The sequence below is a fragment of the Myxocyprinus asiaticus genome, chromosome 40 (genome assembly GCF_019703515.2).
Source record: "Myxocyprinus asiaticus isolate MX2 ecotype Aquarium Trade chromosome 40, UBuf_Myxa_2, whole genome shotgun sequence".
Classification (NCBI taxonomy): domain Eukaryota; kingdom Metazoa; phylum Chordata; class Actinopteri; order Cypriniformes; family Catostomidae; genus Myxocyprinus; species Myxocyprinus asiaticus.
The window spans coordinates 26,215,650-26,359,828 of record NC_059383.1 but is presented as its reverse complement, the minus strand read 5'-3'; the positions used below and the strand labels follow the sequence as shown (position 1 = coordinate 26,359,828).

Sequence of the window (144,179 nt, the reverse complement as noted above, 5' to 3'; positions counted from 1 at the left end):
CTGAAAGTGCGTAGGTACCTATTGTAATCGTTAGTTCTTTTTCTTCTTCCGCCATTGAGTCTATGGCAGACCATAGAACCATATGTGGGAAAGTTGTGAAATTTGCCACACAGATAGTCTGAACATTAACTGGAGCAAATTTGGAGTCTCTAACTCAAACCCTCTAGCATCACCAACTGCCCAAATTTTCACACGTTTATGCTAATAACTTTTGAAGTTTTTCTAACTTCTCCTAGACCGTTCATCCAATTTGCTTCAAAAGTTAAACCAGATCATCTTCAGACCAGGCTGACAAAAAATTATGGAATTCAAGTTGATTAGTCAAACGATTCTTGAATAACGCACAAACAAATTCGACATAGAGCACGCCAAATTGGACGTGAGGCTATATCTCTGCAACGTTTTAGCGTATTCACACCAAAGGTGTGTGTTATGACAACCATGACCTGAGGGTACCTGCACAGTTTTGGCACAGCGCCACCTAGTGGTCACGAGATATGAAAAATCCACATCTTTGCTTATAACTTCTGAACGATTTCACCTAAAATCAAATCTGGTCTTCTGTGCGGGATGCAGAGTCGAATGATACCAAATTTTCCTATGTCTGCCATTTTGGACATCGCCCATTTTGAATTTTGTTGTAAAATGCTTTATTTTTCAAATGCATTGACATATCGTTACGAAACTCATTATGTGTCACTGGCACAATGCCCTGAAGGTACTCAAAAAGTTTTGGGACAACACCATTCTGGTCAAAAGTTAAACCAAATTTTCATAAAATGCTAATAACTTTTGATTACTTTGTGCTATTGTCATGAGATCAGTCTTGGTAGATTCCATGGGTCATGCCGAGAATGTGGATACCAATTATGCCATGATCGATCGAACTTCCTGTCCGCCATTTTGAAATCCTTTTAAAAACCTACTTTTTCAAACTCCTGCTAGAGCGTTTGTCAGATTTGAACCAAAATCAAATCAGACCACCTTCAGACCATGCCAACAAAAAGTTATAGATTTTGTGTTGATAGACCAAACCATTTTAACGCAAGAATGAATTTGATGGCAGGGTGCCAGAATGGTTTTCAGGCTCTGTCTCAGCAATGCTTTGGCATATTGACATTAAACTTTATATGTGTCATCATGACCACACATTGACCACACCATATCAATTTGGTGACAGCGCCACCTGTTGGTCAAAAGTAATAAGCTTTTATGTCCCATTGCGATTAATAATATTCATGGTTTTTCAACCATTTTGCCTAAAATCATGACCAGATTGCTTTAATTACTTATTTTTTGCCATTGTTGTGCCTAATAATGGTTGATGTGCTTTTCCCCTTAGTTGATGCTTGCAGCTATATTTTTCATTTGTTTTCATCAACTGAACTTGCCACAACAGTATCTGTTGTTTCAGCTCTATTTGATGAGTTTTCAGACTTTCGATTTTCTAAATAAATAAATGAATCATCAGTGGTCAAAAAAGTCAAATGAACCTATCACTACAATCTTTAACTTTGGCAAAACTTTAATAAAAAAAAAAAAAAAAAAAAAAAAAAAAAAAAAATATATATATATATATATATATGTGTGTGTGTAAATATATGTATATATATATATATATATATATATATATATATATATAATTAGTAGTGTCAAAATAGTGTAGATTCTTTATATTGTAGAAAGATATTAGAATCTTGCAACTAATAAAGTATTAAAAACTTGACGGATATCTAAATTTTTGTGAATATTGGCATTCCCATATACTCCAGTTTCCAGGAGACTGATAGTCTACAGTAAATTGTGTGGTAAAATTATACACCAACATAATACAAGACCTAATTATACACCAAATTTTCTCTTGTGTCAATGCCTAGATGTTCTATATAGCATTATGATGGAAGAATCTGGTAACTGATAAACAATTTAAATGATTTTAAAGTGGTGACAAACTGCACCATACAAGTAAGGGTTATCTGTTCTTGGGGACTTGAGTTGGAATCTGACCTGGGTCATGACATGATCCTCTTCCCAACCCTAAGGTTTTTTTTTTTTTTTGCATACCTCTGCTGTACTCTTAACTAAAAAAGCTAAGACAAAAAGCTATTCAAAACTCGATATTCCCATTATTGTGAATATCTGGATTCCACACTCCGGGTAGTGGATTGAATGCATATTTTGTGGTGGAATTAAATAAAGAATTTGGATTTGATGTTTCACAAGTACATACATAAAATGTTTCTGAATTTTTCAGCTTGCTATTATTTTCAACCTGGCTCTCATACTAAGAAAGAATCTAAATTTTCCTCCAGAAATACCTGCAGGGTCAAGTATGCTGAATTAAACCATCTTTTTCAGGTGTTGGCTTTGGTTCTCACATTAGCAGCCTAACATGTCTACAATATTACCAACTGGATGCCTTTTATGCATACTTTTTTGACATCTTTGTGAGGCTGAAATACGAGTCAGCAAGGGGGAAACATTTTAAATTGGTTAGGCGCATACCTTTGTGAAAATAAGAACTATGCCGTCTAACCACAGAGTGGAATTATAGGGAAACAAAAACACCTCTTTAAAAGGTAAGTGGATTATGTGCGCATGGAAATCAGAGCATTGTGTCAGAATAATTCAACAAATGGGACGAGGTCACCATTTCTCTGTTCTTTTTTCACTCAGTCACGCCCCTTTCCCTGGAGAAGAACTTTTCTCAAGGCAAGCCTGTTTGTAGTTACAGGGTTTGTTGTGCTCCTCTGTTTTGTAGGTCAACATGTCCTCCCCCCATTAATTGGTGGCACGGTGTATCACGCAAGGAAACTTGCAGCTGCTTTACATTACACAGGGAAAAATGCTGGTGGAAGCTGGTCATCTCTGCTTGGAGCAGGTTAATGGGGGCTCCCTTTAATGCACCTCTAATGTAGATTGACTTACAGAAAACACTTAACTGAAGAGCACATGTACTTAGAGATTAAAAATCACTATAACTCAATACAGAATATAATGGTCTTTCCCTGCTGCTGCTACTACTGTTGAAAAAAAAGTAATCTATATAATAATTAACCAGGCTAAGGTTGTCACCTGGCCAAGTTGGTGTTAAGTTGGTCTAGCTGGTCTCTCAGCCTGTCCAAGATTGCATTTAGCTGGTCTCCAAGCCTGGTAAAACTGGTGTCTAGCTTGTTTGGTTGGTCTCCCAATCTGCCCATGCTGGTGTTTAGCTGGTTTAGCTGGTCTCCCTGCCTAGCCAAGTTGGCATTAAGCTTGTCTAGCTGGTCCCTCAGTCTGTCCAAGCTACTTGCTAAAGCTGGTGTTTACCTGGTCTAGCTGGTCTCCCAACCTGTCAAGCTGGTATTTAGCTGGTCTACCTGGTCTCCAAGCCTGTAAAAGCTGGTGTTTAGCTGGTCAAGCTGATCTCCTGCCAAGACAAGGTATTGTTAAGCTGGTCTTGCTGGTCTCCAAGCCTGGCCAAGTCGGTGTGTTTAGCTGGTCTTCAGGCCAACTCCTCTAGCCAAGCTGGAGTTTAGCTGGTCTAGCTAGTCTCTCATCCAGGCCATGATGGTTTCAAGCTGGTCTGGCTGGACTCCAAGCCTGGTAAAGCTGGTGTTTAGCTGATTTAGCTCGTCTCCCAGTCTGGCCAAGCTGGTTTTTAGCTGGTCTAGTTGGTCTCCAAGCCTGGCCAAGTTAGTTTTTTGCTGTTGTCCCAGACTCTCATAGCTGCTGGTTAGCGGGTCTAGCTGGTCTGCCTGCCTAGACAAGCTGGTGTTTAGCAGGTCTCCAAGCTGGCTAAGCAGGTGTTTAGCTGGTCTACAAGCCTGGCCAAGCTGGTGTCTAGCTGGTCTCCCACTCCCTATATTGTATACACATTGAAGTTGAGTACAGTGTTGAATGCTCTCTCACTGCTATGCGCTTATGGTTCTCTGGGGCCGATAAAGTTTTTGGGACAGGTTAATGCTGCATTATAGCTGGCCTCATATGATGAGTGATTTACACGCATATTTGTTTTCCCACCAAAGCCAGGTGCTTTAGTTAAAACAAAGACTGGTGCATAAACAACACCATAATTGCATTGACAGATGTGCTTTTACATGGAATCTGTAGATTCTGATTATTAATAAAATCAGCAATGTCTGATTAGAAACCGTGGGTGTTATGTAAGCACAAACACAATCTTTGGAATATCAGACTGGGGGGCGGAATTAAGTTAATGTTTTCTTGTACTTTCTTTACTAACATATTGCTGAAATAACACACACATTGTTAATGTGGCAGGTGAGAATTTACTACTCGCCTTAAGGGATGGGCTGTTTTCTTACGATATCACAGTGCCAAATAGTGTGAGTCACCTGTTAGTTTAATTCGAAGATCAAAGAGACATTAAAATAACCAAATAATATTATGTAATAATTACCACACAATACATCTTGAACAAAAGTCAGGTACACGCCCTGGATTGGCTTGCTCTTATCTTGGCCACCAAACAAGTACATGAGTTTATTATTATGTGCGTATGACAGTGGCGAATTCTCAGGGCCAGCAAAGCCTCCTCTGCTCTCCTAACATCCCAAATAAATAAATATTTTTCATCCTTTCATTCTCAATCACCTTTTTTCTTATGTATTTTGAATCACTTTCCACTCTTAATTAATGTACAAACAAATAGAGAAAAACGAAGTTTATCCAGTCAGAATTTATTCCTTGATGCTTACAAGCGAAGCGTGACAACTGTTTCACAAATCACATGCCCAAAGCCAAGCTCGTTAGCCGAAGCAGCGCGTGAGTTTGAGCTCCACCCCCTCAGGCCTTCAGAATTTCCACAGAATCCCTCAACAGTGCAAATGAATGGGCAACTAAAGTCAGATTGTCAGATTCATCAGCCAATCAGATTGATTTATTTGTTCTTGGTGGGTGTGATCTTTAGGATATATACTGGTCGAGGCCTTCTAGCTGGCCTTGAGTGACACAAACATGCTTTAAGTGATGTAATTTGAAAGCAAAGAGCACGAGATCTTGCTGACGAGTCGACTGTCATTACTGCCGTTATCGCCATTGAGAAAGAGCTTGCGATTGACCTCACCATCTCAGCCCTCTCATGTGTTGGTTGTCCAGGGCCTAATACAGAAATTTAGCAAACAGAGGGAAAAATTCACTAAAAAGTTGCACTACTTTGTGCTCTGTATTTCAAAGGGTTCCCACTCTTTTATGAACACCAGATTCAAGGACTTTCAATGGCTTTTTCAGTCATCTACATTTAGGCATATATCATAATGAAGTTCTTAGATAAATCGAACATTCTGTAATGTTTAATGTGTGAAGATAGCCTTTTCTTTAAGCTCAATATAAATATCAATGGTAACAATTTGTCAATACTTTCAGGCCAGCAGTGTTATGTACAGTGTATCACTTTTCAATATTTCCATTTCCATTTTTTGTTTTTGTTTTTTTTAAAACAAATGGAAAAAAAATTGCTCTGAAAACAATTCTTAAAATGTTGTGCAGTGTAGCTCTTCAAGTAAATGTACCTTGTTTTACATGACTTTTGGACATTTTATTATTTATTTTTATTTTTTTATTTTTTGAAAACAAGAAAGACAAAAAAAAAAAAACTAATTAAAAAGTCATATAGAACTTTTTGCAGTGTATAATAGGCTTAACCTCTCTCACCTTTTTGTTAACTTGATTTTGGTAAAAACACATAAAAGCAGCTCTGACCCCACAGAGAAATGCCACTTTCAGAATTTGTACTTATTTACATGTCCTGCTTCCTTATTAATAGAACTTTAAAGGATGCAGTACAAGTAAAAGGAAATAACACTGGGGTGTTTACATTTTTAACACTCTAACATGCAAGTTTTGCCTCTGTGGAATGCCAGCTCGCCTTCACGACGACAACATGTATTATGTTTATTTATTTTTTTATTTACAGCCCACATTATGGCTCTTCTCTTCAGTCACTTGTTTCCCAGCAAGGCATGCAATCATGTGCTGAATTACATTTATATTGTTGTTCTTGGCAACTACATTTAACAAATACCACTCCAATCCTGAAAAAGATGGGACACTATGGAAAATACTAATAAAAACAAAAATGAGTGATTTGTAAATTCTATTCACCCTATGCTATATTGAAAATTCTACAACAATAATTTATTTGATGTTTTACCTTGCAAATAAAATTTTTATTTTTTAAATATACACTCATTTCAGATCAGATGATTGCAACTTGCTCCAAAAAAGTTGGGACAGTCAAGAGTTTACCAATGTGTAACATCACCATTTCTTCTAATAACACTTATTAAATGTTTGGGCACTGAAGACATAAGTGTTTTAAGTTTAACAAGCAGAATTTTCCCACATTCATCCATTATGCAGATCTTCAGCTGTGCAATTGTTCAGGGCTTTCATTGATGTATTGTGCACTTCATAATGTGCCACACATTCTCAATTGGAGACAGGTCAGGACTGCAGGCAGCCCAATCTAGCATCCGCACTCACTGCTTAAGCAGCCATGCATTGTAATCCGGGCAGTATGTGGTTTGGTTTGTGGTACCTTTCTACTCTTCATCTCAGATGAGACCGAGCCCTGAGGAGTCGGCGCGCTTCTGGACAGTGTTGATGTATGGCTTCTGCTTTGCATAGTGAAGCCTTAACTTGCATCTGTGGATGCAGAGGCAAATGGTGTTGAATGACAAAGGTTTAACAAAGTATTCCCGAGCCCATGTCATGATATACATTACAGACGCATGACGGTTTTTAAAACAGTGACATCTGAGGGATCAGGGATCAGACTCCTTCAGAAGTGGTTTTCCAGCAGGAACACCAAACCACATATTGCCCGGATTACAAGTGCATTGCTATGTAAACAGAGAGTGTGTAAGCCAAGACTGGCATGCCTGCAGTCCTGACCTGTCTTTAATTGAGAATGTGTGGCACATTATGAAGTGCACAATACAGCAACGAAGGCCCCGTACAATTGCACTGTAATTACAAACAGTAGGGACAGTTTTATTAATTCTCTGCAAGCGATATTACACCATCTGCATGTCGAATTAACATGTTTATACATCTTTAAGTTCAACAAATATGTGACAATGCTCTTCCTTTGCTCACTGTGAGCTCAAACTAAACTCAACAAGTGTCCAATAAGCGCATGTGCGATAGAGAGAGAGACGCAGTAGAGCTGATTTACTCATGCTGATTCTGGAATGAAGATTCCCACCTTTGCGGTTTGATAATCTCAGTCATATCGCGATTTCATATTCATTTTGATTCATTGTTTAGCCCTAGTTTAGCCCTAGTTCAGCCCTAATTCAAGCTCTTTCAAGGACCCAAGTCTATTTTCACAGACTTTCCATGCCTTGAATCTGTGTGTCTGAAATTCAAGGACTTTTATAGAGTGTGGGAACCCTGATTTCAGTATAAAAACCTGTATCTTATTCACTAACAACCTGCAAACCAGTTTACCATGCTGAACAATGCACTAAAATAGTGCTGCAGTCTGAGATTTTAAATTAAGTCATGGTTATTCTTTCAGTGCAAACACTCCTCTCTTTAAGTAAATCAGGCTTTTTATATATTGCAACTTACAGAACTTACTGGTGAGTACTATAGGTGCTATTCATTCTTTGTGAATTCCCTAGAGTATCTTTGTAGACCACTTCTTACTAGTTCACTGCTTAACCCCGGCCAACTACACTGCCATGGGGCAACTCTGGGTGGACACTGTTCTCAAAAAGGAAACAGGGTAAAATTATCAATTCAAGACTAACCAATTCATAGAATAACCAATTACCAATGCTGGAGGGGAAAATGTGGGGTGGTAGGGCCACGTGTTTTTGTCATTGATGTGTATTGCCAATGACAGACGTTTTCTGTTAACTGTGGCCTCCACTGCTGAAGTAATGAAGCTGTTATCTTAGTTGGCCACCAATAAAGTCCAATAGCAGCCTTGGTTCCAGAAAATTGATTTTTTTTCTGCTTGAACCCTTCTGTTGTGATTTAAAAAGGTTGAAGCCCTCCTGTAAACATTGTAGATTGCCATTGCAAACACCTGAGGATGCTGAGTGAGTTAGCATTTTATAAACATGAGGATAAGAGATGGCTCCAAGCTAATGACTTTCAAGAGTTAGTGAAGTTGTAAAATCCAACATGTGTATTCTGCTGAAGTCAAAGCCACTTGCAGCTTTGCGTTTTATTAGAGTTGCTGATTTTGAGGAGGTATGAGAAAAATGGCCTCCCACATGGCTGAATTTACCCATTTTACCACAAATAAGCAATATAACCAACAGAAATGAATATTCTGCGCAAATCAACAGCCCTTTTTTATACATTCAAAAAGTAGATAAAAAACAAAAAAAACAATCATCTTTCTCCAAAGAACAAACAGCAAAAACAATCCAAGCGAATATGTTGAAGAGAATGTATTTTTCACACAATGACTTTTACAATGTTCAAAATGTTCCTAGAAACAGAAAGCAGGCTAGTTGGGTCAGTCCAGCAAGATAACTGCACCAAATGTACAATCAGACAATACAAACATCAACAGATCATTTTTTTCTTTTTTTTTTTTTTTTTTTTTTTTTTTTGATGGATCAGGTGCAGGAATAATGAAATCTTGTGGACATCGAATGGATTTGGTAGTTAGCGCCAATGTCTTGGTGTTAAACCACAGGAATAGTTTACTGACAGAGTGGTGTGAAAGGGGTCCAAAATTAATACTTGCTAAGCGCCAAATGCAAATAAAATTTGTCTTTGGCAAGTAAATAAAACTCAGTTGCCCGGTAACTTTATTTGGAACTTCAACATTACATGATGTAAATTGAATTATAAGAATGACAGTCTGGCCTCACTGATCACTATCACCGATGCAAGCAATTCAGTTGTTTACAAATACAAATCATCTATAAATTCAAACCGTCTACTAAAGAAAACATCCGTCGCAAATGGCCCATCTGCTAGCAACTTTCACCTTAGTGGAAAATTTACCAAGTTTATCTAGGATGTCTAAAGATTACTTTTTTCTTTTTCCAGAACAATGTGGAATGATTCTTCCGTTAAGCCACCAAAACAGAAATATGAGGGAATAAATCATGTTTTTTCACATTTTTGTGACAGGTGCTGACAGGAGGAGACCGGCTCATCACTGTTGCAAGGGAAAAAATGGGATATATAATCTCATTGATATAGGGATAAAGATACAGGGCTCTATTTTCATGACCACTCAAGGCGCAGTGCAACACACAATGACTGTGCACAAAGTCTTATCTAAGCTTCAAGAGAGCGCTAATACTAAGCGCAATTTCGTGCCAGCGCAAAGTGCAAGTGGGCGAAGGTGGGAATGTTACCACTATCTGTGGGTGAATGCGTGCAAACTTTGGGTGTAATGTATGTTAATGAAGTGACGCAATTTGCTAATTTTCTTAGAAATGGGTCCCAAGACGCTTTAGAACCATGTCTGTTTTTAGCGCAAAATCTAAAATCAGTTCCTGCATGTGCAGTTTGGAGATTCCACCAGCAGGTGGTAATAAAGTTAATGTCCAAACTCAGAAAATATAGTGGAATAACAAATTATGTCTGTCTGATCATCACTGTTGTACTTTTGTTTTTATGAAACAAAACATTGAGATTTGTGTAAAATCCTGGAGGTCATGGTTTATTTTTTTATATGTATTTTTTTCACCTGTTGTCGTATGGTGATTTTTAAGTCACTGCAAAAGAGGCCGATGGAAGAAGTTTGGAAAGGGTAAAATGTTTAGATTTTACAGGAAGTGGTTATATAGGATTTTTTGACCACTTTGTTGTTTTGACTATATTTTCATTTCGTTTGAAGTGTAATTTTAATTTAGAAATATTTTTTGTTTAATTGTATTTAAAAAAAAATTATTATTATTATTATTTCAATAAATAAAATCGACCAGTAGAAGTGAAGTGTGTGCAAAAATCCACAGCCTAACCTGAAAGGCTGATACAATCACTGGTAAAGGAATATCCCGGGTTCAGTACATGTTAAGCTCAATCGACAGCATTTGTGGCATTACCACAAAATATTAAGAATTGATTACCACAGAGGGCCTGGGTAGCTCTGCAAGTAAAGATGCTGACTACCACACCTGGAGTCACAAGTTCAAATCCAGGCCATGCTGAGTGACTCCAGTCAGGCTTCCTAAGCAACCAACTGGCCCAGTTGCTTGGATGGGTAGAGTCACATTGGGTTAACCTCCTTGTGATCGCTATAATGTGGTTCTCGCTCTCGATGGGGCGCATGGTGAGTCGTACGTGGATGCTGCGGAGAATAGTGTGAAGCCTCTACACGCATTAGGTCTCCACGGTAATGCGCTCAACAAGCCACGTGATAAGATACGCGGATTGACAGTCTCAGATGCGGAGACAACTGAGAATCGTTCTCCGCCACCCGGATTGAGGCGAGTCACTACGCCACCACGAGTACCTAGAGCGCATTGGGAATTGGCCATGCCAAATTGGGGAGAAAAAAGGGGAGAAAAAAAAAAAATCATTAATAGGTAACTATGCAGGAATTAATGCAGGACAAATGAGTAGTACTACATTAACACTTTAGTTACTACTATTAACTAATATGGAAACATGATTAACCAATCAGTAAGTAATAGCGAACTGATGACTGAGGTAGTTCACTGTTAGTTAATCAATAATTACTGAATTTAATTTTCCTTATTGAGAACTATCAACTAACTATGGCTAATTTAATATAGCTACTAATTAATTACTAATCAAAACATTAATGTTTCTAAAATGTGAATGATTATGTTTTTATTGTGAACATGTTCATGAAATGTGCCTTCAGAGAAACATGCGCCTCACGTGTGTTCTTTGCTGGAATTAATTTATGAACATAATATCTCTCTAAATCATGGTTACAGTGTCTGGTAGAGTATCATAGTCAGTTTACAGATGTGTGTACCCAACATGTGTATTCCTTAGGATATCTCTTCTGTTTACAAATTACAAATTATTAACTTCAGCAGGTTTGATATTGCTGGAGGTCTTTTTAAAATAATTTTAGCAACCCATAAGTAATGAGTCAAGTGTTACCACATAAACATGAAGGAATGACTTATTATTTTAAAGTGAGGGTCATGGTATTGCATTATTATTTAATGAATACTAAAAAAAAAACATTTTTAAAATTATTTTCTTTATTCATAGATACTGTAGGTTAATCTTACAAGAAGTGTTTAATTTTATGTGAAGTGCATTTTTTTTTTCTTTGTAACTTAATGGATCCAATGGAAAAAAAAAATGTGTGTCTGGTCCATCAAGCTTCTAATCCAATCAGGGTTCGCCATATTCAAAGCTCGCGCTGAAACTGAAAGAGCGAGTGCAATTTTGCGCCGCCATCCAATTGATCCGCCTGCACGTGGTAAACTTCAACATTCATTCTGTTTTGTTCAGACTGAACATAGGAAAAGGAGGAAACATGTCAAATTAATTTGATAAAAACTGTACGTATTTACAGATTGGGCTGTCTAGACGGAAGTACACATGTGGAATCGCCTCATGCAGCACGCCGTTTTCTCTGTTTTCTGTTGAAGTCTTGTGGAGATCAACACACTTGTCCTTTAGACAAATAATTGTATTATTTTACTTTAGGTTAAGAGATAAAACTTTTAAAACATGTAGTAACCTTGAGCACCAGCAATTAAAAGCATTATCCTGATAAAGAATTGCAAAAATACATTGTGTTTAGTTAAGTATGCAATTATGTTCAGTTATTTCAATGATTCATAATTCAATGCCAGAAACAAATGTTTTGAATGTCTGTGAATGTTTGTTAACCATCTGATTGATTAAATTAATAAAATGTAGGAACAAACACTTGAGTATTCATTACTAACTGACAAGTGACACCTCAGTTACTATTAATGGTTATAATGTGTTTTCACTTTAGAATAATGGTCCAGATAACCTTTATCTCCCAAGGAAGGAAACAGTAAGATCTCATTAATTAATAATGCATTACCATGACCCTCACTTTAAAATAATGGTCCAGATCATTAGTAATTCCTTCATACTTATGTGGTAAACTTGACTCTGTAATGAGGCTGGCAAGGATGGAGGATCTAAGTGCAGCTTTTAATTGAAACAAAAGATGAACGAAGTAACTCTGAATAAAAATTAAAACAAAATACAGGGAACCAGGTACAGAACATGACAATACATGTGAAGACTGACAAAGGAAACAGGGAAAACAAGGGCTTAAATACATAGGGGCAAACAACGGAACGAGGAACATCTGTGGAAACAATCAGTGGAAAACCAATCATAAAATGAAACTACAAAAAGAATACAAACTAACAGGAAACAGGAACTAACCAAGAATTTCAACAGACTCATTACTTATGGGTTACCAGAATTATTTTAAAAAGACCTTCAGCAATATCAAACATGCAGAAGTTAATAATTTTTTTTAATGAACAGAAGAGATATCCCAAATAATACGCATGTTGGGCACATACATCCATTTTTCCGACTCAACCCTCCTTTTCTTAAAAAAATGCAAAAATCAAGGTTACAGTGAAGCACTTACAATGGAAGTGAATGTGGCCAATTTTTGAACATTAAAATACTCACATTTTCAAAAGTATAGCCACATGACAAAAAAAAAATACATGATTTTAGTGTGATAAAATCACTTACCATTTTTGTGTAAAGTTATAGCCAATTTTACAACTTCATGCCATGATGATATAATGTCAACAAATCCTAAAATGACTGTAAAAATTACAATTTACACAACAGCTCAAATAATACACAAGTTTTAATAGAAGAATTAATGTAAGAGCTTTTATCAAATTATAAGCTTCACATTTCTGCCATAGTAAGTGCCTCACTGTAACTTTGATATTTGATATTGATTTTTTTTTTTTTAAAGAAAGGACAGGGACGAGTCCAAATTCATTTGTGTAGTAATCAACATTATGCCACAAATGCTGTCGATTGAGCTTAACTTGTATTAAACCTGGAATATTCCTTTAACACTAGCCATGATTTCTGTGTCACTTGATCAGTATGATTAATACTTACATTTTCCATGCGTATAAAAGGACATGTCACTGTCATGTAAAAATGCCTGACATTCAACAAATAAGCAGTTAATGCACAAAAGAATGTATGTCCATATTTCTATTCTTCTAATTCATTGCATACAGTCCATTTACACTACCACCTTTTTAAGAATGTGCTGTCTTTGTTTTATCGCTAATGCTTGACAAGGAATGGAATATAGAACAGGATGCAGACAGTGCAATTACCAGAGAAAAACCTCAGAATTAAATTGCACTTAACCAAGCCCATTAGTGCATCCAGTAAGAAATATTTCCCAACTGACAAAAAACATCTTAAACCAGCTTAAACTTAAACTAATTTGCTGGTCTTAGCTGTTTTAAGGTGTACTTGGCTGGTTTAAGACAGTCTGCCAGCCTGGCCAAGCTGTTTTAGCTAATTGGAAAGCTGGTCTAACAGCTAAAGGCACCCAAAACCCCTCTAAAACCAACTGACCATTCTGACCAGCCTGGGAGACCAGCTAAGACCAACTAACCATATTAGGTTGATTTAAGCTTTTTTTTTAGCAGAGTTATAGCCAGTAAATTTTTTCAGTTCACTCGCCATTGGCAGTTGTGGAAAGAAATTTACATTTTTGATCCTGGGTGTGAAATATAAGCAGAAATCAGCCCAGAAAGAGCAAAAGAGGAGATCTGACTGCTGTGTTACAAACTACATTCAGAGCTCCATTCAAAAAACAGATACTGTGGATGAAATTTGGGCAATGAGTCGTGGCCTTTTCCCGCCAGTCAAAGGGGGGTATGGTGTGGTGGTCCAGCTTTCCTCTCATTAGGATTCATAATTATGGTGACTTGTAGGAGTAGGGCACTCCCCAAACTGCTAGTAACTGGTTATTAGAATATTATTACAAACATGGGAGGTTGGCCCTGGGCGACTGATTGCCTGCTCATGTGGGAGGTACAATTTTGCTGAAATGTTCAAGGCAGGAATTGGTTGCTTGGTAATGAGAGCACCATGACACATTCAGTAATTACCTGGACCAAAAGTAAAGGAACCAGGGACTCAGATTATACCCCAAATTTGTTTTGATTTCTGTCTCCAATAAGGCGGGGAGGAATTAGCCAAGTCCTTAGCCTTAATTTATCCCTCAGTTTGCTTTGGTCCTCTAAAATTGGCCACTACCTCCCACCTGGAACAGGGACATAACCTGCTTTCTGTGCTATAAATAAATAAAACGACTGAATTCAAATCAAAATGAAATGAAGCAAGACGAAAGTGGGTTTAAAAACATCATGGTTACTTTCGTAACCTCCGTTCCCTGATGGAGGGAACGAGATGTTGTCGATGTAGTGACACTAGGGGTCACTCTTGGGAGCCCCAAACACCTCTGCTTTTTTGAAAAAAGGCCAATGGGAATTGGCGAGTGGAATTTGCATGCAACTCCCCCGGACATACGGGTATAAAAGGAGCTGGTATGCAACCACTCATTCAGGTTTTGTGCTGAGGAGCCGAGACCAGGTCCCGGCCATTTCAGCGGGTAGTTCAGCGTTGTGGCAAGAGGAATGGAGGTTACGAAAGTAAACATGACGTTACCTATCTGTCACTCATTCTACGTTGTGTCGATGTAGTGATACTAGGGGTCCCTATACAAAATGCCACTACTAGCTGAACTGTGTTACGTGAACTGGCGGTGCGAGACGGGCAGACCGCTGTGTGCCTCGTAGCCAGCGCACCAGGCCGTCACATAACCTCCCCCAACGCTCTTATGAGCGTCGAATGGTCCTTCAGGAACAAGTCGACTGCCCAACAATAGGGACAGGCTAGCCCAGCCGAGGCATGTTTTCCTCTCTTTTCTCCCCAAAAAGAGTGGAATTTTTTAACCGACTGGGAGCCATAAGTGTCTACACCGTGGAGCCCAACCCCGCCCAAAAGGGGGGGGGGGTATTGTGAGTGGAATACTTTAAATGGTCTTACCGAGTCTTGTCGGATGTCATGTGGAGAGATCCCATGGTAGGTCCTACCCAAAGGGGGAGGAGTTTCTACAAAGCATGGCAACCGGGGGCAGAGGGGCCTCTGCCCAAGGAAGATGCAGTGTAACGACAAGGAAACGATTTTGCAGAAGATATCACATGGGGTCGCCTTCGGGGAACCAGCACATGTGAAGCACCTACCTCAGTACAGGGTCTCATTAGTGCACGTACTGGGCTGGCAGCGAGTTTCTCCGCAAAATCAACCGCCAGAGGGCTAAGGAGGAAAGTCATCCAGGGATCACAGTCTGTGAACATGACTGGGAGTCAAGAGCACACGTCTTCACCTCAAGGGAGGGGAAAGGCGCTATGCGCAAGCGGTACACCTGGCCAGCTGTCCTGGAACTTACCTGCTCATGCCTGCCAATAAACGGGACGATACCGGCTCAACCCAGAGATTGTAGAACCTCGCAAAGGTGTTGAGTGCTGCCCAGCCTGCTGCTCTGCAGATATCTGCCAAAGAGGTGCCACTGGCCAGGGCCCAGGAGTCCGCCACACTCCTGGTAGAGTGGGCTCATAACCCCGCAGGGGGTGGCACGTCCTGAGCCTGATATGCCATCGAGATGGCGTCAATGATCCAGTGGGCGAACCTCAGTTAGGAGACAGCGCTTCTTTTTCGCTGTCCACCAAAGCAGACAAAGAGCTGCTCGGAGCTTCTAAAGCTCTGCGTGTGATCCAAATAGATGTGTGAAGCTCGCACCGGCAAGGCTGGGTCTACCTCCTCCTGGGGCAGTGCTTGCAGGTTCACCACCTGATCTCTAAAAGGGGTCGTAGGAACCTTGGGCAGATAGCCCGGTCGGGGTCTCAGGATCACATGAGAGTAACCCAGACTGAACTCCAGGCATGATTTGCTGACAGAGAACGCCTGCAAGTCCCCTACCCTCTTGATGGAAGTGAGCGCAGTCAGGCGGGCAGTCTTCAAAGAGAGTGCCTTAAGCTCAGCTGACTCCAAGGGCTCAAAGGGAGCTCCCCGTAGACCCCAAAGGACTACAGAGAGGTCCCACGAGGGGACGATGCGCAGTCTGGAGGGATTCAACCTCCTAGTGCTTCTCAGGAACCTGATGATCAAGTCGTGCTTCCCCAAGTACTTACCATCTAATGCATCATGATGAGCCAAAATAGCAGCTACATACATCCTTCAAGGTGGAGGGGGACAGCCACCCCTCCAGCCTTTTTCTGCAGGAAGGAAAGCACCGATCTGACTGTGCATCTCTGGGGGTGTTCGCGTCGGAAAGAACACCATTTAGCGAACAGACGCCACTTCAAGGCATACTAGCCTGAGTGATCGTGTCTACCACTGTGGGTGGTAGGCCACTTAGGTCTTCCACGTCCTGTCCAAGGGCCAGATGTGGAGATTCCAAAGGTCTGGTCGTGAGTGCCAGATGGTGCCCCGTCCCTGAGAAAGAAGGTCCTTCCTCAGGGGAATTCGCCAAGGGGGGGCTGTCGCGAGGAGCGTGAGATCAGAGAACCACCCCTGGAGTTTGCTAGCTCGCTAGTTCGAATCCCAGGGCGTGCTGAAGGACTCCAGCCAGGTCTCCTAAGCAACCAAATTGGCCCGGATGCTAGGGAGGGTAGAGTCACTTGGGTAAATTCCTCGTGGTCACTATAATGTGGTTCGTTCTCGGTGGGGCGCGTGGTGAGTTGAGCGTTCAACAAGCCACGTGATAAGATGCGTGGGTTGACAGTCTCTGATGCAGAGACGAATCACTACGCGACCACGAGGACTTAAAAGCACATTGGGAATTGGGCATTCCAAATTAGGAGAAAAAAGGAAAAAAAATTTTTAAAAAAATAAAAATAAAAATGAGGACAAGACCCATCCACGAACGATGTCTCTGCATGGGCAGCGCCCAGACACGTATGACAGAGATCGTGGCCATCAGAAGCGGAGCGATAACGACCGCAACCAGGAATAACACACAAACGGAAAGGCATCTTTAAAAAGACATTCCGTGTGTGCTGCTCTTTTAGAATGAAAATATACTCTTTTTAGAATATACACTTTTGTTATTCTGCCGAAGCGCCCAGGGGCGTTCTCTGCACTCCACGGGTGCAGAGGGGGAGGAGCTGCTGAAATGCGCCGTAAAATCCAGCAGATGAGGTGAATGAACTCTCGGATGAATTCAGCTTCAATGAACAGAACCGCTCGGCTCCGAAGAGAAAATCTGAATGAGTGGTTGCATACCAGCTCCTTTTATACCCGTATATCCGGGGGAGTGGCATGCAAATTCCACTCGCCAATTCCCATTGGCCTTTTTTCAAAAAAGCCAGAGGTGTTTGGGCCTCCCAAGATTGACCCCTAGTGTCATTACATTGACACAACGTCGAGTGAGTGACAGATAGGGAACTATTTGTTCTCCTCTTTCTCTTTTATTAACTAAATATGTTAGTAAATGTACTTTTATTTTAGCCCTTAAACTATGTTTATTACAAGGCTCTCTGGAACACTGATTGTGATTGGTCAATCACAGAATTCTGGGTTCAAATTGATTGGTGCAATGACCGTTAACTGTATATATTTCCTACACTATGCTAGTTGCATATCTTTCATAGCACTCTGCTCAAAATCTCAAAATAAACCCCTCCATATCGTGTCGGGGTCTTGACTGCTCTTGTTTGTATTTATTTGCAATAATGATCAAATGACCATTTATGATCATAACGAAAATCTGATTTGAAACAATTACACTAGATGTAATCTACAACAATCAAAACCTTCAGAGATGCATCAGATGCAAAAATATGATTATACCACAAGCCCCTCCTTGAACTGTCCAACAAAAAGTGTTCAACTACATAGTATACAACAGCACATAACAACACATAAACTGCATTGTTACGTAATGCCAAGTTACTGAAAGCCGTGCAGTGAACAGGCGGATAGAGTCAAGGCTTCTTGACTACTTTAATTTGCTGTTGTTTGTACATTTGCGAAACGTGTAAATGATGAAGAAAGCAGGTGGCCCCAATCATCTCGTCGGCAGCTGTGTGGTTCTGACTCACTTATTATACCTTGACCAGGCACCAGAACATGAATACACGCTTAGACACACATATGGCATGGAGCACAAGCTAAACTCAGTCTCCCTATTAAGGTTCAGCAAAAGAGCACTGACTCAATGTGAGATTCCCGGCCTTTGAGATGTCGTTTAAAACAAAAGGGCCAAAAAGGGGTTTGCACTTTCTTTCTGCATTACTGGAATCCTTCTCACTGCCATTTCTTACAAAACATTGAGCAATTGTTTGACTCACTATCAAGCACTGCAGTTAAATTAGTCACAGCTGCAACAAACAACACTAATTTTACCCAGAATGTGGTAGATCAATATCTTGTGGACAGAACAATAAAAACAAACAGTACCACAAATCATTATATGGTTTTTAAAAAGTAATGAATCTTTAGGTATGTGTAAAAATAAGACCAGTATACGCAAATGAAGGCTCTTACCACAGTATCAATACCGTTAATCATACAATGACACTGCTCATACAATGACACTGCTTTGAAAATACAGGGGTGCCTACATAAGTTCTCATTTAAGGAGAACTGGCATTTCGCGGCTTACATCTTTCAAACACTACATTCACAAAGAAAAAAGCAGCAATGACATCACTTGTCTTTTGCTCATCTGGGCTTTCGCCATCAGCTGTTTGATATTGTTTTAATGACTTTTCTAACCATCATCTATCTTTACAAGGAGTGGGAAAATACAGTTTTAAAGAAAGTTGTGAAGAACCTGGAAAAGGCTGAAAAAGTACAGAAAGTCTTAGGAAGTGACATTTTGGGTGATGAAATGTGCTGTTTACAAATAGAGAGTTAAACTGGACCAAGCATGGAGGAATACAAGGAAATCGAGAAATCACATCAGGAGATCTGTGTTCTGCATCAAAATTAAGGCAAAAAGATGTGGATGTTTTTTCTAAGTTTGGACAGATAAATCTTGATTTAAATGATCTTGGTGTTACATACAGGCAGAAGGATTTTCGCTCCTGTACAGTTTCAGAAGAGATCTTAACAATAACTATTCCATCAAAGGATTTTTTTGGCAAAAAAAGGTTTAGCACATCACAATGTTTACCATTATAGCTGCTGCAAAAGCAAATTGTGGATAAAATGTTAAATCAAGTCTTTTTTTTCCGTTTAACTCAAATGTTACGAAAAACTAGTTTGAAAATTTTCATTGAGAAAAATGGCATTACTGTAAAAAAAATTATTGTCACATGACAGAATTTACAGAATTTAGGTTAGGCTTTAGCCCAAAGTATACTTTGGTTTTGACAAGTGTTCGTGGATTGTCGAACGCACAACTTTGCAAAGTATACTCCATTTACTCTGCAGGCAAACACAGGCATGCTTGCTACGACTGCTATGAGTTAATGGAATAGTTCTCTCCAGGAGTTGTGACCTTGTGGATCCACTTATGTATTTGTGCAAATAATTCCAGGTGCACGCGCATTCTGCAAGTTCAGCGTACGCGTGCGTGATGAGGAGGAGGAGGAGGAGGAGGGTGTGGCCGGGCCGAGAGGATTCACGCCCAGCGCTGATTTGCCCAATCAGTGGGAGAGAGATAAAAAGAGGAGCCGGGGACACCAGAGAGAGAGATGCACACAGCAGTGTTTTGTGTGTGCGCTTTTGTTATGTTTCATTTCAGTGTTTTATGTTGAATTAAAGTCTTTTTTTTCTCCCCTTTTTATTCCCCAATTTGGAATGCCCAATTCCCAATGCGCTCTAAGACCTCGTGGTGGCGTAGTGACTCAATCCGGGTGGCGGAGGACGAATCTCAGTTGCCTTCATGTCTAAGACCGTCAAGCCGCGCATCTTATCCTGTGGCTTGTTGAGCGTGTTACCGCGGAGACATAGCACGTGTGGAGGCTTCAAGCTATTCTCCGTGGCATCCACGCACAACTCACCACTCGCCCCACCGAGAGCGAACCACATTATAGTGACCACGAGGAGGTTACCCCATGTGACTCTACCCTCCCTAGCAACCGGGCCAATTTGGTTGCTTAGGAGACCTGGCTGGAGTCACTCAGCATGCCTTGGATTCGAGCTCGTGACTCCAGGGGTGATAGTCAGTGTCTTTATTTGCTGAGCTACCCAGGCCCCCAATTAAAGTCTTTTTGATTGTTAATCCAGTTCCTGCTTCCTCCTTTCCCAATGAACGAGAGGCTTGTCTGCCACAGCGTGGTTAGAAAAATCTGGTTGCACACGTTCAGTGCTCAAGCATTCTGCTGGTGATGAAATTTGCATCATGCGTTTGCATCTGACCGAAGTATACTTTGGGCTTTACCTGTACAGATCTGACACTGCAAACACAGCTATGTCATGGGCACTTCCAGGAGTGCCAATATAAACATCTCGTATCGTGCGCCTGTCATCGATAAGTGACTGGAGTATAATGCATGGCCACCCTTTGCAATTAATGTAATCGCGGTAGCCATCCATCGGGTGAAGAATGGGGATGTGTGTACCATCCAGTGCACCGTGAAACTGTGGCACAAGTGCGCAACTTCATTGGCCTCCAGTACATTTGGCAGCCTGATAAAACGGTGCATCAGTTTTTCTTTAATAGCTGTGCACACAGCATATACATCGATGGATGGAGATTTTGCCAACTCCAAAGGTTCCCCAAAATCAAGACCAATGAACTGGCACAGCATCTCAAACGTTGGCCATGACATCCTAAAATGTTGCAGCCAGAGACTTTCTGTGAAGTGTCTGTCCACCACAACCTCCCGGAACACCCTACTGCGTGGTCTGACCCATGGGCTTCGTCACGTGATGGCAGTTACTTGCAGACCAATCAGACAAGCAACTGCTCCATTTAGACGTCATTTTCTGATATTTCCTACAATTGCAATTATTTGTGAAATTCAAATGATAGTAAGCTGGACAATTTTATAGTCTCAATACTCTCCCCAATTTACAAAAATTTGAGGAAAAAATCTGGGGACATCTGGGGCGCGAAAGTTACATATTTTGCTATATACACAAAATTCTGTATGGAAATGGCTCAAGGGCAGATTTCTTTTGCGATAAACGTGACGACAATATGTTTTAAGGATGACGCCATCACGCACAACATTTTATCTGTAAAAGGCCAATTGGATGGGAATTAGCAGGAGACAGCAAAATAATAATAATAATAATAATAATAATACATTCTTTTTTATTTTGTCAATAACAAAACATTGCAAAAATTGGATATGAACTTGGTTAATGACACTAAATGAACTCAGATTTGCCGCAGTGCCAAAGCCTGAAATCAAAAGTATGAGTTTTTGAATTTCTCATCAAATTCATCCAAGATCAAATTATCTGGGCTATGCTTTCCATATTTATTTCATAACTAAAACCTTACTGTATGTCAACAGTTGTCCTTTTTTACTTATATTTCCCTTAGGGAATTTTAGGAGAAACAGCTGAGACAAAAGTTGATACTTAAATGATAACTGAGAACTGCAATAATATTCCTGAACCATAAAATAACTAATCTAGTTCAAGTTTTAATATAACTGCTGTTGCATGGGAATCTCATGTTTGTCATCATTTGAAAGTTTCAGATATTGTGACAGTGTTTCTCATTTGCCAAGTCTTTAGAGTTTTTACGGGAAAGGGGGAGTCAATAAAATGCTTTATTAATCTTTATTAATCTTCCAGTGATGCACACATTTTTCTGTGTTTTCACTGGTCTGGGATCTTAGTTTGTTTCCTTTTTTGTTTTGGGCTTTTAAATTTAATTGCACATAAATTCATTCACAGTTCACATTGCCACTTGTTTGGGTGAGGTAGAACTGGCAAAGCACTCTCACCACACTCCAAACACCACTGAATAAACTAACATTTAGACTACAAAGTGCCCCCAAAACAAACTTTTGCATTTGAAAATGGGCCTAGCCTCAAGCGCTCCTTTGCTAAATTTGTTAATGAAACATTTACATTGTATTTCAGTGTTTCTCTATATTGTTTCTCTTTTGCCACTTTAGACCAGTATTTTCATCCACAGCAATCCCTTTGAAATAGATCTGGGGTAACATTTCAAAAACTGAGCTTCCCAAAGAGGAAATTAGTTTGAAATGAAATGTAATGTAATGCACACTTAAAATATTTTTGATTATACCACAGACAATGATGGAAAAATTGTTGGCCACGTCCAATGATGGCTGAAAATGTTTTGGTTATATCAGAACTAGTTGGGATGGGCAAATAACAAGCTTGATCAGCAGCCCTTATATCAGCCTTATATTCAAATAGCATACAGCACAGAGGTATGCTGCTATGATGGGTACCACAGCAGGTAGCATAATAAGCTAGTCAAATCGATCCCTAAGACAAGGCAACTAGTGATGAAAATCATAAATTCGGCACCTCAGTAAAATGACATATTCTTCGAAAAATCTTTGTTTGTGTTCTATAGAAGAAAGAAAGTCATACACATCTGGGATGGCAAGAGAGCGAGTAAATGATGAGAGAATTTAAGGATGAATAAGGATTTATTTATTTACTTATATATTGTACAGATAGGACTTGTTTATGGATCTTTTCACACACGGTGATGATGCAATTCTAGAAAAACTAGCAATTTTTTTTTTTAAATGTACACTTATATCAGTACAGTTTGTGTTATATTACCCTGGCATTATAATCTATGATATGCAATTTAGTCACTGTCATAACAGTTACATTGCTATCACAACATAATGTAGAAAAGAGGCTAGACTTCTGTTTCTCATTCATACAAACATTATTCAATCTGAATGTACACCAAATACCTGTGGCTTGCAATCCTTAAACCAGGTACCCCCTTTAAAACCACTGTATTCATCTACAAGCTAACTATATAGCAGATTCATTCTATAAAGCAATGCATCACCTATTTGTGTCTCTCCCTCCATTCTCTTCCAGACTGCTTTAAACATTGCTGATGGGATGATCCAGTGTGATTGTGCGGTGAGGTTTCTTGCTCTGATACTCTGATGGCCACAATCAGAACCTTTTTGATGGGCTTATTTTTTCAAATTTGATAACTTCCAAAACCTTTATCACATTATAGTTAATAAACCCCTATAACAAACAGTTATAGATAAAAAATCTAAACTCAGCATGATCTAGCGGTGAACGTCGACTTATGCGTTTCAAGCTCTTTCTTCCCCCACACAAGTGGTAATCTATTGCTGAAATGTTAACTCAATTTTTCAGTGTTATCTTCATGTCAACAGTTTCCCTTAAATATTTATAATAGTCTCTGAGCTCTGAGAACCAGCAAGCGCAGGATGAATCTGAGAATATTAACATGTAGTACATTTTTTTGACACAGATACTCAGACTTGGGAAATGTCTTAAGCAACCTGAAAAAGCATAACCCCAAAGGTGAATCCATCAACCCCACTCTCATTAAAGCCGTACCCCATGAATCATTCTAGCTTTTCCTCCTCAATTACACTTAATTTCTTTTGATTACACTGAAGTGAGAATTCAGTTTTCCAGACTTTTAAAAACTGATATACTTAAGCTGTTTTCAAGCTATTAAAGGAACAAAGAAATTCTGTTATCATTTACTCATCCTTATGTCATTCCAAACCTGTATAAATGTTGAAGAAATGTACTATCTGATCCTTTCCGTTCAATTTCAATAAATGAGGACTCAAGCTTTCAGGTTTCAAAAAGTAAACAAAGCAAAACAACATAAAAGTCAACGTGATCACACGGGAAGTCTGCATATTTTTTCAGAGAGTTCTGGTACACTAGGATCGGCCACATTATGCCGACTCACCGACAAGCGGCATCTTCCATCAGACATTTTGCATCAGCTTCAACTTGTTTACCTTGCCCAGTGGTGCAACTGGAAGCACGTTGCGTCAGTATTATGGGAGGCCCTGGTTCGGATCCTGTATAATTGCTTTGTATAATCAGTGATAAGTGTGTTTTGGAGGTTGCATTTTTCCCTCTAACATTACATTTTTACTCCACATATGGTTAGGTTTAGGGTTGAGAGGTTAAGTTTATAAAATATGTGTTCCTCTTCACTGTATTCACAACTCGCTTTTGGCACGGAAAATGGCACTCACACTGACCCATACACCCAGCAACACTTACCGCTTTGGCCACTGGGGGCGGTGTTTCGCATTTCGGTAAGAACAGATTGGTTTTAGCTAAAGAAAAGTCAACCTGTTTTTGGATTTCACTGCGAGATCAGTCTGGTAAAAGTATCATCAAAGTGGTCTATACAATGCTATATTCCAAGTATTCTGAGACTATATTATAGCTTTGGGTGGGAAACAGAATGAAATGTATGTATTTTTTTCACTGAGGCCACACCCACACTAATCCGTTTTCATTTGAAAACTCTGTTTTCAATTTCCTAATGTTATTGTTTTCCAAAGTATGCAGTAAAGAAGAGGAATGGTAGCGGAAAATGCCATTCTAATGTGGATGAGGGGTTTTTTATGTATTAGTTTGGAAGTAGCCAGAAACTCTTGATCAGAGTGTTCATGAGAGAAGTAGCATTATCCAGTTAATGGATAATTTTTTAGTTTAATATTTTCTTACCAGTTTACAAAACTGGTTTGAATGATTCGCTCATGAAAGTGCCATGGAGAGCAATGGCAGATATCAAGATTTTTTTAGACAGGTTTAGAATTACAAGAGTTGATTAAATGATGACAGAATTTTAATTTTGGGCTAAACTACTCATTTTATTTGTGTGGTACATTGAATGAACCAAAACTATTCTGTCTAAACATGAAATATAACCGTTACCAGCATTCAACCATCATGTAAGTAGCCTAGCAGTCAGTATCAACAATGACACTAAGCTGGTAATCCCCTTACCAATGGCGCAGCACCTTAATGTACCTCTGATGCATCTCAAATGTATATTTTTATCTGCTGAATACCTTGAGCAGTAGCAGACAGTAACAAGCTTGTATCCAAACAGGCCAGATGTGTAAACACAGTAGTGTCTTCCCGCTGTACATTCAGCATCATCCTATGACATCCTGGTGACCTGTGACATATAAACAATTATCAGAATGTTAAGTTTATTTGATGATACTCTTGTCTTTCTGTGGGCTGCTTGTTTGGGGTTGAACTAAAATCTTGTTTGTTTTAGAACTTGGCTTTGGTGTGTCACGGGACAAAGTATTGCTCTATCATTTTTGGAAATGGTGGAAAATGTGTAGTTGATGATGGATAACATGTCTATGAGCTTTAAAAAAAAACATATATGTAAGAGAATGTGTATAGGTTAGGTCCTGTAACTAGACACCATTTCTTTTAAGTTTTCCACAATTCTACTCACCTTGACTTTAAATGTGTACTGTATGTCCATTTCAATGAATTCTGGAAAGTACAAATATTCCATGTACTCAATTTGATGTCATAAAAGTTCCAGGCATAATAACTGTAAAGGAATTGTTATGAAGGAAATTGTTTTAGATGGGGTACATTGTAGCATGTCACACCGCTGGACATGTCAACTACCAGAGTACTCTAATAGAGTTTTCACTTCACATTTTTTAGGTGGTGACCTTTCAGATGCAGCCAAAAAAAAAAAAAAAAAAATATATATATATGTTCAAGGATAATACGAGGCGGGCCTGGAGATCAGGGAGACCAGAGGAGATCAGGTGGACGGCCAGGAGACCAGAGCAGATCAGGCGGACGGCCAGGAGACCAAGGAGATGACCTCAAAGTGGGCACTGTGTCAGGAGTCCTGGGAGGCGACCGCAGGGCTGAGACAGGGTCAGGAATCCTGGGAGGCGGCCGCAGGGCCGAGACAGGGTCAGGGGGCCTGGGAGGCGGCCGCAGGGCCGAGACAGGGTCAGGAGTTGTTGTGACATGGCATGGAGCAGGCTGAGGCGTGGCTGTGATGTGGCCTGGTGCTGACTCTGGCGTGGCGGCCGTGATGTGGAACTCTGGCGTGGTGGCCATGACGTGGAACTCTGGCGTGGCGGCCATGACGTGGAACTCTGGCGTGGCGGCCATGACGTGGAACAAAGTCGTGGAAGGTGAAACTATGGGAGGCTCAAGGGACGAAGCCGTGGCAGGCAGAGCCGTGCTAGGCTCGAGACTAAGAGTCCTGGATGACTGGGAAAATCCCTCAGTGGTTGTGAACATGAGCCGAGTCTTGGGAGCGACCTCTAGGGTCGTGGGCATAGACAGAGACTTGGGAATGACCTCTGTGGTCGTGGGCATGGACTGAGACTCGGGAATGACCTCTGTGGTCATGGGTGTAGACAGAGACTTGGGTACGACCTCCGTGGTCGTGGGCATAGACAGTGACTTGAAAACGACCTCCGTGGTCGTGTACATGGGCAGAGACTTGGAAACAACCTCTGTGGTCATGGGCATGGACTGAGTCTCAGGAACGACCTCTGGGATCATGGGCGTAGACAGAGACTTGGGAATGACCACGGAGGTTGTGTACATCGCAGGCTCTGGGACGGACAAGGCTGGCAATGCAGGCTCTGGGACGGACAAGGCTGGCAATGCAGGCTCTGGGACGGACAAGGCTGGCAATGCAGGCTCTGGGACGGACAAGGCTGGCAACGCAGGCTCTGGGACGGACGAGGCTGGCAACGCAGGCTCTGGGACGGACGAGGCTGGCAACGCAGGCTCTGGGACAGATGAGGCTTCTAGCTCATTGCCCGAGGCAGGCATAGGCATTGGCTCGTCGACCATGATGAGGGACTCCGGCTCGGCATCCGCCTCCCCCACAGTGAACGTGGAACCAGTAATTTGCAGGGCTAGGTTGATATACTGAACCAGACTGAGGGAACTGCGACCACCAGGCATCAACGAAGAGATTGGTTCACTCAATCCGAAACGGAAACAGTCTTTGAGGGCGACCTCATTAAAGTCAACCTCGCTGGCCAAAGTGCAGAAGTCCCACACATATTCCTCGAGGGATCGATTCCCCTGACGTAGGCACAGGAGCCGGAACGCTGGGTTCATGGTTGGCGGTCAGGTATTCTGTAACGTTGCTGCTGGCACTGGCAATGATGAGGACGATGATGATGGAGAAGTGATGAACCCAAGTGTGGTTTTATTTACAATAGTGAAATCCAATAACCCTAATTATAAACATGAACTAAACAAAACATAAATATGAATAATGAACATAAACTTGACTTGACTATACTTGACTTAACATAAATATAAACTAAACTAAACTAAACTTGGCTAGGCTTGGCTTGAATTAAACAATGTTACAAACACAATACCTGACGAGAGACAATGGCAAACATGAGGGCTTAAATACACAGACATGGGTAACAAGACAACCAATGAACAGACAGAACTATAAACAATATAGCAAGACTAATAAACTTAAACCAATGACAAACTAGAACTGATAACAAAGTAATCAAACAATGAACCAGTGGAAACAAGACAAATGAACAGGGGAAAACACATGACAAGATCACATGAGGGAACAGGAAATCACAGGACAAGACAGGAACAGGAGCTAAACTTGAAAATAAAAAACATGAAAAAATATGAACCACACACATCTATACATGACATTATTAAAGCATATGAAGGCAAAGTGTTAAAAACAAAGTGTTTGCCCCAATGTATCATTACTAGTACAACAAAAATAACATGAAAATAATGTCTTCAAAGAAATCTCAAAAGGTGTCCCTCTGACAAACACAAAATAAGTGTATAAATATGAACTTTGTATGAATGTGAAAAATTATACACATGAATATAAATGGGTACATAAAATATACAATTCATAATAAGAATTTAAGGATTATATGAGAGAGAAAGAGAGGCAACAATAGACAGACGTTTAAAACTAATCTGATTTCAGCAACCAGGAATTCAGTCTTAGTCATTATTCAACTTAGTCATTATAGGTCCATTTACATTACCTACACTGCAAATCATCAGCTCACAGATTTCTTAAAAGAGAGTAAAATTGGATTAAATTTCAATACTGAATCAGGGTTGCGGTCAGTTCAAGGTAAGAGTTGCTATTATATGGTCAAAACACTAAAGAGAGACACAACATAAAAAAGATCTAGTCAACCTGGAGGTAGAGTTACAAAATTAGCGCAGGAAGGGTGGTGATGATTTGGAATGAAACTATGTAATCAGTTTTGACCATTAACCAAGCCTGTGATCCTCTAATATTGAGGTTGTATAACAAAAATCCGAGCCATCAAGATTAAAATATGCATGAGTGCCAACACATGACAGATGTTGCATATCCATTTTCATCCTCTCTTTTTAGCTTTTATCATTGTACACATTTTCCTAAAAGCAAATGCTTCATTCGCATATCACTTTAGCAAATCTTAATGACATTCTTGATAAATTACCCATTTGCCAGGATAAAATCCATAATGTTGCATGACTTGAGAGAAGGGGTTAAGTTTCAAAGGAAGTCCTGGTCATTACATTCACCTAGGGCAATAAATACATCTCATGAGTTCCAATTAGAGGAGAAGCCATTCATGACCTCAGGAGCAGCACATGTTGAAATACTAACTTCATCATTTTTGCAGCACAGTTTGCCTTGCCTTTGATAAATGTCTGTTTTGTTCCATGTCAAAAGTGTGTGTTTTTGTTTTTTGTGGATTTTCTCTCCTTTTCTCCCCAATTTGGCATGCCCAATTCCCAATGCGCTGTAGGTCCTCATGGTGGCATAGTGACATGCCTCAATCCGGGTGGCAGAGGATGAATGATATCACGTGGCTTGTTGAGTGCGTTACCGCAGAGACCTAGCATGCGAGGAGGCTTCACGCTATTCTCCGTGGCATCCACGCACAACTCACAACGTGTCCCACCGAGAGTGAGAACCACATTATAGTAACCACGAGGAGGTTAACCCAACGTGACTCTACCCTCTCTTGCAACCAGGCCAATCGGTTGCTTAGGAAGCTTGATTGTAGTCACTCAGCACGCCCTGGATTCGAACTTGCGACTCCAGGTGTGGTAGACAGCGTCTTTACTTGCTGAGCTACCCAGGCCCCCATCAAAAGTGTGTGTTAAATAAACATTACCATAAGTGATATCCATATTAATCATCTTCATGTATAGAGAAGCAGCAAATATTTCAATACTACAATACATTAAAAGTAAATGTTCACCTAAAAATGAAAACTTTTTTTAAAGAATTGGTGTCAGAATTGGGATGGACGACTGAGATCTGACGAGGATAGTGCGAGATATGGACATTCTCATCGAAGAACTGCAATGTAATCTGCCGCACCCAGGTGTGGCCGTTCCCAGTGGGATGAGAACATCAGAAGAGGACGGTGATGCGCCGGACCAAAAGGAGGTTGCTGAAGCCAGTGTGAGACCTGCCAGGTTCCTGGAAGAGGGCACTCGTCCATGTAGTGTCTCGATTGCCTCTCTAAACACGCCAGCCCGGAGTCCAGGCTGCTCGGACCTGGCGGAGAACGACGCCCACGCAGCGTATTTTCGCTGCTTGGGACAAGGAGTGTGAACGGACGGGTTTAGCACAGCACGCCATTGACACAGGCACTGCAACAGGCCATTTACCTGCGGCCACACTGTCTGTCATTGGCTAAACAATGGGCAGTGGAGTAGAAGTTACGGGAGATGGAGCAGGCGGGGGTTATTGAACCCTCATACAGTCCGTGGACTGTGCCCGGCATGCTAGTCAAGAAGAAAGACTCATTGTTGTGGTTTTGCATGGATTATTGCTGCCTCAACTCAGCCAAGGACTGTGGCAATTCCGGGATATGCCACGTTTAAGCACCTGATGGAGCAGGTACTCAAAAACATTCCTTGCTGACATTATTTAGTCTATTTGGATGACCTGTTGGTGCACGCAAAAGGACTTTGAAGGGGCGCTGAAAAATATGCGGGAGGTCTTTGATGTGATCCGCAGAGCCGGTTTACAGCTGAGTGCTAAAAAGTGCACGCTACTGTGGAGGGAAACCATGTTCCTGGGATACGTGGTGAACGCTGCAGGCATGGCCATAGACAACCATCAAGGTGGCCACAATGCAGGATTGGCCCGTGACCACGGTGCGGAGTTTCCTGGGACAAGCCTCTTACTATAGATTTTTTTTCACCATCACCAGCCAGGTGCATTGGTTCATGGATAAGGGGTGGCCTTTCTGCTGGGATGAGGCCTGCTGTGTTTCAAAAACTCTGTTAAGCATTGGTCAAGGCTCGGTGTTGGAGTATCCACACAGAGACCAACCTTTCATTGTGGACACTGATGCAAGCAATGAGGGCATTGGGGCCATGCTGTCCCAAGACGGGGGGACTGGGGAAAGGGTCATCGTATACTACAGCCGGACACTCGCCCGTCCCGAAAGGAATTACTGCATAGTGCTTCTTGTGGTGGTGCAAATGCTCTGAAATTTCCAGCCGTAACTGTACGGACAGCAATTCCTTTTGCCATGCTTCACTGACATGGCTCCTCGATTTTAAATATCCGGAGGGCCAGGTGGCCAGGTGGTTGGAGGCACTGCAGGATTATAATTTTGAGCTCCAGCATCGACCCGGACGGCAGCATGGCAATGCCGACGCGCTGTCTCATCGACCCTGTGAGGCTGTGGAATGCTGCTACTGCCAGTGACTGGAGAAACGGATGAGGGCGGTACAGACAGTGGCGGTATCTGCCCGCCAGAACACCGAGGAGGATCAACCTGCCCTTGATCACCAACAACTGCATCAACACCAAGAAAGGGACCCTGTACAGACTCAGGGGCAGGCTTGGTTGAATGACAGACAGCAATCAGGGTGGGAGGCAATATTTCAGCTGGATCCTGAGACAAAGGCCTACCACTCGCAGTGAAAAACACTAGCTCTGCGGGATGGTCTGGTGTACCGCCGTTGGCAGTCGCCAGTGGATGAAGCTGTTCAGTTGCAGTTGTTGGTTCCTCGAATGCTCCGGGCACAAGTACTGAGAGCGGTGCATGGCACGGAGGGGGCGGGCCATTTTGGTACTGCCAAGACTCTAAAGCGGTTACAAGCTCAGATCCCCTAGCAGGGTGCCAACAGGATGTGGAGCTATACGTGCATTGTTGTGACCTGTGCATGGCAAAAAAAGTACTGCTCCACTGCAGCAGTACTTGGTGGGGGCCCCGATGGAGCTAGTCGGCATGGACATACTCAGCCCATTTCCCATCTCAGAAGCCAGGAATCGCTACATCATCATGGCTGTGGATTACTACATTAAGTGGCCCGAGGTGTACGCAATCCCCAATTCCCCCCCACTACGGCGGGGATGCAAGTGGAGATGTTCTGTTGGTTTGGAGTTCCCGAGGAGCTCCACAACAATCAAGGCTGGAACTTCGAGGCAAGGTATTTGTGAGGTCTGCCGACTGTTGGGGTGTGGAAGAACCATACCACATCTCTCCATCCACAAAGCGATGGCCTGGTGGAGCAGTTTCATCGCACCCTCTCTGAGCAGCTGGCAATATTCACCAACAAACATCAACGAGACTGGGACCAACATCTGGCCTTGATTCTATGGACACCATAAACAGCGGTATAGGATTTGAACGGATACACCCCTGTGACTCATATGTTTGGCGGGGAACTGCAAACGGCAATGGAGTTTGCCTTCGGAGAGCCCCTGGAGCCAGAAATTCCTGATGGCCCGAGTATGGATTACCTCTGTCAGCTGCAGGAGCGTTTGCGGACAGTACATGCCATGGCTGGGGAGCGACAAGAGGCGGTGTTTGGTAAGCAAAAGCACACCTATGATGCACAGACTAATAGTCAAGACTTTAGTGCTGGCAACCGTGTTTATGTTTACTGCCCTATGAGAAAAAAAGGACGCTCCCCCAGATTGGAGAGCCATTGGCAAGAATGGGAACCTGTATGCATCGGACAGTGGTGTTGCACAGGGAACGAATGGCTCTATACCAGCCACGGGCAGGGGCCCTGCCAAATATAGATTATGGAGCCAAGGAGAGCCTGTCTAGTCCTGCATCGCCAGCAGGACAGATGGGACCATTGTCACTTGCACGTCCTTCCGCAGGAGAACAGGTTACAAGCGGGCGGCGGCCGTCGGCCCACCTGTGGAGACACACTCAAAAATGTGTTCGGCATGCCCCTAAATTGTCTGTTAGTGTGTGTTGTTCTTTGTTAATTACAAACTCAACCTGAACCCGAAGTTATACTTAAAAAACTGACCCGAATCCGGCCTGAAACCTGATGGTTTGTTGGGTCCCGTCAGGCTTGGGCCAGGTAGCAGACCTTTAGAACAGTGTACAATTTAAAAAACTTGGAATATAGCACAGATGTCATATGGAGCACTTTTAAGAAACTTTTATTGTACCTTTGTGTCTTTTTTTTTTTTATTATTTAAAGTGCATGGAAACCACCAGTAAAATTCTTCAAAATTTTTAATTTTGTGTTCCATGTTATACAGAAAGTCAGTTTTGGAATGACATGAAGGTTTGTAAATGAAAGATTTGTCATTTTTGGTTGTATTATACACCATATCGTGCACCATGATTTCTAAACAAACTTTCTTAAAAAGTGGTTTGGTAGGCCTCTGTTGTGTCTGCATATTTTTACTGTAATAATGCCTCTTGAGGTATGCTTCTGTTGCATGTGGGGAAAACAGCACAGCAGTTTGAACAATTACTGTAGCTTTGATCGGAAACTTGAAATTATGCAACATTTGTGTTTGATTGATTCAAGCTCTGTTCATTTGATTGATTGTGATTGCCGCTGGTATTCTTGCTCATGTTACACGTTAGAGCACATTTGATTCACCAATTAATCAAAAGAGGCAGCACAGCCTTCCACGACATTGAAGCATTAAGGGAGTGAATCAAATTATTAAAACAACAACCTAATTTGAGGGCTGTGGATTACATATTCAGCAGATGACATTAATCAGTCATCTGGAGCATTAAACTACTTAAGAATGACGATTGACAACATTAGGTCATAAAACTTGTAAACCAATGTATTGGTCGTTTTCTTAAAACAGGAGAGTTTATTCAGTAATCTGTTATTCAGTGTTTTTCTACAGGGCAGATTAGAAATGAAAACATCTGCACTTTGAAAGAACTGACACTGAAATAAATTTTTGGGACACAGTGGCAAACATAAATCTTCAGTGTTTTTGGCCACTGATGTTTGATTTGACTCGGTGCCTATTTAAATATGAATACTAAACTATATAATCTGTCAGTCAGACTGATTTAGGTAAGATCATATGCATTCCTCTTATTTTCCCATAAAAAAATGCATGATTTTTCTTCTAGCGATTTGTGATGTTTGAATGGATTCCAATAGAAGTAATTCCAGACCATATGCTTGCTACAGTGCGAATTAAAACTCAGTCTGGTCTCAGACCCCCCCCTCCCCCCATAGCACAGCTGAGGAATATCTAACGCTGTCTCCAGCTGACAGGAATGCCGACTTTCTCAGGTTATGACCTATAATTAATTGTTTTGAGGGTCTGGCTCTGCGTTCTTGGCATTTGGTGGAGTGCTATGTGGGAAAAGGTATAGCGTTCTCTCAAATATCTAAATTATATTTTCACTGGGCAGTTGGACTAATGAGAGAATTACCCTCCAGTCTTAAAAACATTTTTCTCTTTACTTTCGTCAATGATAACTTAAAGGAATAGTTTACTCAAAAATGAAAATTCTGTCATCATTTACCCACCCTCATGTGATTCCAAACCTGTCTGATTGTCTGTCTTCTAAAAAACAAAAACAAAGGAGAAGTTTAGCAGAATGTTGATATTGCTCTTTTCCAGACAATGAAAGTGAATGGCAACCAGGGTCTGTCAAGCTCCAAAAATTATAAAAAGCACCATAAAAGTATTCTATACAACTCATGCTATATGCCATAATAGATTTGTGTAAGGAAAATACCAATATTTAAAAGTGCACTGAGTAATGTTTTCCTCATAAGAAAAGTTTAAATTCTAAAGATATTCATTTTAATTTTGCAATACATGTAGGAAATTATGATCACTCACATTAAAATGAAGACTCCAGTCATATCAGTAACCTGGAGAGGGTCTGCACATGAAGGCTGCCATGTTAGAATCACATGACCAGCCAAATATTGCTCGTTTAATCTCAGTAACCCTCCTGTTATTTGACACTTTCACTTATTGATTAAAGTAATCATGGCTGACTATAAATAATACATTTCTACAGTGGCATCTGAAACTGAAAACTATTCATCCAAGCCACTAAGTGTCAGTGTAAGTCCATGATGACACAAAGACAAAAGTTACTGAGTGCACCTTTAAAAGGATAGTTCACCCAAAAATGAAAATTCTCTCATGATTTACTCACCCTCATGCCATCCCAGATATGCATGACTTTCTTTCTTCTGCAGAACACAAATGAAGATTTATAGAAGAATATTTCAGCTCTGTAGGTCGATACAATGCAAGTGGATGGGTGCCAAAATTGTGATGCTCCAAAATCCACACAAAGAGAGTATAAAAGTAATCCATATGACTCCAGCGGTTAAATCCATGTGTTCAGACATATGATAGGTGTGGGTGAGAAACAGATCAATATTTAAGTAATTTTTTGTCATATATTCTCCTCCCTGCCCAGTAGAGGGTGATATGCACAAAGACTGTGAATCACCAAAAACAAGAAGAGAAAATGAAAGAAGGAAAAAGGACTTAAATATTGATCCGTTTCTCACTCACACCTACGCTTCAGAAGTTATGGATTTAACCACCAGAGTCAGATGGAGTACTTTTATGTTGCCCAGTGCACATATGTGGATTTTGGAGCTTCAAAATTGGCACCCATTCACTTGTATTGTATGGACCTACAGTGCTGAGATATTTATATTTGGGTGAACTAACCCTATAAGTCATTAATCAATGATAATCTTTTAAAGCTCTCAAATCTCATTTGCATTTGTGAATATTTGAATGTACACCCAAGATGTGTCAGGCCAGGTTTGACGTCAATGATGCCAAACATCATTGGTTCTAATATGTGTTTAACTGATAATGATGTCCCAAATATGAATATTCGCATGTTCCAGTACCACAACTAAGATTTGAGTGGAAGATTTTGCTGAAAAAATAAATAAACCTTAAATTTCAGTCTGAACTTCACACAGATTTATAAAATAAATTCCAAGAGGACTTAGAATATAGCACATGAGTCATATGGACTACTTTTATGTCCTTTTATAGTGCTTTTATTTGTCACTTTTAGAGCTTGACAGGCCCTGGTAACAGTTCACTTTCACTGAGTGGAAGAGTGCAGCATCAAAATTTGTTAAACATCTGTTTGTTCTACGGAAGATAGAAGATCTTACAGGTTTGGAATGACATGAGTAAATATTGACAGAATTTTCATTTTTGGGTGAACTGTTCCTTTAATGAGATAAGCATTTACATAATTGAGAAGTTGGTTAAGTGAATGTAAAATAATCGTTCTGATGGACAGTTGGGCTCATGAGTGATAAAGCACAGGCTCGACTCAAACATAAGTTCATGGGCTTTGGAGGGGTGTTTTTCTATTTTTTCTTTTTGAAGGTGGACAGCCAAGACAAATGTTCTAAATGCAATTCAATCTTAAAATTCAGGGGAGCTTTTGCTTGGACCATCAGAAGCAAACCATGGAAGCCTCAGGCCAAAATGTAAATCTTTCTCTGACAAATGGTCAGTGAGTCATCATTTCTCAGCACATAGTTAGCACAGGTTTTGATTGGCAAATGGATAATTGGAGTCATTCAAATGTTTCCTACAAACAGAAGGTTGAAAAGCTGGATCTTTGATTGAATCTAAGATGGATGTATTATATCCATGTACATACTTTCTCAAATTATCAACAAAAATGCAAAATTCCATTTTCAAAATCATATTTTAGCCCGATATCTGACTTGTATATAGGTATGTCATTTCTTTCAACAGTAAGTGTCTGATTAGCTCTTGTGTTGTGGTTACAATCATCCACTGGCAACAGAGTTTCATAAACAAACAAATTAAATCTATTATGATTCCCATTGCCGTGTATATACGTATGTGTTTGTGTTAATCCAGTCTTGGACGAGGTGGAGATCTCATTCCTTTGTGCTGTTTTCATGAACCAAGCTTTGCATGTTCAGGGAGGGACCCAACATTCTACACTCTCTTCCCATGGCACGAAAGCCTATTGTCTGTCCCCCACCTTTGAAAGAGCCTGACAGATAACCTCCCCGTACACAAAGCAGCATGCGATGGGGGAAAACACAAGCCCGTCGTGATTCCAAGCTTGCCTCTGGGCTGCTTCAACCACCCGCAAACACAAAGGCACCTTAGCCGCGATAAAAGCGCTGACAAGTGGTGTTTTTATTTTCATTTGCAATGGGATCGCAAGTCATCCTTCACGTATTAAAAAATGGCCCCCTTCAATTAAAAGGACAAATGGATCCAATCACTCACTATAGTGGCCGTCTCAGAGGATAGCATCAGTGAAAATTCCTCTAGTGGTGTCACACCATGACCCGCATAAGGGGCCAACTTGTGAACAAAAAAGACAGAGAATGATGTTTTCCTTTTCATGCCCAGGTTCTGAAACCCCATCCCTCTTTTCTGGTGTCAGTCGGTCTTTTGTGTTGGACAGTGGTGGCTCCCTTTGACACGGCAGTGGTTATCCTCTTGATACCTGACTCCAAAGAGAGTCTGCTCTCTCAGCTCTTTGTTCTTCCATCACCTTTACTCTAGCATGTATAAAGTGCCTCACTGGAGGCATGTTGCCAGGCCACTGCAAGACCCCCTCTATTTCACCTCTTAAACTACAGAGGTAATGGAGACAAAACAAGCAAGACTATGGACCTTAGTATGGGAAGACACTATAATAAATTTTTTGCAATTGAAAACATAGCTGTGAGAAATTGTGGTACAGTATGTTCAAGGGGTTGTACTGTTAGACCGCGTTTACACCTGATTTTAAGATGTGTCCAATCACATGTGGTCAGGCGAGACACATCACTGTTTACCAGAGGGAGTCTGTTTCATGACGGCATACCTCAGTCACTATGTCAGTGTGTTACTGCATGACATTAAAAGTGCAACAAAGTAAGAAAAGACAAAGAAAGCGCAAATAAATGGCAGCTGTTTCTTCCAGATGCAGCTGAAGTTTTATCTAAAAACAAATACAAATTTTGTGCAGAATTATTTGTTATTTTAGTGGATTACCTTCCTGTATTGAAGGAGCTTCAAATGTTCGTGCTTCTCATCTATTGAAATCAAACACTGAAGAAGATCTGTTAAGATTTTGCGCTTGTGTATGTATCCGTCTTTTTTTTTTTTTTTTTGGTTTTTGTTTTTTTACGATGGGAGGGTCATTTCCTTTTAAAGCCGCTCTTAACCAGCAAAGTTTAAACTCTTGTTTTAGCTGAGCAGTTAATTGGCAGGTGAGGGGTGGCGCTTCACCGCTGCCGGAATGCATTCATGACAGATTAATGTTTACACCTCAGATGTGATGTGATCACATTCGAATGTGATTTTTTGTTAAATAAAAATAAATCCATGTTGGTGGATGAGGCAAGAGAAATGTTGATTATAAACAAAGTCCCTTTCAAGGCAAGTCAGTGCACTCAGCAGCCATCTTTTGAGCCCTGTTGGGCAGGCTGGGCAGTTATTTTCTATGTAAAGAAGTGGCATAAAAGTACAGCTCCTATCTACTTGAATGAGTAAAGATCGAAATGTCCAAAACAGTTGGTCAAGATTACAATTAAAGAACATATATAAAATCAGCAGTAAAATCTGACAATGATGGTATCATAAACTGTTTCTTTAGCTCAGATCATGCTAAAAAACAATTTCTCAGGCTAGCTAATGCGCATGCACATTCTCGAGTTGACTTACAGGCGATCTCTGTATCTAAAAGCTAATTGGCTCTTTTACCCTCAAGGTGGGACTTCCTTTTCTTCATGTGTTGGCCATTCCAATTTCTCTCATTCATTTTAATACCAGTGGTCCATCTCTGGCTAAATAGCCTTTGTTATAAATCAACATAGTGCTTCAAGTCAGCTGATACACAGTTGTAAGCTGTACCAGCAAGGATGCACAGTTTGTATCGCAGTACCAGCACCTATCGCTTGCGTACCAGCACCTATCGCTTGCATACCAGCAAGCGCCAGTACTGTGTCTTGTTCCCACAAAACTGGGGGGAGTACTGGCACAGATATTTCCACTTCGAGCACTGAATCAGCTTACACTTATAATTCATTCAATACTGAAAAGTATTGCTAAAAATAGTTCAGTCTAGCTAAAAATGGACAATTCTCACCAATATTTGTGTGAGCTATGTATTTTTATATTTATTAAAGTACAGTGTCATTAGCTTAGCAATGCTAATGTCAAACTCTAATTCAGTTGAGTTGTCTACCGAGCAAAATGCTTATGCCTTTTCTTTTTTTTTTTAGTTCCAAAATGTGTCAAACTGCACAACTCAACACACGCATGTGTTGCACTCTGTCAGTTTGTTTGTGTTCAAAGCTTTCACCTAAAATAAGATGACACTAGTGTGCCGTGAAAAATGATCAAATTCCACAAAATAAATAAATGCATGGAAAAAAAACACATTTCAGGGATCCAAACTCCTCACCTTTTGGAGAAATTTGCCATTTTGAAACCATAATCGGTCACTTTTGTGATTGTGAAGAGCAATGATTAATGTGCAAATGTGACTGATATTTATACGTGTTAAGGGTCTTTCACATGACTCGCGTCAGCGCTGCAGAATACACTGAAGTCTATGAAGTGACGTCACTTTACACCAAAGTGTTTTTCACACACACGTTTTTGCTTCACCTGTAATGTCTTTGAGAGTACTAAGCAACAAGAAATATTTAAAAACTGTCCAAATTTGTGAAGTGACATTGAATGTCTCATTTTAATTAAATATTACCTTATCATTTATGAATATCAGAGACTTCAGTTATTGAACATTTAAATTCACCAAGAAAACGCTTAGACCTAAACATAAACGAGTCCTTTTATTACTTTCAAATCAAATCAAATCACTTTCTGCTATCAAAGCAACTGCAAGCTTTTTTTTCTCTCTTCCAATTACATGTTTTCAATGTTTATTATGCACACCTCCCACTTTTTTTACATGGCAAACTCGTAAAATCGCCCCTCTGTGACACTTTCTGCAACTCTTGTCATGTGGAGGGCAATGCGCCGCTTGACTCTGGCGTTGAACGGAGCGTTGACGCCTCGACTCAACTCATGTAAAATGCGCTTTACAATGACGAAAGAAAATTATTGAAACTCAAAATTATTATTATTTGTCTATTATTGTGGTCTTCTCTGATAAAAGCCATGCTCAGCAGTTTAAATAGGCTACTGTAGGAAAATGATACCGTAGACCTGCTTTGTGTTTATAATTCTTATACTGAAGTCAGTAGATTTGTAGCCATGCAAGTTTTAATAAAGGAGAAGGTAAGGACGTTATTGAAACTCACTATTATTAGACTATTATTGTTGTCTTTTTGGATGAAAAATAATGCTCAGACTGAAGGAAGACTATAGATCTGCTTTGTTCTTTTAATGCTTAAACACTTTAAAGTCTCTTGGTAGATTTCGGTCATGAACGACTCAAAATGATTCACTGACGCACTAATAAGCACATAAGATGCTCATTTGTCGCCACCTAGTGACATTTCCAGAAGGGGTCACTGAACTAATCAAATTTTTGAAACAGAAGCAAGCCTCACCAAAATACTTTTTATTTTGCAGCTGATTCTGCACAATTGTAAACTTGAATAAACTTGAATCACTAAAATAGCTGGAACTGGTGCTTTTAGCTTATTAAAAAAAAAAAATATCCACAGAAAAAATGTTTGTGGACCAGTGATTGTCTTACCTTTTTCACCCCTCATGAGTTTGCATCCCTGTAATTTGTTGTGGCATTGCAAGAACAAATCTACAAATTAAAAAAAGAAGAAAATTTGTTGTTTTTTCATTACCCATTTAGTGCTCGTCACCTGTGACCTCACACAGCGTAGCCCACCTATGTGTTTTTGGTTTTTTTGCATAGCCAAATTTCAAACATTACAAGTAAACACGCTACTAAGACGGACAGAAAACATGGACAAGTTCTTGAAAAGGAAAAATATTGACGATGGTTAGCCTATGTGGGATAGTGGTGTGCCGTATAATTTTTTAGTCGTAAAAAGTGTGCCTTGGCAGAAAAAAGGTTGGGAAACACTTTTCTAAGATACAGGATACCTCTGGCAGATAATTCCTGTGGGATTTTGTCTCCATTCCAAGGCTTCTTTTCTTGGGGATTCTCACGTAAATCTTCTGAACTCGGCAGATAAGAGGCACCTCTCCTGACAATCCAAAGTGGCTGCCATGCCACGGAATGAGATAAGAACTGTGGAGATGTGGCTGAGGGACAGTGTTGAGTGATACCATTGACTGAAAGAGTTAAACACTTCACAGCTCTTTTAACCACAAGACTCCACCATTTCAATTGATTTTCACAATGAGACCATTGTTAAGGAATGTCTATCATAATCATAATTAATTTCATAATTAAGTTTCAATGCTGGACTAATGAACAAACTTCCAAGAATACACAGAAGTAATTTAATTAAAGAGACTTGGATGTTACATGTTCAGTTTCTCTAGATAGTGGCCTGAGACCCAAGGAAATTTTGCCAATTGGTGTTGAATTGTTTTTCAAAGTGCAAAACTAAGGTTGGCATGCCAATTGCACTTCTAAAACTTTGAGCATGAAAATATATGGCAAAACTGTTCAATATCCATTCCCCTTTCACAACAACTTTACTATTATACTAACTTGAACTGAAACTGGAAAATACTTACATTTACATGTAAAACAGAACATTATGTTCTTGGTTGGTATATTCTACATTGATAAACCTACAAACCACTGCCTAAACAGGACCATTGCATAATGGGATGTTTAGAAAGTCACATCTTTAAGACACTATAACATCCACTTCCAAATAAAACCATTTTCTACTAACTATGAATAAACTTCCAGCTTATCCTGACCACATCTGGAACAAGATGCAATCGACAAAGCACTAATGTAATGCTGCAATTTACTATTGTTATTTCAGTTCATAGTCTTTAAGGCAACAAACCAAGCTTGCCGGTTTGCAAAAAGACCCATTAATCCTTAATACACATTTCGTACAAGTTGTTTTACAGAGTCTGGAGCTGGTTCAAACAGCTGTGTGGTTGGCTATGGACCGTGTACAACACCTTGACCCTGGCGAGAATTCATCAACTCTTCACTACTGTACAGATCCAAAAGCATAGGCCTGCGTGATAAGGAAACAAACACAGTGTCCAGAGAAAATGTTGGCTAGGCAGTTGGATCCAAGCCTGATTATTCCATCTTCAATACATTGCTTGATTACTGCTTATAATTCCTCATGGCTTCAAAAGGAGCCTTCTATGGCTGGGGTGTGAAGCTGTATTCATGAATTTGTTTCTAGTGAGATGTATGCAAGCTTATTGCATTTGACATTTAAACACAAAACAGGGTTTTAACTGTTGTCAAAGGATTTGGATGATTAGGATTTTTCTGTCAACACAGACATGGATTGTAACCCTGACAGTGTATCTGCTGTCACGTAGAAGATCTCTGGGTCCATGTCCTTCATCTGAGTCCAATTAGAAAATGTTTGAAGTCAAATACAGGTCCACAGTGACTTCTCTGCACAGAAAGTTGCATACAGTTGCAAGTGATATTACTGACTAATGCTTGATTGCTAGACACAGCGTATGATGTCTGTTTCATGGTTGTCTCCAGAAACTCTACTTTATTCTGGAGGTGGCAAAGCAAGACTACCCTTTATGACCTACCATCACTATAATTTCCTCTATGAACATTAGTCAAGGTAGATGTCTTTTTTAATATGATACAAATGAAAACAAAGAATGAAATTACAGTCTGTTTACTGGGTTACACCATTTTGTACCTTGGTGTCGCTCATTTAAGGGTTAGTTCACCCAAAAATGAAAATTCTCATTCTCATCATCATTTACTCACCCTCATGACATCCCAGATGTGCATGACTTTTTCTTCTGCAATAAACAAAGACTTTTAGAAGAATATCTCCACTCTGTAGGTCCATATGACTTTAGAAGACATTAATTTAACAACTGGAGTTGTATAAATTACTTGTACATAGACTGTCTGTGATTTTTGGAGCTTTAAAGTGTTTGTATAGCATTGTATTGACCTTAAGAGCTGAGATATTCTTCTAAAAAATGTAATTTGTGTTCTGCTGAAGAACAAAAATTAATACACATCCAGGATGGCATGAGGGTGAGTAAATGATGAGAGAATTTTCATTTTTGGGTGAGCTATCCCTTTAAGCTGAAGAAATACTAATAATATGTGGACAGATTTATTAGATATTAAAGGGACATTTTCATTGCAACACTGTCTACAATATATCAGACATTAATTTCTGTATGCCACTTCAGAGCTGAAGAGCCACACAACTCCAGCAGCGATGTGTAAATGAAACAAAGTTGTATGGTGTGTGATTAAACTGCTCAGAAACAGCACTCCCTGCTGGTGAGGACTGAAATAACATTTTCTGTTCTCTCAAAAATTGAGAGGTTTTTTCACTTTTCTTCATCTCTTTAAGACCATCAGACAGACAGACAGGTGTGAGGGAGGGCAGTCAGCGATGCACTTTGCACTAACATCATTTTTTGGCTCCAAGTTAAAAACAACACTGTTTTTTTTTTTACCTGGGTAATGCTACACAAACTTACTTTAAAGCCCATGGGGGTTCTGCAGCCTGCACATTATAGTCTTTTTCTAAGCTAGACGAACAAAAAAACATTGCAGCTGTGAACATCAAGCTATATATACAGTACTGCGCAGAAGTCTTATGCACATAAGATGCTAGACAAAAACATTTGTCTTAAGATGGTTATTTATATCTTCAGCTTTAGTGTCAATAGGAAATATACATTTTAGACTCACAAAAACATTTCTTTTGCAAATAGAATAGAAGAACAGGGAGCCCTGCAACAGATGGCATGGTTCCCACAGAGCCCCCCACTGAATATTGAGTCAGTCTGGGATTACAAGAAGAGACAGAAGCAATTGAGACAGCAGAAATAGACAGAAGAACTGTGACAAATTCTCCAAGAAGCTTGGAACATCCTATCTGCCAACAACCAAGAAAAACTGTGTCCAGGTGTACCTAGGAGAATTGGGGCTGTTTGTGGTGGTCACACCAAATATCCATTTAGCTTTTTTTTTATGTTTACTGGACTTTGTATGATGTTAAGTGATAAATTAAAACTATGTCATTATTTTTGAAGACATCCTCACTATGCAACATTTTTCACAAGTGCCTAAAACTTTTGCACAGTACTGTAGCTTTCTATATAAATATAGCTTTAAATTCAGCTTCATTCACACACTACCAGTCAAGTCTGAAGGTTGAACACACTTGTCGGAATTTGTTTCTTGTGATCTTAGAAAAGCTTTTGATCTAAAGGCATATAAGCACTGATTATAGACAAATATAAAATTGTCTTTAGTGTTCATTTCTTTACAAAACTTTCTACTTCAATGCGGTTTAAAAAGCATCTCATGTGGAAACCTGATGAAATTAGTTGAGAAGTTGCCAATTCATTTTTTGGTCATTACATAATTCCGATACTTCCATTTGTTTCATTTAATAAATTTGATGACTTTACTGTTATTCTTAAATGTGGAAAATAGTAATAATAAACCATAAATAGGTTTGTATATTCATCAACGGTGTATACAGCTACATACTGTCTATACATATAGGCCTACATAAGACTAAGCAGTACCTCTGTGCCACTTTAGTTTCATTCAAAGTGATTGTCGTTATAGAACTTTTGCATTTGATGTCTCAGTACGTACAGCACAGGATCAGTAAAAATATCGAATAGTTATATTAATAAAATAGTCTGCTTTTAAATTACGACCTTCTACCAGACAATACATTGAAGAACATGCATAATAACGTGTAATATCCTCTCCACTTTTTGTATGCAACCTCACATACACCCAATTGCTGATAACAGTGCTGCCAAATCCAGAGCGCTGTTTACTAAAAGCTAACTCTGCACAACTGGCCAGCGCTCTTCTGCAGAACCTCAAAAGAATGTATAAAAAAAAAAAAAAAAAAAAAAAAATTACATTAACCACTCCATTTTATCCAGAGCTTCACATTCAGGAAAGTTAGTCAAAAGTACCTTAAAAAGACACTAGAAATTGCGTTTCTTAAATGTCAGGCCTAATAGCGAGGATATGGTAAGAGTAAAGTTGTAGCTTGTCAACATTTATATTTATTTTAAGAGTGAAATGGCTTGGACGAATGCTTTTAAGAGTGTTTGTGGTACAGCGAGCATTAGCTTGGGACAGGACGTTTGGAGATACTGTTTGTGCAGGCCATTCCCCGTGTTTTAAATCAGAGTAATGTTCGGCAGACTGGATGATGAAAGGGATGGTATGCAAAGCATCTGGTGCTCTGTGTACCTAAGTTGTTAAAAAACAAACAGGTGGAACAGGTGGGCATGATTCAGGACATATATAGAGATGATAAATTGTTAGACATCTCTTATCTACCATCACAGTTTCCTTTGGGGATTAAGCTAAAATGCCACCATACTAACAAATTCGATTTTGTGCAGTTGTGAAACTTAGTGGTGCTGGCTAAGGTAAGCATTAAAATTACTATTGTTAAATTACTTAGGATTAGGGATTTGACTAAATTTGAAGTATGAAACTTTAGTATATAATTTAAGCAACAGAAATGTATTACACCTCAAATTGTGCAAAATGCTGAGTAGAGGTGTGCTATTTTCTAAGCAATCACACTTACAAATTTTAAGATTACATATTTGAAAACTGTTTAACAATCAAAACAGAAGGTAATGGTGCTTCATCTGAGTCACTGCATTAGGGATGTACTTTATCCTCAAAAGTGAGCATCAACAATGACCTCCAAGAATGCTGACTGATTAGCCCAGTCCGGCAGGAAACAGCCACATTCTTTGACATCACTGAGACAAACCACTGTGTAGTCACATCTGTGGTGAAGGAACACAGTGTGCCTAGCTCCAATCAACCATATTTCTTCTGGCATTTTTCAGGACTTTGACAAAGCTGGAGATAACTTGTAGTGTAATATACCGCTCATGAAGGCCCATTTAAAGTGCTTTTAGTGCAGTTGCTGAGGCATCAGGCTCATCCATTAGCTTTGCCACAAACATGCACAAGAACCTCCAAGTAGAGGTCTGCATGGGCCTTAAAATGAAACCCGAACCCGACACCATGTAGCCCGACCCTAACCTGCCCGAATGATATCGTCAGATTATAAGCCCAAACCCGAAATCGCTCACTATCTTTATAATTTCTTCTAGGAAGTACTGTTGCAATAGGCTGTTTTTATGAAAGCATATAGGTAACATTCGTAACAATATTGAAACAGTAAACATGTACAGTTTTTAACAAGGCACAACAGCCCCTTAGCACAGTAGAGCAGAAGGGGAAAAAAGCACTGACTTACTGTTTATGTGCTGAAAATTCACTTGGTGCCGAACAATCTGGAATAAAATTAAAATGCAACAGTCCCCTCTATGCAGCCTGAACTTGTTCAGAACGTTGAATCTTTGTGACACCTGCTCTAAAAACAATGAAACGACATGCGTCTCGACAAGTGTTTTTGACAATTTGAAGTTCTTTTTAACTTGACACGGTGTTTAAAAAGTGCCGGTGTTGTATCGAATTGTGTTCCCCGTCGGAATCTGTTTCCCCCTAGCCCCGATAGGGTATAGGGTTATGGTTATGTTTAGGGTAGGTAGGGTACGGTAGGGTAGGGCTAGGCTTAGGTTTGTGCATGGGAGAACGCATTCTGACAGCAGAGAATGTTACCGTCAGATCCTGTTCCCCATACAGATCTGCTGGGGGGAAACAGATCCCGACGGGGAAACAGAGTTCGACACAATACCGGTCCTGCGTGAGTCACTGAAGAAACAGCGAGACGCAGTGCAACAGTCAAAGACATTCATCCAGCATGCGTTTATATGGGAAAACAAGGGGGGAACAGAACAGATGCGCACAAAAACAAGTTCGGTGAGAACGGCCCCTACCTTGTCTGTTTGCGTGTGTCTGTGAATGAGAGCGCGTGCGTGTGTGAAACAAGTTCGGAAGGCCTGAGCATTTTTTCATTAATTACAAACCCGAACCAAACCCGAAGTCCTACTTGAAAAACTGACCCAAACCCGGCACGAAACCTGTCGGGTTCTCGGGTCCCGTCAGCTTGCAGACCTCTACCTCCAGGACACTGGAGGTGGTAGAATCAAGAGAGATTGCACATAAATCATAAATTGTCAAAACTGATAGCAGGACCAGATGTAGACAAAGAACTAAAATTAAAAAACAAATAAATTGGTAACGACTGGAATGTTTTGGGTGTGGGTGAATATCCCATACCTTGGCTCAAAAACAATAATCAAATTTTAAAGAGAGTTTATTCAAATTAAAATTGTGTCATCATTTACTCACCCTAATGCTGTAAAAATGGCACAGATTTTGGGTCCCATGGAAACCAGGAAGTAATTGCATTAACAGTTAATGATGAGGGTGATTCGGAGGTTGCATTTTCCCTCCAAGATTACATTTCTACTCCTATTATGGTTAGGGTTAGGCCATATGGTAAGTAAAATTTGCATTCCTGTTGACTATTACATCATTTATAAATAAAAAATAACTTTCTTTTAGCACCACTCTGTGGACATTTCACCCATAAACTGAAGCTCACACTGAGAATAGTCTTGCAGCACGCTGTCAAACCACCACAAGACATACACAGTACAAGTCACGTCCACAACAAGTTACACCCCCCTTTCAAATAACCAGCGAAATGCTCAAGTCTTGCAACAGTTGGATGTCACATTTATACACTGTTTGTTGTGTTTATTTGGAGTCCCACAGCAACCCTACACCTACCCCTATCCCTACCCCTAAACCAAGATTTTATTGCATTTCTTGGAGTGGGTGTGTCATGTAGTGGGCGTTCCTTGTCTTGCAGGACGCAGACAGATACACTAGCTTACACCTGCCTAAATGTTCAAAAACACTTTCAGCTTCGGCCACTGGGGTCAGTGGTCAAATTTCAGCTGAAGAACTTTAGACCTATTCGAATTCACAGTGAGATCAGTCTGGACGTGTGGCAAAAAGCAACAGTGTTTGTCAACAATGTCAACTCTTGTCCAATGGGTCTAAAGGCGCCATTTTTAAATGAACACTAGCGTATATTCGATTTGAAAACTCCGGCGGAGGGGAATATTCAGTGAACAGCTATAATTTTGGTGCTTTTTAGAGCTTGACTGCATAATTCATGCACTTTCAATCTGCCAAAAAAAAATAAAAAATAATTCACACTTCAATCTTGTGTTCCACTGAGGGGAAAAAAAAAAATTTCATTTTTGTGTGAACCATTACTCTAAATTGCGATCAAGACTTGTTTGAACCCTTAAGCAGTTTCATAATTATTTCTGAGAGCCCTCTCATCTTATAAGAGAGTTATGGAAGAGGTGTATGGAGATACCATCATGATTGAGTGCCACTTGTTGCAAAGGTGAAAGAACCCACATGCAATTCCAAGGACTTGAGATCAGAGCAAACATCGCCACCCTTAACTACAGACATAAATGCGAGAAAAATCCCAGGTAACTAAGAAACTGACAATGTGCAATCAATGTCACTTGTGCACAGATGTTCCCTAAACAGAGTGGTCATAAAAGATAAGACACTTCTTCAGCAGCCAATCTAGGCATTGTGGTGCCCGCAATGTTGAAGGCATGCAATACTGAGAAATTACTGATCTTTCGTGCCACCTGTTTTCTTATCAGGACGTTTATTAAAAGGGATGTTATGTGATACATCAGAGACAGACAAACATTTCACAGTATGACATTAATTCAATTATTTTCTTACCATGGCATAATGAAATGAAGACTCACACTCTTCCCTCCTTTGTATTGCAGCAAAGCAGAATTGTCAAAGCATCGTTTCTACACATGAACCCATCTATACAAAAATAGCCTAAAGGAGTGAGAGGAAATGCAAAACATCCAGACAATGTTTGACAAATATTTCCATTCCCTTGCAACAAGTAAATTCCCTTACTTAAATTTTCTTTGTCTAAATTGCAAATTCAGCATCTACATTGCAGCTTATTTGAGCGAAGGACACTGTGCCATAGAGATACGTATGTAAACTGTCAGAATTCCTACATCCACGAGATCTACGTCAAAGAACATGTGCCCAATGCAGCCAAAGCTCGAGGCGAGCCTAGGCAGAAGAGTGTAAGACTGGAATAGTGACCATGCAGGAGAGTAAGAGGGATTGTTTTGGTCAAGTTGAACTGTGGAGAGGTAGGGTTGTTGTAATGGTCTGTGTTATGGTTTCTATATCTCATAGGATGCATACCCTTAGGTCCCAGTAGGTAACATACAATACATCTGTTCTAATCCCTGTCAAATACTGCAGAGGATTAGTGCTGGGAACAAATCTAGGAGCACAGTAGGGCAGACATGCAGTTACTACTCATACTAACCTCACTGCTGTGTTGACATTCATTTAAATTGTGGCTTGGGAATACAAATTATCTTATGGGGGAGCCACAGTGTTTCTGATTCTTCTATACATAAATCGTATGTGAAATTCAGTGGGGTTTTTCTTCATATCAACAACGATCCTTCAAAGCTTTGCAATTTTAAGAGAAGATTTGCATTGTTGGAAAATGGCCACCTGAAGCTGCATTTGAAAATCAATTCCTTCTTACAAAAGCTCATAATACTTGGAACAATACCACATAACCAACGTCTGGTCAATAATGCACATGGTAAGTTTACAAATATAAATCTATGCAAGTGAAATGGAAAACAGCATACAGTTTGGAGTGGTCTATGGCTTTCAAACAAACAAGACAAATTCAAAACTCAGGAACCTACAAAAATCCAAGATTTAAAAACAGATTGCGATTGCTATGCTATATAAAAATGTACCTATAATACATACAAACCCATATGGTGACTTGTTAGCTTTAACTATTAATGTGATACTGTAATGCTTTTTTCCTATTAGCTTGATTTAAACGGGGCAACAAAAAACAAAATAATAGTAGAAATACTGATAATAAATCACCTACATCTAAATAGAATGCATAGAGTGCTTTATTAGGGGCTTGATCCCGTTAATGCTAATTCTTGTCTAAAAGTTTACTGGGTTTGTTCATTGGGAGTGATCTTCTCTTCTCAGTGATTCATCTGGTGCAAAGCAAGGTCAAGTCTCCTTTCCTCTCTATCCCTCGCGGACCTTGGCAGACAGAGCATCACAAGTCTTCTTGGCATCTCCCAAAAGCATGGATGTGTTTGGTTTGTAGAAGATTGGGTTGTCCACAGCTGCGTAGCCAACTCCCAGAGATCTCTTCATCACTATAACCTGGAGGGATGAAACCAGAGGTTGATGCATTTACTCTCTGATCATCAAGGAACAAAGGCGGTACTTTATGGAATAAGCTGGAAAATTCACTTGCAATAAAACCCTTCATGTCTGTTTGCCATCCTTAGAGCTTCAATGGATTTTTCCATAGTACTAAGATACAGAGAGCTAATGTTTTTTGACCCAGATAATACAAAACTGCGCAACATTACTCCTGTAAAAACAGCATGCATCTATATGTGAAGTTGGGGAGGAAGGCTTTAGGATTTGTACATCAGAGTGCAAAGAGTGTCCATGCATCCAACATGTAATGGTTGTTTAAGTATCTGCCATTTGCTAAATTAAGAGTCATTGGTGTCTTGAACACCAGCTTTTAGGCTGAGCAGTTTCTGGGAAAATCGTCAAGAGCACTGCTGTGTTTGGGAGCATCTGTTTGGGAAGGAGGAACACTTGGTAATTGAATAAGTAAAACCAGAGAGGAGAGCCCTAGCCGCTGGTCTAGCTTTAGCATTATTCAATACGCTGAAATATTTGGAACAAAATGGGTTCTTTTAATTTCATCATCTGTCCTACAAAAGCTATGCAAATATTCAATGCCAGCCAAGTGATCAGAACAGTGCTCAGACACGTCCCACCCTCGCCACCCCCTCTTCAAGAGTCATGTGACCGCTTTACCCAGGCTCAGCATCCCTCAAGACAGGACAACATCCCTTCTCTTTGTGAAATTATTAATTTGGCAGCTGGTTTTGTTTGGTTGCACTGAGGTTACACATGAACATCTCTACAGGCTGGGAGCAATCAGTAGGGGTGGATGTTGCACGAGATTCAGGATAATAAAACCAATGGAGACAATTGACAGGATAACTTCAGATTTTGCAATACTATCATGTCAACAAGAGTGTCGTTATGAAGTAGGTTGAGTTTCCTAGTTGAGATTTGGCATTACATTCAAGTTCATACAAACAAGACAGCAATGCAAACCAAGTTCCTACAAATAAGGCCACCCAGAGTTTTCGCTGCATCAGAGAATCCTGTCAAATCCACTGATTTCAAAGGGGATGGAGCATCGGAAAGATGTAGAGGAAATACGCAAAAGTTTGTGAATGATGCCCAGTCATGCAAACAAAAGTTTCAGCAAATGTTCTCAACTCACTTTGGTGTAGGCATTAGTAAACCAATCAGAATTTCAGTGTGGTGGGTCCAGTTGTGCTTTCGGAAATCCAATTTGCTGGATTCCCACTTGAATTCAAACTGACACTGCTTTTTCCACGGCCTCAAATTGGCACATTCCAAACTGTCAAACGCTCCGTCGGAGCATTCTCTAGTGTGTAGGAGCCCTAAGAAAGGATTTGGTTCAAAGCTCTCATGTTTGCAAACACTTTAACCTGAATACAGAATAAATAGAACAGGTTAACAAGCTACACGCAATTACTAATGAGAGGTGGACGTATTCGTACATTCGCAACATCAAGCCCCAGTACTCAGAGTGATTTCCCCAGAGAAGGCCTGGGTTTGATGGGCCTGTCATATGGTGAGGCACAACAGCCCCCACATTTAGGGAAAGTATCGGTCGAATGCTCCGAAATGTCATAATTCCAGAACAAGCGAGTCGGAACTAATGAAAGCAGTGTGAGGCTGTCTTTGCTGGAGATACACCTGGACCACAGCTCAGTTACAGTGGGAACCAGCTGTGTGGATGGAGATTTTCATATCACTCTGGATGGGAGAATGAGGAATGGTCTGCATTACAGTGCTTGAGGGCAATCCTTGCTATGCTGGTTTTTATTCCAGCCAAGCCATACAAGTAAGTCTGATACATACTTCATGTATCGTGAAAAGCAGCTACGAACAGGTCAGGTGATTTTCAGACTATAATTTAGATTTAGCTATTGAAGGTATTAAAAACTATTAAGCTGGGGGCCTGGGTAGCTCAGTGGTAAAAGATCGCTAGCTCGCTAGTTCGAATCCCAGGGCGTGCAGAGTGACTCCAGCCAGGTCTCCTAAGCAACCAACTTGGGCCGGTTGCTAGGGAAGTTAGAGTCACATGGGGTAAACTCCTTGTGGTCGCTATAATGTGGTTAGTTCTCGGAGGGGCGCGTGGTGAGTTGAGTGTGGATGCCGCGGTGGATGGCGTGAAGCCTCCACACGTGCTATGTCTCCGTGGCAACACGCTCAACAAGTCACGTGATAAGATGCGGGTTGATGGTCTCAGACGCGGAGGCAACTGGGATTCGTCCTCCACCACCCGTACTGAGGCGAATCACTACGCGACCACGAGGACTAAAAGCACATTGGGAATTGGGCATTCCAAATTGGGAGAAAAAGGGGGAAAAAAAATAAAATAAAATAAAATAAAATAAAATAATAATAATAAGCTGCTCACCTGCTTGGACTTCCAGACCTCCAAAACGGGCATGCCAGCAATAATAGAGTTGGGGTCCTCCTGAGCCGCAGAGTTCACGGTGTCATTTGCTCCAATTACCAAAACCAGGTCAGTTTCTGAAAATTGGGTCAAAGATTAGCACAGACAGAGCGAAGTAGTAGTGAACAGAGTTGAAGCAAAGTTACTAGGCATAAACTAGTATTATGATTTTGGTCATGCCGACTACGCCAAGCAAACGTAATATCATACCAGGGAAGTCATCATTGATTTCATCCATCTCCAGAACAACATCGTACGGCACACCAGCTTCGGCCAACAGTACATTAAGTTGGCCAGGCATACGGCCAGCCACTGGGTGGATTCCAAACCTGAATACACACAGACAATATATAATCACATCAGACCTCTACGATCTCCTGATACACACAGCATCTAAAAAAGTGCTTTCTGGCAGTGCATTATGACCCTCCATACACTACAAGCAGAGGAGACTTTGAACACTGTTCAAAGTCTCCTCTTTAGAGGAGTAGAAGCACATTAAGGTAGGGGTCAGTCTGTTTGCGAGAGGTTAAGAGACAAGGAAATAAGCAGAGGCTGTAGGTATCTTTTTAATGCCAGAGGTAGTAAAGGGCATGAGCTCAGGGGAAATGGCTTGAGGAAGATGAGTGTATCTTAAGGGCACGTGGGCAGTAGGGTTGCAACGGTATGAGATTTTCATGGTACGATAACCGTCTAAGAAAATATCACGGTTTCACGGTATCATGGTATACTGTTTTACACAATTATTATCAGTTACAGTGACCCTTAAAGGCGTGAAAACAGATGGTTTATTTTAATTTTAATTTTGGTTGAATAAACACTTTATTTTAATTGAAACCATTTTTTTTTTTAAATGGATGTGTAAAAGTCTACCTTTTGAAAATAAATTAAATAGAATAAATAAGAAAGCTAACAGAAATAAAATAATAAACTGAATTATAAACATGATAAAAAATAGCATGTAACTATAACATGTTATATAACTATAGCATGTTAGTTTACATGTTAGCATATCATGTTAAATTAACTACTAAATAAAAAAATAACCTCAGCTGTGTGAGCTTTTAAAGTAATGTCCTATGATTATTAACAATTAACATATACTGTAGGTGTGCGACAGTGCAGCCAGACTTCTTCTGTCTGTACCTTTAAATCAGTGGTTCTCAACTGGTTTTGCTTCGGGACCCAGACTTTACATTGGAAATCAAGTGGCGACCCACCATAGTAAAAATAATAGCTAGTCTTAAATAATAGTAATAATAATAACAAATTATAGTATTTATGAAAAAATAAATACTAGTTGAAACACATCTTGAAACTTTAACTACAACTGCCACTGTTGATATAAAATAACAGTTACTTTTACTCATGTAAAATCGTGAAACAATTTTGTAAAGGTGATGTATAATGAAAAAAACAAATGGCCCATTGCACAGTGTTGCTCTTTTCTTCCTCAGTGCTGTTTGGCATGTTAGGGCTGCCTACTTGACTTCCTCTGTAATGCTTTAAACTAGAAAAGTCTCACCAGAAGTGAAATTGGTCACATCAGTTTTGAGGTCTGCACTCTGCAATATCGAGGGAAGCCTGGTTGTTGCACACGCGCACCAGAGAGCAGAGCAGATCATTAGCAGATACGTTACACTTGTGCGAAAGTGCAGATGAAAACTCTTTAGCTGATTGCAAGATTATCATTAAATCTGCCTTGGCAGTCCTAAATAGGCTATCGTGACCCACCAGTTGAGAAACACTGCTTTAACACACACACACTCACTTATGTCAGACCCCCTTGCCTCGCTTCTCTCTGACATTTTCTCCGCTGCATGTGTGTGTGTGTGTAGGGCAAGCTGATGAGTCTGACAGGCAGACGAGGAGGAAAGGAGATGCGCACACGCAGGTGAGATTCACCGTCCGGTTGCATTTTTTTTTCTCAATACCGTAGATAATCAAATGTAAATGGTATGATAACCGTCAATTTTCATATCGTGGTATACCGTGAAACCGGTATACCGCTGCAACCCTAGTGGGCAGCTTTACAACTTCTCTGTAAAAACAGAAGATCACAGCCAACAGGCTTAGGACAGAGTAAGTGACATGACTGCATCGGTCACCATTCAACGTGTTGTTACAGCGAAACAGGATTTCTTACAGAAACAGGCACCATCAAAAGGTAAAATGATACTGTAAGGGATAGGTCAGGATGGTGAAACTCATCGACTAATTCATCCAGACACATTATTGGTCTATATAAACAAGCAGACACATGTCTTTGGCCATTGCATCAATTATTTTTGCATTAAGATGCCGTGTCAAACTAGTTCGAATTTTTTTTAAAACAAGCTCAACACCCATTTTCTGTTCCATTTTGCTGCACTCCAGCTGTTGCTGAATGCAAGAACGTGTGAACACCCTTTAAAACACATATCTGATCGCTATCTGGTTGAAATGACTCTAAATCAGCATGATCAGAGTGCTTTCTCAAGACAGATTGGCCATTTAGACAAACCACTGATTGGTCAATTTTGAAAAAACACAGTATTGCACATCCCTAAAGATGATCTGAAAAAGTTCTGCCATAAACACTTAGAAAAGAAACATGGCGTGATCTTTTTTGTTTAGCATCAAGTCCAACATCTGTTCATCTGTTACTTCCAAGTTAATTTATTTGTCAGATAGGAAATAAGGATGAGGAAAACCCATTCAATCACTTAAACCGAAAGATATTTTAGCAGACAAGCCTCAGAAATTGAGACATGGGGTTTGTCAATCAGCACTGACACTGGAAAGGTTTACATAAGTTGCAGCTGCAGTGGGTGCGCAAACAGTCTTAGTGGAGAGTCCAAGCTCTGCTCTCCAGTCCAAATCAGTCGATTGTTCTGCTATTCCCATTACCAGTCGCCCTGCGTTTCACCACACTGAACCAACACGCGCTCTCCGCACATCTGAAAACAACTGCTCTTCTTTTTGACCATGATAGCTTATGGCCCATAGGAGATTCAGGCTGCCTTCCTGCTCAAACTTCTGACTCCTTTCACTGAACTAAGTCTTTCCATCTCCTCCCTGCAGCCAAAACAAATTTAGCAGTCTTTATGAGCTGGCAGAGCAAGAGATGGAAAAGTGAGACAAACAGAAATGCACAGAATGATAAGGCAGTCGGTTTACAGAAGCTTCTGTTCCAAAACCTTGTGAGCTGCCTCACTACCTAGTGCCTACTTATGCGGCTGCATCCTAACCATCATGGGACCACATAAGGCAAGCTCTACATAGGCAGCAATTCAGCGGCACGTAAATTGCACTTCACGCAGGAGATTCAACTAGCAATTGACAAATAATGTGATGCTCTAAAGGTGCGATACTCTAATAAGCATAAAATACATTTCACACACAAATATTGGGTAAAAATCCATTTTTATTTACACTGAAATACTTTATCGATATTGTATTGAATATAACTTAGATCCCCCCCCACACACTTTTTTCAGCCTATCAGAGTGCATTTTTTGGATTGCCTTTTCTGCAAAGGATCCATCCTAAAAATTTTGCCAAAACAAGGCTGCCTACCTTTTGGAACAGCCTTCATGTTGGGAGCGAGCCAATAATGCCTTAAAATGCTGCCTCCATAGGGAGCTCACTAGCTTTTGGAATGGAGCAAGAGTTTCAGCTCTACCCACAGTCCTCTTGACAGGGCGACACCCCAAGCCAATTATCCCAAAAAGAGAAAGGGGGGCAAGGTGGGTGTACTACCTAATCTGTCCACTCTTTGGCCACCCATTTCCCCTTCTAATCAACTACAAATGCTCTAACTGGCAGCAGCTGCTGGGCTCCAAGATCAAACAAATGAATGAAAATTACACAAGCTTCCGGTATACGCCTCTCTTCCACAATCACACAGTGCCCACAGCTCGAGAGAGAGAGAGCAAGAGAGAGAGAAAAAACAGGAGTCTAGCCCATGCAACAGATCTGACGAGGTGGCAACTAAATGAAATAAGCTGACAAGTCAACTTGAATGCTTAGTTACTCCACAAATTGCATTATGCAAACTGGTACTGAAGCTCATGAGAAGGGATGGGAATTAGATGGAATTTAACGATTCTGGTTTCTCTGAACAATACTTTTAGTACTTTTGATGACATTTCGATCTACTTTAAGTCACTCTTAATACAGATTTGCGGTTCAGAGTTCACCAAACTTTAACTTTCGATACACAGCATAGTACAAAATTTCTTTGCAATGAGTTTGTGTTTCCGGTCTCTGGTGTTTGGAAGTGTTTGCATTCTAGATTCAGTAGTGATGCTGGAGTAATAGTTGTGTACAAGTCCCTCAATTGTCCAAAGTGTCAAAAGCTTGATATATATATATATATATATATATATATATATATATACACTATATATATACACACACACACACTATATATATATACATACACATATATGTATGTATATATATGTGTATGTATATAATATATATATATATATATATATATATATATATATATATATATATATATATATATATATACACACACACACATACATATATATTCATTGTTTTAAAATATTGCCTTAGTCTTTCTTTAATGTTACCGGATGGCCCCAGACACAGAGACTACAAGAGTGCAAACTGAATGAAATCCCAAAATGTAGTTTATTGTGCTACTCCAATCCCAATCAATAATTACTCGAAGAAAAAAAGTGGTATACAATACAGGCCTTTTAATTATAAAAAAGCCAGCAATACACATGGGACTCTTATTTTGAAATGTCTTTGCTCCCAGTTGTGAGCTCAATGACGGCTGTTTCGCTGAGAAAGTGAATCTGATTCAAACTGCTAACCTGAGCTCCTGAGTTCAAACCCTCAGTTCTTTTCAGGTGATTCATGAAAAAGATCCGGTACAAGAGAGTCATTTGTTCACGACTCTCTTGCGCTAGGTTTGTGGTTGCGTGCAGTGCAGCAAGCTCGTCATCACAACAGAACGGGTGAAAAGTGGCACGAGACACACTGGTGGTGTGTGCTCTAAAGATGTATTCAATAACTCACAAGATAATATCTGACGAAACCGCATATGAATGCACACAACCCGACTGTCGCCAATGGTGACTAGATTTTAAATTATTGACGCAATCAATTATTTTTGGTCACATTTGCAACCATTTCAGTCCGGAGCCCTGGAAAATGTAGTGTGCTTATTCAATTGGACAGCAATACGATCAGTAAAAATGCATGGAGTAACCAAGTGTAAATACCCCCTTTCTGTCTGAGACAAAACTGATAAAGGCAACAAGGGAATAATTTTTTTTTTTTAAAAACACATCAAAACCCAAAATCGAACCAAAAAAATTTAAATAAAAACAGTCACCATTCACAGTCCAAAACATGCTATAAGAAAGCTTTTACATGATGTTCTAATCAATATGCCTTTTTAATATTGAAAAGTATTTGGAGGCAGCCATATGCACTCCTGCTGTAGCATCTCCAGGGTCAGGCATGTAGCTCTATCACACCCTGCAACCTGAGAAGTGTCGCTAGGGCTGCGGAAAGTATTGCATAGCGTCCACCTGTCGCTCAGCTCTTCACCGGCCCTTTCACGGCACCGGGAGGCCTGGGGTACACTGCGCTCAGATCACAGGACATTACACGTACTCTGGAGAGGCAACAAAAGCCCCAAACAATGGAAGAACTGAATAAGGATCTTCAAAAGCACTATGAATACCTCTTTGAAATAGAGGAGTCCGACATGCAGACTGCTAGAAATGAGAGAGCAGAGAGAAGGCTGCCATTCAGAGGTTCACCAAACTGACCTGCAAAACTAGTGAGCTATTCAAACACTAATCAATCAGCACTGACAAGCCCAAGAACACATCAGAGAGACAAAGTCAAAAGTGACAGCCTACAAATAACTTTTGGGGCTCATTTGATAGATACAGGCACATTACAAACTATCTTCCTGGCTCATGAATATTAATTAGGTGATTCATACAATCGTCTGCTGATGCAACTTGTTGGCATAGGCCTTTGCTTAGTCTAACACTTTTTGTAAAATGACAACTTTCAAGTTTCTCAAAGTTGGGTCAGGGACAGTTATAATGGTTGCTTTGCCTGGATACCAGAAATACAGTGGAGAATAACTGGCAATTCTTGGAGGGAAGGAATAGTGACATTGTCAAAGGCCAGACTCAAACCCGTGTCATCTGCTCTCAGTATGTTGAACCATGGTGTGCACAGGGCTTAAACGCTGCATCACTGCTCCAAACTAATCAGAGGTTAATTTCGTCTTGAACAGTGAGAATTAAAAATGTGTAAATGGTGTTTATATTTCTTACCTGACTTTCTTGCCCTGCTCAGTCAGTGTCTTGACCAGATCAGCAATGGGATACTGAGCTTTAGCTGCACACAGACCATACCCTGAAAGGAAAGACACAACAGTTAAAGAAAAAACACACAAATTATAAAAAGTCAAATTCAAGTTTCACTTCAAATTAGTGATACTGATATACCAGTAAGGCCTATTAATTGGCTCACATTTGGCCATTTTAAGACCACTGGCATGTCCCGATAATGGTGTGCACTAGGGCTGTTTACAGCACTGTCAGTTCCATAATCTACCAGCGATAGTGGCAAAAAATAACTAAAACATTTCCCCCCCTGAATTTTAGGTAAATTTTGCATGTGTTAATTTAACTTCAGTTATAAAACGGATAGTTACGGTTCTGGGTAGGGTTGCACCAGCTTTTCATAAGGTCTCACTTAAGTTGGGACGTAAAGTTCAAACTAAGGGCTAAGTAACTACTAGTTAGTTTGAAACTAAGTCGGTGCTGAATTTGGTTGCACCACCGCTAGTAGGATTTAAGTTCTCCATAAAGTAATGCGTAGTCGCATAATATGACGTTTACCTGTATTGATCCAATAAGCAGCTTTCAAATTAATACACAGAAGTGTTAAAAAGCAATGCATTTTAGTTTTATCTTGTTACAGTTGATATTCAAACCTTGTTTGCTCACATAACTGTCAGCTGTAATAAATTATATTCCCCTTGAAATACGACATGTAATAAACGTAGATTTAATAAATAGTACCCTATATTAAGCCTATGTAAATAACATTATTCAGGAACTGCGTCTAAAATTAATAAGGGCAATAAATAAATAAATAATACAACAGGCTGGAAAAATTGACATTAAATGAATAAATCTTAAATATTTTGTATGTGATGAAACTTGACACCGGGCGGCGCACCCCAGAAAGTGCACTGTTAGAACGATTTCATGCTGAAGAGCCGTAAAGAAATTTTTTTTTATATATAATATTCTCTCTCGTAAATGTAAATGAGTGTAAATATCAACATCATCATATAGGTCTAAACGATTGAAGTCTGTCACGCAAAACATGAGCTCATTGATGTCATTAAATCAGTCTGCTTTTTTAATTCCAACCGTTACTCCTGGTCGAAATCTTCCGTAAATATTTAGTTCATTTGTAGGGTTACGTCCTACCTAAGTTAAGTGTTGTCACGGTACCAAAATTTCAGTAGTTGGTACCAATACCAGTGAAATTTCACAGTTTTCGATACCAATTTCGATACCACAGAAAAAATTTCCTAATATGATAATGTGCTATTGAACACACTCCTTTAGCCTATTTAAAGTTAAATTTCAATGTAAACAATACATTAAAAGTTATGCATGTTTCCTGCGAGTGTTTCTAACACTTGTTTGTTTTTAAGCAGTTCCTACTGAAATCTGTTTTATTTTCCCCAAATTCTTTTTTTCCTTTTTTTATTATTATTTTTCCAGAATTCCATGTTTTAAAGTTTAATTTCATTATCAAAATAATGTCTAATAAAAAAAATGTCCTTAAACTTTTAAAAACTTTTAACAAGTAAAAAATAGAACAATTACTTAACATACCATTGCATTTTTTAACAAACTTTTATTCAGTACAAAAGCACTCTTGCTTGTGATATATTGCTTAATTTTTACAATTATAATAATAATTATTATTATTTCTACAGTGAGGATTACATTTTACTATACAGTTATAATATACTTCTGTTGCAATTTCTTCAATTTCAAGCGTTTAGCTTTTATTATGAATTGTGCTTTTATTTTGACGGAATTTTAACTTCTCCGGATAAACAGTTCACTAAATGGCCCAGTGTGATCGATAAAGTGCAAATGCTGTGATTTAATTATATAAATTATACAAAAATAACACTTCAGAGTGCATTAGTGCTCTGCTCTGTCATCTCTCATTCAACTCGAATGATTCTCATAGTCTGTGGAGTTTCCAGTGTACGAGCGGTCTGCTTTAGGGCTGAACCGATTAGTCGACATTATCGACAACATCGACAATTGTCGACAAATATGTTCATTGTCGAATAGTCGTTTGATCTCATTTAACTTAACATGACATCACAATAAACTCTAATGAGGACATGTGAGAGGAGCACCAACCTCAGCTTGCACCTGATTGAGGAGGAAGAAAACACCGCTCACAGTCCAGACTTTTCAAACAGCTTCAGGTGATGTAGATCGTAAAGTATTAGGAAATTATACAAAAATCCAAAACAAGTAAAAACAGAAGCACTATCGTTGTGAAAGTGGAGTTATTGACACCCAAAAGAAAGAACCGATTCTGAACACCTGAAACGAGTCGTTAGTAATTCCAGACTTCCTGTACTAACCTACATAATTTGGTAACAAAAAACCCGCCTCTGGTCTTCATTGGCTGCTCGCGAACAGCTTTGACCTGCCCTCAAACACAATACTAAGCGGTAGACCAATCAAAACAGACTGGGACATCTGACCAATCAGAGCAGAGTAGGCTCTCTGAAAGGAGGAGTTTAGAATGAATCCTTTAGAACGGATCATTGAACGAGTCGTTTTTGACACTGGGAAAAAAAGACAATGCTGCAATTTAAAGTGTTTTTTGACCTTGGATGCATGTAAATCTATGGCATGAGACCTTTAAAACAAAATTAGGCATGTTTAAAAACCATAATAGGTGCTCTTTAAAATGGAAAACATGACAAAACTCTTGACAATAGAATTGTTTGCAGTGAATGTTTTACTGAATTAAACTTAATAAAAAAAAAAAAAATTTTATTTATTTTTTTTTTTATTCAATGAATGTCACTTAGAGGTATTTTTAAAATATGACTTTATCCACTTTATTGTTAGTAAGCACGTTTAATACAACATTAATTCAAGGCACAAGCTGAATAGTCGATTAAGAGCTAATGATTAATCGTTGCAATAATCGCCCGAATAGTTGAATAATTTCTCCTTGGAAAACAACCATGGCTGGCAAGCTTCAACTATAACTAAAAAAGGCTTAAATGCTTTCATAGTTGTCCATCACACAAAGTGACTATGAAGACTTAAATTGTACGAAATTCAGAAATGGAAACAAGGCCACTGCTTACACAACATGAGGGTTGAGCAGTCAAGGAAACCCCGTACAAAAAGCACTGGCCACACCATGCTGGCTGATGGATGATTTAGCGGCTAATAAGAGGACAACATTTGTGTGGGTTCAGTTATTTGTCATTTAGCGGTCACTTCAAGCACACTAACTACAGGGACAATCACAGGTTACTCCAACAGGACTTATGTGATGGGGGAATTTGGCAACACAACAGTTTATAGATCACCTCTCCAAGGTTTGAACAAAGGGGTCAAGGCCTAGCTAGCCCCTGCTAGTGTAAGGGAAAGGGTTAGGGGTTAGGGAGGGTCACACACCAGCCGAGCAACTGCTGTATCAACTTTCTACAGGTATTACAGAACTCCTTTGTTTGAACATACAACCTTTCAGTTACCAGACTTGAACCACTATGATACCTCTCAGAAAGGTATTTGTAGCTATTTGTGGCTCATACCAATAGGCCATGGAGCTCATGATGGTCAGGCCAATGTCGTCTACGAACACATGGCCCTCTAAGTCATCTTGGCAGTGGCTAACCAGGCAATGGTCAGGAGGGGAAGACTGGATGCCTCAGAGCTTGTTGGATGGCCATTTGTTTTAAATAAAAGGGGCCGTCACTGTTGTGCTTGGCCAAGCCATCTTGTTTACTCTGTTTTTTATCGTTTCAACTTTTCTTTGTTCATATTCCCACATCTAATTGCTCCTCTTTTCCACTGTCCTGTCGCCTCCAACGTCTTGATCTTCTCGACCAGCTGTCGGACCATAAAACGTGACCATAAAACAGTTTGTGGAGAACAAAGCAGCCTGAGAGACACTGCCATTGCTGGAGGCTATTATGGAGGCCCTTACAAAGAACATTCAAAGAAACCGGCCATTCTGCACAGAAAAACAGTTATTCATATAGGACATTCAGAATGATAAACAACTTAAACTGAATTTTTTGGCAACTTAAAGATGAAGTATGTCATTTTTTCTATGTTAAATACATCCTCCTATTCCAGAGACAGCTATAAGCCAGCCATTAATAGGTTGATTTCCCAGAAATATTTAAACACTGTTGCTCTGTGGTGCTTTTAAACATTGTTTGTTTGAGAATCTCAACCATCCCAACAGAGCAACACTGGCTCATTCAATGGCATGTTTTTTTTTTTTTTTTTTTTAAACATATAGTCCAGCACTCAATGGCAGACGAGTGGGAAGCTCACATCATTTTGACAGATGTCATTCATTTTGCAATCTAGTTGGGTGATGCTAGTGGCACAGAAATTACACACTTCAGCTTTAACTTAAAAGATAAACACTGTTAAAAGTTTGTCTTGACACATCCTGCTTGCTCAGTCAGCTGTATCTGGGCAAAGAAAGCTTGCGCGACCCTGCCAGAAGATATAAACCTGACATCACCCTGCACAGCTCAACACACATGAACAATGGCATGGGAGGCCAACCACAGCATTCCACAAAACAACATGCCGAAGAGTCGAGCCCAAACAGACAGATAAAAACTTCACACAAATTTGTCTAAGGTTTAAAAAAATAAATAAATAAATAAAACTACTTAAAAAACAAGTCAGAATTCAAGACCACCTCAGAACAAGCCCCAACAGGCCTCAGGGCACACTCTGGGGGGCTTATCCTTCACAGGAGGGGTCAGAAAATTACCTGTGGCGTAATGGGGGTGAAACAAGGTTGGTTTAACACACATAGTTGTTGACAGTACACTCTGGTTCTAGTTTGAACCATGGACCTTCTATCTGTGTATGGAGGGGGATTCAGATGTGCTGGGCTACACGAGATCTTCATTACCTGGAACGATGATGATATCCTGAGCCTCCTTGATCATCTCTACCGTCTGTTCCACATTAACCTCCGTGTGGGTACCTGTGATCTCCATGGGCTTGCCTGTGCCAGTTGATGAGGTACCGTAGCCACCCAGAATTACGTTTACCAGGGAACGGTTCATGGCCTAGTAAGAAGACAACAAGATGCTCATCTTAAGTTGCGTGACTGTCACAGTCATGGATTCAGGGTAGGAAGTATCCCTCTTAGAGGAATAAGAAAGAAGAATCATGTCAAAACAGTGATGATCCTGCAACCACCACTATGCTTCATTTCATTCACTTTTATTGATATTCATATGAGAAGACTTGACTTCTTGTGCTGCATACAGAAGTTTGGTGAACTCTTGAATGAGAATCAAACAATGAGAATTGAAATGGCCATTTAGTTGGAGGATATAAAAGTATTAGATATTTTAGTCAACTTTAGAGGAAATTTACGATGTTCCACAATTCAAATCTGAAGTCATTTGGTGAACGACCACATGGAGCCACAACACTGGACCACGAAGAAATGGAGATGGCGAACAAGCGCTCAAAGTGGAGAAAATATTTAACGGCACCCACCTCCAACTCGCGTCACAGTCTCCAACTTTCCACCCAAGACTGCACCCAAATGCGCTCGGCCCATTTCTTTTGAGACTCGGAACAGAGTAGCAGCAACATCAACGGCAGCGCTTTGACACATCCGTGTTTTACATATTTCATGCGTTTCCTTGAATGGGGCAGTGTGTTTCCACATGAGTTTGTGATCGGATCGACTTGACAGCAGAAGTGATTCTCAGTTGTTAAGTCTGTGATGCCCAGTTTTTGTCTGTAGCCATTTACATAGTCGTAAAGTGTGATACCTAGCACTATTAGATTCTGTACATATTTTAGAAGTGGTGTAGAGTAATCCATCCTAAAAATCGCCTTTATGCGAGCGGATGAAGAAATTTGTTGACTGATAAAAAAAAAACAACTACATTTCAGAGTTTACTGGCATTATGGTGCTGGTGTGTGAATGGCCGAAAAACAGAAAAAGGACAGAATCCGTTGTATGTGTGAATAGCAGACAGATTTATTGGTACATTTACCAGTCAAGGCAATCTAAAAATTTTACTGCAATTTATGAGGGGCTTAAGCCCCGTACACACATGCAGTGACTTTATCGCTTGATATCGCTAGTTTCTGTACTGTGTGATGTTGCTATTGGGCATTCCTACTGCTATCTCTATAATGTTATTGGTGGACTACACATCTGGCCATGTCTTTTGAAAATCTAATCACAGATGAGGCATTTTGCCAGTAATACTAAGATATCGCTCTTCTTTGACAAGGATTCAGTTTTCTTGTCCCTAAAATAGCACAATCTGCAAGGGAGTGTGCTTTTATTTAAACTGCAGCAGTGCTAAAAGCATCATATCATAAGTAAGTTGAACGATCTATCAATGTTCAAATCAAACTCACTCAGACTGCCGACAATTTCTTTTCCATGCATCGTATTTATTATATCCGTGCATGTGGTTACAGATGAATCATATACAACAGTGAAAGTCTTGCCTGCACTCGACTCCATTATCTCAAAGGAGACGAACGACGTGAGCTCCACTGACACCCTCTTCACTCCTATTGGTTATCGCTCCCGAAAGTCCCTCCTCATTTGCATAGTTAAACTTTTCTCAACTTTGTCACGTCACTCAACACGCCCACATCTAGTCGCCAGTGGTCACTGTCGCTCGTATCACCGGAATTCATTATAAATTGACTATAAAATGTTCACATGTGACTGACCATTATATTCACATTAAGTTGCTAAATTGCTTAGCAACTGCAATCACCTGCGATTAGGATATAATTAACTATTACTTGGCAGAAATGTTTATTCTTATAATTATTAGAAATAAACTTAATTGTTTATTGAAAACTGGTGTCTTATTTTATTGCCGTTACCGCAATTTTATAAAAGCAAGCCACTCACACCCCTTACTCGTTCTTCCATTATGGCTTTTGCATCAGTATACACAGTTAATAATTTATTCAAAACAGAAGCCCTGTAGCACAACCTCATATCCTGTTGCTCAAATTCTTTGCACGATCTGAAATTATTTCACATGCTTAAAGCCTAATGTGACCTTTGCATTGTGTGCCAGCAGCCAGGCAATCAAAATGAACCAGAAGAATTGGCAGGACAGGCAAGAATAAAAAGGGGTACATACAAAATAATACCACTTGTTCATCCTTAAAGAAAACCATAGTCTCGGATTCCCAAATCACACAGGGGTATAGCCAGTGGGAGTCATTATAAAAGGAACATCTAGTCTTTGGGGTCATGGTATTTGGTGAAACTTGGCTTTCAGAGATGACCAACCTTAACTGGCACAAACCGCTTCACAGAGGCTCAGACAGACAGTCGTAAGGAGAGGACACTGTGAACTAAGGTTGAGGATCAAGAACCTGTTATCCGGAGGTGGTTCCATTTTTTTTATATTCATGACGTCTATTTCCTGTGCTGCTGAATCTACAGCACCACAACAAAGAAACGCTGTTATTTTAGTGAGTTGTGAGCTTGCAGTCTGAATTAAATCTGATGTGAGACATTAATAAATAAAGTGGTCCAATTTGCAAATGAATAACTGTTTTGAGACAGTTCTTTTCAATGAATCATTCAAAATGACTCACAGACGAACTTATCGATCTAAAACGGTCCACTTCCTGAATCAGCCGTAGCAATTAATGAATTAACATCTGAGTCACTTATTGCTTTCGATCATATCTGACTCAAAATGAACCAAGAACTCTTTTCTTTGTTTTCTTGCAGGACTTAAATTACTGTAATTACCGAAAAGTTGTTTACAACATGTAGTTATAGATACACAAAATAAATGAGTTACCGAAATAGTATTTTGTCATTAAGAATTTTTTGTTTAAAATACATATTAACAAAATATTGTAAATGGTCTCATATTTAAGATCTATTTGGTGCTTTTTAAAAAGTACCGGTACTTAGAAAAGGTAATGGTAGCGTAAAGGAATGGAAATAATTTAGTATTATTGGAATCACAACCAGACTCCTTTAAAATTTCTTATGACTCCAATTCCAAGAGTAAACTTACCACACACATGATGTAGGAGAGGATGGCTCCAGAAGAACCGATGAGGGCCCCCACTATGGTTAGCAGGTTGTTATTGAGAAGAAAGCCTTCAGCGCACAGGGCCCAACCGGAATAGCTGTTTAGCACCGTGATAACCACGGGCATGTCGGCCCCTCCAATGGCTGCTGTTAGGGTCAGGCCCTACAAAGAGGGCAAGAGCAGGGTCACAAAAAGAGGGTGAAAGAAAATAAAAGGTGGAGACCAAAGGTTACGGCGATGACAAGTGAGCAAAGCAAAACAGTAACTCTATTCCGTAATTTAAACCAAAAAAGTCCAAAGAAGCAAGTCTGAGGTATGACCGTAGTTTAATGTACCTACACGGTTCATTTTTTATAAACAGAGTCTGTTCGTTTACAGACTGGTGATGAGACAAATAGGAAATGCGATCTAGAACACAGCACTATAACACATTTCACACAGATTTGGTTGCAATGGGCTTCAATTAAGGCATGAGGTATTTGTCAAAACACAGTATTCATTTCACTTGCCCATGATATCATCCCTGTATTATTAAACAATATACGTTCCTCAGGGAACAGACTTAAACAAAGCCAGCTACCAAACATTATGTAAAGAAATACGCTCAAACAAGCAGAAAGACGGTGACTTGAATAATATCGAATCACTGTAAAAAGAGCCAGACACCATACAGCAGGTGATTGTTTATCTTTATAGAGGTAAAAAGAGCTGCATGTCAGTTTCCTGATTATTGACAAATGATGAAAGCTCCATGACGCCAATGTTTACTGACACTCTGAGAGCTTTCCCTCAAAATGTAATTATTTTTGTTTACTTTTATCTGTAATAATATTATATTATCTTCATACTATAACATCATATTATAATATATTATATAATAAATATTTTAGATATTTTTTATAAAAAAATTAGAGTTTTTATGAGTTCAAACAACAACAACAATGTAAATGTAAAATTTAGCAAAACTAACGTTGACCAAAAAGAGACACAACTAAGTATTTAGAAATATTTAGATATTTAATTTTTTTTTCCATGTCATTCAAAAGTTTTTAAAGCCTTAAGGAAATTATATATCCCTATTTTATTATTAGATAATAAAGATTTAAAGCAAAATATGTAAAAAAGACTTCTTAAGGTGTATGAAGCACACATGCACCTTAAGAAATATCAAAATATATGACAATTAATCATGAAAGCCCTGAAAAAGACAATTAATCATCATAAAACAGACATTGTCAAGTGTAATTTCTTTGCCTATAGTGGAACCAAATGAAATCAACCTACTTTTTCAGCGGAATCAACCTACAAATGCCCCCTCATATATTAACCAAAACCTTTACATTGTATTTAATTTATGTGCATTGTTTCGGTCATTCTGCTCCACATATCAGCATCAGCCATAACAAAAAAGAAGTGGTCGACCACTAATTTACGCTACAGTAAGAACCCAAAAAGGCCCATAAAGGAAAGTTTGAACCCCCCAAAAAAGCTACAACACTCAAGTCATGATATTTTGAGACAAATCTGACTTTTGGAAATAGAGCTTTTGGAGGTGAATGCCTCACCATGACTGCAGACAGTGCTGACACAGAGCCCAGGCAGGTCATGCCAGTGGTATAGCTGGGATCAAGCATGTAGGGAATCATTCCACCCACACTAGCTGCCATGAGGGTGGCATTCAGAGCATGACGACCAGGAAGCATAAGGGGAGCAGAGTTCAGGAGACCTGGGGAGGAAAAAAATATTAGCATGTTGAAAACGGTGTTTAATGAGTTTCAGCAGGGTAAAAAAAATAAATAATTAAAAACAAAAAAAAAAACATTATTTTTAGCCATGTATTTTTTTTTTTTTTACTCTTTTCAAGGCTAAATTTTCCAGGACATTTACTGGACATTTTGGGCTCTATTTTAAGAGTGCAGCATCTTAAGTGCAGCGCTACGCGATACGCAGGTGGAAAGCCTCCCATTCAGCTCAATGAAACACACTGCGTGATCATGAGGAAGGATTACATCAAGATGTAGATTGGAATGCAGGTGTGGAATTTATATTAAAAAAATTGTCTACTTCTCTCTTGCCATTGCTGTGATTACCCCTCCGCATGCCGTTGCTGGCGTGCCAGTGATTACCCCTCCGCATGCCAATGCTGGCACGCGTGCCATAGGTTGCCGACCCCTGGTATATACTAATATATATATATATATATATATATATATATATATATATATATATATATATATATATATAATAAAATATAATTTTTCATAAAGTAACTTGCAAAGTAATTACTTGAGTAGGTTTTCATCAAACTACTTATTTACTCTTACTTGAGCCATAATATTTCTCAGTATTTCTACTTGTACTCAAGTGAATTATTTCTTCAGTAGCAGTACTTTTACTTAAATAAAAAAAAATCATTACTCTTTCCACCACTGGCGATACGTCAATGAGCATGACCATGAAGTTTTGGTATTTTCATGCAACCCCAAAAAGCTAGTAGATAGTATCAGTTATGAAAAAATAGTATCCTAAACACATTTAGAAACTTTAACTACAATTGTCACTGTTGAAATTATATTGTATATTTTAGTAAAAATATCAATTACAGTTACCACTGTAAAATTGTGATACATTTTTATTTTTATTTTTTTTTTTTAAGAGTGATGTGTAATTTGAAAAACTTTTATTTTGGCACATAGCAAAGTGTTGCTCTTTTCCTCATCAGTGCTGTTTATAATGTCGGGGCTATCTAGCTGTTTGCGATGTTTGACTTCCTCTTTAGTGCTTTAAACTAAAAAATTCTCACTAGATTTCAAATGCGTCACATCAGTTTTGTGGTTTGCGCCAAGATGTCGAGAGAAGCCCGGTTGGTGTGTGTGCGCTCCAGACAGTAGATTGGTGCAGAGTAGATCACTGTTGCGAGTGGTTTATTGATGGCTCATGCACACTTTCGCGAAAACCAAATCGCATCAATATCACGTTGCAGATGAGAAGCATATTTAACGCGTATAAAGTGCAGAACGTGATATCAATAAATTTGCCTAAATTTTCTATGGAGGTAGAGCCATGGCATTGTTCTTTCCCTGATATCCGCGAACAGACCTGTGACCCACTTTTGAGTCGCGACACACCAGTTGAGAAACACTGGTATGAAGTAAACAATCTTGAATATTTTTGTAGTTAACACAACAGCAATGTAGGAATGAAAAAAATGTTGTACTATAGTAATATTTAAACTATTTCCTTAAAGCAAAGCAGAGATAACAGCAGATGAGCAGAGAATGTACGTGACAGGGCTTCATTCATGACAGTTGATGTTGTTTCACAATGCGCAGCTGCCGGCTGACAAAACGTAAATTTTTTTGCATTGGACACATATCCTGAGTCCCGTTCATTACCATGTATTCGTACATGTAACCAAAACCTTGTTAGCGACACTTACTTCTCCAGGACATTTAGGTATTTGTATAATTGTCCATGAATTTTCCATGACTGGAAAACCGTATTGCAAAATTTCAGGTTTTCCAGGATGCGTGGGAACCCCATTTATATATGCCTAACAATGTGGGTTTTTTTTTTTTTTTTTTTTGCAATAACAGCAGGAAATTACACAGCTATGCTGTAACTCCATGACTGCTATTTTCATAAACACACTTTTGCTGGAAAATATCTACATGTGATGCAAAACATTACTGGTTGGTTTGTAATTTTCAACCCATTCTTATTGATGACTATCGCAAGTCATTTCTAATATTTTATCAAAACTTCATCCATGTTAGCCAGCTAGATATAGATAACATAGCCTTGGTGACAATCAGCAGAATTTGCAACAACGTTAAATGCGTCACAGAAAACCAAATGTAAGTTTGCAAAGCATTAAAACACGAGACCAACTAATTTAATATGTAATGACAACACAGCTCCGGCCCGAATGTGCTCATCACAGTTCTGTCAACTGGTCCCAGGCCAGCGGGCTATCCTTAATGTCGAGCTCTGTTTAGTGGACACAGTGTGCTGTTTGAGAACACGATGAGTGAAAGGAGGGAAATTAGGGTCAGAAGTTCTTGGAAATGAGAAGGCACTCTCTCAAGCTGGTTTGATTAGCACTTTAAACAAAGGTTCACAACTGCATGTCATGTTGTGAAAGTGCACATTTAGCAGCTGTTAGCGCTCTATAAACGATAGTAATATGTACAAGACATATCATCAGCACAAGACAAGTACTGTATTTGTGAGAAACTCAGGAGCTGTATCAATAACTCTCCCAACTGTGTTTCACATCTGTGGCTCAACAAGTTTGTGATACAGTTGGATTGGATGATATATACCGTTTTCGACCCCCTCCTACGCAACTTTCAGCTAAGCTAGAAAAAGAAACGCAAACAAGCATAAAAATAGGAGTTCTAATCTTTATCAGTGTGGGCCTCCAGGATTTAGAGGGATGGTAGTGGCAGTGGAATGGGAAAGCTCCTGAAGATAATGTGTTCCAGCTTTGAGAGACAAATGGAAAATGACTGGGGGGTGGAGGGACTAATTAGTGCCAAATTCTGAGAGGTTCCGCCTGGCCAAGATTTAAACACAAGGCATATGTGGCACCGGTGAGTCGGCGAGTTAACAAACAGAGGCCACACTAGACAATGAGGATCTGGATTGCACGTTCAACATTGAGGCACTCTGCCCTCAAATATCTGAGGAGTGATCGAAATGAACAGGATAACTTTACTACACTTACTTTTTGGACATGTACCATGGTAGTATTCTTGGAAGTACATTGGAGTACCATGTAAATACCATAGTATATATTATCATTGTAACATGGTACTGCCACAGCACCTTTTTTAAGGGTAGCAAGAAGGGGTGGGTCACAATGGTCAACTAGTCAAACAACTTACTAGTGAAATAGTGCGGTTGACTAGTTTAATTAGATTTTTTTTAACCCAGGTTTTGATATTTTAATGGGGTGCTTTAATTAGAATGCTGTGCTTTGGCTGTAAAAACAATTTTCACCGTAATACCCTCTCGGCAAAGTGGTCTTTCAATTCAACCCCTTGAAAAATACCACCTCTACAGCCTCTAACCCTAACCTTGAGACAGACTTCTTTGGTCATTGCATTGTGACTTGCACTCTTTTTGAGCATCCTGCCATGAGAGCTGTGTTTAAGGTGGTGTTGATTATTAAAAATAGTCCAATGCATCTTGAGACCCCTGCATTCTGTTACGTTCAGTTGCACTCATCTAGCTGTTTTAAAACGCAAGAAAGTGTCTTATGTAAAGGCTCCCTTTAATCGGGCTAAGTGAACCTGAAACCTGCTTAATTATACAGGACGTCCCTACGGTGATTAAGTCAGAAGTCGTTTAGGGTAACCAACCGGTCCATTACGAAAATATGTAGCTTTCACATTTTTGGAGACAAATGCAGAGGATCCAACTTCTGTATCAGCAACAAAGACAAATTATGTTAAATGATAAAAACAAGTAGGACCTTGAAGTTTGCCGTAAGCCACCAGAGAGCCACTAAAGGTGACTCCACCAATGTAGGTCCCAAGGTAGGCCACGATCTTGGTGAGGTTGGCTGCAGGATCGGTTGCAAAGTGGGGGTACTCCACCATGTACTCTGCCACGCAGGTGAGCACAGCCGCCAGACCCACCAGACTGTGGAAAGCGGCTACGAGCTGTGGCAGATCTGAGATCTGGATCTTCTTGGCAATGGCCAAACCTGCAAAGGTAAAGAGAACAAGAAGCAGAGAATTTAGGCCTGCTGGTAAATGGGTCACATCCGATGTAGCAGTGTGTGTGTGTTGATTCGCGTCTGGAGAGCAGGTTGGGAGAGGGGTGTGCAGGGGGCATGTTTGGGGCGGGCTGAGACCTCAGGCTGGAAGTTAGCATCTGGAATCAAGCAGACATTTGGTTTGAGCTGGGGCTAGTCGGGATGGTTTAAACTCCATTACAGCAGGTTTCCAGGAATAATTAGCAATTTAGATTAGACATAACTGGCTACAAGGAGCGATCCCATGCTGTGTGACTCACACGACCTGATGACCATTACCTGGGGTTGTGGGGCAAATCACTAGGTAATTTCCAATTTACATACACGCACTCTGAGGTTCAAAGGCCTCCGACTCAAGAAGGAACACACACATATACTCACCGGCACTGCCACCCACAGCCATGGCTGCACTCATCTGTGCCATAAGCTCAGGAGAAGGTTTCAACACGCCAAAAGTGGCGGCAATGCCACCGGCCACTCCGATCATGCCCAGGGCGTTACCAAGACGGGCTGTGGACTGGGTGGACAGACCACCCAGAGCCCCCACGCAGCACAACCCAGAGCCCAAGTACATCATCTGCACAAAGAGAACAAGGTTTACAGGAAATGAAGATATACTGTATATCCCCAAGAAAGCACAGTTATGATTATTTTAATCTATTGACACTCCTTGTTTCCAGGGCGAAGGGATTTTAAAATATTATGTTGTAAAATGGGGGGCCTTGAAGTACCACTGACGTAAGTGACGCTCTCTTACCTGCTCAATGTTGTAGCCAGTTTGAAGAGCCACCCCATAGCCACCAACAAACAGACCAGCAGGAAGAAGATACAAGTAGTTGTACTCTGGAGGATCAGTGGGCCGCTTGAACATGTCCAACATCCTCTGAGTGACCAAGAAACCACCTGATTAAACAAACAGATGGTAAGATCACAGTACACACACTTATCGTCAGGTTTATGCTGTCATTCTAAGCTTTGTATGTTTCAATGAGAAATCAGCTGTCACTTTTAGAACATAATTTATTTTAGTAGTGTGTGTGTTTCAATAATTTATCAATATTCTAAAGTCAAAAATCGATATTTTGTGTCACATATTTCCGATTCACATTTGTGGCACTAAAATGTGTGTAATGACTAAACGTACAGTCGCATTAGGTCAAGGTCGTCTATTTTATTCATTTTTTTTTTACTGGAACTGACGTGCCTATGCTCTACGCTACTATGGCTGTATGACGAAGTAAAAAAGGAACGCAAAGCACCAAAAGTTCAATGAATGAGAAACAAATGAGAAAAAGATTGCAATATCACAGTTTTCATTCGTAATACACTAAATTTAAGAATCACAAATTATTGTATCACCACACAGATGTCGATACAATCTTGTATCGGCAGACCCCTGATAATTTTCTGCACTAAATTTACATTCAGTCATTTAAACTTGTGTAAAACATCCTAATTGAGGAGTCACTGAATGATTCCACGATTAACGAGGGGAGTCACTCATCTGCTGCTCATTAGTGAAGTATTTTAAACTGCCATGTGATTACATTTACGTTCATTTTCCTGGCTTGCACCGTCCTACCAAAGCAACTTACTAGAACAATTACCAAACCAAAGCTTTTCATTTCAAACTCAGACGGATATCCAGTTTCACTCAAACCTTGGCGACCCATTCCTTGGAGGATTCCGTTAAAATACTTCAACTCAGAAGCAAATGCACTCAGACTGTCGAACACAATGTATACAGCATTTAAAAGAATGTTCCGTTTTCCCACAATTAAATAAGAGGGATATCCAGACATCATAGCCGGGGCCAAAGAATAAAATATGTTTTCATTCCTGTCATAAATGGAGCAGGTTCACCATAAATTCCTTGTCTTTTATTGAAATTAAATTGGAGAGGGCAGTTGTTATTTTTTCCCTACATACACTTGTAACAATAAAAGTAGCAGAGAAGAGCATAGGAAAAAAGCGACCAGAATCTCCATATTTCTAACTGCCACAGGTTTATGGGTAATGGGACTATGGGATGAAACAACGTCTACGAGAAATGGAAATAATAAAAACCATCTTTAAACTGAAATTAAACACTTGCCTTGTGAGAAGATAAATATATAAATTCGGACAGTTTATGAGCACTGGAACACACACTAAACATTAGAGCATGATAAAAAATGTCTGTAAAAACCTAGTAGCATGCCACTAAATTACTAACACACCCTGTGACCTGGCTGGGTGTCTTGGCCCACTGGACCAGCATTTCATATGTAGAATTCAACAGGATGGAGGGGTCACTGGATTCGGGATGGCATTTTGGCCACCTGCCCATTCCAAGCCATTTTTCTCCTTTTCCTCCTTAATGGCCTTTCTGGTTGTTTTTGAGCGGACTGATTTATGACAGGCCAAGGCGCTTTGAAGCAAAACTGCCATGCTGACATTTCCTGTTTCAGGTGTGAGGTTTGTCTGCTCCACCCAGACTAAACCATTCCACCTAGAGGGAAGGGGGGAATATGCCACACTTCTCACGAACACAAGATGCAGGGCAGCCAGAGGGCACAGGGCAGCAGAAGTACAGAGCACTCCCCAGCTGGCATCTGTAATCTTACTTAACTTTCAGCCTTCTATATTTTAAGCCAAGTACACACTACAAGACTTGGGCTCGTTGCCCTTTGTTGTTTTAAGACTCCTACAAAATGCCCTGATCCCAGCTAGAGACACGGCACAACGGTCAACAACTAGCACATGTTTACATAGAAAAACAATTGGGAAAAAAAAAAAAAATGCAGAAGAATGCAAAAAAAAAAAAAAAAAAAAACAACTCTTAAAGAGTTGGCTTTAGCAATGTTTTATCTTTTCTTTTACCGTTGCCAGATATGGGATCATGTGTTGTGTGCACTCACCAGCAATGTTGACAGAAGAGATGAAAGCAGCCAGGACAGCCAGGGTCTCAGCCGTGTTGCTGGGGAGGTATCCACCACCCATGAGGGAGAGGCCACCAACAGCTGTCAAGCCTGCAAACACACGCAAACACTGCTAGTTTCTGGGAGATAAAGGCTGTGCACACACAAATTAAAATAACTTGCTAGAACTGTTGACTAATAAAGCGCATACTGGAAATCATCTGGTCAATTTGCCACATTTCATGGAAATGGTATCTGCTGCTGGATTAGCTTTACTCCAAATGAGAAAAACAAGACATCATATAGTTAGTGTTGCAGTCATTTTTTTACCCTCTAGTAAAGTTTGATTTTACTAAAAGCATATTGCCAGATATACTCAACCTTGCAGATGGAGTTTATTTGCATTTTTCAGGGGTGTATTTATTAAAAGATTAGCATAATTTTTAAGTAGGCAAGAGTAGACCAATATAAAAATCTTCTTTTGTATTTAAAATATTACGCTACATTGTGACGTACAATAATGCCTAATAGGTGTTCTTATCCTTAAAGGGAAAGTTCACCCAAAATTGAAAGTTCTGTCATTCCCCTCATGTTGTCCCAAATCCCCATGACTTTCTTCCATGGAACACACAAAGGAGACAGAATGTTATCCTCAATCACCATTCATGCTAATTGTATGACAAAACTAACAACATTCTCCCAAGAAATCTTTTTTGTTGTTGTTGTTTTCAACAGAAAAGAGAAATTCATATGGGTTTGGATCATCATGATTCATTTTATGGGTGATCTTTAAAGCAGGGGTACCCAATAGATGGACTCCAGTCCGGAACCAGACTGAAGGATACTTCAATCCGGATCGAGATCTAAATCTTAATGCTAATTATCGGACACCTGGCTTGGCTAAGTGATTGTGTGAGCATACGTGTAGACGTGCAGAGCGGGAAATATTTCTCTCTAAAATGGGAATAAATTGCATCCAGCGCTACGTGCTTATTCCTGCTCTCCGCACGACATGAGGCGCTTCATAAAGCCTGATGTTAGGAGCCTTTTTTATAATAAAAACCATATATTTGTTCTAATTTTGTGAAAATCAGAGATGTCATCATGGATGGCAAGGAAAGCCTATTTACACTTTAAGCAAGTAGTATTTTAATGCTTCACTGTTATGTAAATTGTTTGTTTGTTCATAGATTCTCATTTTAAGGAAAAATGGTCAATTCAGACTTTAAAATTTGTATACATTTTCTCTCAGGGGACACCCCTGAACCCCCATACAGTAGTTTTATCCTTCAAAAGGCCTCCTATATCCCATACACCTTCTATATATTCTGAATGTAAAAATATTTAAAAACAAAAACTGGACTGCTGTCATTCAGCTTCAAAACTAACTACCGATCTCATCTTTTAATATTCATATTGATTAAATATTTTAATCCTTTGGTAGAAGATCCCTCAGACCCCTTTACTTTGGCTGTCTCTGGGCCCCCAATATACTCATCCCTGCCCAGTTTTGAAGAGACTATTTTGACTGTTTAGGATTTATTTTTAATTTCTTTACAAAGTAGGCTACTATTGCTGCCAACGTGGCAAGTTATTAAAACTATTGAAAAAATATATATTATATAATTTCATAGCCATATGACTACTGACACCATGCAAGCTACGTATTATCCAGACCTCTGCTGGGAAGGAATTGTAGAGACCGGACCTCTTATAATTTTAATGGAATACCCCTGCTTCAAAAATCACACAAGTCAGCATAAAAGTAATCCATAAGACTCCAGTGGTTAAATCAATGTCTTTAGAAGTGATGTGTGGGTGAGAAACAGATCACTTTTATATTCTTCTTCTTGTGTTTTTGGTGATTCACATTCTTCATGCATACCGCCCCCTACTGGGCAAGGAGACAAATTTCAAACAAAAAAAGACTTAAACATTGATCTGTTTCTCACCCACACCTATCATATCACTTCTGAAAATATGGATTAAAACACTGGAGTCCTTTTGGATTACTTGTGACGCCTTTATGTGCTTTTTGGAGCGTCAAAATTTTGGCACCCATTCACTTGCATTGCATGGACCTACAGAGCTGAAATATTCTTCTAACAATCTTCATTTGTATTCTGCAGAAGAAAGTTATACATACCTGTGATGGCATGAGGGTGAGTAAATGAGAGAATTTACATTTTTGGGTGAACTGTCCCTTTAAGTACATCATTTTCCACCTGTGAGATCCTTACATTTTATTTTGGAACCTAAAAAACTGGTTGCGGACCAAAAAAAGATTAAGATCCCCTGTATTATGCAATACACTTCACACTGGTTCAGTGCACACAGTGCTCAAAACAAGTCATTTGTAACTCGTTTTGATCAGTGATTAACGAGGACAACACTGGAATTCCAGAGGGAAATCTGATAAGAATCACCTCTTTAAAATCGCTTTCAAATGCTTCTGCAGCGTCGACTCTTGACTGACCAAACCTGAGGTGGCCCTGTTAGTTAGTGGTCTCTTAAGTCAATGAGGTGTGTAACTGTTGCTAAGCATTTCCTATTACTTTGTAATTCCGAAGTTAAAATTGATCACAGACTAGACTCATGAGCCAAGTGTACACTACCACAATGCTGCAGGAAATGCAACAGAAGATTTGTAAACCACCGCAGGCACGCACCACCACACACGCACCCAGACATGCACATGCAGAGGTCTGGATATCTGTATAACAAAACCCTTGGATAAAAATAAAAGATGTTTGAAACCATTTGAAATGTACAAGCAAATTTTGTTTTATCCTAATTTTCTATTATTCCGGGCTGGATAAAATTTCCGACTGTCTGAGCCATCAAAGATCCACCACTATGATCAAAAGGGTGAAAGCTATGAGGTATTTGGAAAGAGGGGCTCTTTTAAGCAATGACACATTCAGTGAGTCACGGTCATATTGCCTAAATGGACCCAAAACCAATATCCAATAGCCTAACTTCATCCACAAGATTCCTTAGATCAGATCTTCAAATGTTCAAACAGTCTTATATTGAGATATGGAGATAGTAGATCATTCTGATTCACCAGTTTCAGGTAGATTAAAGAGCTTGAGAGGAACTCTACTCCATCAAGAGCAAAATCAAAAGTAACTTTATGCTTCTGGAAAAGTTCTCCCACACTTTCAATGAGGGACAGAAATTCCACATTAGTGTCTTAACGTCTCGGTAACTTTTTGTGCGAGTTTTATTACTTCTGGCACAGTAATAAGCAAATCCCACAACGGACTCACATTTCCAGTCCTGTGAAAGACACAAAGTTCAATAAGTGTCAAATATGTAGCGTTAACACCTCATACACATAAGACAAGGCGAAAAAGCAAGAGACTGTCTCCACAAGACTAATAAACTAATTCAAAGGAACTGTGCAGTAGGTCGAGGAGAACTAATTGCTTCGGTTGATTCGCCAACACTCTCAATCTGAAGTTTACAGCTCTCTTGACATAAATGTCTCTTTAATGTAGACCACCAAAGACTCGTTAAAAAAAATGAAACCTTTCCTGGTCTTAAGACCTGCTGAGAGAAATGAATAAAAGCTTAACGAAGCACAGAAGCATCATTGATTTGCCTGGCTGTTGGTTACATCCTCTACTTCAGTAGACTACTGAAGCCTGGGCTCTCACATCTAGATTAATGAAGAACTTAAAGGGTGGGCCACCTCGGCCCGTCAAAGACACTAACTCAATGGTGGGAAGAAGAAAAATAATTAAATCACCTTTAGGTGAATTAGGTGACATTTTCTGCTCATTAAAGCAAGTGGGTAATTCACACCCACTTGAACGCTTTGATGACCTGTGCTTGTAAGCGAAAATAAAATTTTAGATACCAAAGAAAACAATTTATTTCTTTTTGAAGCACTTTCATAACTACAGCCATACTAACTTAGGACAAAAATATTGTGGCATTACTGGCATACATGGAAAACTTTCAACCTTTCACTGCAGCAACTGATACTTCATTTCTTTAGTAGCAGCTTCATTAGTAGGCTTATGTAGGAAGACGATAGAATATTATACTGTTTCAGTTGTTAATTTAAGTCAAGATAAAATACCACTAACAACCCATTTTACTTCCATAATGTCACAAGTCCAAGTGAAACAGGATATTGAACGAGTAAATAAAAAAAATGTTTGACAGGACTTTATTTTATTCATCGGGAGTTGATTGGATTTATAAAAGTGGGCGTTCCATACCAAACCTGAGCCAGGCTTTAAAGTCAAAATAGCTACCCAATAGCCTGCACAGGCTAGGTGACTGTGCAGTCAGTGGAAAAGGAAAGTAGTGCCAGAGGCACAGCAAGATCATTTAGAAAGATTACAAAAGACAAACTTTCTTTTTCCTTTGGAATGGCGTGCACTGATAAATAATGCAGAACACAACCAGGAATGTTTTGATGTTTATTAACAGAAATTTTATTAAGAAACTAAATAGGGTCAATTTTGATTTCATTTTGACTTCACGTCAAAATGAACCAGTTTCTGGTCTGCCGGAACTAGGAACATTTATCATGATCTATAATTGCAAAAAATGTAAAGGCATCTACGCTAATATTATTCTATTTGTTTCCCTGTCTCAACCTCGGGATTCATACCCCAAGGTTACCAGAGTCAGACAGTTTTTAATTTTAAACCATGACTTGCACTGCACATAAATAACTAATATTGGCATTATATTTATGATGTTAGCCAGAGGGGAACTGGCCCCCACAGTGAGCCTGGTTTCTCCCAACATCTTATAGAGTTCTGTGCTCCTTGCCACAGTCGCCTTCGGCTTGCTCACTGGGGTTCTAAATACAATTATTATTTAATCATTTATTTTTATACACAATTTACAATCATATTTAATCAAACTACACAATGATGACTCTAAGACTTCACAAATATTACTTTCATTTTCTGTTAATGCATGATTTTCTGTAAAGCTGCTTTTAAACGATGTGTGTTGTGAAAACTGCTTTACAAATAAAAATGACTTGACGTCAAAGTTAAAACAGCTCGTTAAAACAAATCATCTAGGATTTATTTATTCTGGGGTTTGTTTTAAGTAACTTACCTGAAATGGCATTTGTAACTGACATAAGTGGCGAGTGAAGAGCAGGAGTAACACCCCATACGGTGTGGTATCCTACAATTCCTGCCAGGCCAAAGGTTGTAACCATCTGAGTGAAAGCAGCATTAGGAGCACAAAGCCCAAGACCAATCATTGAAGCCAGACCTGAGAACAAATAAGAAATTCAATTTCAACAAACATTTTGTTGTCCAAAAAAGTTTGGAATCTGATATAATTTATTTAAAAAAAATGTTGGTAGGGAATAAGTCAATACAAAAGTTTTTGTAGCAGTTTTCTTTTTTTTATTATTATTTTTTTTTTTTTTTATCTTCCCTTAATAAATGTTTTAACAAAATAAAGGGTTTTAGAATGCAGAAGAGAGAATAATCAGCTCTGTCGCTGTCCACCAAAATCAGAATAGGGGAACACTAGGGCTGCTCAATTAATTGCATATGATATGAGCATGTGCAATTTTTAAACGGCAACAAGGTGCAATTGTATTTTTTACTCAGAATTCTGTGATGTTTATTCGCCATTCTAATTGGTGTACATATTCTGAACAGACGAGATCTTGCTAATCAGAATGAAGTACACAAAAAAGGTCCCAGAGTGAGAGAACAGAACAGCAATCGGGAAGGTGGAAAAAGAATAAAGAAAAAAAATGCATAAAGAAAAAACAGACACTATCATCTATCACTTATGCAAAGACAATTTTTTTCTCTACCTGAAATGTGTTTATAAACAACGAAAGTTCTGAATGTAAAATGTATGAATAGTGTAAGGACGAAAACGTGGCATACTGATAACATAGTGAAAGTTTGATTTAGATTTTTTATATATTGCATATTTTGGGGTCTATATATGAAGAACTACCATTTACAATGTACAGGTAGGTTGAACAGGCACCCCTGCATTGCCAACTCACAAAAGCCAGACATTCACTTCAGAAAGGAAGGGTGACTATAACCTTAATCATATCATTCCAGTTTCCTGGCATTCAGAAGCCAAAAAATGCCAAGGTGGTATGGAAAACAAAACAGCTTGTGCTGCAATTATGTGATCAATTCTGATTTCAAAAGGCAGTGATTTTCGGTCTTCCGGGCAAGTCAGGATTCTCCGTAGCTAAACTCATACAGATACGGCACACCATGAAAGGGAAGGAAGATCACATTTGCATGTTTGTTTATCAGCCGGTGTTTATTTACATGCAACTTGTATTTGTGGCTTGTCTGAGGAAGTGAACTCTTTGATGTTTAGCCAGCGCTGTCTCTCCTCACAAGTGCTCTGGCTGTCTGCAACCAATAGAATTAATTTGTCTAGTTTTTTTTTTTATCAGGGCTTTTGAGTCTAAACACATTTTTAGGGGGAAAAAAAGCACCAAACAGAAGAGCTGCCATTTCTGTGATTTCTAAGCAATGAAGATGGTTGCAGGGGTCTTTAACATGAGATCCGCATTTATTGTTTAATCTCAAACTAATTTTATGTGATTTGTTTTTTCAGTGTCTCGCACAGAAGCATTACATACACTGGTGGCCAAAAGTTTGGAATAATGTACAGATTTTTTTCTTATGGAAAGAAATTGGTACTTTTACTCACCAAAGTGGCAAGCAACTGATCACAATATATAGTCAGGACATTAATAACGTGAAAAATTACTATTACCATTTGAAAAAAATGTTCAGAACTTCTTAAACTACTTCAAACAGCTCATCAAAAAATCCTCTACATGCAGCAATGACAGCTTTGCAGATCCTTGGCATTCTAGCTGTCAGTTTGTCCAGATACTCAGGTGACATTTCAGCCCACGCTTCCTGTAGCACTCGCCATAGATGTGTCTGTCTTGTCGGGCACTTCTCACGCACCTTACAGTCTAGCTGATCCCACAAAAGCTCAATGGGGTTAAGATCCATAACACTCTTTTCCAATTATCTGTTGTCCAATGTCTGTGTTTCTTTGCCCACTCTAACCTTTTCTTTTTGTTTTTCTGTTTCAAAAGTGTCTTTTTCTTTGCAATTCTTCCCATAAGGCCTGCACCCCTGAGTCTTCTCTTTACTGTTGTATATGAAACTGGTGTTGAGCGGGTAGAATTCAATGAAGCTGTCAGCTGAGGACATGTGAGGTGTCTATTTCTCAAACTAGAGACTCTGATGTACTTATCCTCTTGTTTAGTTGTACATCTGGCCTTCCATATCTCTTTCTGTCCTTCTTAGAGCCAGTAATTTTTCATGTTATTAATATCCTGACTATACATTGTGATCAGTTGAATGCCACTTTGGTGAATAAAAGTACCAATTTATTTCCATTAGAGCAAAATCTGTACATTATTCCAAACTTTTGGCCGCCAGTGTAAATAAATATATATATATATATATATATACTCAGCAAAAAAAAAAAAAAAAACATCCCTTTTTCAGGACACTGTATTTTAAAGAATTTTGTAAAAATCCAAATAACTTTACAGATCTTTAATGTAAAGGGTTTATATAATGTTTTCCAAACTTGTTCAATGAACCACAAACAATTAGTGAACATGCACCTGTGGAACGGTCATTAACACACTAACAGCTTACAGACGGTAGGCAATTAAGGTCACAGTTATAAAAACTTAGGACACTAAAGAGACCTTTCTACTGACTCCAAAAACACCAAAAGAAAGATGCCCAGGGTCCCTGCTCATCTGCATGAACGTGCCTTAGGCATGCTCCATGGAGGCATGAGGACTGCAGATGTGGCCAGGGCAATAAATTGCAATGTCCGTACTGTGAGAGGCCTAAGACAGCGCTACAGGGAGACAGGAAGGACAGCTGATCATCCTCGCAGTGGCAGACCACGTGTAACAACACCTGCACAGGATCGGTACATCCGAATATCACACCTGCGGGACAGGTACAGGATGGCAACAACAACTGCCCGAGCTACACCAGGAATGCACAAACCATCCATAAGTGCTCAGACTGTCCGCAATAGGCTGAGAGAGGCTGGACTGAGGGCTTGTAGGCCTGTTGTAAGGCAGGTCCTTACCAGACATCACCGGCAACAACGTCACCTATGGGCACAAACCCAGCTTCGCTGGACCAGACAGGACTGGCAAAAAGTGCTCTTTATAGACGAGTCGCGGTTTTGTCTCATCAGGGGTGATGTCGAACTCGCGTTTATCAAAGGAATGAGCGTTACACCGAGGCCTGTTCTCTGGAGCGGGATCGATTTGGAGGTGGAGGGTCCATCATGGTCTGGAGCGGTGTGTCACAGCATCATCGGATGGAGCTTGTTGTCATTGCAGGCAATCTCAACGCTGTGCGTTACAGGGAAGACATGTGGTACCCTTCCTGCAGGCTCATCCTGACATGACTCTCCAACATGACAATGCCACCAGCCATACTGCTCGTTCTGTGTGTGACTTCCTGCAAGACAGGAATGTCAGTGTTCTGCCATGGCCAGCGAAGAGCCCGTATCTCAATCCCATTGAGCACGTCTGGGACCTGTTGGATCGGTGGGTGTGGGCTAAGGCCATTCCCCCCAGAAATGTCCGGGAACTTGCAAGTGCCTTGGTGGAAGAGTGGGGTAACATCTCACAGCAAGAACTGGCAAATCTGGTGCAGTCCATGAGGAGGAAATGCACTGCAGTACTTAATGCAGCTGGTGGCCACACCAGTTACTTTTGATTTTGACCCCCACCCCCCTTTGTTCAGGGACACATTATTCCATTTCTGTTAGTCACATGTCTGTGAAACTTGTTCAGTTTATGTCTTAGTTGTTGAATCTTTTTATGTTCATACAAATATTTACACATGTTAAGTTTGCTAAAAATAAAAGCAGTTGAAAGTGAGAGGACATTTCTATTTTTGCTGAGTTTGTTTATAACATCTAATGTATAATCCCTGCTCTCTCTCTCTATACGGGGTCTTTGGACTGAAAAACCTCTGCTAAAGTGGGTAAAAGGACACAAATAAAAATCGAATTAATCTAAAAGGCAATAAAGGGGCCATTTTAAACGTACGATAGCCTTATTAACATAGTTGAATGAAAGAGACCGCCAATGCAGCTGCCTTTTCCTCTTAAAATACATGGGGAGCTGCTTTCATATTAGCCCCAGGGGACCAGGAGAGATCAGCGGGAAGAGAGAGGCAGAGAGGGAAGTCGGACTGTGATTTACCTCCGGTGTAAAGCCCAGCAGTGTTTAGGGTGGCTCTGAAGGGCGAGACAGTGGCAGCCTTTTCTTTCTCCAGCTCAAGGACACTCTTTTGTTTCGGAGGTGCAGCCACTGGGACGTTTTTAGGCTGTGGTGCAGGGAAAAGTATTTTTCCATCCTGAACATAGAAAGATGGAGAGTCAAAATTAAAATTACACCAACACTCATCCGCTTGACAGCTAAACTAGTGCCAGAGTGACATTAAGTTATAAATGTAAAATTGCTCACATCCTTCAGCTTTAAGCAAGGCATTTTAAGCAGCCAAAGTGTGAAATGTCTGTGCCACTAGTGTGGTGGTTCCCAAACTGCAGGTTCCCAAACTGTATGCTGCCATGTTCGGTTAGGGGTGCCACAGAATCTCTGCTCAGTTCAATATTTTAATTGCTGGGGTGCCTGGGTAGCTCAGCGAGTATTGACGCTGACTACCACCCCTGGAGTCGCGAGTTCGAATCCAGGGCGTGCTGAATGACTCCAGCCATGTCTCCTAAGCAACCAAATTGGCCCGGTTGCTAGGGAGGGTAGAGTAACATGGGTTAACCTCCTCGTGGTTGCAATTAGTGGTTCTCGCTCTCAATGGGGTGCATGGTAAGATGCACGGATTGACGGACTCAGAAGCGGAGGCAACTGAGATTCGTCCTCCGCCACCTGGACTGAGGTGAGTAACCGCGCCACCACGATGACCTACTAAAGTAGAGGGAATTGGGCATTCCAACATTGGGATATATATATATATATATATATATATATATATATATATATATATATATATATATATATTTTTTTATTTTTATTTAATTGCTAGCGAAGTACCGGCAGTACCAAGAACTAATTTGGTACCCGCGCACTGCGAGTACAGCTGGCTGCTTTCAAACGCTCACGTGTATGTCTGCGCGTGTGTGCTCGTGTCTCGCTGAGAATACGGTTAACTGTTAAATACGCTTCTTAGTCAAAATGCCCCTCTTGAAGAGACAAAATCTGCCGTGATGCAATATTAATGTAAACATAGCCATTATTGTACTGTATCACGTGAGTGTAAGCAGACAGGACAATAATCTTAAAATATCTGAATTGTGCAATGTGCAAATGCAACCTAATAGACCTGCTGCTGTCTGTTATATCCTTAATATTAATCAAACAGCAATATTGACAAGAAAATAATAAAAAGACTCACTGTCTTCGGCTGGATATCTCTAGTAGCTTTAAGCCCAATACATTTTAATGACAGGTCTACTTCTCAGTTAAACTCTGATAGCATGGAATTAATAGCCTATTAAAGGGACAGTTCACCCAAAAATGAAAATTCTCTCATTATTTACTCACCCTCATGATATCCCAGGTGTGTATGACTCTTTCTTCACCAGAACGCATTTGAAGAAAATTAGAAAAATATCTTAGCTCAGTAGGTCCTTAAAATGCAAGTGGATGATGATTTCACTTTTGAAGCTCCAAAATCACAGACAGTCAGCGTAAACGTCATCCATACAGCACCAGCTGTTAAATTAATGTCTTCCAAAGCAACACGATCAATTTTGGTGCAAAAGAGATCAATATGTAATTAGTTTCTTAACTATAAACCATTGCTTCCGTTCTGCAGCGGTATGCACGTGATATAATTGCGTTGGCATGTGAGACGTGAGAACTGACGCATGTGTGACACACCCGGAAGAGCAGTGCTGTTTATATGTGAGGGGGAGGAATGCTGTACAGTAGCTTGGTTGGTTTTGGTTTAGATCTGTATTTATCTGTTTCTTTACTCACAATGGTGCATTTGTGTGTTTATCCTGGATGTCTCAACTGAGTAAAGAACATGAGATTATGTCTGTATCATGGTAATGGGAATACATCACACAAGAGACTGCTTGGACTCCACCCTCTCGTGAAGCTTACCGGAAGCGTTGGAATACAGGAAAAAAAGTACTTAAATATTTATATTTTTTCGCACCAAAAGTGATCTTATCACTTTAGAAGACAATTTAACCACTGGAGTCATATCGATGATATTTATGCTGACTGTCTGTGATTTTTGGAGCTTCAAAAGTGAAATCATCATCAACTTTCATTTTAAGGATCTAATGAGCCAAGATTTTTTTCTTCAAATGTGTTCAGCAGAAGAAAGAATGTCATACACACCTGGGATATCATGAGTGTGAGTAAATAAGACTATTTTCATTTTTGGGTGAACTATCCCTTTAAGTTTAACAAACCCATCTAATAATATCTATTAGAATAACGATATCTAATAATCACACACTAAAGATTGTCAACAATTTAAGCATTTTGCATTACATTACTACTTTAATGTTTTTATATTACGATATTTAATGTTTAATTGCTGCTGTAACTGAGAAACGTAGAGCACTGTTTACTCTGTTCTCTATTTTATTACTGGCTCTTGAATAATTACTTTAAAAGCATGAAGCAATCATTACGTTAGAAACGCTTATATACTACTAGTTTTAATTTAATTTGTTAATATTTATAATATATTAAATATTTTAAGCATTTTTAAAAGCATATTTGTTTCTTTACTTATTTTTCAGTGGTTGGGGTGCCGTAGGAAATTAAAAAAAAAAATTCTTTACCTGCATAACTACTGAACCTCGAATGACGTGGTCCATGGTGCCATAGTCAAACTCATTTTTGACGTCAAAGTAAAAAATGTCCTTGTCTGGGCTGATGGCACGAATAAGTTTGATGATGTTGTTGGAGTACAATGTGCTGGCCTGAGTTGGGAGGCGACTAGGGAGATCAGTGTAGCCGACGTGGATCACACCCTATGGAACAGAAAAGTACTAGCACTTTTAAAACATTTTATTAAACAGTTAGTCATAGAAACATGCACAGATATACAGTACATAGCACCAAAACATGTATAAACATTTTTGCTGATATTTTATGTATGTTATGCATTGCTCCTGAAAGTAGTGGTATTCCGCTAAGGCATTGTCATTACAATTACATGAACTAAATATATATTTAAAAATAAATAACTATTATTTATTTTATATTTTATTAAAATGAAGTATTAATACATCATGGCAGTATAGTTTATTAGATCTATCAGTTTAAGTAATAAATATAATATATGGTGAATTATTAATTTACTAATTTATGCTAAAAAAAAAGAGAAAAACTGTAAAAAAGATATAATTACTATATTACACTACAATAAAATATTCTAAATTGTCATGAAACTAAGGCCATGAGATGTCACTATACACAAAAAAACAAACAAGAAATCCCCTATAAACATCCAGCCATGTTCTTGACAGGCTTAACACAAAAATTTGGACAGTGAATTCTGAAGTTACTCAGAACAACATATTCCCAAACCTTCCTGATAAACAAGAAAAATATTGCTCATGCAACACCCCTTGCATGTTGTACTGTCCTCACTTTGTGAACTGACAGTTCTCCAGGAACCGTGGTCTCGATGTTACCCCCAGCCTCTGCTGCAAGGTCCACCACCACTGAACCGTCTTTCATGGTTTCAACCATTTCCTTAGTAATCAGCACAGGGGCCTTCCGACCTGCATAATAATTTCATCACAGTGAGATTGGTAAACCAAAACCATGACTGATTATGCATTTAATAAGAGTCCTCTGATCTGCCTTTTAACCATGCAACCTAATACACAGATAAGCTGCTTTGCGGCTGGTCGGTTTTAAAACAAATAAACAGATTTTTCTGATACAAGTTAAATGAACTATGCGCGTTTTACCAACCCGAGCATGCTAAAAAATTGTCAGGTATGCAATTCGTGCATACATTTGTATTGTGTACAAAAAGTCCTACTAGATGCTCCATAGTGGCTTCAGGGATGAAAATAATATACTGTGACATAGGAGTGATACCAGGGATGTTCATGACCATGAAAAGTCACAGGAACTGTATTCACAAGTGCCAGCGGTACTGAGCAAGCAACACAGAGAGTGAAAAGACAGCTTTCTGCCAATCTCAAGCATGGAACGACTCTGTTATGACACTAGGGAAACTTGGTAAACATTTCCGATTATGGACAAAGGCTGATTTTAATTAGCTTTTGGTCATAAAGATTGGGACAAAACATGCTTAAAAGGAATGTTCTGGGTTCAGTACAAGTTAAGCTCAGCTCAATCGACAGCATTCGTGGCATAATGTTGATTACCACAAAAATTCATTTCGACTCGTCCCTTCTTTAAAGGTGCACGTGGTTAGTTTTTGGTAATTAAAGTTTTACACAAAGACATTAATACAATTTTTTAGAAATATGTTGAAAATGATGTAGACTTACATGAGATCAAGACTACAGTCATATCAAAAACCCTATAAAAGCTGTTTAATTTTACATAGAGCAGGTCACCCCCTCATGGGCACTGTCATGTTACAAACACATGGCACTGTGTCATGTAATGGTCATCAATGGTACCAATGATCGTACTGTATTGATAAACAGGAGTGTGATCCACAAGACAGTCCAAACAGAATGGAAAAAAAAGTAGAAAGATAGATAAAATGTCCAAAGAAAAGAGGTCCCTGCTGGAGTGATTAAACAAAAAGCTACGACCCACAGCACTCGGCGCGGATCACGGATAAGCATTTCGATTGGATTGAATAGAAAAATGTCCGTTACAGGGATGTGTGTAATATGAGACGGATAAAAAAAAAGACTAAAAGTAACAAAACAGAAGATAAACAAACACATTTGGTGTGAAGCGACAGCACTCCAGGACGATGGGTATCAGTATAGTCCAAAACCACAAGTACTTCTGGGACCAGCTAAATCCTTGCTAAAATCTTACTTACTGCACCTTTAAAAAAAGCAGAAATTTGGGTTCCAGTGAGGCACTTATAATGGAAGTGAATGTGGCCAATTTTTGTATGTTAAAATACTGTTTCAAAAGTTTAGAGACACAAGACATCAAGTATATGCGTGTAAACATGATTTTAATGTGATAAAAATCACATACTAACCTTACTGTGTAAATTTATAGCCAGTTTTTACAATTTCGTTACCATGACGATGTAATGTCAACAAACCCTAAAACCCTAAAATGACAATTTAACAACTTTACAGCACAAATAATACATGACTTTTAACCGAAGAATTAATGCAAGTGCTTTTATAAAATTATAACTCACATTTCTCTGTTTAAACCCTCCAACAATTTGCCACATTCACTTTCATTGTCCCCATTCACTTCCATTGTAAGTGCCTCACTGTAACTTCGGTTTTGACTTTTTTTAAAGCAAAGGAGGAACGAGTTGAAATAAATTCTTGTGGTAATCAACATTATGCCACAAATGCTGTCAACTGAGCTTAACTAAGCGGAACATTACTTTAAGATGAACATGAACCATATCTACAATGCCAAAGCCGTTTGATCTGTAAATTAGCTTTAGTTTAAGGGGAAATTAGTAATTTGAGTCACTAACATCAAACAAAAATAGGCTATGTTTGGGATAGCTATCATATTCCTAATGCTCCCTCGTTTATCAAATTACTATTAGGCAGAATGTTAGCCTCAGTCACCATCCACTTTCATTGCAACTTTTCCATAGAGTAAAAGTGAATGGTGACTGAGACTAACATTCTGCCTAACATCTCCTTTTGTGTTCCATGCAAGAAAGAAAGTCATATGCATTCGGAACAACATGAAAGTGATTAATGACAGAATTTCATTAAAATTTCATTTTCAGAGCATCACCAAAAGCATGATCACTCATCTGCGTCTGTCAGTGCAGAGAAGGGTGTACGATGGTAAAAGAGGGCATGGGGAGGGAATGAATCTTGCAGGTATGCATACCGGGAATAAGCGCAGTACTGATAAGGATGTCAACATCCAAACACTGCTTGGCAAACAGCTTCATCTCTGCATCGATAAACTCCTTGGACATCTCCTTAGCGTAGCCGCCCTGGCCTTCCCCTGACTCCTTAATATCCACCTCCAAGGGTTCGGCACCCAGCGACTTAAACTGCTCCAATGCAGCCGCTCTGGAGGAAGAGGAAGATGAATCAGACACCAGGAGGACACGAAGCTGGGCTGGACAAGTGACATAAACAGATGTAGAGTTCGTACAAGGGATAATATACAGTTAGCCAGTCATACAACATTTCTACAACTTTCTGCTATGTTTGCAAAATGCAAAATGTAAAGTCTTTTTGACATTATTTTAATCGGACTACCAAAAGTTGATTTAACACAACAAAAAAAAAACAAAAAAAATTATAATAAAATAATAAATAAATATATATATATATATATATATATATATATATATATATATATATTTATTTTATTTTATTTTTATGATAACTGGACAGCACTTCTAATTTCACAACATAGCACCTGTTTGTTACATTTATAGTGGAACAATACCTACTTAGTATGTTTAAAAAGAAATAGTAGGAAGTGTACAATGTATACAACACAGTTTTGACACACAAAAAATATATTTTAGAGTATTTCTAAGTAGTATGTATTAAATTTCAAAACTAAATTGTTAAATTGATGAATAAAACGTATATATTTTATTCATTTAAATTTGTTAAAGATTGCTCAGTTCAATTTGCTAGGAGTTTTCTTACCAAATTGAAATGTGTAAATCTTAAAAATAGTATAGAATAATATTTTTGAGTGTAGAAAAAGGCTAGTATTGCACTATACACAAAGGCTTTTTGAGAGCATTTTTATTAGTGTAATGCACGATACAAACTTCCTACAAACTAGAATGGAACATGCTTTTTACAGCAATGAAAGTTGGTGTACAGATGTAACAATGTTAAAGATGTGCTGTCCTAATTTGGAAGCGCTCTTTATTAACTGTAAGCCTTTCTACTCGCTGCGGGAGTTTTTCTAATTTATTCTGGTGTGTGTTTATATTCCTCCACAAGCGTGCATGAATGCAGCGCTGCAACAGCTGGCTGATAAAATCACAGACACAGAACAACAATACCCAAACTCACTTATTATTATTATTCAGGGAGATTTTAATAAAGCTAACCTCACCCATGAACTGCCAAAATACAGACAGCACATTACATGCCCCACCAGAGACAAAAATACTTTGGATCATTGCTACACAACAATAAAGGATGCATATCGCTCTGTCCCTAGAGCAGCTTTGGGACTCTCTGGTCACTGTCTGGTTCATCTTCTTCCAACCTACAGACAGAAATTAAAATCAGCTAAACCTGTAGTAAAGACTGCAAAGATGGAACAATGAAGCAGAGCTGGAACTACAAGCCTGCTTTGACTTCACTGATTGGAGTGTATTTGAGGCTGCAGACACCAATCTGGACGAGCTCACAGATACTGTTACAGATCTGTCTCTATGAGGATATGTGCATTCCTACTAGGACTTATTAAACATACAACAATAGCCTAGTTTCCATCCACTTTTCGCAATATTTTGTTATCAACAAAGTGAAAATGCGTAAAAAATGTGAGAAATTTGCGGTCTTCTGCTTGTTTCCATTCAAATGGCCTTTTATCGTTAAAAATGGTGTGTGTGATGACGTCATGCTTAAAAAAAAAAAACTGTGTCGCATAAGTTTTGGTTAAGCACAAAAGAAATCTGTCCTTAAGCCGTTTCCATACAGAAATGTGTTTATCGCTAATTCTCCTCCCAGATGTCCCTAATTCTTTTCCTCAGAAGTTTTGATAAAATGGGGAGAATACTGTGACAATCATTGAAATTAGCCAGCATACTCTCATTTTAATTTCACAAATAAAAGCAATCAGAAGATGAGGAATTGCAATCAAAAGGGAGCAGTTGCCCTTCTGATAGGACTGTAATATTGGTCCTTATGTTGCGCCTATCTCAGGTTGCCACTGGTTCCAACCTGAAAGCAAATCGTCATGGCCCTGTTCAAGCTGGCAACCTGCACCAAGTAGTGGGGGAAACTTTCGGTCTTAGTTTAAGGACCGACCATCCATCCATGGGTATATGCTGTGTGCACAGCAATTAAAGAAAAACTGATGCGGTGTAATATTAGGGTTTACATATGATACATTCCTGATATTCTATAGGCTATTTTGAACAATCATCTAATGCCATCACAACTGCATTATGTCCCGCATATTTGTCCAGCAACTTTTAAAGACCAACTGAACTTGACTGTCATCTAAAATTAATTTTAGCATCATAATGCAATTTACATTTTCTGAAGAAGCTCAGCAAATGCGATCCAAGGTAATGAGGGTTAGATTTAAAATATTTAAACGTTTTAAAATGTTCAAAAGCTCATTTTCTGAAAGTGAACTCAGCATTGGACAAATAGTTCTGATAGTTTATAGTCTTGAGAAAAGTGTAGAACATTCTTAGAATGTCATTCAGCTGACTTTTTTCATCTACAGATCAGGGTAAGGCTAATTTAAGTTTGTGTAAAGAAAAGGCATATATAGGTCTAAAAATATAATTTTTTTCATTTGGTAATTTATTTTTTTGATTTAACACTTTTTTCATTTGGTAATTTATTTTATTTAATACAGGGAATTTTGCCAGCATTTTTCCAAAAGTAAGCTAAACAATAATTTTATGGAATTGGGCTATGTTAGAGTCTTTTCTCCTAGTATTGTGTATTTATTTTTAATTTAAAACATCTTTGTGCACAGAAATGATATGTTTTTTTGTATAATGGGCTAATTCTGTGACTGCCGTCTATTATTTTGAATGGTGTGGAAAAGCAACTTTCATAAATAAACAGATGGCTACCGTTATTATATTAATCACAAAGAGTGGCCATTCATTTGTTCTCCGTTCACTTGTCCATGTGCATGATATGAGATATTTGTGTTGGCACTCCTGCAAGTGTCATGTTTGCAGCATCAGATCTAGATGCCGTTAAGATCAATCCATAATCACGTAAAATAAATTAGCTTTCAAGGATGTATACCGTCGTCATGATTCACACAGGCTAACGATTGGGGCAAATTCTGTCATGTGACACTACACTTTTGCGTTAATGCCAATAGAGTTTATGCGCTAGAGTTAAACGGAAAAATATTATGTCGACACTTCTGAAATTTTAGCGATAATTTGCATTTCCATCAGCTTTATTTTGATGCGCTAAAACATTTTTCGCAAAAAATCCTTGGATGGAAACGTAGTTAATGACAAACCATGGTTTACAGCAAAACTCGGGCAGTTTCCTCAGGCCAAAGAGGATGCTTACAGAAGTGGGGATAAAATCTTGTACAATCAGGCCAGGAACATAAATGAATAAGGAAATCAGAGTGGCTAAAAGAAGCTACTCTGATAAGCTGGGAAAAAAAGTTTCCCGCTAACGACCCTGCATCAGTGTGGAGAGGCCTAAAATAATTTACTAACTTCAAGACACCATCCCCCAACACTGTAGGGAACCAACAACTGGCTGACAACTTTAATGTGTTCTACTGTAGATTTGAAAGGCCCAGTCTCACACCCCACACCCACTCTGACCTTCAATTTACACAAACATCAACACCTCCTGCAACCCCCCTCCTGCTACTCAACCTGCACTTAAGATCTGGACACTTTCTAGATTTGCTTATCAAGCAAACAGGTCTGTGGATGATGCAGTCAACATGGGATTGCATCATATCCTGCAACATCTGGACAGACCAGGGACATATGCAAGGATCCTTTTTGTGACTTCTGTTCAGCTTTCAACACCATCATCCCAGCTATTCTCCAGACTAAATTACACCAACTCTCTGTTCCCATGTCTATCTGTCAGTGGATTACCAGCTTTCTGACAAACAGGCAGCAGCTTGTGAGACAGGAAATTAACTTCCAGCACATGTACGATCAGCACTGGTGCCCCCCAGGGATGTGTGCTCTCCCCACTACTCTTCTCCCTGTATACCAATGACTGCACCACCAAGGACCCCTCTGTCAAGCTCCTGAAGTTTGCAGACGACACTACTGTCAACGGCCTCATCCAAGATGACGATGAGGCTGTATACAGAAGGGAGGTTGAACGGCTGGCTCAATGGTGCAGTAAAAATAACCTGGAGATGAACAAACTCAAAACAGTGGAGATGATAGTGGACTTTAGGAGGAACACACCAACATTGACCCCGCTCACCATTCTAAACAGCACTGTGGCAACAGTGGAGTCATTCAGGTTCCTGGGCACTACCATCTCACAGGACCTGAAGTGGGAGACCCACATTGACTCCATTGTGAAAAAGGCCCAGCAAAGGTTGTACTTCCTTCGCCAGCTGAGGAAGTTCAACCTGCCACAGGCGATGCTGATACAGTTCTACTCAGCAGTCACTGAGTCTGTCCTCTGCACTTCAATAACTGTCTGGTTTGGTTCAGCTATTAAATCAGACATCAGAAGACTACAAAGGACAGTTCGGACTGCTGAGAGGATTATTGGTTGCCCCCTGCCCTCTCTTCAAGAACTGTACACTTCAAGAGTCAGGAAAAGGGCTGGAAAAAATCACTCTGGACCCCACTCACCCAGTCCACTACCTTTTTGAACAGTTGCCTTCTGGACAGTGCTACAGAGCACTGAGCACCAGAACCAACAGGCACAGGAACAGTTTTTTCCCTCAGGCTATCCATCTCATGAACAGTGAAAATTGCCCCATTGAGCAATAACTATGTGCAATACACAGCTTAGTCTATTTATATTTATCCAACATACCCTACCTCTTCTGCCATACATTCCCTTGCATCTGTATATAACAGATTTGTATTTATACACACATATATATATATATATATATATATATTCTTATTGTGTATTTCTATATATACTTATATTTTCTATTCACTTTTTATTTTTATTCTATTTTTTTTTTTTATTATTATCTGTCTTGTTGTATTGTTTGTGCACTGGAAGCTTCTGTCACCAAGACAAATTCCTTGTATGTGTAAGGATACTTGGCAATAAAGCTGATTCTGACTTTGAGAATGAGAGGGGATCAAGACATCCTTGATCTCTTTATAACTGATGGCAAAACTCCACAACTAATGCAATACTGCCACCCAGTGGAGGCTTGCTGGAACTGAAGCTGATGGAACTTTTGCAGAGCCAGTGAACCAGCTAAGTTTTTAAAGTTTTATTTGTTTATTTTTTTAAGCTCAAAAGTCAAGGGCACTCATTCTAAACTCACTGAGTTTGTATAAAATATAGTAGGTGATCACATATAAAAAAATATATAAAAAAAATAGGTAAAATATGTATACTCCAAAATATTTTGGCAGTATTAGTAGTGACATTACTGCATTCTACTGAGACCTTTTCAATCATCTTATTTTTGGAACCTCAGACAATATCAACATCATTAGAGTAACGACTCAAAAGGTCAAATATGATGTGTAAATACTGTAAAAAACAGAAATTTCAAGAACATCTACAGTGTTGGGAGTAGTTAACTAGAAGTAGCAAAGCACCTAACATTTTACAGCAACAACATTTTTCTGTTGCATTACAGCAACTTAGCTATTTTCACAATACTGTTGCTTTTACAGTAACAAGCTACAATTTCCAAAAAGTAGCGCTGTAGCGTCACAAAACACTATATTTGTCATGTTGATTTGCGAACGCAGAACTGGAGCATAGGCAGCAATCAAACGCCTTCAACTGAACAATCCTCTCCTCCTCATGTAGTGCTGGGATTGAAGTGAATCAGTTCTTTCAGACAGTTCACGTAAATTAACTGGTTCAAATAAATGATTCCCTTATATTTAGCATTGGGAACTCCAGTTCATTTTACTGAGTCTGTTCTTTTGGGGCGGTTCATGTAAATGAACTAGTTCAAATAAATGATTCACTTGAGTCCCACGCAGTCTTAAAGGGACTTGTTTATCACTATATTTCAATTCAGATATATAAAATATGGTGTTTTCTACTTTATTAGTGAATTTTAAAGCTGAAGTATGACATTTCTGTGCCACTAGCGCCACCAAATGGAATTGCAAAAATAAACTTTGTTTTCAAAACAGCTTTCTGAACATGTCCCCCCCGTCTGCTGTTGGTCAAACAAAGAGATAGTCCCGCCCCCAACTCACGCCACTGGTTGAGTAACGTTATTGGGCGGGTCTAAGCAGGTCGCTCAAAATGAACAGAGCAATTTTCATGGCACCACAGAAAGACGGTGCTTACAGTTTTTGAGAAAATTAACCTATGAATGGCTAACTTAGAATTGTCTCTGCATATTAAGCTGGGATAGGAGAAAGTATTTTAACGCAGAAAAAGTTCAGCTTTAAGTATAAATTTGTGTTCAAATTAATGTCATCACCCTATTTGTTTAACCCTTGTGAAAATTAACCATGGTTTTGCTATAGTAATATTGTAGTACCCATGGTTATTTTGTGGTTACTATGGTTTTACTACAAATATCATGGTTAAACTATTTATTGTAGTCAAACCATGATTCATTTTCATAAGGGAATGTCACCCTATGTATAAGCTAATACACACAACATTAAAACCACCTGCCTAATATTGTGTAGGTCCACCTCATGCCGCCAAAACAGGGCCAACCCGCATCTCAGAATAGCATTCTGAGATGATATTCTTCTCACCACAATTGTACAGAGCGGTTATCTGAGTTACCGTTGACTTCGTCAGTTCGAACCAGTCTGGCCATTCTCTGTTGACCTCTCTCATCAACAAGGTGTTTCCACCCGCAGAACTGCCGCTTACTGGATGTTTTCGGCACCATTCGGAGAAAATTCTAGTTAGCAGCCTTGTTGATGAGAGAGGTCAACAGAGAATGGCCAGACTGGTTCGAACTGAAAGTCTACGGTAACTCGGATAACCGCTCTGTACAACTGTGGTGAGAAGAATATCATCTCAGAATACTATTCTATAGAAATAAAAGTGGGATCCCAAATAATGGACCCTTTTCACAGACGAGTGATGACGCGTTTCTGCCAAATTTAGCAGCGTAAATCTAGCAAACTTTTTTATATTTGCAATTTTTTAATTATTTAGCACACATTTATAACACTGTACTATGTATTAAATTACCCTGGAATTAGTTTTAAAAATGAGTTACCACAGCTGCGATGAGGCTGCTAATACAGCTGCTGAGAGTGTGACAGAAAATTTGCCATCATCCCTCTTCTGACTGTCATAATACAATGCTCTATTTTTTTCTTTATTTGAAAAGTTGTGGAAATGTAATAGTGGCGTTTTTCTTTTGATCTTGGAGCAAATGGATAAGCAAAAATTATATTTGCTGTGGTCTCCAATTCACCACTATCGAGGTTTACCCTGCAATCCTTTACTTCCATGTTCCAAAACCCAAAAGTGTGAAAAGGGTCCATGGAGCAAAAATAATCTAAGTATAAGATTTGAGCGCCATGGTGGAAGGCAATTTTAGCAAATAACTACTTCAATTAAGTCTATTCCTCACAAAAGCAAACAATTTTTGTTTTTAAAATTTTTAAAATCAGAAGACTTGGAATATACCTCAGAAGTTGTATTTAGGGTGCAATATTGTCCTTTTCGGAGCTTTACAGCTACTGGCCATTATATGGAAGAGAGCTGTGTGAAAATTCCAACTAAAACATTATTTTGTGTTCAACAGAAGAATAATTAATAGTGGATTCATGTAGATTTTTCAATAATCGTCTGATGGCGGTTATTTGATCTAACCGCGGTTATGTGACATAACTGCGATTATTGTGCACTTTAAATTCCAATCACATTTTAATGCCCAAATAAGGGAATTTTAAGCAAATATATAAATGCCATGAACCATGTTTGTGTATCATTCAGTTGAACTCCGAGCGTCACTGAGCTGCACCGCAGATCTCAACCAGAGCAGCTCCTGTCCCGAACAGCAGGATTTAAAAAATATATATATATATATTTTTTAAATACAATATATTATTTATAAGTTCCAAAAACCAGTGTTAATATAAAATTGAATAAATCTAAAGTTGACCAAAAACAGAAACATATTTTAAGTATTTAGAAATATTTTGATATTATTTTTCATGTCATTCATAAACTTTTAAAGCCTTAAAAGGAAATCTTACAACCCTATTTTATTATTTGATTTATATATTTAAAGTTAAATATGTAAAAATGACTTCTTAAGGTGTATGAAGCACACATGGCACTTTAATATTACAATTTATGACAATTAATTGTGAAAGCCCTAAGAGAGACAATTCATCGTCAGCCATATTTCATAATCGTGACAGCCCTAAGGTGAGTAAATGATGACAGAATATTCCAGTCATATGATCTGGGTGAACAGCCTTTTACCTGGTGTCAAACCCCCTGACTATGGCACCCATAGCACGGGCAGTGCCAGCAGCAGCCAACCCAGCCACTCCACCTCCAATGATCAACACCTGCCAATAAGAACAGCCCATTTTAAAGTCAAGCTCTGAAACATATAGAACATTCAAATTGGACAAAGTATCAACAGTGCTAATGTGTTCTTCCAAGAGCTAATGTGAGAAGTTAGTATGGCAATGAATCAAGCAAACTGAAATCAAAACACGTCAAGCGTGCATGCGGTTAAGCCAGCGCATACCTTAGCAGGGGGAACCTTCCCCGCGGCTGTGATCTGACCGGTAAAGAAGCGGCCAAAGTTGTTTGCTGCCAAAACCACGGCTTTGTAGCTGCCAACAAAAACAGAGGCACATCAGTCATGGCTGCTTATGAAGCAGAAATTAAGATATGATTTACGCTGGCCACAAACATCTCATTTGTTGACACTAACATCACACAAGACTTTCTGATCTGTGAAGTTCAACTGTTTGTTTGGGATTTGGTCACAACACCAAAAATAAACATTAAGAAGTATGTGAGCGGTGCAGATTGGACGCAGAGCAGCGTGATTGTGCCTGGAGCGAGGAGCGTTTTTTGTTTTTTTTTAAAGATCTGTGCTTCATTTCACTCACTTTACAAGCTATCAAAGACTGCCTCAAAAACAGCAGAGCTCAATCACATTGCTTTTCAACTTTAGATGGCCTTACCCGGCAATGTTGGCCATGGAGCTGAGGGCATCATAACCCTGGGCGATAGTAACACGGGGCACCTGGTCCATGGCTAGGACGGTGGCTTTGCGCTGGGACAAGAGGTCCATCAGCTCAGGGTTCTGAGCGGGATAGATGAAGCTGACAAGGGAGGCTCCATCTTTCATAAGGTCGGCCTCATGAACACCTAAAGCACAGCTCAACATGGGGGCACGCACCTGTGTAGGTGGAATGGAGATCACTAAAATGGACAATCACTACTCACAATAAACTATAATCTCAAATCTGCAGAGGGAGATAAATGAACCTACCTTAAGCAGAACATCAGATGCAAAAACATCTTTAACATCCTTAATGGTGGCCCCAGCCTTTGTATACATTTCGTCAGAGAACTTAGCAGATTCACCAGCACCTGACTCCACCACCACATTGAAACCCTGCTTGATGAGAGCTTCCACTCCAGCTGGAGAGAGGGCCACTCGACGCTCATTCTGAAAAATTTCCTTCGGAACACCAACAGTCAGCTGTTTGTATGGAATACCTGCAGAAAACAGTGAATAACAGAATTAACCAAGGCCTGGAGAGAAACATGTCCAATGCAAAAAACAAACAAACAAACAAACAAACAACAACAACTACTAACCCAAAATAAACCACACAAAACAAAAATCAAATCAAGACAAACTAAATCACACTAAACTAAAAGTTCTGGGTCCAGATTCATGAAAATGTTCTTAAATTTGTGTTGTTGAAAGTTCTAAGGATAATTTAGATGCGTGTAAGAATGTTTCTAAGTGCAATTATATAAAAAATATTTTCTTAAGAGCGTCTTAATTTTTCTTAAGAATAAAATGACAGGCTTTGACACGGTCTGATTACATTAGCTTGCTCGTGAGTTTGCCTTGTCTAATACAACAAATTCAATACCTCATAGGGTTGCGTGGTATACAAACGAAATATCGCAATACCAAAAAATTTAAAACAGTACAATATCATCTTGTTCTTCAATTCAGTACCATATTAAAGTATGCTGCCATTGGCAAAATGTAATGTGTTTTGAGATTAAATCAAAGGCCATTTGAAAATAATAAAAAAAAAGTCTTGATATGACCACGTGTGATCATTAAACAGTAGAAAGATGTAATTTCATGAAATAATTGTCACATGCGCGCCACAGAACGAGAGGCGCCATCCTTCTCTGTGGTCTCCACACACACACACACACACACACAAAGCAGGTGCGCACACAAACGCAGCACACAATACTAATGCTTGCTTTTCATTTAGTGTCTAATCGTATCCATCTGCAGAGCTGCTGAGCAGTGGGTTTAGTGTATAACTGGCTGTGAACTCTGAAATGACCGTTTTCACCGTTGCAGCTCAGAGATTTCAGCTCGCAAGTGACGGGAAGCTTGATATAACGAACCCTCCAAAAACAGGAAGAACTTCAAAAAGGTATTTCAAATAAGTCACGCTGAAATAAGAGCTCTATTCAACCGGATGCATGAAATTGAAGACATTACAACAGAAAAATATTACTACTGTATGAAATTGTAATATTCAAAGTAGTTGCAATAATACTCATAAGAACAATAATATAATATTAAATGGTTATATTATTAGTATTATTACCTGTAAGCAAGTGTACTGAATATCAGCATGTTGCAATTCAGCCACGGCAGTCTTTTGCCTCAGGTAATCAGATTTTTTAAATTAATGTTGTCATTAATATTGTAAAGCTCTGTTGTGCATTTTTTTTATTTATTTTTTACATATACACATATATATATATATATATATATATATATATATATATATATATATATATATATATATATATATATATATATACACACACACACACACACACACACACACACACACACACATAACCGGTCAAACGTTTTGAAACACTTACTCATTCTTTATTTATATATATATATATATATATATATATATATATATATATATATATATATATATATATTTTTTTTTTTTTTTTTTTTTTTTACATTTTAGAACAATAGTAAATTCATCAAAATTATGGAATAACATAAATGGAACTATGGGAATTATGTTGTGACTAAACAAAATCCAAAATAAATCAAATAAAATAAAAAAAAATAAAAAATAAAAATCATTTTCTCAACCAACTTCTTGAGGTATCACCCTGGGATGCTTTTTAAACAGTATTGAAGGAGTTCCCATCTATGTTGGTCACTTATTGGCTGCTTTGCTTTATTATTTGGTCCAAGTCATCAATTTCAAAAACTTATTTTTTTAATTACATTTTAGTTTTATAATGAAAAATATTAATATTGTGGCTCAATTATATTTTTGTCTACAAAACTAATTTCAAACATTTAAGCATACGCCTTCAGATCAAAAGATTATTAAGATCACGAGAAACATTTCAGTCAAGTGTTTCAAAACTTTTGACCGGTAGGGAGTGTGTGTGTGTGGGTGGATGTGTGGGTGGATAGATAAACGAAAATGATTATATATTTGATTAAAGCTGTACAGAATGTATTTGATTAAACACAATTTGATCATAACATTTAAAACATTAAAATATAAAAGGCATAATTTGTATCTATAAGACTTTATGCAGTTCTTTTAGCAAAGTAATTTTTTGTGTAATTTCATAAAAAAAAATAAAATAAAAAAAAATGTGTTGCCTAAATATCAAGTTAGTATCGATACCGAGGTACCAGGGCTGGTATCGTACTGAAGCCAAAATTTTGGAATCGGAGCAACCCTAATCTCTCAACACTGGTAAATCATAACGATAAATGTATCAATTACATTTTTTTAAAAAGTAAGGTGCATGAGATGTGTTAGTTTAATGACATTAACCGTCATAGTTTTATGCATTGAAGTAATAAGGTCAGTCTCAGCTATCAAATGATATAATTATTGTTTCAATGGACTGTAAATACCATGCAGAGAGAGTGCTAGCATGATTGGTCACCACAATAAAAAATTCACGATAACATTTACATAGTTTAAGCTGAAAATGAAAATAACAAGTCAAAACAACATTTTGGTCTAAAATCACATTTCTACATAAACAGCCTATTGAGACTTCTGACTCAATATGACAGAATGTCACACTTGAAACAACCCAATAAATTCATTAAACATCTTACCTTTTGGAGTTTAAGACAACTGTGAGTTATCCTAACTTTAAAGGAATAGTTCACCCAAAAATGAAAATTTGCTGATACTCAACCCTCATGCAAACAGTTGAATATTTTTAGAAACAAAACAATACTTATATACTTTTTAACTACAAATGTTCGCTTCCGTACATCTCTGTGACATGCGCTCATAAGAGGGATGATGTAAGCTCATTGCTAAGGTCACGCGTCACGTGGAGTAGTCAGGAAGCGCGTCATTGTTTACATCATTGTTTTTTTTTTATTTTTATTATTATTATTTGGAAATTCTTTTATTTTATTTTATATTTTTTTGAAATTGTTTTGGGCTGTTTTGGTTTGTGAACGGCACAAGTTTATCTTGTAAACAATGACCCGCTTCCTGACTCCTCCTCCACGTGATGCGTGACCTTACCAACAAGCTTACTTAAAAGTATATATGTATTGTTTTGTTTCTAAAAATAATCAATTGTTTGCATTCAGAAGAACTTTATTTGTAGACTGGAGTCATGTGGATTATTTTGATGCACCCTAAATATGCATTTTGGACCGTCAAAAAAATGGAGGACATTCACTTGCATTGTTTAGAGGAGGAGGCCTGAAATGAAATCCTAAAAGTCTTAAATTCTGTTTTGATGAAGAAAGAAACTCAGATACATCTTGGATGGACTGAGGGTGAGTAAATTATCAGCAAATTTTCATTTTTGTGTGAACTATTCCTTTAAGATGTTATTTACGATGATTTTTAAGAACATTTTTGAGAATATTATGTTTTGTTTTTTTTTTTAAGAAAAAAAATAAGAAATTTCATAAGTAGTTTTTTCGGGAATACAAAATATTCCTAACTTTAAGTTAAAATTTAAGAAGAATATGGTAGTAAACAAAAATTTTCTTCTTAAGAACATTTTGTGAATCTGGCCCCTGTCTAATTTGATTGGACAAGCAGCTTTCCAAAAATGCTCAAATTTCTTTTAACAACAATGGTCCTTTTCATTGCTTGTATAACTTCACTTGCCTATGTTTGAGGTGTTCCAGACCAGACAAACTCCATCTGTGCATTCCAAGCTTACATTTGCTAAAATAGGTTGGTGCAACATGTGTAGAAGTAATTGCGATATATATATCTAATTGAATATATAGTATACATATATGACGTATACGACAACCCTACTTAAGACGGCATCTTTAGTGTTCTCATTTTATCAGCTACATTTACAAGAGTCAAACCTCTCCTGAGTGAGACCACTGTGCATCTCTAATGGAAATCTTAACCTCACATCCCAGACCAATACATTCCTTTACAGGCCTCTTTGACCCACCAGACTACCAGTTTTGAACTCACACTCAGAGGTCAAAAGAGAAGAGCATTACAATAAAGATATGCATGATAAGGGCCATATACAGAAGTAGAGTAACACTGCAGGAGTTTATAAAGTCCAATTCAAAAGACAGTAAAACACATAAAATATCAGATACCTTTGAGATAGATAGGAGGGGGACATAAAAAAGAAAAACATTTCCAGGACTCCATGAGACGTGCGGTTTTACAGCTGCATGCATTTCTAGACTGCAAGAGCGTGTGACTTTGCAACAGCTCCAATTCTGTTCATGTTTCTGAAACTGGCTCAAGTTGTAAAACAGAGCATGGCAAAGGGTTCTGGCATTAATAGAAAAGCAAATAAAGCTGCACGGCTTTATTTTATGTGTTTTGGTCTGTAAGGATGTGCAAACAAGTGGTCAAGATGGGCTGAATTTGCACTGAGAAGTGATCCAAGTCATGTCCAGCTATTGGTAGCAAGAGGTCCCTTGTGGAAAATTCCACCACATGCCTGATCTAAAGATAACAACAACATCTGAGCTCACATGAATCACAGACTTGAGCTGCCTGGAGGTGGTTAAAGCAGTGCCACAGGTCACAAAGCTGACTGCACAGCAAACGTTCTTCGTTTAAAAAATTCAGAAGAATACCTCAGCTCTGTAGGTTCATACAATGCAACTAAATGGTGGCCAGAACTATGAAGTTCAATAAAGCACATAAAGGCAGCATAAACATAATCCATATGACTCCTGCTGTTTAATCCATGTGTTCTGAAGCGATATGGTAGATGTGGGTGGGAAACAGATCAATATTGAAGTCATTTTTTACTATAAATCTCCACCTATGACCAGCCCCTGCCAGTAGGTGGCAACATGCACAAATAATGCGAATCGCAAAAAAAAAAAAAAATTAAAAAAAAAAAGAAAGAAAAAAAAGAAGAATATGGAAGTGAAAGTGGAAGATTTATTGTAAAAAATGACTTAAATACTGCCTGTGTGTGCTTTTTGGAGATTCAAAGTTCTGGCCACCATTCACTTGCAAATGTATGAACCTACAGAGCTGAGATATTCTTTTAAAAATCTTAAATTGTGTTCTGCAGAAGGAACAAAGTCATACATACATATCTGGGAAGGCATGAGAGAAATTTTCATTTCTGGGTGAACTATCCCTTTAAGGAGAACTGAATTCATACATCCACTAAAAATGACCTTTGCACCAGATGGTTAAAAGTAATTGCAAAAATGGCTATAAAAGTGAAGTTAGTTCTGAGAAATGTCCTAGCATCATTTCTTAGCAGATGCCACTTGGTTTGATATTTTGATTAATGCAATGAAATTCATACATTCTGAAGTGTGGCTTCAGTGTCCAAAAATACAAATGTAAGTATTGTACAGTGTTTTTTACAGAGATAATCTTGGAAAGAGTTTGATAAAACAACTTTAAAGGCTGTCCTGCCTTCAAGCATATGCAAGAGCAGTTAACTTTTTTACTGTTGAGAACAAGTGACTGTTTTGCAATATGATTAGGCATTATGCCAGTGTCAATTCTAACCAAGAAATGTCAGGACCTTAAACGTTCCCATAGGTAAATGAAAACTTGAAGAAAATACGAAGCCAACAAACTTTCTATAACCATACTGTACACTGGCAGTCACCATAAGTATATGTCTAATGCCCACCAGTCACTCTACAACATGATCTGTGCCACAATCCTAGCTCCAACCCCAGCAGATACAGTGCCAGAAATAGCCCGTCCAAGCTGTCATTACCACTCTTCTCCCTCTCAAAAAATGTCTGTCATTAATGGCTGGTCTCCAACACAACAGTCGCTGTATCCAGGCAGCAAGCACGCTACACAGGTCACTACAACTCATTCATATCCAGGGAGCTTCAATGCAGGTAATAGTGGCGGAATAAGCAGGGGGAGGGAACTGGTCATGGAACACAATGACCTTGGAATTCTATGTATACACAAACTGCTACAGGAAAATTAGAAGGAAGAGAAGTTGGGGAATCTTTAATTTGCTTTCGTCAAACAGTAAATCAAAATCTGCTGACGTAAGACAATACTTTCAAGGTCTTTCAATGAGCTCATGTTTTTGCCCAAGTGCAGCATATGATTAATGAACATCAATAAAAAAACACAGATGATGTTATGGATGATATTCCAGCACCGTTACCTGGACTAGCGAGGCGAGTGAGGGCTTGATGGGTCCTAAAGAATCGCACGCATGGTGTCTTCACTGTCCGGACACTCGGTAGCTTAGCACAGGCCACTCCGGAGAACAGGGGGCTGGAACAGCTGCTGGCTACCACGCGCAGAAGACTCGCCATTGGAGATACAAGGAGGAGCTGTGCAGTCGGAACGACCCTCCTTCTACATGAGGGGGAAAGAGAAAAAACATTTTGTGAGCCCAGTAACCTATCCCACAATGCTCCACTCAGCAGCTCAGCTGTTCATCCACCCCGAACTCCTTACCAAGGTGACACATTTAAGAAACATTCACTCACACATACAGTATACAAACACACACATATGCACACACTCACACAAGTACGGATGATTCTTAAGAAGCACCTGCTTGATAACGGCATGAAAAAGCAAAGGTGTAGTGAAAGTGCTTATATCTCCAGGCACCAAAAAATACATTCATTAGGCTTGGGAAAGATTAATTTTTCAGGCTACGACAATCAAAAAAATTTCCCCAATGATTATCGACCTACAATGCCAATTTTTTTTTAGATATAAATAGGGCTACTTGTTGCATGAAAGAGGACAAATAGTTTTCCATTAAATTCGACCCAAATCATTATCAAAGGAGATAGACTTTGTACTCTAGCCATCACTGGATGATATTTTGTGTATATGTATCTTTCATATAGCCTACAATATGTATTATCACTAACAAATATGTCTTGTTGTGGTTTGACAGCTTAAATGAAACCGATTCAAGGCTACATACAGAGAAATTGCATAATAAACATCTATTTCTAATAATTCAGTTTGCAAATTAACACCAGTTCCATACACTAACATGCAAACTCATCAATATCACTTTGTTCATTCTTAAAGAAGAACAAAAACCTTCATAACATTTTGTGTGTTTGGTGACAAGATTCACAACTTTGGACTGCCACCTGTCTTGCACATACCGCATCGATTCGTCCTGTGCGTGATCCCTGTGCCTTGTCTTCTCATCCAGTGTGTGACCAGTACGGTTTTACTCGGTACAAGGGAAAAATTATGAAAAGAATTTCCAATATCAATACAATTACAATAGCCTTACGAATAGAATAGCCTTAAATAAAGAATAGCTGCCTAATGAAGAGTTTGCGACCTATGATAAATGAACCTAAATAACACACTGAAAGCCAGGTGTTCTTTAACCATCATATCTAATTACACAGGCAGTGAAGTACACGCACTGACAGAAGACGTTTAATTTCAGGTAACGAATATAATGTGCATGGTAGGTAGTGCCCGACCGATTTATCGGCTGATATTGGCCTTTCACCGATATATTGTATCAGCGTATGTTTACCGATATGAAAACTTTTTTTCAGAACATATAATGCAGAAAACAATGCTTTAGAATTGGTGTCATAGCGTAGTTTGTCCAGCAGAGTGCGCTCCAACTCCACTGTTTACAGAGCTGACTCTGAACTGACGGTGGCTCTGCAGACAGGGCAGAGTTGAGCAGTCTCTTTTCGGTAAGTTGCTAACTAGTTTGTGAAATACATACTGGAAAGTTAATAAACAATGACCCCATCATTTTCCCTTTTCAATATTACTAATATAACGTTAACCCTGTCCCTGACAACCATATCACTCATGTTTATCTTTGCTATTGTTTGCTATGTTAGCCAGCTATAGTTTGTCAGTGCAGTCAGTAATGTAGCAGGCTGAAAGGTAAACATCAGAGCATCTTTTTGCAGATCAGCAGACAACGGTGCGGTGGTGGATTGTGTGTGTTTAGTGTTGATTTCACGCTATGTTATTACCTAGTTGGTGAGACACAATGCTGGAAAGTTAAATAAACAACGTCCGTCTTTTACTCTCCATGACAATGAGCTTATAACTAAATAGCTAATCACGCAGCTACTTTCATTGTTGTCAGCTGAGTGGAAACTAATGTGTAAACATGTATTCACCAAACTGTTTTGTTCAGGATTCACAGTTTGGTACCCGCTTCAACCGAACATTTCCAGTCGTTGCATCTACAAAATGTAATATTTAAAGTCTTGTTTTCCATCGTTGAAAGTTTCCCCTGAACTTGCATAGCAGAATATAGTGTAACACTGCTGCCGCTGTTTATCTTGGCTCGGCAGTATTAATATAGTCAGCATTTGACTGATACTAAACAGTAATACTGATGTTTATTTGGCTATTTATTCTTTATTTTAATGGTCAGCATTTGACTGATACTAAACAGTACTGATGTTTATTTAGCTATTTATTTTATTTTTATTTATTATTTATTTTAATGGTCAGCATTTGACTGATATTAAACAGTACTGATGTTTATTTAGCTATTTATTTTATTTTTATTTATTCTTTATTTTAATGGTCAGCATTTGACTGATATTAAACAGTACTGATGTTTATTTAGCTATTTATTTTATTTTGTTTATTATTTATTTTAATGGTCAGCATTTGACTAATATTAAACAGTACTGATGTTTATTTAGCTATTTATTTTTATTTATTCTTTATTTTAATGGTCAGCATTTGACTGATACTAAACAGTAATACTGATGTTTATTTAGCTATTTATTGTATTTTTATTTATTCTTTATTTTCTCAGTGTTCATTTCTAGAATTTGTTGACAATGTATTACAATAATGTCAAATATTCTTTGATAAAAATATTTAAGAAAGCAGCCTTCCGAGTAGCTTTGCATAGTCATATCGGTGCAAAATGAGTGAAAAATCCACATAGAAAAGGTCTGTTTTCATTCCAGCTCAAAAATGAACTATATTGGCCACCATATCGGTAATCGGTGAATTTTCCCTCTCTAAAATCGGTATCAGTCGGGCTCTAATGGTGGGTAACTATAAGACGTCTCGGATTCGGAATGACACAAGAAAAGCTGCTAGACACACAGACACGTGCTTGAAGAAACACACTTTATTATATTTTTAAGAACAGATGACAGAAAAGCCGTCTATGCGCATGTCTGATGCGCTGTTTGTTCGGAGGTGTGCAGTCTCATGGAACACATATGAAGAGGGTTCTCACTCTTTCTTTGTTTCAGTCTTCTGAATTTTTTTTGTTGCAAGAATAGTATCATCTGTATGAATGCTGTAAATGACCTCAGACCATCTCAGCTCAGGATGTGCTCTGAGTTCAGTGCAACTCTGCAGGGTCACTTTATATATAGCCTATACATCTATGATTAAATCATAAAAGTGTTTTTTTTACAACTTCGTTATTTTAATTGCTTTTTCTTTTCGTTTGAAGTTCAATTTGAATTTAGAAATGTCTTTGGTTTAAGTTTGTTTAAATAAATGAATTTAATTTTCAATGCAAAATCACTAAAAGCAAGAATATTCACCGATCCCTCAGCCGGGGGTTGATGTAATTGGATATTGTGATACATAAATTTTTTTAATAAAAATATTGTGAACATATTTCTTGCACATCGCCCAGCCCCTAGGAGGGAACAAAATTAATTTATTCACACATTCAAAGTCATTACCCTTCCAAAGCAGCTAAACTGGGTCCTGGGATGAAAGGTAATAAAACACCAACATTAAACCAAGTGATGTATTTGCCCGGACAACGAAATACCCGACCGGTAGCCCATGATGGAGAGAATGCACGGATGAAGTTGGTTGCCAAAGAGATGTTGCCCTTAACAACTGTTGAACAACACACATTTTAATTGCACTTGATTTTTTTAGCTTCATTTGAATTTTTAGTTAAAATAAATAAAAAAGTTCAAAGTTTGAAATCAAGCTGCCTTGCATTATTGTGTAGGCTATTGCTTAACGAAAATTACTCCATAGTACCACCTAGCATCCAACCAGTGGTTAGTCGGTTTGAATGTGAACACCGCACCGGTGTGAAATTTATGATACCATGGCAAGTCTAGTGACCAGCAACAGCAACTGTTATATCACCCCTTTATGGTCTCCCAAAACTATTAAGCCAGACTACATTAAATGGAAGGCCAACTGACAGTGAATTGAAAAGCACACAAATTAGGCTTCTAATTTTAATGTCGGTTAATGTTAATATATAGATGCCTCAAAAACATATCAAGAAAATTACGTGCTGATCAATAATCTTTGTTTTTGGACATTCCAAGCCTTTACAGTTATGCATTTATAATGAAAGTCTTTGGGGCACGTGTACAACGGTAGCCCCGTAGATTTCCATTGTATGTACATTTCATACACGTTTTTGCTTGTTTTTACATGTATGCGTTTGGCATGTGTGCACGTGTGCACGTTTCCTGGGAATCTAACTCATGACTTTGCAGAACTTTACAAAGCGACGACAGCATGCCACAGATTCCATTGGTAAAGAGCTTGTACTGAATCCGGAAAATGTATTTAAAGGTGCACTCAGTATCTTTTTTTTTGTGTCATCTTGGACTTACAGTGACACCTAGTGGTGTGGATGCATCATCATTCAAAATCAATAGTTTTCAGTTACAGATGCCATTGTAGATGAATGTAATTCACTATTCACAATCAGCCATGATTAATCCAAGAGAGAAAGTGTCCAATAACAAGATGGTTATTAAGATTAAATGAGTAGTATTGAGCTGATCATGTGATTCCAAAATGGCAGCCCCCATGAGGGCGCCCCTCCCCAATGTAGAATAAAACAGCTTTTATAAGGTTACTGATATGACTAGAGTCCTCATCTCATGTGAGTGCTCATGATTTTATACATGTTTCAAAATTACAATTTATTTCTTTAGAAGTAAAACTTTTTTAATGGGGAAAATAATACTGAGTGCACCAAGTTCAGGTCTCCTTGGAAGTTATTTTTAGCGGCAAAAACAGATCCACAATTAATACACATGGCTTAAACGGTCAAGGACAAGCCAAGGTAAACTCGAAATGTATGGTGAACTGTATTTGTTTGGGTAAGGTGCCTCGGACTATCTCATGTGAAGGTGAGAAGGGTTACACAGTTCAGGTCACACAGTAGCTTTCAGACAGTTAGGCTTATAAGTCATTTATGGCCTGCTATGACACCATAAGCACTGTCTTTGAAGAACGGATTATACTGAATAATAGATAAGGTTAAGAAAAAAGCAAATACCAACAAAATAGACCATAAAATAATACTCCACTTGGTAATATACAATTTTCACTAACACACCAATGTTTTGATGGTTCTTTTTTTAAATGCATCCCACACATAAAGCACAGCAGTGGTTGGGGATGCCAATCATGAAGGCGTGAGAAACAATTAAATCACAGGGTTAATTTTACGTGTGCAGTCTGACTCTATTGGATTATCGTGCCAACTACAACCTACATCCAGCACCACGTCATCAGACAAGATAAGTGAGACAAGACTCCTATCAGAAGTAGGGCAAGACTGACTTTCACGTAAATTAACTTTTTAACATTTTACACACCCCATTAACTACAAGGCTTGGAGGATTTCTATATTCAGCATACTGTATACCGTGGTAAAACGTGCTAATGCAAAAATAACGGTCCTTGTGCTTTAGTCTAGAGTTTGTTATTGGACACTGCAGAATTATTCACTGAAACAGCTCAAAGACACTCAGAATTTACTAAATGTTTGTAAGTATAAATATATTGGCCCAGACACGTCGATCCCACTTATCAAAATCTGATGTGCGACACTAAAACAAAAGCATGAGTTTGCACGCATGTGTTTTTGGAGGATACAATGCAGGTTTTGAAATCAGAAGGCGGGTACAAGTGCTCATTTCCCCTCTTTCCTTTTCATAACAAACACACACTAGCATGATAGCTAATCAGAAATCAATAACCGCAAATCAAAACAGAAATCAAAAAGCAACGCGTGTCCTAATGCTTGTTTAGCCATCAAGCTTCAAGGCCACGGAAATCGATAATGAACAATTGAAATTCTCACCGAGTCGAGACAGATGAGCGACCTTTGAATGCGGGGACGCACAGCTCAACGCCGCTCCCCGGAAGAACTCGCGTTCACCTCTATGGCCACCGCTTCAATGGTTTCATTAAACTGTCAGTCATGTGCTGCCTGTGGGCGTTTGAAAACCAGATTTATAACTTACAGTTTATCCTTTTTCAATTAAATAAAGGTATTAAACAGAGGCAAAACAATGTTTTGTTGTTGTTTGTTTTTTGTTTGTTTTTTTGTTTTTTTAAAAATAGGATAAAACCTAGTGGAGAAGTGGTTGTCATTGTAAAATTGTACCGTGGTAACCGGTTCCCGCCAAAATACAATAGTGACTACAGTTATCGTTACAACAGTAAAACCATAATGGAATTTAAAAATAAAAATCACCTTCAAACAGTGTAACAATCTTTCTTGTTTCTGATGACAGTGGTGGCTCATACCAGTTTACCACAGTTTTACTGTAGTTTAGTCAAAATAACTCTAGTAAGTGGTATTTTGGTGGAAACCATTTAACAACATTTGCAAGGGTGTACTGTCTGACAATGAAATATATTTGCTGAGTCCCCATTTTTGGTAATTCATATCACTTTATTAAAACATGGTCTGCATGCAATTACATAATGTAAAAAAAGAAAAGAAAAAACAGTCACATTTACTGATACTTACTGTACCTTTTGCTACTTTATTAAAAGAATCATTAGATAACGGCTGGGTTTCCCGATAACGTTGCAACCTAAGCTTTTATGATCATCTTAACTAATGTCGCTCATTATTTTACGATAGAGTAACGCCTGTTTCCCAAACCAGCAAGTAGATCGCTCGTTATTAAGTTGAACTTAAGTGTATCGTTACGGGAGCTGCTCAGTCCAAAGGTGCTGATCACTTTGGCCAATATGTCCAGGTGTTTGTCTTCTCAAAATGAAAATAATGTGGAAATACTAACAAACATGGAAGTTGTTTGTAACCTTGTCGAGGCACAGAAATGTATTAACTGTTACAGAATTTAATTAAAGAAATAATGATGGCTTTAGTAAGACAAAGTTTCAGATGTACTGATGCTCAATCATAGAGATTAATGAATGTGAGCCAATAAATGCATGTAACATAAATGTACACGATGTGAATCATAAGCAACTGTCACGAAGCCTAAACTTTTTTGGCTGGAAACTGAACAAATGCACACAGAACAGGATTAATATGATGGTCATCAGTATTGAACTACTCATAGACCTGTCTAAATATTAATAAATCATCTAGTCAGAGTGCGAGGCACTGTGTACTTGTAGAATTACTGCCATTATTATGCATTATGCAATTTGATACTGCCTTGTAAAAAGACTATAGGCGAGCCAATTTGAAACATCCATTGGAGGAAGGTGGAAGAGGAGGAGGAAGAGAGAGAGGGAATCTCTCATTGCACACTCTTACTCTAATCTCCTTTGTTAACCAAATGTTAATTATTTACTAGGCATGTTTATTTCAGTTTTAAACTGCATGGTCACATTACATTACTCATGTCTTCTTAAATAATCTGTTCAATAAGAACACATCTTCTCTCTATTGCCATTACAATTATCAAAGAAGGCTAATATAATGTTGTATTGATTATGTGTCTTGTAATTGAGACCTATCACGTTGCATGCACAGACTGAGACTGCCTATTGATTTCATTGCGATTTTTTCAACACTTTTTTTATCCTCTGAAATAGTTTACAATGACTTTCCAATGATCAAAATATATTCATACAATTTATTCAATGTCCCACTGTCCTTGATAAACTGTGAAAGATGCCAGAAAGATACATTTAAGTTGCAGTTAATGGACTTAAGTGCTGTTCAAGAGCGTTAATTTACGAACGTTTTTACAAACTACTTAGATAACGATGCTTTTGAGAAACACTCCTTAGAGATTAAGTACTACTTAAGTGCTACTAATGTTCTACTTAGTGTTTCTGGAAACCCAGCCAACATGCACATTTAATCAAAATCTTCCTTTGAGGGTTGTTTTATATAAAAAAGTAGAAAATGTGTTTTTATTAGGCCTACAGTAACATACCCAGCAGGGGAAGGCAGAAGACAACACTCTACTAAACCTATGAGTGTAACTGACATGAAAAAGAGAACGCCATTAAAAAAAGAGCCTCAGATGATCAGGCCCTTGTTTTTTACTGGAATCTCCATCCAGTCTTTTCAGAGCATTCTCAGATCATAAAGACTTCATTGCAGTTATATGACATTATGAGGTTTGATTGTGTGTTTAGAGCTGCCTGTATGAACGATGCAAAATTTCATGGTTTGGTTTCCTGGAAACATACAGACTTATTGGTTAGTGAGTGTAAATAATATTATTGGAATGCTGAGCAACTAAAATTAAATTCCTGGCCAGTCATAACAAATTAAAAAACAAAGTAACCCTGAAATAAATAATTTTTCTGCAGTCTTATGCCTTTTGGTCTTTTGTAACAATATCTATGCAAAATCCCTAAAACATAACAGTTAGCAGCAGTCACTGTGTGCTAACCATACATTTAAATTGAATGTATACTTTTAATATACAGCTGATTCATTGCTGATGTCAACCATATTGCAGAATTTAATAACCATAACATAACCACCATAATTTAATTCATTAATACATATAACTGCCTTTTTCTTATGTTCTGTCACCACTGGATTTGGTGGGCTGTGTTAAGTCCTCTCCATTGTCTCTCATATGTTTCTGTTCAACTAAATCCTTTGTGGAATGTCTGTGTACAAGGCTGTTAACCATTAGCTCTCCTCACTGATCCAAATTGCTACAGCCTCTTCTCACAATTGTTCTCACACCTAAAAAATTTTTTTTTTTGACTACATAAAAAATAAAAACCCAATGGGATGAATTAAAATGATGCAAATCATGTTTCCCCCTTGGTTCTCCTATGCTCGTAATGCATATAATGTATATTATGTCTTATATAATATACATTTTAGATAGTAAATATTTTTTTGTTATTTCAGTGTGGATCACAATAATACCTTATTTTCCAGTATTCAACATGAACAGTTTTACTTTTTAAAGTTTCTTGTCACTATGTATGACGTTACAAGCGCTCAACTTTCTAAGTTTTCTTTTACTTCCTAACTATCGGGCATGCATTTTTCTAAACATCTATTGAAAGGTGTCTGGGGCAAGAAACAAACATGCAGTTTGATCTCTAAAATCATTCTGCAAAAGCAAAATGGATTTCTCTTATCATTTAATGTGTATTCAGTTAGAACAAGTATTGATTTACTGAATGTAGTTAGAATACAGGGAGAAAGACAGGGATAAAGACAGTGAGATTATTGGAGTTCTGGTCCTAATCATCATAGTTTTGATGTCTGTTTTACAGCTGTATGGATGGACTAAGAGAGTGAGCAGAGGCAACAAAGCAAGTCTTCTTTTGTGAATTCTGTAAAAATGTCTGTTATTTTTATTCTGAGATCTCTTCAACTTTCAAAACATACACTGAAGAACAATTAAGATTAAGTGTCAAAGATGCTCTGCCAGTCATTATTTCGGTCCACTAAAAAAAAATGGCTTGCAAAAATTAAATGTTAACAAAGATTATGTCACATTTCAATCTCATTACTGCAGACTGGAGAGGGTTGGGTTTCATCCTCCCCTTTCATTCTTTTCTTGCAAAAGTTCAGCCTCCATGCACACAGAAAGTCATGACACTCAAGAAGCTACTCTGCATCCCATACAGCTCAGAGCTTTGAAGTTTAGAAATTCCAGGACTTTCCTGTAACAAGATTGAACTTTAATGCAAACCAGAAGCTGCTATTTCTCCCTTTGCCTCCTCACTGCAGGTTAGTGGCTCCCTCCTTTTGAGTGAGAGCGACTACAACTCTGGAGATGTCTCGTCTATGGATCCTCTTGCTCCTGACTGCAACATGGAGTAACATCCCTGTGCTGTCTGCAAAAGTAGGCAAGAAAAAACATCAACTGAAGAACAAGGGTGACCTTGTAATGCCAAAGGAGGATTCTGGATCAGATGGGGCTCGTGATAGGGAATCTGGCATCCCATCAGGGTCAGAATTTTTGACTGATTTTGCAGGGAAACAACGCCTGTGGGTAATCACTGCACCATCGCACAGTGACAACTATCTTCGGATGATGGAGAAACAGATTCAGGATTCTGACGGACTGAATTGTCGATTAGCAGAGAGAGATACCCTCATTGTCACTATTATTCAGAACGCCATGATGGAGGGCAAAGTCCAGCGCACTACCTTGCAGGGAGAGGCCACTGTGGAACTCATGGACTCTGAAATGGTGACCAAACTTCTTCATTACCTGGAGCTGGAAGACCAGATCTTTTCCATGCTGATTGTAAAGAAGAACATGAGGATTAGCGAGAGATTTCCTTACCCAGTTCGTGTTGAGGCCATCCTTGAGGTCATTGATCAGCTGCCTGTGCGTAAGTTGGAAAAAGTTACAAGGAAGGGGTTACCCATTAAATGTAAGATCACCAAAAAGAAGTTAGTGGTGAAGAAACAGGGTTCCACCAAAAAGAGGACCTTCAGTCCACAGAGGCAGGCAAATATCACATCCATCTTCCCCACAAAGAAGAAACCTCTGGACAAAAAGGCTACTCTGAGAAACAAAGTCCAGGATATCTTGAGTGGACGCTCACGTTTCATTATCCGTAAAACACCAGGTAGTTCAAGCCATGGCAAACCATCAACTAAAGCAGGTTCAAAATCTGGATCTAGTGGAAATGAGAGGCTAAAGCATGATGGCCAAAGGAAAACTGCAGACAGTGATAGAAAGCCAGAGACAGAAGTGAAAAAACATGACTCCGCATCTGCAGCAGATAAAATGCATGCTAATGCAAATTCTCATTTTGATATTGTCAATAAGGAGTTGAAAGCAGAACAAACTGTTGACCATTCAAGCTCCAAAAACAAAGGCAAAGGAAAGGATGGCAAGAAGAAAAAGGGGAAAGGAGGGAGGAAGTCACAACGAGAAGCAGATGATAAAGAAAAGGCTGCTCTTAAAGACTTCATGCAAAAACTCAAAGGGAGAAGAAGACTTCTTGTAAGTGCCTGTTTATTAAACATGTGCATGTATATATGCAGCTCTGCATAGAATGGTGAATAAAATGATAACTTTTTTCTTTGTGGCACAGGTGATATCTTCTCAAAGTGATGTCTCAAGTCAGTATATCAAACAGAGAGAGGAAAATGAACTACACAGCTGTGACTTTTCCCTGAGAAAGGTCTCAGTGATGTCCATCTTTGGTTCAGAACGCAGCCCTACACTACACATTCAACACTACCAACAAGGTAATAAAGCAGTTTATTACACAGCATTCTGGAATACCTGATTCTTATTGGGCACCATATAGCAGTCTGATATTTTTGAATAATAACCGCACATCCAGGGATTAAGTAATATTTCACCAATCAACCTGGTATAGTTAGTCATCTTTTCTTCTTCTCGTATCACTCTGCGATCTTTACTAGTAAGCTAATAATTTAAATTCCAATAAATGTTTTATTTATTTGGCAATTAGTTGTGTAATGAACGGGATAATGTGTAGTCAGACAATCATTTTTGCAAAATACAGTAAACACCAACGAATCATGTTCATTTAATAATTTATTTGGTAAGTAGCCATGCATAATCAGGGTAATCTACAGTCAGCTTGTCATTATCACAGAATAAACCCTGAAGGCCCCGGTATACTTTTTATTTTTTCTGCATTCCATATCAGATTGCAGACGGTCGACCGCATTGCCTTTCAAAGTATACTCTTTTGACCAAAAGCGAATATGATTGCTTTCGACGCAGGGGCACTATGACTGCTTTATGATACTCTTTTAGTACAGTCAACGGCAGGCGCATGCATCAACAATGTGCACAGATGAGGACTGTCCATGTGTCGAGAAAAGCTGGGCTGCATGCAGACAGTCAGAGCAGACTGTGCTGCTGACAAAATTTGCATCACACACGTTGTATGTGGAGCAATCTGCAACGTGGACAACCGGAATATACTCTGGCCATGACAGGGTGGTCAGGATCCTCATGCTTAATTGTTGGCTCATCTCTGTCTGAGCATTTTACTGTACATAGAGTAACACACTTGACTTGAAATTTTTTTTTTTCTTGAACGCTTTGCATTTATATAGTGTTGCTAGTAGTGACATGAATATTCTTGTCAAAAATGTAAAATGCATCATGCTTTGTTTGGTATAGATGCTGAGCCTCTACAAACATCCCTGCCAGACAAGTTCAGAAACCCTGAATTAATCAGCGAGATTCGCAGAGAATATGGGCTTGAACCCAAAAACTTCTCAATGGTGTTGACTGACTATGACCTGAGGCCTATTGTAAGTACATTTTACTTTTCTAATACATCCTAACATCCTAATTAACTGTGACTTTAACTACTGAGTCAAAGGCATACTTGTGTTTTTTTTTTGTTTTTTTTAAGCTTAACAGGGTTTTCAACAAGCCAACAGCTCTTTCGGTTTTACTGGATTACATTGACAGCTTTCCTTCACGTCAGTCTGAAAAGGAGGAGGAGAAGAAAGCTCCATCACCCTGCTCTCAAGCCCAAGCAAACAATCGGGAGAACTCACTTATGAGGTAAACATCATAAGCGCTTTTGTCTTCAACTGTGTTTCAAAAACTCGTACCAGATTTTCTGAAAATGTTCTTCCTCATGCGTGTTTTGTCAGGTTTATATCAAAACGAAGACTTCTAATTATCTCAGCACCTACTGTAGATGACTACTCATTCCATCAGCAGCTTCAAGCACTAAATGGACAGGAGTGTCCGATGGGTATGCATAATGTTTTCTGAGGTCTATCTGATGAACGGCTGAACTGTAGAATGTTCATCTTTGTTGTATATTTCCATTCCTTAAAAATGATCAGATGAGCTATATAGTAAATTCATTATATGTGTGGTTACTGATTCTGCAACTTTTGTGTTAAATTTAATCCACATGGACAGGTATCCGTCATTTTGCCTTGTTGAAACTTGTGGGTGTTGGACCATCATCTTCAGGAACAGTGGAGTTTTTTCCATTGAATGGTGAGATTCAGCATAAAACTCTCTTCCTCTTCATTTAAACCGCATGGTCACATTACATTACTCATGTCTTCTTTTACAACAAATACTGTAATATAGTGATTATGGAACAAATAAAAAAAAAATTATAATGTACGTATGCACCTGTCGTGAATCCGGCTGAATTTCTTGGTACATACAGTAAGTAAGAACACTTGTATATGCAATTATAAGTGAATGAGACCCAATAATCTTACTTCTCTCAGGGAAAAGTCAACCAGAGAAGGAGATGCTTTCACAAGATGTAGTGGAGAGTCTCAGAAACCAATTAAAGATTAACAGGGACTACTTTAGTATGCTGGTGGTGGGTAAGGATGGGGATGTAAAAGCGTGGTTCCCATCTCCAATGTGGTCTCTGGCAACCATCTATGACCTTGTGGACTCTATGGAATTACGTCAACAGGAACAGAAACTGCAGCAAACTCTTGGAATTTATTGCCCAGATGAGAATGTTGGTTCTTACCATGGTTATACAGAAGAGACAGAGGACAGCTACTTGTACCACAGATCTGAGGACTGAAAGACACCTAAACAAACCAACATAATAAAGACATTAGATGTGCATTTAATGAACACGGCATGCATTTGTACATATGTCATCCCTATGTCATGTGATACAGAAGTTTACCTCATTCATACAGTTATATTACTTGTTGTTGTTGCATTTACATATGTTCAGTAAAATGTCAAATTCTCTTTATAGCACCTGGCGGTGCACTTGTTAATATGCTACTTATAAGTAAAACTGAATGTGTCTATCCTCCTGAGACCCGAGCATGACTGCTGTGTGCATTTTCCAAACAGTTTTCCTAAAAATGGGGACAGTGGGACTAAGTTGTGAAATTGTAAATAATACCAAACAATAGAAAGTCCGATTTGTTTAAATCAAATTGTTTATTATGTTTCCAGGAGTGTTTGTTATTCATGTTTTTGAGATGTCACAGACATTACAGCTGATTTAAAGCTGCTTTGAAACAATGTGTATTGGGAAAAGCACAAATAAAAACTTTAAAAATAAAAATGATTTGACTTTTATGTTACAATCTTTTTTCAACTTTGGCAACAAAATCTCAATGTCCTCTCTTTGCACTGTCAAACAAACAAGTGATAGCCAGCGCTGAAGCATTTTACCAATCAGAAATTAGCATAATTAATTCTGATACAAGTAATGGCCAGCATTGTCCAATCAGTGCCAACCATGTTAAAATAAAATAAAATTATACATTATAAATTCTGTTTATAAAGGACTGATTACCATTGTCCCATGTCTGCCAACCATGTTGAGTGGTCCAAACATCATCTGCAGCCTGAAACTGAACTTTTGGTCAGATGTACAGATGTTTTCCTATGCATAGGAAAGCTATAGCATGCTCTCTTGCTCCCTATTTAGTAAATGACTTAACCTTCAGTGTGCTGTCTGTCTGCATTGGTCTCAGAACAGTTCGAAATGCATCTTATTTTCATTCTAACTCCATATAAAGCCTCTGAAAGCAACTGTGGAGGCAGGGGCGTGGACGAGCGCCAGTCTCTAGAGAGCGAGGCAGGGAGAGGTGAGTGGTAAAGGATTCACACCTGTGAGGGAATTGTTTAACAGCTGATTTGTGTTGTAGTGAGCAGTGGCGGGATAAAAGAGTGGCAACAACGGCAAAAGGGGAGAGAGAGCTGAACAGAAGCAGTGAATGTGTGTTATAGATTTGCTGAAACTGTCAAGAATAAAGTTTTATTCGGAACTGACATCGCCATCCCCCACTTCCTCTTTTCCTGGTTAACTGGGGAATTGTTACAGCAACATTTTCAGCTTTTGGATGAACCAATTAATTCTCAATGTGATAATGTATAGTATATATGGGATTTCTAAGGAAATAGCCCTATAGTCCACGTCTGTAATGTTGTTGCTGGCACTGGCAATGACAAAGACGATGGTGTAAAGAACCCAAGTGAAAATTTATTCCAACGTGCATCCAGAAACCCTAACTACAAACATGAAGCAAACATAAACATGAACTGGCTTGGCTTAAACTTGAAACTCACAACCAAAGTTATATTCAACAATACCTGACAATGGACAATGGAAAACATGAGGGTTAAATACATGAACATGGGAGAACACATGACAAGGATAACCAATAAACACAAAGAACTCTAAACAAGATAACAAGACAATCAACCAATGAAAACAAGACACATGAACATGGAGGGAAACATGAAATCACATGACAAGGGAACCACATGACATGAAACAGGAACTAGAATTTCAAAATAAAAGACATGAAAAACATGAACCAACAAAATACACATGACAACGTCAGTGGTCATTGTGTTTAACAGCGTGCTGTTTCGTGATAAATCACTACAATTTTCAAAATTGCATATTGGATGAAACTAGAGACTCTAATCTTTTGACTCAAACAATGTAAAAACCTAATTACTGTAGGTTTCTTACCATATGTAGTTTTGTTGGCGTTTCTCCCAAAGACAAACTTCGCCTTGATCGGCACCATATTGTTTTGTCACATGACTTCCGTGGGCTCTATTTTCATAAGCGTGCAAAGCACAGCGCTAGGTGCAACGACCGTGCACAACAACAGTGCACAACATCTTATCTAATTTTCATGAGAGCGCTAATTCTAATTGCAATTTTCGTGCCAGCGCAAATGCAAGTGGGCGTGGGTGGGAGTGTTTGCGCTATTGTGGGTGTATGCGTGCAAACTGTGTGTGTATTGTATGTTAATGAAGTGATGCAAAGTGCAATTTGCTATTTTCCTGAGAAACAGGTTGTTGCGCTAAGACGTTTGAAAACCATGCCTTAACTCAGTGCAAAGTTTTAACTCAGTTCCTGCATTTGTAGTTTGGAGATTCCTCGTGGGGATCTCAGTGGGACATTCACTGACTTTCAACACTTCATATTTATTTCCACTGATCTACAGTGTATATTAATTGTATACAGTCTTCTTATTTTGTGTATACTGTATATTGTATATTATTAGGTGTATGTTGTGTTGTTTAACAGATGTGTAAACAGTGTTATGTGTAAATCAGTTGTTTATTGTAATTGTCATACTGCTATGTTGCTCGGAGATACACCCAAGACTTTCACCCACTGTTGCACTTGTGTATGTGGTTGAGTGACAATAAAGGGATTTGATTTGATTTGATTTGGTATTATTTCCTCTTTTTAAGGCAAGTTCAACCAAGAAAAGCAGGTCATTTTAAGGCACAATTACAACCAGCCAGCACCAAACTTTTTTGTTGCTTATCAGAATACTTTTTGATCAACCACTGTGAAAAAATTGCTCATATTCCAATATGACATAAACATTTTTTGTAGTCCTTCCATAATTATTGAAATGTTAGAAGTGATTACCTTCTGCAATTGATTCAGAACCTGGCTGCGCGTGTAGTCTCCAACGAGCCAAAGAGCCGCACATCACGCCTCTCTTCCTTAAACAGCACTGGCTGCCAGAGGTTGCTCTCATCAAGTCCAAAGCATTGATGCTGGCATATAGAACAGCCACTGGATCCCATATCTACACTCACTACTTCAACTCTATGTGCCCTCCAGAAGCTTGCGATCAGCGGGTGAGCTGTGCCTCTTGGTGCCATCTCATAGAGCACAAAATCACTTATGGAAGTAAATTGACGACTAAAGTCTTTGAAGCATAAAAGCATGTTGAATTGCTCTAATCGAAGACCAAGGTAGGAAATTACACAAAATTTGTATTAAAAAAAGTTATGTCATTCAGATGAAATAACAGAAAATACATTAACCAAACTGTATTTAAAAATGAAAAAAGTAACCAAACATTTTCTGAATTAAATGTTCTCTGACTTCTGCTCCTGCAGATTGATGTGGGTCATCATCATCAGTAGCAGCAGCATCTTCATCAGCAGCAGCACCAGCATGACCCCCTCTTCCCCCTCAGGAAGTTGAACAAATTTCCATGAGTGCAATGTTGTGACTGGATTTTTTGAGGAGTTTTGGGGAAAGTCAGCATGGTGTTCATAAGCTGTAACAGCAAAGGTGTTACTGCTTTCACAGCCTTGCTGACCTAAGACTTGCTGAGCCACAGGCCATCACCAACCATCTACATAAAACTTTGGAGGTAAGAACTACACTACTGGACTTAAGGTGTAGTTTCTTCTTGTGGCCCTCTCTAGGTGTGGTTTCACAACCTGCAGCAATTCAAGGATCTTGGTCCTTGGAATCCAGAATTTTTTTATGATGTCATCATCAGATCATCATCAGGGTCAAGTGGGGAGAAATTTGTCCTTATGTAGGCATTTATATACACTTTCTGACTTCTGTGTCGCCTTCTGTGTTCAAGCTGTAGGATTATTTGTAAAGCCACCATTGTTGAGCATTTGATACACACATAGAAACTGTATTTATTAGGAGAGTCATTAATACACCTGCTAATGATGCACCTGAGGAATGGATAGAAACACCTTGGTGGCTAATAATCATCTAAATTAACTAGCTAAACATGAGTGATTCATCAATGATTTGTGAATAGGGCAGATCTTAATTTGATTATCAAATTATTGTACACATCTGTTAATGGATTTTTTGGTTTTAAAATAGGCTGCTTTCATGCTGTTTTTTTTTTTGTTTGTTTGTTTTTTCCATAGTTATCATGCTGCGGCTTGGGAAAAATGAGAAGGCCTCTCTTTATAATTGTCTGAGGATTTTTATAAAGGATGTGTTTTGTGTCATGTTTGGCTTATATTATCATGGCTATTATCTTGTGTATTGAGAAAATCTTTACACTAGCCAGCTTTAGTTACTTGACAGTTGTAGTGTATGTGATGGTGGATCACCACTGCAAAACAATAAAGGTTTGTATTTCATTCCATACATAGGATTCTTAATCACACTTACAGTATATTACTTATTAATGACATTATTCTGGTAGTTGATAATGAAGTAATGACTTTGCATGACATGATTCACACAATAATTGTTTACATTTGATCTGGCATTCCAATGCTACTGTGATGCACCAAGTCACAAGTATCACCTATTATGTGCTTATTTCTACATGTTAAACTACTGGATGAATTCTAGTGTATTAGAAAAGCACTAACTCAAAAGACATGTTAAAAATATAACAGAGTATTTTGTCATCAAATGGAATATTATATTTTGTATTTAAATTCAGATTGTGAAGGGTTTTAACTTCTCTGTCACTGAGAGGAAACTTGAAAATCATATGTTTGTTGCCATGCAGCACCACATAGCTTCACCAGAGCCCCATTTGCCAGCCCCAGTCTGTATCTTTCAGTCCATATACATTTAATTCAATATCTCTCATTGTGTCAAGAATAAAAGTGGTGTTCTTACTGGTTTTTGAAAAGTGTGCATATGTATGTGCTCAAGTGCAGAAAGTGAGGTAAGAGGGAAACCCCACTATTGCAGCTCAATGCTGCGAGAGGTCGCGATGAAAACAAACACATGAGCAACAGAGGAGCATGTGAAAATAATGCAAAACAACGGAGAACAGAAAATAACAGAAGTAGCCTTCAGATGCCATGTTCTTTATTTACAGCAGCGTCACAGGGAAATAACATTGCTGTGGAGCTGCTTACTGACTGAACTGCTTGTATACTGTAGTAAAGAGTACGGCACTTACAAAGTACATATAAACATAAATGTCTATTTCGTGTCTTAAGCAGTTTTTCACAATAAACGGCTTTCTATCCATGTAAATGAGCTGTTATAATTTTATATCCATTCGTCATCAGTAACATCATTAACAACAGCTCTACATTGTTGAACCAACGTGGGTCTAACGATGAATATGCAAATGAGAAATAGTTACTAGGATTTCGGGAAACAGTAGTGACTAGCTAGTTAGTTTTTCTAACAGTGCATTGTACTATGGTGGTTAAGCAGTGAGTTACATGGCTGTATGGGAAACGCACCCCTGATTGGCTGGCAGCTCTTAGGGCCTCTCAATGTCTAAACCAGCCCTGAACCACTGCTTGCTGTGTAGGTAGACATAGGCATAATGAAGTTTATTAAATTAATATGTAAGATGCAATTATTCCATTAATATGATTGCTGGAACATATACATGTATTTTTTTATTTAACATTGTACCATGGTGAAAACTGGGCCTTGTATATTTATTTGTGTTTCCTGAACTACGTCAATATCTGCGTATTAATGTCCGGTGCTGAAGTAAATAATTTCAAAAAACCAAGGACTTCTACACAGTCAAGGATTTTTAAAATCAGAAATGTAATAAAAAATTTTTTTAAAACAATAAAAAATTTTTTATCAAGAATAAAATGTTTGCCCTAATATCAAAGGTCTTACTAGAAAAAAAAAAAAAAAATTATGATCCAACGTGAATTTTCTTATTTACATAAATTGTACAATTAAACTATAGAGTCAATAAATAAAGAAAATGGCAGAATACTTACAGTTTGCTGCTTGTGCTATTACACTTAATCCCTAATTTAAAATTTAGCATTCCCCTCCTAGATTTCTTTGATGCAAAATCATCAATGACTTTGTAATATCTGTTCAGCAATCACATGGTTGATACTTATTTTCTCAAGAAGTCGATCCTGTGTCACGGTGTACCTATACTGTTTATCATGGTTATCTTATGTTTCTTCAGAATGTGAGAATGCATTATGAACATCCATAATCCTAACCATATAGAGCCTTTGAGGCTGAGTAGCCTAACAGGAACAACTCAGGGCACCTTTCTCCCATCGCGATCTTGCGAGATCTCTGCAGTGGCACGATTTGGGGCACCTTTCTCCCATCGCGATTTTGCGAGCTCAGGGTGGGGGCAGGGTGGCATGATTTGGGGTATCTTTCTCCCATCGCAATCGAGCCAGGGGCGGGGCTGCACAATTCGGGCACCTTTCTCTCATCGCGATCTTGCGAGCTTTGTGCGGGGCGGCCTAGCAGGTAACCTGTCGTTGCCACCCTAGGCGGCTGCCTATATTCTATCCTTATTCTCTGATAAACTGTGAACATGTGAGAAAGATGCATTTAAGTTGCACTTATGACTTTAGAGTGGTTTAAAGCCATCATTAATTTACTAAGTTTTTACTTTACTACTTTGATGCTTTTTGGGAAATGGCCCGTAGAGATTAAGTAATACTTTAGTGATACTAACGTTCTACTTAGTGAGACAAAAAAGTTACCAATTCAGGACTGGTCACCCTACTACATTATACGTAATGCTGCCCAATACAGCAGTCAGCTCTTCAAATATCTGAGATATGTAATAACCTGGACAATGTATCGGCAGTCTTTTTATAAACATTTTTAAAAGCCAATGCTTCAATGCTGTGTTTCACTACAATGTAAATGCATCCGCTCTGCGTGGTCCAATGGATCGTGCTGTGCGCAGCTTCGCCACACCTTTTGATAGAGATTTTGATAGCTGACAGCTAAATAAAACAGGCTGTGTGTCTAAGAAGTAGACTAAGAAATTTTGTGTGCAGATGTGAGGGACATCAACAGGCTATTTCTAAAACAGACAACAAATACTTCTCTGGCACCCGTAGGTTGCAGAACCCATGCCTACGCAGAAGTTTGGCATGAAGACCTGTCTATACACCCTTCCCTGACTAGTACAGTTTGTGTCGCAGGCATTCCTTAGTCCGGTTGCTTAATGAAAGAGAGACAATATGTAGTTACAATAAAAGTTGAGCAACGGTGGACAACTATTCTGTTGCACGGCATTGAGGAACTGATGATGACGCGGGTTGACCAATCAGTGGAAAGGTGCGTTTCATGCCCACCCACATGTGCAAATCAAATATGTATCTATTTTCTATACATGAACAATTTTGAAAAACAAACCGTCAAAAAGTACATGGCTGTTCTCTCTACCTGTAGCTTTGGTCTTCAGCAGTCAACACCCGATCGCATTGCACCGCCTACTGATGAGAACGAATAGCACCAGGTTGAGATTGTGCATCAGTACTCTGCTGCTTTTCCTGCAGTTCCCAGATGTGGAAGTTTGAATTTCCAACCGAATTTGAACCACTGAATTTGAGGAAGCGAATTTTGTTAAGTGAAATAGAACGGGCTGAAATTTACCTGTCAAAAATAACCCCAAACTGAATATTTTGGAAATAGACTTTGGAAGATGAATATTTATTGTTGGACTTTGGAAGATGAATATTTATTGTTTAATTTTTTTAATGAAATTAGTTGTGAAATGTTTCCAAATGAAAGTTCAATTGCTTCAAAATACAACCATGTTAGATTTCAGCCTTCCAAAATGCAAGCACTGTAAATGCAAAGCATTTATTTTTTCGATTAGAGCAATTCAACATGTTTATGCTTCAAAGACTTCAGTCATGAATTTACCTCCATAATCACTTTACTGGACTTTCACTTCCACCTTTCCTTGCTGGTGGAGTGACCTTCCCAATTCCACCCCAGCAGCAGATTGTCCAACCTCCTTCAAGAAACATCTAAAGACGTATCTCTTCCATGACCACTTGACCTAATTCTACTAATTTACTAACTGTCTCTCACCTTCCTCCCTACCTGTACTCAAAGAGCAATTTGTATTGCAGCACTTCCCATATTATAGCCTCCTTAGCATGAATTGTTTTTGTTGTATTATGAGTTGCTTTGGATGAAAATGTCGGCTACATAAATAAATGTTAAATAAATGTTTAGATCTGGTACTTAGGAAACATAATGTAATTTTAATTCTAAGGATTAAAAAAGACAAAGGTTGCCATTATATAAATAAACCAATAGTCCATATGCTCATTCCAACAGAGCAAACAGCGCCCAATGAAATGCAACTAACTAAATTGATTGCACACTTTATGGTGACCACACACTATTACTTTCTAGATAACATGACATGAATGGAGAACCGAGGTAATTGCACTAAGGAGATTGTATGTTTTTATTGTATACGATCGTGTATAGCAGGGAAACATATGTGAATATGGAAAGAGCAGTTGAGCAGTGTGGGATAGGCAAATAGATTTGATGAGGAGAGTGATAGGGCTTCCTGTGATGACAGTGCAACAGTATGTCAGCAAATTGGGGAAGTAGCCAGAAGTGGGAAGGCTTTTACAGTCACAAATGAACTGACGCAGACAGAAACACATTCACTAGTGGGTTTGTGAGCTATCGGCCCATGAGAAGATCTGCCAGAGGAATTTTTTTGGCTCAATCACCATGGTAAGTGCCATCTTTTGGTTTTCATCCATAAATTGTCACTTGTCCAGTGGGCAACCCTAAACAAGTTTCCACTCTAAGCATCAGTGGAAATGGTCAGGCTTGACTCACGTTCAGTGAAATTGATTCATAGGTTTTAGAAATGCGGTAGTATGACATCAGCTGGTGAATCCATGCGTGCAGGACTTTCTTTGCGTGACATTGAAGAACAGTCTCTTGGTATATTACCTTTGTCTGATATTATGTTTGTCTACTTTTAAACTCTTATCTACGTATTACATTAAATATTTCTATTGGTCGTGTATAACCAGAACAATTTCGGTTATCATAGTCAGGCTTTGTTTGTTGGAGGACATTAGATTAGGAAAAGGTACTTAACAAACAAACCTCTATGAAATGAAAATGTTGCTTTTGTTTGTTAGGTTCACACCAGCTTTCAGTTACTTTTCAGTACATTTCACAAAATTTCTAAACATTTCTTATGTTTAGAAATTACTAAAATATTGAAAGTTAGATGTTAAGAAAAAAAAACTGATTGTGTAATTTTAGGCTAGTTTTTGCTTTGCAAACACAGCTCAGTTCCTCTTTGTCTGAACAGCATTACTTGAGTTTCTAAATTCTTCTGACCTACTGTGCTACAGACAAATTTAAATGTATATCTTGTTCTGCTATTTGGTCACAGCAATCTATTCTGTTTATACGCAATAATCCCACATTACCAAAGTGAAACTACGATGGAACACCTGTTTCAAATTGCATCACAGGTCACACTGTGGGATCTCCCAATTCACCTTTTGGGATGTTCTGATGTTCTCGAGAACTGTCTCAGAAATACACACTATCAGATGGTTCAGTAACACTTTACAATAAAGTGCCATTTGTGAACATTAATTAACAACATTAGTTAACATGAACTAACAATGAACAACACTTTTACAGCATTTATTAATGTTTGATAAGGTTAATTACAACAATAACTAATAAAATCTAAAGTTGTATATGTTAGCATTAGTTAATGCAATATGAACTAACTTTAACTAACAATGAACAATTGTAATTTTATTAGCAAACAGTAACAAAGCTTAATAAATGCTGTAATAAATATATTGTTCATTGTTAGTTAATGATACCTAATGCATTAACTAATGTTAACTAATGGCCTTTTATTGTAAAGTGTTACCGATGATTCTTTGTTAAACACATGTTAACACACACCAGGTACAATATTCAAAACATAGGTCGCTCCACTACCCCTCTAAAGAATGGAACTATGGACTTTTTGTGAGGATACTTTGCATGTCGGGAGCTTGTACAGTACAGCTGTTGTTATGGTAACTTGGGAACTACATAAATAAAAACAGATTCTGTATTTACTTCTGTGTTATATATAAGGCTGATTTATTTTGAATGCAAAGAAAAATAAATAAGAGAACATCTAGAAAAAAAATATGCTCTAGTTAGGAGAGCAAAACTTGACACATTTCCTCTTTGCTTACCATATTACATGTGTTTGATTATTTGTTTTGGACGTAGCCGTTGTAACAAAATGTTAATTTTCTATTTGAATGAAGAAGAATTTTTAGTTTAGCTTAGTTTAGTTAAAATGTTAAAATGATCATGTTAAAATTACCTCTGAAAATGGGGTCGATGCACTAAATGTGACTTGAATACACTCTTCAGTCCCCCAAAAAGTATATGGACATTTGAAGGGATAGTTTAACAAAACATTAAAATGTGGAACACAAAAGGAGATGCTTAGCAGATTTATTTGCCTCATCACCATTCACTTTTATTGTGTATTTTTTCAATACAATAAAGAGAATGGTGAATGAGCCAAAAATTGTGCCTAACATCTATTTTTGTGTCATGAAAGAAAATCAAACAGTTACAAAACAACATGAGGGTGAGTAAACAACACTTAAAGTGCATGAATTTCTTTGCATAAGATAAGAAAATATCAATCCAAGAGGCAAGTCAAACTTCACCAAACTTGAACTTTGGTATGAAGCACACGACAAAACTTTCTTTGTAAATGCTTGTGTTCCCATGAATTCCCGCTGTTCTGCGTTTGCATGCGCATGAATGGAAGTGAATGGAACACAAAGTCTAGTATGACCACACCTTTACTCCAAATACTTTATGTCTGTAGAAGTACATCTATTGTTTTATAACTTAAAACCTTAGTTTTGTGGAATAAACTTAGGTTTGTGAAATGTTTTGCTTGAAAAATGTGCTTGCCATATTTTTAATATTCTGATTTCTAATGCAATGACATCCATACAGTTTTTAAGTGTGGCTTAATACTAAGGGACCACTGTAAATGATTTAAAGAATCTTAAGGCCAGTTATGGGAAATGCCTACATGGCTGTTGTTTGTCAAGAGCATAGTGATATTGTAATTGGTTGACCAATGTCTGTTCCTGTGTCTAACAGTTTCTCTTTTTCCTGTTGAGAGTCGCTCAGTAAGTCAACAGCACAGTGTGTACCTCTGGGTCAGGCCAGTAACATTAGAATGCCTGTCCTGTGTTTATCAGCTCTTCCTCGTTAGAGGTCTGTCCTGATTCAAACACTTGTAACCAAGGGTGCATCACTCACATCTCCCAGAGCCTCTCAGGTACCTTTGTATCCTCAGACATGTTAACACAGGTCCTGAGCATTGTGTCGGTTAGAAAAAATGGGAGAATTCAAAGAAGTCTGGCAAAACAGTTAGGTACAACATTATGGAAATGGTATACAAAATGTTTTGTTTTGTTTTGTTCCTCCCCTTTTTCTCCCCAATTTGGAATGTCCAATTTCCAATGCACTCTAAGTCCTCGTGGTGGCGTAGTGACTCGCCTTAATCCGGGTGGCGGAGGCCAAACCTCAGTTGCCTCCGCGTCTGAGACCGTCAATCCGCGCATCTTATCACGTGGCTTGTTGAGCATGTTACCGCGAAGACATAGTGCGTGTGGAGGCTTCACGCCATCCAACGCGGCATCCACGCACAACTCACTACACGCCCACCGAGAGTGAACCACATTATAGTGACCATGAGGAGGTTACCCAATGTGACTCTACTCTCCCTAGCAACTGGGCCAATTTGGTTGCTTAAGAGACCTGGCTGGAGTCACTCAACACACCCTAGAATTCGAACCCGTGAACTCCAGGGTTGGTAGTCAGCGTCAGTACTCGCTGAGCTACCCGGGCCAAAATGGTTTTAACAACTACAATTATGTCAAGTTAATATTTATCTAAAGTGCTTGTAAGTGCATTTTGCTGTCATTTTTAAGCATCTATCACAAATTATACATATATAGTTGAATTAAAATATTTTCAATTCATTTGTCTGTATCTGAGAGGTAGTGAGTGTTGTGACTTCCTGTTAGTTTGGTATGATAAACGCTCTCAGTTCCTGTGTGATCACAGACAGGTCTTGGGTTTAGTGAAGTAGACAACAAATAGCTGTCATGGAAAAATCAATGGTCTTAAAATGTAGCGAAGATCTGGAGTCAGAGGTAAAGCTGGCTTTTCTAATGGTTTTTAACCTGTAATGTGTGATTTACTTTAGATGTCAAAAGTATATCTGATATTTGCTTGAGTTATGCAGTAAATATAGACTGAATCTCAGCAGGCAGCAGTTGGTTCATTTAAACAGAGCATTAATCTCTTATACACAGATGAACTACATAGAAAAACAGAGAGCTTATTGTTGTATGAAATACTGTTTTTAGACAGTCTAGCACAAAATTACACAGGTATTATAAGATAATTATTCTAATTACTTTACCCTTATGATTAATGTACTGTATAATACACATTCAACTCAGACTTTGGAAGTTAAAGCTTTGAGTTTCAAAATTCTATACAGCTTTGATGATGATATTTTTTTTTACATTTGATAGCATTTTGAAGAAAAATGTGGAAAGTTTATGCTGTTTCATTTTTTTAGTTTGTACAGAATGTGTTTACTTTTATTATACTTTAAAATTTGACAGCCCTAGGCATTAGCGCAAATGAAATATATAAAAACGAGAGAGAGGATTACTTATGCATTTGTGTTTAAATGTTACATTTAAATAATTTACATGCCAAATTACTCCATACGGTTATACTTTTCCGTAACCATGCAGCCTGTCTTAGTTATGAGCACCAACTGAACTGTGCAGCTGTTCCACTTACTTGAGCGGCCGAATGATAGCATGGTACAGACCTCTTTTTGTCAAACCACAAAACCTGTCACCTCCAGTGGAGGAAGCACAGCACGACCAATTCGAATTCGTCCATTTTGGTGTCTTATAGAGCTGTGGCTGCGTCTACATTATGTCAATAGCAGACAACAAAATCACTCATGGCAGTGCTCATTGGTCTGCATTATTCTTGAATACTTTAATAAATAAGGGGAAGTTACATCAAGCAGTATTTTGAAATAGGTATTGTGCATATATTTTGTTGGTGGGCAGGAGAGGGAGGGGGGTTGGGGGTGATATGGTACAGTACTAACCAAAATTGCACTTCATTTAACGATTTGGTTAGTACTGTACCAAACACATATGCACCAAATATGAATGCGTACACAAGCCTTAGGAGCTTCCACATGATGGGCCTTCAACGCACCGCTCAACGGCAGCATCAAGAGACGCTTTGATCTCCACATAAAAAGCGCTGTAGAGAATGTCTTGTTTTGATTTTAGCATTGACGCTGCCCTTGCAATGTTACACCATCTGTACTGTCCAGTAATCATTGGTTGACACTACGAAAGGTCAACAAGTGCTATAGTGCTCTATGTCATTTGGAAGTCCCTTAATGTTCTCATGAGTTTGTGTCTGTTCCTCAAATTTTGCCTTTCAATCTTTGGTTGCAGGAAAACAAATCAGACGTAAAAGCGATTATGGCTCGTTTCCAAACTGGAGGTGCATCTATGGAAGGGAGTCCAGGGGTTCGTTCAAAACCACCCCTCCAGCCCACCTTATCTTCAGGCCCATCAGTGCCTGCTAAGAAGCCAGTGCTTGAAACTAGCCTCTCTGGTGGAGTTACTACTACCTCAACTGCATTAAAACCTAATTTTTTAAAGAGCACAGTTAACACAGCAAAAAGTGCTCCAGATGTGCATGACCCACCAAAGCCTAAACCTCTTGTGAGTAGGTTTGAAAATGCACACGAGAATAATAAAGTCAACTTTAAAGTTCCTGTCAAACCTAAACCTCCAGACTCATCTCAGGACTCTGAGCCAAAGGTCCCCTTTCCAAAGGTACCACTACAGAAGCCTCCTCTAAGCAGCATGGCAAATGATTCAAAGGGCATAAGTTCAAAGCCACTGGCACCTACGGCAAAGCCTCCCTGGGTAAAAGATACCACGAAATCTGAAGACAGCAGTGTAAGCCCTAATCCCACCCATCCAAAAATGCCATCTGCCATTAAACCAAAGAGCAGCATTGCTATGTTACGGCAGCAGCCAGAGGAAAGCAGTAATGCAGAGTCTAGTGCAAGACCTTCAGCTGTATCTAACGTGAAACCCTCAAGTTTCCGTTTTAAAAATAGCATCAACAAACCTGAAGAAGGTGTGAAAGAGGGTGCAAAAGTACCAAGTGCTAATGAGTCAGTCCCAAAGCCAGTAGCCCCTCTAAAACCCAGCTTTCCAAAAAAAACTTCTGGACCCCCTGAACAGACAGTGAATAATGACCCTTCAGCCCCAAAGAAGAAACCTTTACCCAACAGTTATGCCCTGGGCAGTGCTCCTGCAAAACCCAACAGACCACCCAAAGTCAACCTTGAGAAATTCAAGAAGGGGACAGAGACTGCAACTGAGGGTGAGTATTGCCTGTCTGGCACCTTCGTGTTTGTATACTTTGTCAAATGGCTCCATTATGATTAAAAGATTTGCCATACATTGGCCACAATCTAAAAAAAAAAAAAAAAACACAGATGAGCACTTCACTACTCATATCAAAGCCACAAAGTCTTTGTATGCAAATCAGCCACTGCTCTTAAGCAAGCACAGTAGAGTACTTTGGACCACAGTGGTTTCCGTGGTTTTACTTGTGACTGCTCTGCATTCCCCTGAGACAGTTAGCAAGCATGCAAAATATAAAAAGCATCACAAAGCCATGAAGATGAGAAACTATGAGCAGATGCATATAACTGTTAGAATTTTATGTCCATATGAGGAGCATCACATGATGATATTGAATGCTTCATTGCTGTTCATATTGACACAGTGCAACATACTCAGATCTTATCTTTGATCTTTCATTTTATATGTATCTAAGTAAATACAGTTGATCTATAGAGTATTACAGCACATCATTTGATTCAGCATCACATACTGTATGTCATCTCTCCTATGATACAAACATTCAGGTGCATCTGGTATAAGAGAGTAATAACAACATATTGGAAATTCAAGATTTCCAGTATGCATTGAACATACTTCCTCATTTGTGTTTCTCTTTTCAATTGAGAGCTGAAAAAAACAAGGAAGCTTAGAGTTTAGAGAAAGCTTTCATTTTAATCAGCGATATGGAAAAGAAACAGGACCAGGTTTTTCTACAGAGTCCAATGTAAAAACATGGTTACTGGAGATTGAAATGGAAGATTCAAATACTGTGTTTGGATGCCATTAGACTCACTTTTATAGACCTTAGACTCAATATTAGTATGTGCAAAACAAACTGTATGTTCAGATAGGTGAGATATTATAACACACATAATAATCACTGAGGTCCTTAGTATTTTACAACCAGTGAAACTGGATCACTGTCTGTCTGTCATTTATTTTTCTATTGAAAAGCTGCCATACAATATGTGTCTGTTTAAAAATAGAGGAAGCTAGTAGAACTTGAAAAATAGATAGCTGGTGATAAGGATGACTGAGAATGTTTCTTGCAGGTCCTGGGCTGAAGAATGTAGCTCCCCCTCCCCCACCAGCTTCTCATCCCAGTAGCCAGGCAGCCCCACAATTGCCCTCTCAGCCCTTCCTTCCCATCCTGCCCCCGCGACCTTCAGGATCTTTGTGAGTACCACAGAAATACCATGCTTTCTGTTTGGGTAGCATTGCAATTGAATGATTCAGGTAGTGACACATTCTTTAACATTTGACATTTGTAGTAGATTATTTGTTTTTTTGTCTACAGAATTCAAGATGAGAATTACGATGATGTGGAGTCCGTAAGAGGGTCATTTGGGGGTAGGCCTGCACTTATGTTATTGCATGGATATCGTTTTTGAGCCAAAACCTTAAAATTATTAATGCTTTAAATGGGTAGATAAGAACATTTCATAACTGATTCTAAATATCAACATTGTTTTTTGTTTTGTTTTTGTTTTTTATGTTCAATCATTACAGGCCAGAAAAATGAGGTAAGAAACTTAATGAATACAAACAGGTACTCTACTTGGACAGTACACTGACAGTTTATGGTACACTGCAGGACGGTTCTAGGGTCAGTGGATATTCGGGGCTTAGCCCAGACCTCTGTGGATGCATATGAGGCCATCCTTTAATGAAATATCATAATATAATTCACTTTATAATAAAAGTTTAAATGTTACATCTGTGAGATGTCATTTATATAGTAAATCTTTAAATATAACTCAACCTATAACTAAAAGGTCCCACTAACTTTTGTCTCAGCTTCAGATACGCTCAAAAATATGAAATTGTGTGCTTTCAACACTATGTACTTTGAAACGTGATTTTAAGAAACACTATTTTTTCCCTTCGGCTTTAAGTTGGTTTAAAAGATAGCAGCCTTTAAATAGACTAAAATAAGTACTTTTAGATCTGCAAAAGTTTGCGAAGTTTATTGCATCATGTCTTAATAATATAAAATAGAATATGTTTTAGTATCAACTTGATACCAAAGCACTGGTACTTCTGAAATCATTACAAGATTATAAAAGCATTCTGGGCTTTACGGAACACATTCGTGGCTTAAGCCCTGGTAGCCCAACCCCCAGCACCGCCCATGGTACACTGCCTCTTTTTTTTAATTTTTTTTTTTTACCTATTTTATCTTTTACCTCTTTTATTTGCACAGGGAAATGAAAGTGATGGTGAGATATATGAGGATCTTGATGATAGTAGGTAAGCAGTTTTATACTTTGTTATTGCTGACAAATGAATGTAGTACAGAGCTCCCCTCTGCTATATAACAGAGTGTATAACAGTGTGATTCTTTGTAAACTACTTTTTTATGCAACACTCAAATGAGTCATTTCACATGTGTTGTAGTGTTTACTTGTAGTGTGTTGAAGTATTCTGCTGATAAATGGCTTACAGACAGTTTTACCACAGGTCTGCTGCAGAGTCAACTCAACAACAGAAAAAGCAAGACAAAGAACAAGGAATAAAAAACCAGAAAGACCGTGAGAAAAAAGAGAAGGAAGCCATTAAGAAGTTTAAAGTAAGCTAATTATCAGTGTGCCATTGTAATTATTTTAGGGGGTTATTTTACTGGATCATGGTTTATTACACAATTTTTGGTTGGTTTGTCCTTTCCACAGTTAACGCCACCCCTGCAGGCCATTCATCAGGTCAAAGCTAAAGCTGACTGCAAGGGCGGGAAATATGACCTCTCTACAAAGAAGGGCGAGTTAATAGATATCATTAGACTCGCTGACAACCCAGAGGGTAAATGGCTGGGCAGGACTCAAGATGGATCTAGTAAGTGTTTACACTGTAGTACAAGCGTTCAAGGAATCTGAGTCTCAAATGTGCAGCGCATTTATTTGAAGGACTACAGAGAACAGCGTCTGATTTACAAAACGCTTCCAAAGATAAGGTGCAATTTACCCTGGCTGTGTACAAAGCTGATGGTTTAAATTCATATAAGCGACAGAATTCGTGCAACAGTATGGAGGACATGCATTTAATGTTTAATGATAAAGCAAAAGATGCTTTAATACCATAAATATGTGCACGGTAACCGTCTGTAATATTTGGTTAACCGCGAGAGTTCACAAATGGTTATTCTGTTATTTGTCAGGACCTGGGACTTGGGAATAAAGAATGTTTATTGCCATGGATGCGTCAAACACAATCTCAGATGAGCAGGGAATAAAGTGCAGTGAGTTATGAGCCTAAATAGCACAATACATAGATCTTCAAATGATAAAATCACATTAAAGTCAATAATCTGTCACTGCCTGCAACATAGTAGGCCAATTCTTAATCAATGGAAAATGCGTAATTCTGCCCGGGCAGGTTCACTTTCCATGAGGTGGCAAATGCTATGGTTTATAGGACTTCTTTGGGATGCTTTGATTTTTAAATGATTCAGCATTTAACTTGTGTAGTTATTGTCTGCACACCAGCAAAAGGGGGAAAAAAAACATTGGATCACCATTTATCACGTGCTGAAAACTTGCTAGGTAAAAAAAACATCTGGAATCATGTATAACAGTCAAATTAAGTCCTCTTTGCAACCTGAACTTCATCAGAATGTTGATTTGTGACACCAGTGCTGAAGAAGCTTGATGCAGCGCAACAACTGGTGAAACAGAACACAGGTGCTTCGAGATGCGTTAATAAATATTGAAGTTCTTTTTAAGTTAACAGTGTCTAAAAAATGTGACAGTCCTGCACAACGAATTGTGAAACAGAACACAGGTATCTTGAGATGCGTTTATAAATATTAAAGTTCTTTTGAACTTAACACAATGTCTAAAAAAAATGCAACGGTCCTGCATGGTATGCTGAAAAAAGTGAGTTGTGTAACAACAATCAAAGAAGTCCGTCCAGTGCGTTTACATGGCCTCGACGCCCGTAACTCGCCCTATAGCCTACTTGAAAAACTGACCTGAATCTGGCCCAAAACCTGTAGGTTTGTCGAGTACCGTCAGACTCAAATCAGTTTGAAGACCTCTAAACACGTGCAGAATAATTGAACAGTGATTTTGGTATTTGAATATCGTGCACATCCCTATTAATAACACATGATTTTGGATCGGTTCATAATTTAAAAAGTACATATAATTGTAAGACATTGCTCCAAACTTTTCTTCCGTCAATTTGAAAAATCCAACCAAATCTGCCAAACGTCCTGTAGCGCATAAAGGTGAACATAGTCACGTCATGGGTAGCCTCCATGGTGTACTGGTCCATGGGCCTCTCAGTTTTTAATCCGTCCTTGCTGATGAATCATTTGGACCAACCTGAAAACTTTCCACCAATTAAAAGAACAATTTAATAGCAAATCAAACATCACTATGGCTTGCGAGCAACTTTAACTCTACATAAGAACAATATCTAGCTTACGAAAGGATTTAGAGCAGACCAAAACTAGAAAAAAAACATTATTCACTACAGAACTTTCAATGAATTTTGGGGGACTGGAAACACAAAAAGATTTTCCATGACTTATCCGAATCCTGGTTTTTGTTTCTTTAATTTGTGAGAATCAGTGTTAAAGATCTGTTTTTTGTTGCCCTGAGCATGTTCATAGCACAACCTTGAATTAGAGAGTTTTCTCTATATTGCAGTTGGCTTGGTTAAAACAGAAATGGTCCAGATAGACTTTAGCGTGCTGAAGAATCAAGGCATGTCTCTTCCTCCTAATCTGGGAAGTGAAGAGTTGTATGATGACGTGGGTTCTCAGGAAGATCATGGGTAAGAACCTCACACTTACAAACACAAGTATAGTGTGTGGCTGTTCTTTGTATGTTCTTTGTTTTCACACATTCTATGTGCAGAACTCAGAATTGAGCAAACCTGTCATTCACAAAGTTCTACACATCCCACCCCTTGCGTGTTAGTTTATTACATATTTAGGCTAATTTAACTATGCTTTCAGCTACCAAAAAGAATATAGTCCTCTCATATTATCAAGTAAATAATAATAAATAAATACATTTAGCAGAATTCTGCAGATTTTCACCAATAAATGCACATTAATGTGAAAGGTGCAGATTCAGCCTGTGTATGTGCATTACCAGATGCCATACTGCACAGAAACTGAGGGTTTTTTTCTACTCTAGTCTAGTGTAGTCTAGAAAGTTTCGCTAAAATTACAATGCAAACTGTACTGTTCTCATTTGTATGACAGTTTATATTTCTCATTCATATTTCAGGAATGGTCAGCGGGGTAAGTTTTAATATAACTAATCCATTTCTAATTCATTACAAACCAAAAACATAGAGGCCCGTGGACAAATCTGTTAGATAGTATATACATGTTTTGGAGTTGATACATGAATAATTCTGCCCTCTGCTGTTCATAGTTGTTTTACCTCCACTACCAGATGATGTGTATGATGATATTTCTGATTCCAATCCAATCAGGTAAGAACAACACAAAGCCCTTTTAAAAATAATAATAATAATAATTTGCATACTGTGTCTATTTACTGTATGTGTGCCTGTATTCCTGGGTTTGCTGTTTGGCAACTTTTATTATGGATCTATCTTACCCATACTGAGTTCCTCTGAAACCATAGCACTGCAGATCCCAGGTCCCTCTCAAAACCGCGCTACTTCTTGGAGATGCTCAAAAGTTCAGTTGACAGGAGAAAAAGCCAAGTCCACAATAATGAGTAATTTTTACATTAGTAAGATGAAATCAAACAATGTTATATTTCAAGATTTTTAATCCATACCAATCAACAATTCCATCCATTTCCTCTAACAAAGAAAGCTTGATTAAATCTTTCCTACCTACGTTTTCACAATCAATCCAATCTATGTGAAAGTCTTTGTCAAATATTTCTTTCAAAAAAAGACTTTTTTTATTTTTTATTTCCTGTTAGTAATGCTTTTCCAATCATCATTTCTTAGTCACTGGATGTGGATGATTCACTGTTGCTCTCTTCTTTTCCCAAGAATCATCTAGTGACTTCATCCTCCCTTGATTTTGTTTTTGCTTTGGATAAATATATCTACTGTATATACTCTGGTGGCCAAAAGTTTGGAATAATGTACAGATTTTGCTGTTTCAGAAGGAAATTGGTACTTTAATTCACCAAAGTAGCATTCAACTGATCACAAAGTATAGTCAGCACATTACTGATGTAAAAAACAGCACCATCACTATTTGAAAACATTTCCAGCAGTCATCACTCCAATACCTTATCCTTGAGTAATCATGCCAAATTGCTAATTTGGTTAAAAAAAAATCACTTGCCATTATATCAAACACCACTGAAAGCTATTTGGTTTGTTAAATGAAGCTTAACATTGTCTTTGTGTTTGCTTTTGAGTTGCCACAGTATACAATAGACTGGCATGTCTTAATGTCAATATTAGGTTAAAAATAGCAAAAAAAGAAACAGCTTTCTGTAGAAACTCATCAGTCAATCATTGTTTTGAGGAATGAAGGCTATACAACTCTTGAAATTGCCAAAAAACTGAAGATTTCATATAAAGGTGTACACTACAGTCTTCAAAGACAAAGGACAACTGGCTCTAACAAGGACAGAAAGAGATGTGGAAGGCCAGATGTACAACTAAACAAGAGGATAAGTACATCAGAGTCTCTAGTTTGAGAAATATACGCCTCACATGTCCTCAGCTGACAGCTTCATTGAATTCTACCCGCTCCACACCAGTTTCATATACAACAGTAAAGAGAAGACTCAGGGGTGCAGGCCTTATGGGAAGAACTGCAAAGAAAAAGCCACTTTTGAAACAGAAGAACAATAAGAAAAGGTTAGAGTGGGCAAAGAAACAGACATTGGACAACAGATAATTGAAAAAGAGTGTTATGGATCTTAACCCCATTGAGCTTTTGTAGAATCAGCTAGATTGTAAGGTGCGTGAGAAGTGCCCGACAAGACAACCACATGTATGGCAAGTGCTGCAGGAAGTGTGGGGTGAAATGTCACCTGAGTATCTGGACAAACTGACAGCTAGAATGCCAAGGATCTGAAAAGCTGTCATTGATGCACGTAGAGGATTTTTTGATGAGAACTCATCAAGTAGTTTAAAAAGTTCTGAACATTTTATTCAAACTGTAATGGTAATTTTTCACGTTATTAATGTCCTGACTATATTGTATATGACTGACACATTGTGATCAGTTGAATGCCACTTTGGTGAATAAAAGTACCAATTTCTTTCCATAAGAGCAAAATCTGTACATTATTCCCAACTTTTGGCCACCAGTGTATATTAACTTCAAATTAAGACTGTAAATTGTATTTTTCATATTTGTTGAGTGGCTGTTGCCCACAAAATTCTGAGATTTTTTACTTACAACATTTTTTCAGCATTCCTCCCCCTCCACAGTTTACGTCTGAAGGAAATAAAGGTAAAATAATCCTTTAATTTTGAACGCCTTCAAAATTAACTGAAAACTTAGCTAAGCTAATTCTACACATTGTGAAACCCACTTTGTCTACATTCTTTTAAAATGTCATTCCATCACAGACATTTCTCCAGATGGTGAAATCTATGATGATGTAGATACGCTCCCTCCTGCTCCACCTGTTAGCAGGTAGACAATTATTAATATAAGGGTAACACTTTACAATAAAGTGCCATTACTTAACATTTGTTAATGGATTAGGTATCATTCACTAACAATGGACAATATACTTATTACAGAATTTATTAAGCTTTGTTACTGTTAGCTAATATAATTACAATTGTTCATTGTTAGTTAATGTTAGTTCATATTGCATTAACTAATGTTAACAAATACAACTTTAGATTTTAAAAATGTATTAGTTAATGTCGTAATTAACATTAACAAACATTAATAAATGCTGTAAAAGTGTTGTTCATTGTTAGTTCATCTTAACTAATGTTGTTAACTAATGTTAACAAATGGCACTTTATTGTGAAGTGTTACCAATAAGTTCTTTGTCACTAATGTTATAGGAAATAAAGTAATGTACTAATTAAATCAAACTGAAATATGTATATCACCACATTTAAATAGTGATAATAATTATATTTTTCAGCATTCCTCAAAATAAATCAAAGGTGACCAAAGCCCATGATGACCCAAAAAAGCAAAAAAAGCTTGAGAAAGAAGAGAAGGACTTTAGAAAGAAGTTTAAGGTGCGTATGAGATCGGTTTAAGAAAATAAGCAGCATTTTCTATGCATGGCATTAGGGCCAATAAAACAGAATGTTGTCTTCTGAATTCCAGGTACCTGTAATGTAGTTGTAGTGCTTTCTGAATATAATTTGTAAGGAAATCATTTGGTATTTATTTACTTGTACCAGTATGATGGTGAGATTCAAGTGCTTCATCAAGCAACAATTGCGACCAGTAAGAAGGGAGGTGGGAAAGACCTGGCTGTGCAGACTGGTGAGACAGTGGACGTCATCAACAAATCTGACCCTGAAAAATTCATCTGTAGGAACAAGGAGGGCAAATGTAAGTAACATTCTTTGTGACTCCAAATGAAATCTTGTTCTGTTCTATAACAGGACAAGATAATGCTTGTAAAGTATTGTAAAATTATATTTCAAACAATTTTACTTTCAGTTGGATATGTCTCAGCTAGCAACATTCAAACAGAGTAAGTTCATTTTCTAGTCCCTAAATGTAATACATTTTCTGTAAAGTATTTTGACTGACTATTTTAATTTCATTTATACAGTGATGAGGTCTATGATGACATTGGAGATGATGGTATGTAGCAAACTTATGAGCACGATTTTTATTAATACGTGCAATAAATGTCTTACTGTATGAATTACACAATCAAATTTTAAAATAATGTACAGTATGCTCACCTGATAAACAGAGGATAGGAGAGAAACTTGTCTTTACTGGTTAAAACAGGAGATAAAAATGAAATGCTTTTGAATCTCTTTACTGCAGATGAGATGTAATTTAACATCCACCCAAATAAGTTAGACAATATCAATAGAACACATATAGTATTCATTCACATCTTCACAAAACTATATCTTCTCAGATTGTATCTATGACAATGACTGAAGATCACCACAGCATCTCATCTCAACTTCTGGTGCAGCTCCTAACTTCTGGCCATATTTGTTTTCTTGATGGTTGATTTTGAATGTGTTTATTATATGGATACATGTGCATTTGGAGTATTAGACTAAATGAAACATTGTAGTATCATCATGATATCATTTGTATTGAAATTGTTCACAAGACTAGATTCAAACGCTGCATTTATGGCTTTTAATCCATGCTACCAAAAGAGACTGTTTTTTTTTTTTTTTTTAAAGATGCCCACTAAACACTCAAAAATATTTCATCCATTTCTTGAGATTTACACATTTCAATTGTATGATATTTCCATCAAACTGCAGTGAGAAATCTTTAATCTTTAATAAATTAAGCATACATATGAAGTATTTAAGTTTAATTAAATATTTCACATTATGCTCAATTCATAATATATTAATGGTCTATTGATAGACCATTTAATACAGCTGCTCTCAAGAAATATTCCATATTAATTTTCTTATTCTGTCATGATTTTGTCATGATTAGAAAAGCTGCAACTTATTCCAAGGCACACAAATATTTCATTACTGTCACTTTGATGCTGAGTGAATTTCAATGCAGTATTTTGTAACCAGCTTTTTTTTCTTTTCTTTTTTTTGTAAATATTACTCAGCAAAAGTTTGAACTGTTTTCATCACTTGCTAATAAAATTTGCTTTACGTAAAATGCAGTGTGCTAACTGAATTGAAGGAATGTCTGTTTACGATGTGATTCATACATAAACAGCTACATGATTAGCTCGACAATCATTGTCTTCCCACTTAACTGTAGTTAACCTCAAGTAAAGATGAATGTCATGTCATTACTTAGTTTTTAGTTCCCTTAGGACTCAGTACACTTGACATTGCATCACTAAGCTGACGCTATGGGGAGTGTCCTTCTATACGACCTAGTTGAAACCTTTCTACAATAAGGCCAATTCTAAAATTGGCTATGGTGTTTAAGCCCCACCCTTTTAGGTGCGAAGATGTCTGGTATAAAAGCGTCGTGCAAACAACATTCCTCAGAATTTTCTTCCTTCAAGACAGTGTTTCATCTGTCGTCTAAAAGCCTTACACTACTTCGCCATTAACATACATGAGTCAGCGGGCAGGATCTTCACAGCAACGAGAAGACTCTCCGCTCCCCTGCAGTGTTACGGCGAACATTTACTCCACCTCGCCGCTTGATGTTTCGCTGGGGAATGCCGCTTGACGCTTCAGCATCCTGATCACTGGCGTGCACAGAACAGGGCTACAGGGGCCCTTCACAAGTGCCCTTCACAAATCTAAAGGTGCCCT

The 144,179-nt window shown here is 38.6% G+C and overlaps 3 protein-coding genes across 8 annotated transcripts; 2 read left to right on the top strand and 1 right to left on the bottom strand.

The window, feature by feature from the left end:
• Positions 1–47,745: 47,745 nt before the first annotated feature.
• On the bottom strand, positions 47,746–119,298 carry nnt (nicotinamide nucleotide transhydrogenase). Of its 3 annotated transcripts, none has more exons than XM_051681684.1 (22): positions 119,281–119,298; positions 105,797–105,993; positions 99,453–99,682; positions 99,142–99,359; positions 98,697–98,784; positions 98,423–98,511; positions 90,009–90,196; positions 87,618–87,751; positions 86,804–86,995; positions 84,186–84,339; positions 80,036–80,197; positions 74,945–75,055; positions 72,802–72,947; positions 72,426–72,621; positions 71,760–71,993; positions 67,846–68,006; positions 66,263–66,442; positions 63,136–63,295; positions 58,233–58,314; positions 52,123–52,241; positions 51,874–51,989; positions 47,746–49,490 (listed from the first exon to the last, which is right to left on the bottom strand). In XM_051681684.1, exons 2-22 carry the CDS (start codon positions 105,948–105,950, stop codon positions 49,350–49,352), a joined length of 3,255 nt encoding a protein of 1,084 aa, XP_051537644.1. In that variant the 5' UTR covers positions 105,951–105,993; positions 119,281–119,298; the 3' UTR covers positions 47,746–49,349. The 3 variants fall into 3 exon arrangements, with proteins under 3 accessions (XP_051537644.1, XP_051537643.1, XP_051537642.1); XM_051681683.1 differs by lacking the exon at positions 119,281–119,298 and adding an exon at positions 111,707–111,797; XM_051681682.1 differs by lacking the exon at positions 119,281–119,298 and adding an exon at positions 106,770–106,895.
• Positions 111,174–119,808, top strand: ccdc80l2 (coiled-coil domain containing 80 like 2). Its single transcript, XM_051681695.1, has 8 exons — positions 111,174–111,189; positions 115,547–116,777; positions 116,869–117,025; positions 117,939–118,072; positions 118,177–118,331; positions 118,424–118,527; positions 118,701–118,781; positions 119,024–119,808. The coding sequence occupies exons 2-8, from the start codon at positions 115,593–115,595 to the stop codon at positions 119,335–119,337; spliced, it is 2,130 nt and encodes a 709-aa protein (XP_051537655.1). The 5' UTR covers positions 111,174–111,189; positions 115,547–115,592; the 3' UTR covers positions 119,338–119,808.
• Positions 119,809–127,879: 8,071 nt separating this feature from the next.
• Positions 127,880–143,565, top strand: LOC127431302 (FYN-binding protein 1-like). 4 transcript variants are annotated; one of them, XM_051681693.1, is made up of 19 exons: positions 127,880–127,995; positions 132,834–133,779; positions 134,858–134,981; positions 135,103–135,155; positions 135,315–135,328; positions 136,009–136,055; positions 136,266–136,374; positions 136,475–136,634; positions 138,452–138,578; positions 139,040–139,053; positions 139,190–139,250; positions 139,406–139,501; positions 141,173–141,213; positions 141,333–141,399; positions 141,869–141,968; positions 142,137–142,290; positions 142,402–142,435; positions 142,517–142,548; positions 142,838–143,565. In XM_051681693.1, the coding sequence occupies exons 1-19, from the start codon at positions 127,993–127,995 to the stop codon at positions 142,858–142,860; spliced, it is 2,205 nt and encodes a 734-aa protein (XP_051537653.1). In that variant the 5' UTR covers positions 127,880–127,992; the 3' UTR covers positions 142,861–143,565. The 4 variants fall into 4 exon arrangements, 3 of the variants coding, with proteins under 3 accessions (XP_051537653.1, XP_051537652.1, XP_051537654.1); XM_051681692.1 differs by lacking the exon at positions 127,880–127,995 and adding an exon at positions 131,386–131,486; XM_051681694.1 differs by lacking the exons at positions 127,880–127,995; positions 139,406–139,501 and adding an exon at positions 131,386–131,486.
• Positions 143,566–144,179: the final 614 nt, after the last annotated feature.

Bases quoted from the DNA above. Each gene is read 5' to 3' on its own strand.
- ccdc80l2 (XM_051681695.1), top strand. From the start codon at position 115,593: ATGTCTCGTCTATGGATCCTCTTGCTCCTGACTGCAACATGGAGTAAC. The intron at 118,073-118,176 runs GTAAGTACATTT...GTTTTTTTTAAG, and splicing joins ACTATGACCTGAGGCCTATT to CTTAACAGGGTTTTCAACAA. The intron at 118,332-118,423 runs GTAAACATCATA...GTGTTTTGTCAG, and splicing joins CGGGAGAACTCACTTATGAG to GTTTATATCAAAACGAAGAC.
- LOC127431302 (XM_051681692.1), top strand. From the start codon at position 131,439: ATGGAAAAATCAATGGTCTTAAAATGTAGCGAAGATCTGGAGTCAGAG. The intron at 133,780-134,857 runs GTGAGTATTGCC...TGTTTCTTGCAG, and splicing joins GACAGAGACTGCAACTGAGG to GTCCTGGGCTGAAGAATGTA. The intron at 141,400-141,868 runs GTAGACAATTAT...TATATTTTTCAG, and splicing joins CCTGCTCCACCTGTTAGCAG to CATTCCTCAAAATAAATCAA.
- nnt (XM_051681682.1), bottom strand. The intron at 75,056-80,035 runs GTAAGTTACTTA...GTGTGTTTGCAG, and splicing joins AGTTACAAATGCCATTTCAG to GCTTGACAGCTGTTGGTGGC. The intron at 66,443-67,845 runs GTGAGGCATTCA...CCCTCTTTGTAG, and splicing joins CAGCACTGTCTGCAGTCATG to GGCCTGACCCTAACAGCAGC.